General features: G+C 39.0%; 4 protein-coding genes and 1 pseudogene across 5 annotated transcripts; 1 reads left to right on the forward strand and 4 right to left on the reverse strand.

Annotated features, from left to right (window-relative positions):
* Window positions 1-7190: 7190 nt before the first annotated feature.
* LOC311615494 (ferritin heavy chain-like) lies at window positions 7191-7757 on the forward strand (the record flags this gene model as incomplete). Its single annotated transcript, XM_084870861.1, has 1 exon — window positions 7191-7757. The coding sequence occupies one exon, from the start codon at window positions 7191-7193 to the stop codon at window positions 7755-7757; it is 567 nt and encodes a 188-aa protein (XP_084726987.1).
* A 6175-nt stretch (window positions 7758-13932) lies between these two features.
* On the reverse strand, window positions 13933-47682 carry LOC311615495 (tryptophan--tRNA ligase, cytoplasmic-like; annotated as a pseudogene). The gene is made up of 3 exons: window positions 47465-47682; window positions 46604-46800; window positions 13933-15196 (listed from the first exon to the last, which is right to left on the reverse strand). The product of its transcript is annotated as a tryptophan--tRNA ligase, cytoplasmic-like (transcript).
* A 34671-nt stretch (window positions 47683-82353) lies between these two features.
* On the reverse strand, window positions 82354-82920 carry LOC311615496 (ferritin heavy chain-like; the record flags this gene model as incomplete). Its single annotated transcript, XM_084870862.1, has 1 exon — window positions 82354-82920. One exon carries the CDS (start codon window positions 82918-82920, stop codon window positions 82354-82356), a length of 567 nt encoding a protein of 188 aa, XP_084726988.1.
* A 12606-nt stretch (window positions 82921-95526) lies between these two features.
* Window positions 95527-96470, reverse strand: LOC311615497 (homeobox protein NANOG-like; the record flags this gene model as incomplete). Its single annotated transcript, XM_084870863.1, is given in 3 exon segments — window positions 95527-95724; window positions 95728-96143; window positions 96146-96470. Coding segments are annotated over 3 exon segments (939 nt in total).
* A 14394-nt stretch (window positions 96471-110864) lies between these two features.
* On the reverse strand, window positions 110865-112514 carry LOC311615498 (protein FAM47E-like; the record flags this gene model as incomplete). The annotated part of the gene is made up of 1 exon (XM_084870864.1): window positions 110865-112514. The coding sequence occupies one exon, from the start codon at window positions 112512-112514 to the stop codon at window positions 110865-110867; it is 1650 nt and encodes a 549-aa protein (XP_084726990.1).
* Between the last annotated feature and the right edge of the window lie 31665 nt (window positions 112515-144179).

A 144179-nucleotide genomic window follows, 5' to 3' on the forward strand; every position in this document is an offset into this window, starting at 1 on the left:
TATGTCTGCTGATATAATCAAAGAAATTTGGTTGACCTCACCTTCCTATTGATGAAACTTTAGCAGATGCATTCAAAGAACTATCATAAATCTTCTAGTATCTGGCAAAAAAAATTTACAGAATCACTTTATAATATGGATATGAAACCTGCACAATAATCAATATTTTCAGTTATCTACTACTGCTAGATTAATTTTACTCCTTGATGACTAATGCAACCTTTGCATCTTTTAAAGAATTAAAGATTCACTGGACACACACACATACAATCAGTTAAGATGCATGTTCCCACTAATGTCTACTTTACCTGTCTCATGTCCAACATTGGAAGAGTAGGCAAAAATATTCAATATTAGTATTATTTATAAATTATATTACTCTAACACGAATTGTGAAATATAGGTTATTAATTTTAGGATAATAATACTATTTCTTCAGAATCCTATATATGGTAAAGAGCTAATATGCTAATGGCCGTTACACCATGACATGTAAGAACCAATCACCATGAGAGTGGGGCAGCGAGCTATGAATAGGGGAGAGCTATAAGAGAGCTACGGAAGGGCAGAGCATCCATCTAAGTGCAGTGGAGAGCTAAAAGTGGCATAGGGTCGGCAGGGCAGCTGAGGCAAGCAGCAGTGAGCAATTCACGCACAGATTCGTGAGCATGGCTACTAGTAATGTATAATATGCATTCATATCACATTCCACATTAAGGTCCAAACTTCTGTTAATGACATTAATAGTTTAGTTATTAACATTAGCTATCAAAACTTTATCTGAACATACAAATGGTTGTATTTGACACACTCCATGGTTTTCTAAGATATTATTGAACTTATCACAAAATATAAATTGAATTATTTTATAAAGATAGTCCTGCCGAGACCGGTTTGGCTTAATGGATAGAGCGTCGGCTTGGGGACTGAAGGGTCCCGGGTTCGATTCCGGTCAAGGGCATGTACCTTGGTTGCGGGCATGTCCCCAGTAGGGGGTGTGCAAGAGGCAGCTGATCGATGACTCTCTCTCATCGATGTTTCTAACTCTCTATCTCTCTCCTTTCCTGTCTGTACAAAATCAATAAAATATATTTTAAAAAAAGATAATCCTAACATTATATTATTACCTGCTTTCTATTGTTCATTTAACCCAATAGCACTCATGTGCAAGAAGATAGCCCAAGGGATATTCTACATTATCTAGCTATGAAGTAGTTTTATAAAATCAAGTGTCCTATACATTTACTCCAATGAAGTGGTTTAATTTAGAATATAATCTAACTAAGTATATTTAATAGCATGGCCAGGAAAATCACCAGCATCTCTCTCCATATATAAAAGCCTAAGCGATCAAACAACTGGTCAACTGGTTGCTGCGGTTTGCACTGACCACCAGGGGGGAGACACTCAGTGCAGGAGCTGCTCCCTGGTGGTCAGTGCACTTCCACAAGGGGAGTGCAATCAGCTGACCTATGGTTGCCAGATGCAGGGCTCATGGCTGTTGAGCTCTGCTGTGGTGGCGCAAGCCTCTCCCAATGGGGACTGACTGGGAGCAGGCCAGCACAGGTGCAGTGGGGCCAAGATGAGTGGGGACAGCAGGCAGCATTGCCCTGCCAATTTCAGCCTGATCCCCATAGGCCACACAAAGAGACCCCACTGGTGCACGCATGCACTGGTCCTGTAGTGCTTTATAAAACAGTATCTGTGAAAGAAAAGAAAGTGGATAATTGGTTCTGCATGGAATCTTGTTATTTGTATTTCTGCTTCTCCTTCTACATTTGTAACAACTGAATAAACTGAGAATGCTATTTCATCTTGTAGCTACAATCACTCTAGACAAAATGATTAGCTAAAATACACTGATATGATCAATATGTTTATCAATTAATAGTGAAGCAGGTCCTAGCTAGTTTGGCTCAGTGGATAATGTGTCGGCCTGAGGACTGAAGGGTCCTGGGTTAGATTACAGTCAAAGGCATGTACCTATATCTTGGCCCAGGTCAGGGCATTTTCAGGAGGCAATCATGATGTGCCTCTCTCATATTTATGTTTCTCTCTGTATCTCCCCTTCCCTTTCACTCTCTCTCAAAATCAATGAAAAAGTATCCTCTGGTGAAGATTAACAAACAAACAAACAAACAAAGAAAACACACACACACAAAAAAACACACAAACAAACAAACAAATAAACAAAAAAACACCTAACTACAGGGAAACAAGAATAGATTTTTTAACTTAAAGTATTCTGTACCTTGATTCATTTATATGTTAATTTTTCTAAAAATTAGGTATTATTAATGTAGAAAGAAAAAAGAATTAAGGGCAACAGGCCACATAAGGACAATTGCATTTTTCTATAGGATAATTGAGAAATACATCTGATTAAGGACCAAAATGAAGAATTGGAAGGAGGGGACAAAAGCATTGATAATTGATAGAGATCTGGTAGAAAAAGAGAAGCAATTGAAAATTATTTTGGACATGTTACTGATATTTCTAATTATCATTCTTGGTTTGAATCTTTGACAGCTAAGATGAGCTATGTTTCAATAGCTACACATACAAGAAAATAATATTCCCTGCCACCAGAAGCTGCTCTCAGCACAGCTTCGCCCTTTACTCCAAGCCAGGGGCTTTACACAAAAATGACAAAGGGGAAGGAATTATCCTTCAATAATTCTTTTTACTAGTTCTCTTTCCCTCAATTTTCAGCTTCAACAGCCTCTTCCTTCCAAGTGGGCTACCTGTGGCCTCACCAAATACACCAGATATTCCATAGCTTATCTTCGATCCATGTCCTTCAAGGAATGTTAGGTTTCGCCTTTGCACTTAATCCCTCTTCATATTGTGTATGTTCGTGTGTGTTTGCGTGTGTGTTTGTGTTGTTTTTTTGTGTGTGTGTGTACATGCACATACATACATATACTATATAAATTTATACCACTATCAATGTTTTGGAAGATCAGCACTTTTCTGGCTAGACAAAATCAGGGGATAATATTACTAATAGAGAAGCAAGTCGTACAGCTGACAGTACTTGACTGATTAATACGCCTTTTTTTCATGAAATGTTTGTCATGTAAGAAATCAGAATGTGAAAGCACTATCCACAAAAGCAAAAACAAAATCTAAATATTCTTCTTAAAGAATATTGCCCTGGTCAGTGTTCCTCAGTGGTTGGACAGTTGGCTGGCACACCAAAGGGTCACAGGTTCAATTACTATTCAAGGGCACCTACCTGGGTTGTAGGTTTGATTCTCAGCCCCTGCCAGGGCTTCTGTGGGAAGGAACCAATTTATGTGTCTCTCTCACATTGATGTCTCTCTCCCTCTCTTTCCTCCTCCCTTCCGCTCTCCTATCAATCAATAGAAAGCTATCCTCAGGTGAGGATTAACAACAAAAAATAACAACAAAACAATATGTCCCAACTCATTGTTTCACTTGAAATAAATGAGGTTTAAGACTGCTTTGGCAGAAAGCTATTAAATAATCAGGTATTTCCTAGGAATTTAAAATTCCCTAAATATGGTTAACTGACCTTAAATATTCAGAGATTTAGTTTTGAAAAAGGCAAAAGCCTTTAAGGAAATAAATCAAAAGGACACTGCTGGTTCTGAAAGTATGAACAAAAACTGAAGAATGAAAAGCTCAGAAGGAAGGTAAGAAATGCAAATAGCACACAGGAAACACTAATCAAAACTTAATTTTGTATAAGTTGTGTTTTTCATCGAGTTTTAACTTTGGCTAGTGAGGTAATTATAGTTTTATGAACGAGGGAGCCAGCAAGTAAGCAACCGAGAGTGTAACAGAAAAGCTTAGAAAATTAAAATGAGAGAAAATTACTCATGTCAAATCATGAAGGAAAGTGATTGCATAAAACATAAGCTTATTATATTAACTCTCTGGGTCAACAGGAGAGTAAGGCATGGAATCAGAAAAGTTTTGAAAGGATTATGGTTTTTGCCTAATGTCTTTGAAAAAAACATTCACTTGATTTTAGTGAAACAAAAATCTACAGCTTAAACCAAGATATTTGGGATCTTTAATTTGAACTAGCATAATTGCACCAAATATCTTCTCACTAAACATAATTGTTGTGCAGGAAAAGGTTTTAGAACTTCTGTAGCAACCTCTGTATAGGGAATATTTAAAATGAAATAACATTATTGAATGCATGAGTATTTCAAAACAAATATATTAATATGCATTCTGTTATCAACTCATTAATAATTAATTTTATATTGGTCCCTTATATATTCTCTTGGTGAGCAAAGGGAACTGAAACAGATTCTTGGGGACATGGGATTAAAGTCAATGTCTGTTGCAATCATTCAGCACAAATCTGGGTGTACATTAGGCCCTGTGGGGAGTGGGCCTGAGCTATCAGAAGGACCTTTCCTGAGGACTCCCAGACTGTGAGAGGGCACAGGCCTGGCTGAGGGACCACCCACTCCCCCAAGTACATGAATTTTCATGCACTGGGCCTCTACCACAGTATAAAAACTGATCACAAAAATTTCAAATCAAATTTTAGTCCTATATGCATTATGTGTTCATATTTAGCTTTATATTTCTCATTAAAGAAAACCTGGAAGGAATGCCTTTGTTTATACATATGTATATTTATTTCCTTCATGGAATTTTGAGGTCGCTGCCTATGTTTGTTTATTGATTTAACTTAGAAAACTGAGTTTTTAAACATTAGGCAAAGTAAAATTATCGGAATAAATTATACAAGAATCTTGGGGCATAATGATAAGTAGTCTATAAAATTAAGATTTATTTTTGCCGAAACCAGTTTGGCTCAGTGGATAGAGCATCAGCCTGTGGACTGATAGGTCCCAAGTTCGATTCTGGTCAAGGCCATGTACCTTGGTTGCTAGCACATCCCCAGTAGGGGGTGTGCAGGAGGCAGCTGGTTGATGTTTCTCTCTCATCTATGTTTCTAACACTCTATAGCTCTCTCTTCCTACCTGTTAAAAATCAATAAAATATATTTTAAAAGTAAAAGGTTTATTCTTTTTAAATAGATTCTTATAGTGAGATCGGCAATGAAATCTCCCAAGGGAATTTCCAAACTATATAATTATAACAAAACAATGGTGTAAAGAAATATAGATTACATTTTTACTTCATTGAAAAAATGATCATTTAGTTATTTTCTATGTCTAGTGTATGATTCTATCATTACAATCAATTTATCAAATAGACACATTATTATTCAAGTTCTTTTTAAAGATTAAACAATTAAATGTGTCTAAAGTGATTAGATAAGTTTACAATGTGACATTTAATATTTGATCCTTGATTTTCTTCACAAACACTGATCATAAAATGCTATAAGCTTCTACCCCAGCCGGTGTGGTTCAGGAAGTTGGAGTGTTGTTCTGTTCACTGAAAGGTCCTGGGTTCAATTCCTGGTCAGGGCACATAACTAGGTTGCAGGTTTGCCCTCAGGCTGGGGAGCATATGACAGATAACCAATTTACGTTTTTCTCTCTCACATCAGTCTCTCTCTCTCCTCTCTCTCTCTCTCTCTCTCTCTCTCTCTCTCTCTCTCTCTCTCTCTCTCTCTCTCGTCCATTCTCTAAAGACACTAAAAACATATTTTATGTGAAAATTTAAAAAAAAACATAAATAAAATTTAAAAATAACATTAACTTCCAAAGAGAAACAGACACCTCAAAAAAAGGTATTACTCAAAACCCTGGAAATAAAACTTTAATTGAAAATAGGCCCTTTATTCATAACTTTAAAACCATCTGAGAACATGTATAATATTCTGTTACTCTGTCTTGTACCTTGAGAGCAGAGACCACGTTTGATTTTTCTGTGTATTTCATACTGCCAAACATACCTTTGCAGTAAATAAATGCTTATTGAATTAAGGAATAAATAAGTTATAAATACCTAGGTTTGTCTTATGTCTTTCACTCTAATATCTTTGAATTCTAATATATTTATTATTTTAAATTCCCATGTACATAAGTAATATCTTGAGTGCATTTACTGGGACAGTAAGGGGATAAAAATGCCAGTTTTATGTTTCTTTTTGCTTTGATCTGTTTCTCATTAGAATACAAATCCCAAAGGCTTTGGCTCTCCTTGTTACTAATATACGCCCACATTCTAGACCATTTTAGATAATCAATAAATATTTGTTGAATGAATGAAGGAGTGAGTGAGTGAATGGACAGCAAATTGAGATTAATTAAGTGGTAAATTCCCAACCGATGTGGCTTATTCCTTAGAACACCATTAAAAGCTTAAAATACAAATGAGGTTGGAGGGGATGAATACATCCACATTATTAAAGCTTTCTCTAAGAATGCACCTAGGTTTTTTATTTCTTGCCTGAGGAAACTGAAGTCTGTACCAGAAAGAGATTTGCAAACCCGGTGAAATGGTGAACAACCAGGATGTCCGGATGGAGACCAGTGAAACCGTGGATGTTGGGGCGCAGACAGGGCGGAAGGAATGTGTCTCCAGGGCCGTGCTGAAGGATGAAGAGATGAGAAGGAATAAAGGGGGTGACGAGCCAGTTCAGAAAGAACGGGAGATGGAAGACGGTGAGGCGGAAGGAGTCAGTGAGATGTGGGAGGCCGGGCTCTGCGGACAGGGACCTGATGGGGGATGGGAGGAACATGGAGCAATCAGGTCTGGGCACCGGAGACGGGCTTTCAGAACTGTTGGTGCTGATGCTGGAACATCCAAAGATTTGTGACGTCAACTGTAGCCAATGGTGCCACAGAAGGGCATGACCAACAAAACAGTCACACTGAGACAACAGTCCACTGAGTTGCTCAAAGAAATGAAGGCTGATTGACAGGAAGCAGTGGAACTTCTCTTTAGGAGTAAATAATGTTTTAATAGATCACACACACCAGGTGCCCAGCGTGGAGACGCCCTCCTCACCCGGAAGGAGACTCAGTTCGGAAAACTGAAGCCAAGTACTCGGCATCCTCGGCCCCCCTCAGGCCCCCTCACGCCCCCCCAAGCCCCCCCCCCACGCCCCTCACGCCTCCTCACGCCCCCTCACGCACCTTTAAGTCCCCCTGTCCCGCCCCCAACTCTCTTGAGTAACTCACTTCCTGCCCTTCTCAGAGCCACCATGATCGCCACCTGATAACAGCTTGCTGCCATCGCTGAGCACCTCTCTGGCCTGGTCCCTCGCCCCCAGGCCTCCAGCAATGGCGATGCCCCCGCCCTCCTACCTGTGCCAGAACTACCACCCGGACTGCGAGGCCGCCATCAACCACCAAATCAACCTGGAGCTGTATGCGGCCTACGTGTACTCGGCCATGGCCTTCTGCTTCCAGCGCCACGAGGTGGCCCTGAGTGGCTGCAGCCAGTACTTCCAGAAGCGGTCCCTGCAGAAGACAGAGCAGGCCCAGAGGCTCATGTGGCTGCAGAACCAGCGCGGGGGCCGCGTGCTCCTGGAGAGCGTCCACTGCCCGCAGCAGGAGGCCTGGCAGAGCAGCCTGAATGCCATGGAGTTCGCCATGGTCCTGGCGAAGACAGTGAACGACAGCCTGCTCCACCTGCACAGCCTGGCCTCCGACAAGAAGGACGCCCACCTGTGCGAGTTCCTGGAGAGCCACTGCCTGCACCAGCAGGTGCAGTTCATCAAGGAGCTGGGGGACCATCTCACCCAGCTGCGCAAGATGGGGGCCCCGGAATCCGGCCTGGCCGAGTACCTCTTCGACAAGCTCACCCTGGATGCCGGCAAGAAGAACGAGCCCGGACTGCCTGACTGATGGCCATGGGGTGACTTCCCCTGGCCACCGCGCCCAGCACGCTTATTGCCATGTTGCCTTTGCAAAGCGGTCACTCAAGTTTAAATGTTCAAGTTCTACTATTGCTTCAAATAAAGTTATTGGTTCTTAAGTAAATAAAGGTCTTCTTTGATTTGTGTGTGCAAAACCCTCACCTTTTAGGTTTTAAAGCAGGTATCCTGGAGTCTCCATCCAAGCCTCAACTAGGTGCAGCTCTCAGGACCTTGGATGGAGGAGCAGGTATTCCTTGAGACCAGGATGGAGCAAGGGAAGAGGGATTCCCTGGTTCCTGAATGGATGGAGGAGGAGGGATTCCATGGAACCCTGGATGGAGGGAGGAGGGCTTCAATAGGACCCTGATGGAGGAGGAGGGCTTCAATAGGACCCTGATGGAGGAGGAGGGCTTCAATAGGACTCTGATGGAGGAGGAGGGCTTCAATAGGACCCTGATGGAGGAGGAGGGATTCAATAGGACCCTGATGGAGGAGGAGGGCTTCAATAGGACCATGATGGAGGAGGAGGGATTCAATAGGACTCTGATAGAGGAGGAGGGATTCCATGGGAGCCAGGATGGAGGAAGGGAAGAGGTATTCCTTGGGGCCCTCCATGGAGGGAGGAGGGGTCCCTTGGCACCTGGGAAAACACAAAATTAACCTACCCCTTATAAACAATGTATACGGGGGTGCAGTCAGGTGGCTGGTCTTGGGCCCTGTGAATGTGGATGATTGTTCTTGCTAAAAGTATAAAACTTATCTTTAAAATCACAGGTGTGCTTGCCTCTGGAGAAAGGGTGAACAGAATGGGATTGGGCAGGGATTAAAATAAAGGATTCTTGTATTTAACCTGCATTTTTCAGTTTACTAAAATGTACACATAGTAATATTTGTTAACATCTGGGTAGTAAGATGCAGACCCCCTGCTCTAAGAACAGAGTAGTTGAAATTGCAGCATTGCAGAGGGCCCTTGGTCAACTGTGAGAGTGTATAGCTACTCTGTGAAGAGCAGATCTGTTGCTGAGTAACAATAATGATATGCTATTAATTAATAATATGTCATTATTAATAATATGTTATTATTCAACAATAACCTTGCTCAGCTCTAACCTCCCCCACACCTACTTACATAGGACAGTCAACATCTTTGGCTTCTGAGCCTTTTAATCGCCCCTAACTATACCCCAAGACAGTGAATGAATAAAAGACAATTACAGACCTGCAGAGAAGGGAAACAATAGGACACATTTTCTTAGGAGGAAAAAACACTGGTGTTCCAATGTCAGAAATATTGTGTTTCTTTTGGCAACAGGGAGTGTTGCTATCCTACCTGTAAGCACCATGCCATGTATTCCCACATGAGAAAGCAACTGAGTGACACATTCCCCTCTCCCATTTTGAGCAAAACCTCAGTAGTGACTGGACTTCACAATTGTAGATCAGATCCATGCTAATTACCTAGGTTAGCCAAGTACGTCCTTTATTCCTAAATATAAATGGACAAAGTTTGCCAGATATATGAGGAAGGTAAAGTAGAAGATCACAATAAACACGGGGAACTATTTCACTTTGGGGGAAAACTCATAAAATATGGAAATAAAAGAGAATTTTACCAAAAATTCAAATTCATATTCCCAGAATTTTAAGGGGAGAAAATGGCTTTGTAAAATGAAAAATAAAAAATGTCTATTATGGAAGGAAACAATCAGAGGACAGATAAAGTACTTGCAAGATAGAAATATTGTTGCAAAATTGAAAACATGAAATGCCTGGTACTCAGGGAAGAGTGTCCCTGCCTCACACAGGCTGTGATGGGACCTGGAACACCTAGATGGTGCGCGGCCCCCTGGGGTCCCCCTGAAGCCACCCCAAGGCCCTCTCCACAGGGATCTGCTCGCCAGCACCTCCCCCTCCCGACCCTCAGGAGTAAAGGTCACCTCTTCCACTTCCGGTCCCACCTCAGAGCCAATTGCCAGTGGCCGGCGCCCAACACGGGAACCCCTGTCTCCCGCCAGCCTGGGAGGGTCCACCAGGGACATTTCGAGGTCCCCACCGCCACCGCCCCCGCCTGATGACTGGGCTTTCGGCCGCCCTCTTCCACCACCATGGGAATGACCGGTCCCAGGAGAAGCCAGCGCCTTTGCCTGCGCTGCTGCCCACCCCGAAGTCCGCCGCTCAGCCCGCGCCATGAGGCCCTGCTGATGTACTTGGCCGGAGGGCCACCCCCGGAACACCTGCTGCCCATGCTTCCCGGCCTGGCCCCCGTGCCTCCCCCCATGGCCCCCGCGCCTGCCCCCGTGGCCCCTGTGCCTCCAGGGGCGGTGGCGGGGCCCGTCTCCCAAGTGCGCCAGAACTACCATGCCCACTGCGAGGCCGCCATCAACAAGCAGGTCAACCTGGAGCTGCACGCCTCCTACATGTACAAGTCCATCGCCGTCTACTTCAACCGCCAGGATCAGGCCCTGCAGCACCTGGCCACCTTCTTCCTGTGGCAGGCCAGGGAGGAGGGCGAGCAGGCCTGGGCGCTGATGGGGCTGCAGAACCAGTGCGGGGGTGCGGATCTGCCTGTGAGATGTCAGGAGGACTGACCACAACCAGTGGGAGAGCGGCCTGAATGCCATGAAGACCTCCCTGCACATGGAGAGGATTGTGAACCAGAGCCTGCTCTGCCTGCACCAGCTGGCCACCAGCAAGAACAAGCCCACCTGTGCAGCTTCCTGGAGCACCACCACCTGCGCCAGGAGGTGAAGTTCATCTACAGTGTGGGGGCCAATATCACCCAGCTGTGCAAGCTGGGGGCCCCCACATCCGGCCTGGCCGATTACCTCTTCGATGCACTCACCCTGGCTGCCAGCAAGAAGTGAAATGTGGCTTTTTGCTAAAAGCAAGCCGAAAGAGAATTCCATATGATGATGGATCATTGGTAAATATTTGTTGAATGAGAAATACCTATTGCTCCAAGCAAGTTAAGCCTGTGTTTCTCTCTTCCAAGACTTTTTGTTTCTGTTCCTATGGCTTTGAAACTTCAAATTAAATTGCTCTAGTGAAGAAGATGACGACGAAGACGACGACGGAGAATGAGGAGGAGGAGGAAGAGGAGGAGGAGGAGGAGGAGGAGGAGGAGGAGGAGGAGGAGGAGGAGGAGAAGAAGAAGAAGAAGAAGAAGAAGAAGAAGAAGAAGAAGAAGAAGAAGAAGAAGAAGAAGAAGAAGAAGAAGTAGTGAGCCCGGATTGTGTGACTGATGGCCATGGGGCGCTTCCCCTGGCTACCATGCCCAGCATCCATGTTGCCCTTGCAAAGCAGTCACTCAAGTTTATATGTTCAAGTTTTCAATTTCTTCTAATAAAGTTATTGGTTCTTAAGTAAATAAAGGTCTTTGATTCGTGTGTGCAAAACCTCGCCTTTTAAGTTTTAAAGCAGGTATCCAGGAGTCTCCAACCATGCGTCAACTAGGTGCAACACTGGACCATGGATGGAGGGAGGGAAGAGGGATCCCCTGGGATCCTGCATGAATGGAGGAGGAGGCATTCCGTAGAATCCTGGAACCCTGGATTGAGAAAGGAAGGAGGGATTCCATGGAACCCTGTATTGAGGCAGAAAGGAGGAATTCAGTGGGACCCTGGATGAAGGGCTGTGTATTCCATGGATCCCTGGATGGTGGGACGAAATATTATTTGGGACCCTGAATGGAGGAGAGAGAAGGTATTCATTGTGATCCCATTCCTTGGGGCATGGCAACAGTGAGTATATAAATGAGCCTTAGACTGGTTTTCCCACGGACAGGAGTGTGACTTCTAAGTCTCCAGTAAATGGCATGCACATTGCAGTTACAAAGCTTTTGCTTATGTATATTTTCTTTCATTTGTATCATATATGTATAGATATTCTGCAGCAGAGTTCATTTTTAATCTCCTGAGATTTTGAATGTCTGCTTAGGAAGATATCTTTTCTTTTTTTAAAAATTTCTTTACAAAGCAAGGGCTACACGATGCCAGGTGTGATTGAGAAGATGTTTATAAGGAAGAGATGGAAATATAGTCTGTGAAGACTCCTATACACTGAGTAATGAAACTCCTCTCCAAACCCAACGAAGAAGATTCTGGGGACGAAGAGAATTAGACAATATTCTACTTACTACTCACTTGGTTGTGTGTCTCTCTCATTTTAACATCAGTCAGAATTCACCATGAATACCTCACTGGGTATGTACAACTTTGATTCCACAACATCTGTAAATTTAATACCTAGTTCTAATAAAAATTTCTAAATGAGCATCAGCTTGAATTCACCAATGTTTTATATATTTAACCAACTGTGAAGTGAATATTTACATATGCTTCTCTTGGTGTTTATTCCATTAGAAGTATTATATTCTTATTTTAATTATTCATTAAAATAACCATAAATAAAAGTATTACTCAAAAAAGGATCTTGTTGCCCAGCCGATGTTGCTCAGTGGTGAGTGTTGTCCTATGAACCAGGAGATTATGGTTTGATTCTAGGTCAGGGCACATGTTTGGGCTGCAGGCTCGATCCCCAATGGGGGGGTATGCAGGATGCAGCCAACTAATGATTCTCCCTCATCATTGATGTTTCTCTCTCTTCCTTTTCTCCCTGAAAATCAGTAAAAATCTATTTATAAAAAGTTATGCCAGCTACAACACAGGATGAATCTCAAAATAATTGTGCAGAATGAAAGAACTGTATCACTCTAATAATATTCAATTTATAATGCATCATGACAATTATTTTGTTAAGCAAAATTTGTAACACATAACCAACATAATTTATTCATTGTTTGTGAATTGTCTATGGCTACCTTTGCACTACAACATGAGAATTTAGGAATTGTCACAGAGATCATATGGCCTGCAAGCCTAAAATATTTCCTAACTGAATTATTGCAGTAAAATTTACAGCTCCCCTAATCTGGAAGAAAAATATATTCATACATATATTAAATCAATGATGCCACACTTTAGTTGAAGGAAAGATAATACATGCTCATCTTTGGAATAGAATAAAGTAAAATATTTTTATAAAATTAACTATTTAGTGAGACCTTTTTGAACACTTTTCAAATCTGCCTATTAATTTTAATATTCTTAGCATCAAACATCATGGAGGCATATCATCATATCTTATAGTCCCTGTTTCTTGTAATGTCTCTCCATGTAATAAATTATCATGCAGACATTTCCCATGACTCCAAAAATGTGAATGTTGAATGTGAGGTAGGGCAGCCTGAACATTATGAAATCCGACGAACTTTCTTCCCAACTGAAATGGCTAATTAATTCAATTGTATATTCATAAAGGGTGGGTTGGCCAGGAAACATGGTTTGTATGTCATATATATATATATATTCTAACCCTACACTCACCCGCATGGGACCAAATAAAATTTATTTAGGTTATTGTGCTGAGGAGTGGACCCTGCACCCCCATGGAGGGATTTTCCAGAATATTATTCTGCTTTTCCAGACTACACAGGGGACAAGACTGAATGGTTCCCTTGGTGCCTGGGACTGCTGCTTACTTTCTATAGCCCAGGACACCAGCAGGACGCTGCTCCTTGCAGGCCTCTGAGCCAGTCAAGTATCAGGACGAAGGTTTCTACAAAGGACACAGGTTTCCCTCAGTTGCCCACAGGGTGGGGGCACAGCACCTGTACTCAGGGCCAGTTCTTGGAAGCAGCATGGGATAGGCAGAGGTTCCAGAAAAACACATGAGATCTAGATTTAAGGAAGTGAGCTGGAAAGTTTCTCCCACAGACTCAACTTTAATAAAAGTGACCACCTGGGTCCAATACTCAGTGTAAAAAGCACCTTTCAAGCTGGGAGATCTCTTAGTCAAAAGCACAGCTTAGCATTTCTGCTTGTTTTTGGAGGGATGGGCTGAAATCGGCCTGTGCCCGTTAAACTTCCTGAAATGTACACCTAGACTACAGGCTCTCTAACCATCAGGCTTAAGGGTCTATGTGGAATGGTGAGATGTTTTCCAATGGAAGTCCTCCTAGGGGTGGAGCAGGTAGGGTTTGGAAAGGATGATACAGGGAGAAACAATTCTGACAGACACACAGGTACAGACACCAGGAGCCGGAAGCCATGTAACAGAGCCTCTGGGTAAATTATGGTTCTTTCTGGGCAGATATAAAATGGGCGTTATTGAAAGTCGTGATACAGCTCCTGAAGGGGTCAAAAACTTTTTGACTATCTCCTTCATGGCCTCCTTGAACCTGGCCTGGTTCTCTGAAAGGAGGGGCTGCAGGACCTCCATATGCTCCTTCTTGAGCTCCCAGGTAAGCATGGCTCCACTGCTGTAATTCTTCCTGATATGCTCCAGCTTGTCATCATCCTTGGGAAGAAGATCAAATACATGAAGGACATGTCCACGTGGCTGTTTCCACCAAACTGTCTGTGCTCCTCGATGGTGTCTCTCCCTCCAGAAAACGCGTGCTTGTTGACCTTGGTCTTGATCTGCTTGGCTGTGTCTGTGAGGAAGATGGGGGAGTTGGGGTCGCTGGCACTCTTTTAGGTCTGAGTCCCCTGCAAGGCAGGGAAGAAGGTCAAGTGTAGCAGGGTGGTTTAGGATAGCAGATTCAGGGGTGACATCTCTTGGGGCTGAGGCCCTGGATGTTCATTTTGCCCCGAAAGATCTGTGGGAATGAGTTGCTAAAGGAGGAAGCAGCCTAGATGGCAGAAAAGCTGATCTTCCCCATTCAGTCACTGTTTGTGAAGCCAAAAATGCCTTTCACTTGGTTGAAGGTCTCGTTCTTCTAATCTTCACCATGTTCTTGTAGAAGTTTGGGCTCACCCCCATGTTGTCAAGGCCAGAAAAGATAGTCTTGTTGATGTCAAAGCCACAGGCGATGATGTCCTTTGCATTTTCCATGGTGTAGCCAAAGGCCTGGTCCAGGGTCAAGTCTTTCACAGGTACTTCTCATATGTCATCTGAATGAGCAAGAGCACATTAAACATGTCTTGCAACCACTTTGTGAAAATGAACGGAATGTTGTGGCCTGCATGCATGGCTTCAGAAGAGGGGCCCCTGCCCATATACAGGGAAATGGCTTCTTTTTTTCATAGGCATTAAGGACTTGGTTCATGTCTCTGTGTGAGAAGAAGGTGCATCTATGCAGGAAGTGGTATAGTCTCTGACCTGTGGCTCTCTCTATTCTGTTTATCATCTCTTTATCAATGTTACTGCTTCCGAACAGAACAATGAACTTGCACTGTTCCTCTGTACCATTCAGGGGTCCACAAAATCCACTTCAGCTTCCGTGGCACCTGGGCCACTAACCCAGGTGCCAGTTCTCTGGAAGGCAGTTGGCCTTGTAGTTCTCCCCTGTGGCCACTTTGTAGCTTATTTTTAGCAATAATAGCTTCTTCACTGCAGAATCAGTTTCATCCTGGGCCGCAGGGGACACTGGAGAGGTGGCCAGTGGAGTAGCTGAGATCTCAGTGCAGCAGTGCTCTTTTTAAAAAATCTTTCCCCTCTGGCTCAGTAGTTAAGCATCAACCCATGAAATACCTGTCACAGTTCAATTCCTAGTCAGGGCACATTCCTGGATTATGGCTTAATCCTTCTTCCTCTCTATGAAATCAATAAAAAATATTTTAAAAGAATATTAAAACACAACCTTTGGAACCAGGCAGAAATAAGTTCATACTCCAGTTCAGTCATGTTCTTATCTTGTGAGATTACAGGCAAGATGCTTCACAGAATATTTTGGTGAGGATGTGGAGAAATGGCAACCCTAGTACACTGCTGGTGGGAATGCAGACTGGTGCAGCCATTATGGATATTCCTCAAAAAATTAACTATGGAACTGCCATTTGACTCAAGTGCCCATCAGCACAAGTGGATAAAAAAGCTGTGGTATGTTTACACAATGAAATGCTATGTGGCGGTAAAAAAGAAAGAACTCTTACCATTTGCAACAGCTTGAATAGACCTGGACAATATAGTGCTAATCAAAATAAGCCAGAGAAAGGTAAGTATCACATGTTCTCACTCATATGTGGAATCTAATGAAAAAATAAACTGATGAATAATATAAAAGCAGAGACAAAGCAGCATGGAACAGAGTAAGGAATTTCAGAGGAAAAGCAGGAGGGGGTGGTGGATGGGAATGATTAACCAGAGAACTTATATGCATATATACTAGGTAGTAAATAAACCAATGTACAGATAATAGAGTGTGAAGGCCTTGGAGACGTGAGTATGAGATGGAGGAGTCAATGGGAAAAAAATACAAATATGCAAAAGGAACATCTGTAATACTTTCAACAATAAATTTAGGAAGAAACATAAAATGTGAAACTTGTTAATTGAATATTTTAAAACATCAGTAGTGCATTTGCATATGCAAGATTTTTTGTTCTTTGCCTGTATTATATGTTTTTCTCATAAGCTATAACAACATAAATACCCCAAGGACAATTTAGAGAGCCAATATATATATATATATATATATATATATATATATATATATATATAGAGAGAGAGAGAGAGAGAGAGAGAGAGAGAGAGGAAGGGAGAGGGAGAGATAGAAACATCAATGATGAGAATCATTGACCGGCTGCCTTTTGCAAGTTCCCTAGAGGGGATTGAGCCCGCAAAGCAGCATGTGTCCTTGACCATAATTGAATGTGGGATCCTTCCTTCCACTGAGCTGAACTGGCTAGGGCTAAAGGGCCTTTAAATCCTTGATTGAAAATGTGACATAAGCATCTTCAGTTTATTGCTATGTAAAAGGTGTTTCTAATTTTACTTATTGAAAAAAATTTGTGTTTTCCTTTTGTGTTTTCTCTGAACCCTTAAAATATTGTAAGCTCCCATTAGAGAAAGTAGTAACTTCATATGTGTAATCATATTAACAACCTCTTTTCTTCTCCACTAATAGTGTTGTAGGCTATAAAAGTTACATATCCACTTTTTCTTTATTGAGTGAAATTGGCTTTTTGACTCCTCTATTTACATGATAATTAAATGAAATGTCTGTTTTTTAGCTGTATGTTTCCTTTGCTTTTCCATTTATTTATTGTTGTTTGGATCGCTGCAAACACATTAAAACTCGATGCTGATGAAAAGAGCTGAGTTCTGTCACATGAGAAGAGCAATCTTGCTGGCTGCAGATGCCATTTTCACTGAGTCTTTCAAGTATCTCTTCTGTAGTTCTGATAGTGGAGAAGGGCACAAAATAAGAATAGAGCCACAGTTGTTTAATAATTATTCACCTTATGAACTACAGATAAGAAGTTTTCTTATAGACCCTGGGAAATTGGAGGCTGAAACAAAACTGTAAAAAGATAAGATGCCTTGATGGGTCCATTACTCAGTAAAGAAATACATTTGAGAAAAGAACAAGGACAGGGCATTCTTTGATTTGGTTGCTGTGCTCAGACCCCCTCCAAGGAGTTTGCCTCAGGAACTGAACTTTCTTCATTCCCAGGAAGGCCTGAACTGTTTGTAACATCATAGAAGATTAGCCACCTTGTTATCAGACTTTGAGCTCCTAAAGGCAAGACTGCAGACCCTTCCTTCCCCTTCTCCTGATACACTTGTAGCTGACAGCTGCACATAGCTATCTTCTCTAATGCCCGTATATAATCAGCCAACAGTGGGAGGTCAGAACAGAATTTCCAGGGTGACCAACTGCTCTCCCCATACTGCCAGCATTTTATTGGAATAAATGCTCAAATATTATTCAACCCTGTCTCTGCTTAATTTGGCTCCAGTAGAGATGGGCAGCCTCAGAATGATTGTGTCCAGTTTCATTTCTTTCTGTAAGACATATTTTTCTCTTAGAATCAGATAACACTTTTCAGAAGGTAGAAAATGACAAGTAAAGGCTTTCACCTCTAATCACCACTTATATCAAATGGCTGCATTGATGCACAATATAATAGGGAAAAGTTCTTAATTAAATCTAGCAACACTTTGTCACATGAAGTAGAATTTTAGCTGCATTTTTATGCTTTCTTTGAGAACTAAATAAATTTATCTAATATTCTAGATGTTGGTTCTATAAAAGTCTACATTTTATTTGCATTTCCCAATTCTGGATAAAGGAATTGGGCCAATTACTTAAGAAAGTAGGAACAATATGTTTAAGTATTTTATGTTAGGTTTTCACAATACTCATATACAATAGAAGACCCAAGAATCTCATTTATGTAACAGGAAGTGATTTAATAAGCCTAATTCCTAATGACAATGCATTCCAGGAAATGTACACTTAACTGTGATATTTTCCTTCAACAATTTGCAAATGATTTTAATATGCCCATCGTTCAGTGTAAGAAAACAGAAGCAGCTGGTACTATTGTGTATGCTTCAGATCACAAGAAAATTAGAGTATACCCTGTTTCCACTGTACCCAGAAAATATCTATTGAATCTCACAAAAGTAGGAGCCAAGTTATTTTGAAGATTGTTGGTTTCTCCTTATTATAATGAAACTAGTGTCCCCGTGCACAAAATTCATGCACGGTGGCAGTGGGGTGTGTGTCCCTCAGCACAGCTTGCACCCTCTCCAATCTGGGACTCCTCAAGGGATGTCCAACTGCCCATTTAGGCCCATGTCTGACTGCAGTCAGACATCCCTCTCACAATCCAGGACTGCTAGCTCCCAACCGCTCGCCTGCCTGCTGCTTGATTGCCACTAAATGCTTCTGTCTGCCAGCCTGATCACCCCCTAACCACTCCCCTGCCAGCTTGATTGATGCTTAACTGCTCCCCTGCTGTCCTGGTCACCCCTAACTGTCCTCTTCTGCAGGCCTGGTCACCCGCAACTGCCTTCCCTGCTGGCCTGGTCACTCCTAACTTTTCTCCCTTGCCAGCCTGGTTGCCCCCAACTACCCTCCCCTGATGGCCATCTTGTGACAGCCCTCTTGTGTCCACATGAGAAGAGCCAACTTTGACCACATGAGGCAGCCATCTTGTGTGTTGGAGTGATGGCCAATTTGCATATTACCTCTTTATTATATAGGATAATTATATAGGATACTAGAGGCCTGGTGTATGAAATTCATGCATGAGGGGGGGGTCCCCTCAGCCCAGCCTGCACCCTTTCCAATTTGGGACCCCTCGAGGGATGTCTGACTACTCATTTAGGGGGGATCAGGCCTAAATGGTCAGTCGGACATCCCTCTCACAATCCAGGACTGCTGGCTCCCAACTCCTCGCCTGCCTGCTTTTCTTATTGCCCCTAACCACTTCTGCCTGCCAGCCTGATCAGCCCCTTACCAGTCCCCCCTGCTAGCCTGATGGATGCCTAAGTACTCCCCTTCCAGCCTGGTCACCCCTAACTTCCCTCCCCTGCTGGCCTGATTGCCCACATCTGCCCTCCCTTGCAATCCTGGTCCCTCCCAACTGTCCTCTCCTGCTGGTCATCTTGTGGTGACCATCTGTGTCCACATGGGGGCAGGATCTTTGACCACATGGGGCAGCCATCTTGAGTGTTGTAGTGATGGTCAATCTGCATATTACTCTTTTATTAGATAGGCTAGAGGCCTGGTACAAGGGTTGGGGCCAGTTGGTTTGCCCTGAAGGTGTTCCTGATCAGGGTGGGGGTTCCCTTAGGGTGTGGGGTGGCCTAGGCGAGGGGCCTGTGGTAGTTTGCAGGCTGGCCACACCCCCTGGCAACCAAAGCAGAGGCCCTGGTTTCTGGATTTATTTATCTTCTACAATTGAAACTTTGTAGCCTGGAGTAGAGCCAAGCCTTCTGCTTGCTCCATGGTGGTAGCCATTTCTGTTTGGATTTATCTATCTTCTATAATTGAAACTTTGTAGCCTTAAGTGGAGGCCTTGGCCGGCCAGAGTGTGTGGAAAGCTTGGCTTCCTCCATCGCCAGGGGAAACCCAAGCCTCCCTCCTGCTCTCTCCAGCTCCATGGCTGCCACCATTTCTGTTTGGATTTATGTATCTTCTATCATTGAAACTTTGTAGCCTTGAGTGGAGTCCTAGGCTGTCAAGGGCAGGCAGAGAGCTTGGCTTCCATTGCTGGGGAAACCCAAGCCTCCTTCCTGCTCTCTGTGGCGATAGCCATCTTGGTTGGGTTTATTTGCATATTTGTTCCTGATTGGCTGGTGGGCGTGGTTTGTGGACATGGCTTGTGGGTATAGAGGAGATGGTTAATTTGTATATTACTCTTTTATTAGATAGGATAATACTATGACTCCAAAGTTAATTTCACTTCTGGAGAGTCCTGCAATTTGGGAAAGCTAGTAAGAAAGCATTATTAAGTCAAAAATAATACAACATGCCAATAATCTGAGCTCTAAACAGTCATGGCTCTCCTACCTTCTCTTTTAGTAAAGCACAGATGTTACATTTTGTAACAAACCTTCTGTGGTAATTTATTTGAGAATAAACAACTGGCAGCTTCACTGAAACAAATTTACCTGCTTTTGATTAGTAATGCTTAGCATTTTAAGAGCATCAGAGGAAGCAATCATACAATCATTGTTACTTCATGGACATAACAAGGGAAATTACTTAAATTAAGGTTTATAGCTAAATCCATTCTCACACCTCCCAATTGATTTCATACTAAGGCCCTTCAACCCAGCTAAGGAAGTAACCTGGTGTTTTGTAAAGCATTGATCTGTAAAAGCCAAAAAATCCACAGGAGATGCTTGATGGTTGGTGAATTATTGAAATACAATATAGAAAGAAAAAATAGGGTTATTTTAGCATCAGTTCTTGAAAGAGTACATGTTGCTGCAGTTTGACTTTCAGTACTATGAATCAAAACAGGATAACAGTACCTGGGTTATTATTCCTATGAAGAAAGCTGGCGGGAAAGGATAAAGAAAAAATAGGTAGCAGGAACAAAGTTAGGCTTTCCGAGTAACAACAGATAAAATGGAATTAATTAATCCTAACTCCATTTTTAGAATCACCTGGAGAGTTGCTAATAATGCCTAGACATGGATACAGACAAATAAATGCATACATCCAGGGTTGGCCATAGGCATGTGCAATCACAGTTGAGAATCATTAATTTAAATGATCATAATGTTTTTTCTATTATATTCGTCTGATAGGAAAATATTAAATTAATTATTTAAAATATATTTCTCTACCAAAGAGGATTTGCAAAGTTTAAGAATATTTACTTAACAGAGCAATACTATGCTAAAATATATTTAACATATGATCAACTTGCCTGGCACATGATATAAACTCAATAAATGTTCTTTTCATTTTTATTTTTCAGTAAGTTTCTGTATTTAGAGATACACATATACACAAACACATATATATAGTAGTGACATGACACCAAATAAGTATGACTATGTTTTTTATGGAAACATGTCATTTTATTATTATTTGAATGACAAGCAATTGTTTTCCCACAAAAAAAATTCTGATTTCAGTTTTAACAGTCTTTTCTAAGACTTTCTTATTTGCAGTTATAAAAAGAGTAAGACATCTGTATCAGAATATTTTTGGTTGTAAGTAACAAAAAACTTTTAACAAAGATAACACATATTAACTTAACATTCTGAAAATTTCAAAGTTGTTCATGTTGTACACTGGTAGGGGTGGCTTCAAGTTAGACTTTATTCAGCAGTGTAATGTCACTAAAGGCAAATTTATTTTTATGTATTCACTCTCCTATTCCTGGAACTAGCTCCTCTAGCTCTTTCAAGATGGCTGCTAATAAAATCTGGGCCAGAGGCTTCCTAGTTCTTATTCAGTGAGCAAGTGAGAATTTCTTTTTTCCAACCATAAAACAAAATCCTGGGAAATACTTTAGAGTAACTAGGTCATATCACATGTTCACCAATAACCAATATTTTATCTAAAGAAGATGGAGTTATGCTGATTGGTTTCGGTAGGCACAGAACTGGAACTAGGTGAAGGATGGATGGGGTGGGGATGGCTAGTGATATGGTTGCCTACTGTGTGTATGTGTATCATAGGAGTGGTAGTAGTATTGGTGATAATGGTAAACAGGTAGATTCCAGGGAAAGCAATCATCAATGTCTACTACACTGTTCAAATTAACCTATTTTAAACAACTCATCAAACAAGGATTAATACACAAGAATTCATGAATATGTTGTTAGGTATATCCTGTAACTTTCCCCTGAACTCAGTTTCTCCCCTGTGCTCAGCAATTTTCATTGTGCCCCACTTAGGGCTCCTGTCCTCTCTGCAGTTTTCCTGTCATTCTCATGTCAGGTGCCATAAGAGACAGACAAGTCTCTAAGAAGAGCAGCTCTAGACCCTGCTTTCCACAACTACCTGCACCTGCATCTGGCTTAACTGTTCACCCGGACCCACATAAGAGACATATAAATACCCTGTCCTTCCTGCTCTTGATGGCTGACACCTTGCTTTTAATTTCATTCGGCCTTGTTCCTCGTGGCATCAACCTAACATATGTATGAATATTTTTATTGTACAACATGTATGGTTATTTTATTACATGGAATGAAAATGCAAGAACACTTTCTTCTATAAATTCATTGAGGATGTAAGGTATTCAACACAACACTATATTTTTTAATGTTTCATTTTTTATTTTATTATTATTTTTAATATATTTTATTTATTGATTTTTTACAGAGAGGAAGGGAGAGGGATAGAGAGCTAGAAACATCGATGAGAGAGAAACATCGACCAGCTGCCTCCTGCACACCCCCTACTGGGGATGTGCCCACAACCAATGTACATGCCCTTGACTGGAATCAAACCTGGGACCTTTCAGTCCGCAGACCAATGCTCTATCCATTGAGCAAAACTGGTTTCAGCAAATGTTTCTTTTTCTTTTTTTTTTTCTTTTTTTTTTTCTTTTTTTTTTTTTGGCAGGACACACACAATCTTTATTGGAAGAAAGGGTACCCCTGCTGGCTGCTTCCACAGAGAGGGGCGGAAGAGACCAATGGCTGGGGTACAAGCACTTTCAAGGATAGGGGACGGGGCTTAGGGCACTTAGCACACACTGATTGGTGATTAGGGACTTAGGAATGGGGGCGGGGAGGCGGCTAGGGCACTTGGCAGGTGCTGATTGGTGGTTCAGAGCTCAGGAATGTCTGGCCTGCAGGTAGGCTTTACGTCTGTCCATCAACTGGAGGATGGGAGGATCTATCATGTACTGTACAAAATTATTTACATGTGTATTACCTCTCCCCCTTCTAGAATGAAAGAACATAAGCTCAGGGGTCTAGCATCCTTTGATACTGTATCCCAATCTCCAGTATTCTTTCAATAAATATTTGATGAATGAATGAGTGAATGTTTTTGTTTGTTTGTTTGTTTTTTGTTTGTTTGTGTGTGTGTGTGTGTGTGTGTGTGTGTGTTTTCTTTTATTGTGGTCAACGCCTTTATTTATTTATTTATTTATTTAAATTAATTAATTTATTTTATTGATTATGGTCTCACAATAATTGTCCTTATCCCCACATTCCCATCCCAACCCCTCCCTACATATGCCCCCACCCACCTGTTGTCCATGGCCACTTTTTTTAAAGAGAGAGAAAGGGAGAGGGAGAGAGGGAAACATGGATATAAGAGCAAAACATCCATCAGCTGCCTGTTGCATGCTCCCTACTGGGGATCAAGCCCAAAACTTAGGCAGGTACCTTGATCAGGAATTGAACCTGCAAACTTTGGATGCATAAGACAATAAGCAACTGAGACACACTGGCCAGGGCTATATAAATTTATAAATCTACATCAACTATACTTGTGAGTAAATTAAAAATATTTTTTCAGCCACAACATCACCTGTATTTAAGTACTAGAGGCCGAGTGCGCAAAATTTATGCACTAAGAGTGGGCGGCCTCAGCCCATATTGCAATAGGGTGCAGCCAGGCCGAGGGACCCCATTGGTGTGAGAGGGACAGGGGGAGGGCTCCAGGGCATGTCCAGCCTGTCTTGCTGCATCCTGATCTGCTGAACCCCAGCAGCAAGCTACCCTATCATTTGAGCTGAAACGTCTGCCCCCTGGTGGTCACTGCACATCATAGCAAGCAGCTGAGTGGCCTTAGCATATCATTAATATATTATTCTTTGATTGGTTGAACAGATGACCGGATGAGAGTACACTTAGCATATTGGGTTTTTATTATATAGGGTTACACTGGAGATAATATATATAATTGAGAGGTTCCTTAAGTTTCTCACCCAAAGATGCTCATAGTGTTTCAATAATATTTTCATGTGAGATCCTAGGTGAAAATAAATATGTAAGAGTTCTGTTTATTGTGTTTTTAGGTTCAAAGAACTTATTAGATATTTTTGTGCTGATGATTTAGTAGAAACCATTAGAAAACATATATATATATATATATATATATATATATATATATATATATATATACCTTCCAAATATATAAATTGGAAGAAAAATGAACTTTAATTTAACGTATAAATAACCATAAGATCTATTTGCCTTTGCACACTGCATACCTCAAACCTTGGAATCCATTTGAATACTATCACCCTCATTTCTTGACCTGCATTGATTTTTGTACAGTATTTGCTTTTTATCAGAGCAATTACCAAAATCCAGCTTCACAAAGATATGACATTGAAAGTTTTTCCTTATGCAATATTGATTTTAAAATGGTTATTAAGAAGTAAAAGGCCCAGAAAAAAAAATCCCTCTTTCCTGCCTGAGCTTCAGATAGAAAAAGATCTGTTCTAGAAAGGAAATCTTAACTTATTCACCTCAGCCTAATTTGAATTAAGTATGGTAGATAGGAAGGTGCCAAGCAGGGGTCTGTTAACTAGATCACCCTACTGTGTCTCATTGTTATTGAGGTTGCCTAACAAAATTGGACTGCCATGTATGTTCTGTTCTTCTTCAACTACATGTAAATTGCCCAGTCCCTTTGAAATCTCAGATCCCTACTCTACCTTGCCATTCTTTGTCCAAAATGACATATATACCCAATTTTGCATCACTACCATTGGAATTTTCATGCTTATGTGAATTCCCCATGCACATATTAAAATTTTATCCCCCTTGTTAATCTGGCTCTGTTCATTTGATTAATAGCCAGCTAGAAATACTTAAAAGGTGGGAGGAAAAGTACTTTTTTTGCCCCCATGATATAATCAGTCGAAATTTTATATGATATAATTAAAAAAATCTGTGAATTACTTTGTCTTATTAGTTTTTACCTTCTCTGACAGATATTGTTGGACTTATTTTGAAAATTTAAAACTTCTATTAGGGTCCTAGGGTATCTTGGTGTACAGTTAGACTTGTAACAGAAGACAAAATAAAAGTCAGAATTGGAAAGCCAGGTCTCCAAATTAAAAGTGCCAGGAGGTGACAGCTAGTATTAAGAAAAATCAAATTACCATATAAATATCATATTTCAAATCTCTTCTTAAATAAGTTAAATACTTGATTTGTATAACAAATTTTTAATTTATATACTTCTCCAAAATAACACATTTATAGAAAAAAAGTGCATAATATGATATAAATTAATCTTTGAAATTTAAAAAATTCTCTACTATTTCAGTAAATTAGCATCCTGTACTCAAGATAACCATCGAATTACAAACTCATTCTAATGAAAAATGGGGAGAGGCCAGTTCAGGAAGAGATGCAAACACATATTACTCTGGATTAAAAAGTTTAGGATACTTTTAAAACAGTATCAATGGCAATAATTGTTGGGACCAGTTAATGCTCTGAATTTAACCCATAGGCTTGATTGACTTATCTCAAATTCATAACTAAGGAGATGTTAAAACATTAAAAAAATCATCTCCTCTGGATTTCCTCTTACAGTGAATGCCTGGTTGTCACAAAATTATGACAGATAGAGTACTATATTTTTCTTTAAAAATAGCAGTAAAAACCCAAAGGCTAATGTATCACAGTAAGATTCTAGGAGGAGACAAATCACTTGTCAGTAAGATATTTTGTGATAAATCTTACAGTAGTGACCTTGTTTGGCTGCTGTATTGTGCAAAAAGAAGAGAGGAAGCTAATCAAAATAGCATGAATGATTAATGTATTTCATTCAAAGCCCATAGAATATATTTGCTAAGGTACTGCAGTGATAAGAAGGCAAACAACTGATAGAATTCAAGTAAGGATTTTCAGAAGGAGTTCTTAACAGAGACACCTGCAGTTCATTTCTTAGTTTCTGTTAACTATACAAACTGAAGTACTAATACCAGAATACACATTGTGAAGAAAAAATGACATTCAAATTCTAGGTTGAAAACTGGGGCTATGTAGTAGATTTTATTAATGATAAATTCTAGAAAAGGATTATGTACTCTGCTGACATAAGGCTTAGCCATTTGATTTGCTTTGACTAAATCTGGGTATTTTCCACAAGATTTCCCTTGGGCTACTTTTTTAGCATAGATTTTAAACTGACTGGGTGGTTCATCATAACTTCCTTTCCCTTCTGCCACAATAACCAACACTATTCCAGACCAAGGCTGTTCCCTCAATTTAGAGCATTTGGGTACATGGGGTTACTGAGCCACTGAGATATTTAGGATGCTTTTCACTGCAACATAAACTAACCTCTTTTGATGGATGCAAGTTATTAGACATTAATATTAGCATAAACTAAATGTAGAGAAATAGAGAAAAGTGAACAAAGGAGTAATTAATTTCACAATGGGTATATGAAGCTTTTATGAGCATGTGAAAGACTCAAGTCTTGAAAATAGAGAAAGGAGAAAAGAAAATGGTAATAACTCCATTGTTAGAATCAATGACATCAGACTCAAGTGAATGAGCATAGCTGTCATGATTATCCAGAAATAGCCATCGTCATATATTTTATCTGAGCTCAAAATGTTTTAGTTACCTTTTCATGATCACACATCTAGTAAGGGACAGACACAAAATGCATTCCTTTCAATTATACTACAGTCACATGAGCACAAAGTATGAGCATCCATCTAGTTGTGGCAGTTGCTTAGTTCTCCCTTGAAGAGAGAAGCTGCTTTGGAGAATAGTTAGTTTAGATCCTCCAGCACCAGTGCCTTCAGGATTCAAAATTTGCTGTAGACATTTGAATCAAGGATAATTTCCCTAGGAAACTTTCCCCTCCCCCTTCGGCCAGTGACTAAGCATTTCTGCCTAATGTAATGTCTCCTCTATGGATAATCTTTATCATGGGGCTTTCTGTTGAAATGCTCAGAGTTTCTAGAGTTGCATTGTGATCTGAAGCTCTTCCAACCTCCTCCTCCTTTTCCCCCCTCTCCTTATCAGGTACGTACCCATATCATGGTCTGAAGGCTTTTGTTGCCCACTCCTGCTCCCTCACCTTTTATCTTACATACGTTTCACCTGTGAATAAAAAGTTCTGAAAATTGTTAAAATAGTAACAATAGACTTTATTATGAATCTCTGTAATAGATATCAACACTATCACAATAGGGGTGAGAGATTGGACTCAAAGGTATATGTGTGCCCTTGCAGTCTTTGGTATTCTGTTGCTTCCAACAGCCAGCAAATCTGGGTATTTTCCACAAGATTTCCCTTGGGCTACTGGTGCCTCTTTGCTTTAGTTCACACACAAAGCTGGAAGTACATGGGGATTTATAGTCTCTGTTTGATTGACAGGACATAAAAACCTGTTTTATTCTCTTGGGTCAAGATAACCCTGAGGCTTAACTTTCACTCCAGAGTTACCCTATGGGATCAAGTTGAAGTATTACCTTCCACAGGAACTTCTCTGAAATCACATTTTTGCTTGACTTCTTCCATTTGCCTGTCCTGCTTGCTCTGTCTTGCTTCCCTTACCAGTTTCCTATGAGTTGGAAGCACTACCTTAATAAATCATGTACACAGGATTCTTCCTCTCAAGTCTGTTTCTAAACCTAAGAAAATCACTTTTTAAATCTAAGTCATGATGTTAAGTAATAACAATGGCTCTTGTCTTTAGGAAGGTAATTGAAAAATCACAATATTTTGTGCTGTAACACCACCGATACATATTATGAAATGATATTCCTGAGAAGGGAGTAGTCATCATTAGCTAGTCTCTTCAGGGAAGTTAACATTTAAACAAGTTATTGAAGAGTGAACTAATGAGTAGGTATCCAGTACAATGAAAAGAAATGAAGGGCATTTAAACAAAGGAAATGGACTCTGCTTTGAGGATAGTTTTACTGGAAAGGGATTTATAGATTTCATTTTATTCTGGAAGGAGAGCTTCACTGTGAACTCTGACAAGGAAAGGGCCCCTTCTGAATTATATAGGTGAAACAAGAGAATCAATAACCTCAGAAACTATATTTAATACAAAATATGTCTATAAGCCAAATTGGACTAAAACTCAGGAGACGAAAAGTCATGTAGCACCCTGCTAACCACTATAGAAATTGCTTAGCCTGTTAGACTTTGGGGGAAAAAATAACCAAGACAGCAGAAATAATAATAACATACAATGAATAAGAGTAATAAGATATGTATATAGTCTCCCCCCCCCCTGCACACCAAGATAACCTATTAACGTGCATTGTTAAGATGTTTTTCATCCCACAAAATGAAGGCCACCCCACTGCAATCTCACTGAAATCAGACAAGGGGACACCATCAGGGAAGCTGATGACCAGAAGATGAAAATTAAGTGCTTATCTAATCAAGGACCAATCAGTGAGACCCAGGACCCCAAACCCCTTACTCACGATTACTCATGATTACTCATGATTACTCATGATTTTTGCTCCATAAAACCTCTTGTCTAAACCATCAGGCAGATTGGATTTGAGTACTAGCTTTCCCATTTTCCTGGGTGGTGCCATTCATAATAAAATACTCAAATCTTTCTTCACTACACAGCCTGGTGTCATTTTTTTTTTAACTCTTTACATGGGCAAGGCAAATTCATACAGAATTAGTAGACTTCAGTGTAACCAAAGGCACTATTGTGTGCAGAACATTTTCCCCTGGCAAGCAAGGAAAAACAAATGCCTTTTATATAGGGAAAACAAAACTTTAAAACAGTTACACACTTGACAAATAGTTGGAAGTTCCATAAGTTGTTGTAAGCCAAATAGGAATGATTTGATGCTTTTAATTTCAAAGTTAAAATATATGCATTTTGCATGTTTAGTTCTATACTGTATTTCTAAAAATCATTGCTCAGTTTATTTTCTTTGAAATGAGAAATAATTTATGGTTTTTGCATTGCTAATTCTTTAAGAAACATGACTCCCCACTTAATATGTTTCAATTATTTTCAGATTAAAATATCTAATTTAATACATGAAAATTAGAGATGCATAATAATTATTTATCTAAGACTTAATTATTAAATATATGGACTAAATATTTATTTTATTTTTGAGATAACTGATATGCAAGTTACTTGCCAACCACTTCAATATAATTTTATGCACATGATAACTGGCACAGACACTGGGAATTCTAAAAAAATAATTTAAATGTCAAGTCCAGCACAGCCTGTCATTTCTCACTGCTTGGTTAAGTAAAACCTGCATAAAGACTTAACTATGAAATATTATATGCTCCTAGATACCTATACTTCAGACATAATAAAGATATCAAAAGAATGATTATTAAATCTGAGAGTTTAATTTAGTCTCAACTCAGTTCTTTGTATTTAAAGTTGAAAGAGTATAATTAAAAATCAGGGTTGATTTTTTATTCTACTTATATGCACTTTGCTTCTTTCAAAATAAAAAATGATATATAATACATATAACTTTTATTCACCTCTTCACTGTGACCTAAAAAATGGTGTTATTTTTTCCGATATAAGCTTGAAAAATAGCTCTGACAATTTTCCAATACTGTTCACATACTGCTTTGAAATTTTTCTTTAAGTGTCTTCAAATCAACATTTTTCATTTGGTTCCAGCAAAGATAGCCTTCCCTGCTATTGTGAAAATCACTTCTCTTTGCAAATAGATTGGCAAAATCTGGATCATGAACAACAGAAGTTCATGAATTTCTAATTTACATTGAAAGGCCCTAAAATATTCTTTGCACATTAAAAAAGCTTTGTAAGTCAAGTAGTATTTTTAACAAAGTTAAAATATCACCAGAATTACTCTTGGAATGCATGGGAAAGTGTTATGTGAAATTATACTGCAATGCTTAGATACTGTAACCTTGCAGAAACTCCATTTCTTAACATTTTAATTGAAAAAGTGGGTTCAGCTGCTTGCTTCAACAAAAGGCAAACCTGTGAAACAGGTGCTGGTACAAAAGGACAGAAGTTTATTTAGGTGCCATGACCTGGGAGAATGTTGGACTCCCATCTTAAAGACCATCTCCCCTTCCTGTTCAACCCAGCAGTTCTTATAGAGATACTAGAGGCCTGATTCACAAAATTTGTACACGGGGTGGGGGGAGGTCCCTCAACACAGCCTGCACCCTCTCCAATCTGGGACCCCAAAGGGGATGTCCAACTGCCTCTTACAATCTGGGACTGCTGGCTCCTAACTACTTGCCTGCCTGCCTGCCTGCCTGATCACCCCTAACTCTTCTGCCTGCCTGCCTGATAGCCCCTAACCACCTCTGCCTGCAAGATCACCCCTAACTGCTCCCCTGCTGGCCTGATAGCCCCTAATGGCCTCTGCTTCATCCCACACCTAGGACCCGGGCTTCCCTCCTCTGGCTGGTAGCAGGCACCCAGGACCCAGGCTTCCCTCCCTCTGGCTGGCCACAGGCACTCAGGACCCAGGCCAGCTTCACCCAGGCTGCCCACAGCTGCAGGGGACCAATGGTGGGTGGCTTTTCCTGGGCTGCAACTGCAGGTGCCTGCAACCATGGGGCAGGTGTCTTGTCCCTCTCCCAGGCTGGGCCACAGCCACTGGAGCCCAGGACCATGAAGCTGGAGGCTTGTCCCTCTTCTGGGCTGTAGCCCCAGCTGCTGGCTCCTGGGACCCTGGGGCAGGAGGCTTGTCCCTCTCCTGGGCTGCAGGCACAGGTGCAGCCACTGGTGCTCAGAACCATGGGGTGAGAAGTTTGCCCCTCTCCCAGGACGCAGCCTGGCTGGTCCCCATTCCTCTCTCCCCAGTGTTGAGTGTCTGAGCCATTAAAGCATGACAGTGTGAGTGCGTGATGACCATTTGCATATTAGCTCTTTATTATATAGGATGGTGGTGAGGACATTTTTTCTATCCAATTATCTTGCTAGCTTTTGGCATTTTGGGCCCTGTCCATTCATCTTTCTAACTTTTGGCACTCTGTGTAAGAACCTTTCCCTGTGGTTGGGGGATACTCCCCTGCCCTCCCCAACTGTCTTCTTATGAGGTTCAGTGGAGTGTGAGAGGCTGTAGAATCTGCCACTGTCAGAAAGTCCAAAGATACTATAGCCTCAGCTCACCTCTCAGTGCTGGACACAGGCTGCACATCTAGGGGAGCCAATTGGAATCTGTATGGCACACCTGGATCCATGTGTGCCTGCATCTTCTGTGCAGCCCTCCATTCAGGCTAGCCCTGTGACTCCCTGTTTATGGTATGAACCTGACTCTTTCTCCTTTCTGTATATCAACTGCCTTCCTTAAACATTCAACCCTTAGGACAACAGACTCAGATCTGTATCAACCTGTCTTAAGAACAAAGCCTTAGATCTGTTGACCACAGAAATAGAGTTTTGTTCAAGCTAAAGGTAACATCTTGACTTTAGTTGTGTTTAGCCCCAGGCCTATAAAAACTGAGTTACATATGGACCACACCCTCATGAAACTTGACAGAGAAAATGTCCTGGCTGATATAAGGACCTGATATAAGGATCAAATATGCCCTATCCTGGCCCCAACCAATCAGTAGAGACCACGACCAACCCAACTCCTTTAGCCACCATGATTAATGTTCCCCCACCCCGCCCCCATATAACCCTTCACCTGGACTCCATCAGAGCTCCAAGTCTTTCACTAGCTTACATGAGGCTCGGGGATGAGTGCTATTTCCTCAACTAATAAAATGCTGCTTGTGTTTGACTGGGCTTTGATGCTTTGATGTATGCAGACAAATGCACCCCTTTAGTCCTGTGGCAGTACTTCATTGAATTTTTGTCCTCAAGAGCCATTAGTTTTTAAAACTCATCTGAATAATGTTTTATACTATCAAGTACTCTTATCAACAAATATATATTCTACTCAGAATTTGTCTAAGTGTTGTATACAGTGCAAAATAAACAGAAGTTATGTAATTTTTACTTTTAGAGCACTTAGTTCTTATTTGTGGAGATACATGAATATAAATAATTCTATTAGAGAACTATTAAGTGTAAATATGCACAACTCTAAGTTTAATAGTTTATAAAAGAGAATGATCAGCCGAAACTGGTTTGGCTCAGTGGTAGAGCGTCAGTCTGCGGACTGAAAGGTCCCAGCTTCCATTCTGGTCAGGGGCATGTATGTTGGTTGCGGGCACATCCCCAGTAGGGGGTGTGCAAGAGGCAGCTGGTCGGTGTTTCTCTCTCATCAACGTTTCTAGCTCTCTATCTCTCTACCTTCTTCTCTGTAAAAAGTCAATAAAAAAAAAGAGAGAGAATGATCATTAAAGGCTGACATTTATGGAAAAGTCTCCAGGGGAAGTTGTGGCTCACAGTTGGATGAAAAAATACCTAGGATTTAAAAATAAAAGAAAAGACTGTTGCCATACTCTTTAAGTTTTCATTTAAAAGAAAATGTCCTTTTCATCTTTAGAGAAAATATTAAAATGTTAGTGAAGAGGAGCAGATTTTGCTGCCCTCAAATATGCCTTTTCATAATAAAGATTATCTTGAGCTGGTATTTTTAAAAAATAGCAGACACAAGAGAAACTCTGAAAACCTAGCAGAAGTTACCCTTTTGTAAATTTATAAGGGATATCTTCATTTGTCAGAGTGTCTCCCCTCTGTACCAAGAAGAGGAGGATGACTAAATTTTTAGAAACTCTTACCAATAGAGAAGACAATTACCTAAAGTTGTGTAACAACCTTACCCTTATTAACTATGCTTTGCTCCACCACCCCCAACCTCCCAGAACAGGTCTCCCTTCTTCCCCTCCTACCCTCTCAACACCTTTTTTGTGTTTAGCTGTATTGAAGGTGATGATTTGGGCCATTTCTAAGAGTTACCATACTCAGTTTTCCTGGGTATCAGCCATATATTCAGGAGGTATGCATGTTACTGAACTTCTGTTTGTGTGTTTTTTCTTGTTTTTTTCTTCTTCTTGTTAATTTGTCTTTTATCACAGGTGCTTTTAACCAAGAACTTAGAATAGTAAATGTAAAATTATTTTTCTTCCTTTATGATAAAAAAATATTGATTGAAAGAATGCTTATATTGCACTTTCATGCTACAGAGCATCCATCATAATTGCAATTAAATAATAATTATGGAAGTAATTCTGTATACTTTTTAAGTTTTTATTAATTTCAGAGAGGAATGAAAAGGAAGAGAGATAGAAACATCAATGATGAGAGAGAATCATTGGTCAGCTGCCTCCTGCATGCCCTACACTGGGGATCAAAATGGCAACCTGGGCATGTGCCCAGACTGGGAATCAAACCCTGACCTCCTGGTTCATAGGTCAATGCTCAATCACTGAGGCATGCTGGCCAGGCAATTCTGTATACTTGTATGCACTATCCCACTAGAATATAGAATCCATAGACTATGAATTGTATCTTTCTTGTCCATTGCATTTAGGTTAAATTCTTTTGAATACCACAAAAGTTCTATCACTTACTCTCAAGTAATGTACTATTATGCCATTTATTGTTACACTAGTGGCCCTGTGAATGAAATTAAAGCACATTAAAATGGTATTAATTAGAGGAAACCAAGTTATACCATTTATTATTACATTAGTGGCCCGATGCATGAAATTAAAGCACATTAAAAGAGTATTAATTAGAGGAAACCAAGATGGTGGTATAGGTAAACACCTGAAATTGCTGCCTCACACAACCATTTCAAAACTACAACTAAAAGACAAAACAGACATCATCCAGAACCACAGGAATGCTGGCTGAGTGGAAACTCTACAACTAGAAGGAAAAAGAAAAGCAAACTGAGACTTAGAGGAGGTGCAGAAGTAAAATCCAGAGGTAAGGAGGTGTGCACACAAAAAGGGCTGGCAACTGAGTACGTGGCTGTCATTTTCAATCTGGTGGGAGACACAAGCTCCTGACTGGTCTGAACTCCAGTTCTGGGCAAGACTCTGGGGACCCAGACTCATATGGGAAGAAACTGGACTGTCTGGCTTTGGATGGAACTCGAGGGCAGCTTTCTCTCAGAGGTGCTGGCAGCAATTACCAAGGGACACTGAAATCCAGGGGCCTCTTAGGGAAGGGTTAAGGATCAGACATAGCTGTTTGGTCCACCCTGCTCATTCTCTGAGACCCCGCCTCATCCAAACTGTGCACAGAAGCTTTTGCATATGAATGGCCTGGTCCTTTGCAATCTAAAATTGCCTAACAGATTGCAACTGGGTCAGCGAGTCCTAGTACCACCAAAAGAAGGCCCAAAGCCACACAGAAGCTTGCATTGCTTAACAGCTGGGACTCATCTGGGCACTTCCAAACCCAAAACAGAGAAGAGGAAAGTGAAGATCTCTCCATAGCTCCTGCTGGGTGGCCTCAGGCAGAGGCTAAATTAGCACCTCCTTGTAGATCCAAGAGCCAGTGTACCCAGTGGTTAGAGTAGGACCATCCAGATTACAACTCCTCAGATCCATAAGGGACACACTCAGAGGCCAAACTCAGTGAGCACCAAAGCCCCACTGAAGCAAGTCTTGCCCCATAAGGCTGTTGCCAGCACAGAAGTTCTACCAGTGTAGACACAGTGGGTCCTCACAGCCAATTGACCTGGGAGTCAATTCCTACCAGTGATACCAACAACAACAAAGGCTTAACTACAACAAGACTGTGCACACAGCCCACAAATGGGTGCACTAAGAGTGCCCACCTCAGGTAATTAGGGAGGCTGAGCCACTGGATCCAATAGAACACCTAGCACACTAAGCCACTCTATTAACATAGAGAAGCAGCAAAAATGCATAGATGAAGAAACAGGTCACAAATGAAAGAAATGGATGAAAGAGAATTGCTGGATATAGAATTCAAAACCATGGTTATAAGATTTTTCAAGAATCTTCTAGAAACCGCCGATAAATTTAGTGAGACCCTCAAGGATATGAAAAAGGGCCAACTAGAAATTAAGTATACACTGACTGAAATAAAGAATAATATACAGAGATCCAACAGCAGACTAGAGGATCATGAGAATCAAGTCAAAGATTTGAAATACGAAGAAGCAAAAAACACCCAACCAGAAAAGCAAAGAGAAGAAAAAAAAAATCCAAAAGTATGAAAAATAGTGTAAGGAGCCTCTGGGAAAACTTCCAGTGTACCAACATCAGAATTATGGGGGTGCCAGAAGAAGAGAGCAAGTGATTGAAAATCTATTTGAAGAAATAATGACAGACAACTTCCCCGACCTGGTGAAAGAAATAGACTTTCAAGTTCAGGAAGCGCAGAGAACCTGGAACAAAAGGAATCCAAGGAGGACCACACCAAGACACATAATTAAAATCCCAAGAGCAAAAGACAAAGAGAGAATATTAAAAGCAGCAAGAGAAAAACAGTTACCTACAGGGGAGTACCCATATGATTGTCAGCTGATTTCTCAACAGAAACTATGCAGGCCAGACAGGAGTGGCAATATTCAAAGTGATGAATAGCAAGAACCTAGAACTAAGATTACTCTACCTAGCAAAGCTATCATTCAGAATTGAAGGGCAGATAAAGAGCTTCACAGATAAGAAAAAGCTAAAGGAGTTCATCACCTCCAAACCAGTATTATATGAAACAAGAGGCCTGTTGCACAATATTCATGCAAGAATAGGTCTTCCTTCCCCTGGCTTCACTCCCAGCTGCCCAGGAGCCAGCAAATCCCCACTCCCCGGCTGCCTGGGAGCAGCATGACCCTGCTCCCTGGCCGCCCAGGAGCTGGCATGTCCACACTCCCAGGCTACCCAGAGTCGCAAGTCCTTGCTTCTATCCGGAGCACCACTTCAGTAGCTCCCTCTGCCACCTCCCTTGCCCTCATAGCAGGCTTCACATCACTTTGTGCCTGCATATGCAAATTAACTTCCATCTTTACTGGGTTAATTTGCATACTCACTCTGATTGGTAGTGGGTGTAGCTGAGTGATGGATCATTTGCATGTTTCTCTTTTATTTGGTAAGATGCTGAAAGGTATTCTTTAAGAAGAGGAGGAAGGAAAAAAAGGTAAAGATAAAAATTATGAACAACAAATACTATCTATCAACAAGTGAATCTAAAAATCAAGTGAATAAAATATCTGAGGAACAGAATAAATTGGTGAATACAATAGAATCAGGGGCATAGAAAGGGAGTGGAACTGAAAATTCTCAGGGGTAAAGGAGTGTGGGGGGTGTGGGAAGAGACTGGACAAAAATCAAACACCTATGGATGAGGACAGTGCGGGGGTAAGGGCAGAGGGTGGCGTGGGAACCAGGTAGGGGGGAATTATGGGGGGGGGAAAGAGAAACAACTGTAATAATCTGAGCAATAATGATTTATTTAAAAATAAAAATAAATAAATAAACAATAAAATAAAAGTGTATTAATTAGAGGAAATATTTTAATATTTTTATTTGCCCTTTTTCTATAATAGAAGTGTCAGAGATGAAAGAAAATTAATAAAATGTATATGAAAATCCTCCTCCTGTCAGAGTCTGGGGAGTGCTGCAGGACCCAGTGTCAAGTCCCTGTCCACCTGCATGCACCTCGAAATTGAGTGAGACCCATACCCTGCTGGCCCCATCCCCCGTCAAGACCTGCAGGGTGTGGGGTGAAGCCTCAGGTCCCCGAGCCTGGCCTCAGGTCCACCAGCTCCAACACTGGGGTGGGAGTAGGAGCACAGCCCCAGGTTCCCAGCCCCAGTGCGAGGGTGCAAGGGCATGAGGGTGTGAGGGTCTAATGGCCATTTGCATATTAGCTCTTTATTATATAGGATGGTTGCATCTCTGCTTATCATAAATTTTGCTCAAAAGTAAATTCCAATGATGGCTATTATTTTGAGTATCTTTGTTAAAATACTCTTTTGGAAAGAAAATTTTTCACACAATAAATATTTCTATATTAAAAGCAGTGGCTTTTTACTAGCTGTAAAATTGAAAGTTAATTTAATTTGCTTTTATTATTAAAATAATAATAACAATTTCATTTTAAAATTATTTTGCTGTTTTAAATAATAGAATTGTTCTTTTGGGAGCATAGTGAAAAGGTCTCCTATTTTATTAGTTTATTACAAATTAATTGAACTTCAAGTCAAGGAACATAGACTAGCAAAACTATCTTAGGGAAGAAGAAAATGTTAAAAGAAATCTAATTTGCTTCTGGTTTTCACCTGCTTCTTCCTACCCCATCCCACAATATTTGTTAATGGGAAACCAGCTCCTTGCAAATCTGAACAATTTCTAAAACTAGTTAAATGGCTTAGCTTAAAACTTAAATTGATTTTATTATCTCAATTCTTAAGAGAAAAATTAATTTCAAAAAAGGAGAGTTTTACATCATTTTTTTTTTTTTGGTGCCAGGTTTGTACTGCTTTGAGGATTGTGCTTTTACTGCTGACAAACACATAAAAACCTTCACATTTATTCCAACAGATCATACTTTTTTAGAGCTCTACAAATTTTTTAGGCCAGCCTATTTCAATTGTTTTCCAATTTTTGAGCCATTTCTTCTGCCTTTATGGATAAGTAAGATAAAACATATCTGATTATGTAACAACATGTTCTCTTCTTTATTGCGTTAAAAATGATAAGGAAGATTTCATGAGTGTGTTACATGATCTATATTATCACAGTAAATTGTAGGAAGCCTTACATAGCCATATGATTCAAGAAGGTATTACTCTTAGAAAGAGCAAAGGAATTTTTTGTGGAATGTTCAGTACATTCCACAATAGATGAATCATTTCCTGTTTGCTCCCAAGACAATCATGACCCTTTATTTCTTGCAACATAATTACGCCATAGTTTCAAAGTGTGCTTAAAAAAGGTACAGAAAATAATATTAAGCAAGTTGAATTAATTAACTTCATATATTATTTCTATGAATCATTTTAAAACCAATACATTCTTCCTTCTCCCATCCTCTCCCAGAGCAAAGATACCAAATGTAGATGTTTCTATGAAATTATTGATAAACTTTTAAATAGTTTGAATAATTAAGTTACAGTTAATTATGTAACAATATGTTTCTTTATTCTTTCTGTGATTTTTGAAATTAAATAAATGTTCCTTTTTAATTCACTGATTGCTGGGAAGCTCAGAGGTAAATTTCAATTCCATCTGTGGCAAATACACAGGTGTCAAATAAATAAATACATTCTAATGACTTTTTAATTGACATATAATTTCCATACAGTAAAATACACAAATCTTGATTGTGCAAATTAATGAATTTTTATGATATGTTGATTTGTTATGCCTCGTAATTCACCAGCCAGTTCAAAATAAAGAATGTTTTAGAATCCCATAAGTGGCTTGCACATCCTTTCCCTATCCTGGCCACTATACACTGTAAAATTTTTATGAGACATATCATATTACATGAATTGTTTTTGTTTTTGTTTTGACTTTATCTTTCTTTACTTACTTCTAAATTATGTTTTATTGATTAACTTTATTTATACAATAAGATGTCTTAAATTATTAACTGAGACTGAAATGGATCATAAAATATCTTTACACAAAAGTAGAATAATTTGCAAAGCTACTAAGGAAATGAGACTAGAATGGGAATATAGGAGCATAGAAGTTCAATTGTTGATATACTTATACCATTCCTGACTCTAAATAATAAAGTTGAAATACTAATATAATATTGCCTTTTAAATTTCAAAGACAACCCTTTATCTAACCTCCTGCCCTCATCCTTCTTAAAAGAGTATCATTAGACTCAGTTTGCATATGAAAACTATAATTCTGTGCCCCTCACTTAAATTATTAAGAATAATTCATGTGGGGAATTTCTAATTCTGACCAAGATGGAGTGACAGACACTGGATTTACTGTCCTGTCTGAAATAACAAAAATAACAAGAAAATAAAACAGACAATATATTGGAAATAACAAATATATTGGCAGTATTAAAAAATGAAAAATCTTGGAGACAACCGAAAAAACTGGGAAAAACAAAAAACATAGTACAAGGAGGGGAACCTAGGTAGAATCTAGTAGAACCCTTGAGTTGAAGAACAAAGGTGAGAATCTGAGGAAACCAAAGCAGCTGAATTCATAGGATAGATTATCTAAGAAGATAATAGATAACTAATATAAGTAAGATTCTTTTTAAAGCATGAAATAACTTGAGAATTTTGCTTCCAACAAATAACAGGATATTTTGTTTACTTAGTGCTCTTTTTCTTTCTTTCAAAAGATATTTCTTAACATTCATTTTTAAATGTATTTGGGGTGACTTTTTATACCAAATCAAATTGTTTTATAAATTAAAGTCCCAGAAATAAGACTTTAAGTAGAAATAGTTTAAAAATGGGAAAACTAGCATAGTTTTTAATAAAAATAAGAGTCTTAGAGAGAAAAAATTAATTTAACTGGAAGCAATATATATCTCTGGGGAAATAAGGAATGGTTTGTGTGTCCTATAAGTACAAAGAATGTAATTTTATAAACTGACTTTCCACATAGATGCCAAGATACACCTTTTGTACTTCTCTTTTTATAATACTTTGAAGGAAAAATATATATTAAAGAATGAAGAGAAAGTGTAAATAAATGAGCAATACTAATGAGCTGACAAACATATATGGCTGCAAAAATAGCACAATCTTTCTTACTTCATTAGAAACAATGTGAGAAATCCAACTTACCGGTAATTCAGTGAGCTTGAAGCTCAAGTTGAAAAAATTGAAAATGTTTTTTTCAAATTTTAGTGGTTTCTAAATAGTTCAAATAGTTTTTTTCATTACTAAAAAATACATACAATGGGAAAGAAAAATCTAAGTATGCAACTATAATGTTCTTATTTGTAAGAACCATAGACCATATACATATATATATATATATATATATATATATATATATATATATATATATAAATTTTTTACACAGAGGAAGGGAGAGGGATAGAGAGTTAGAAACATTGTTGAGAGAGAAACGTTGATCAGCTGCCTCCTGCACTGGGGATGTGCCTGCAACCAAGGTACATACCCTTGACCGGAATCAAATCTGGGACCCTTCAGTCTGCAGGCCAAAGCTTTATCCACTGAGCTAAACTAGTCAGGTCTATAGACTTTTCTTTGATTATTAATTTCCTCTCTCCTTGCCTCTCCTCTCTCCATCCTCTTTTTATTTATTATAACATTTTATTTTAAAATTTTTAATTTTTTTCTTCGAGAGAGAAAGTAAGTGAGATAGACATCTATTTGTTGTTTCACTTACTTATGCATCCATTGGTTGATTCTTATATATATCCTGATCTGTGATCAAACCCACAACCTTGGCATCCTATCTAATAAAGTGACAATATGCAAATTAATTATCATGCCATAACAAAAATGGCTGTGCCCACAGTGAAGGCAGGGATTTCATAACACAAGATGGCTGAGCCCATAGCAGAGGCAGAATTCCTGTAATGAGTCTTAATGAGCAATCAGCAGGGACCTGAGGCTGTGAAGCACTGGGCCCGAACATGGGACCTAAAGCTGCGCGTCCCCCCCTCACTACCCCCCCCCCCCGTGTGATTTGACAGGGGACCTCAGGCTGTGCTGGCTACCCCGGCACCTAGCTAGGGACCTCAGGCCATATCCCCCCCCCCCCCCCCCCCCCCCGCCCAGCAGGGCTTGACGGGGGGACCTCAAGCCATGCCCCCTGCCCTAGCACCAGGCCAGGGGATCTGAGGCCATGAACCCTGCCATGCAGGGCTTGATTGGAGCCTCAGGCAGCAACCCCATTCATGGGGCTTGACAGGACCTCAGGCAACACCTCCTGCACATGGGGTTTGACCGGGAATCTCAAGGCACACCCCCACCCCGCTGGCCTGGGCCGGGGGACCTCTGGCCATGTCCCTCACCCCAGTAAGGGGCTGGGGGACCTGAGGTTGCACCCCCCCCACCTAGCGGAGATTGATGGGGGATCTCAGGCTGTGCCTCCCACCCTGGCACCAGGCCAGGCAACTTGAGGCCATGCCCCCACCTAACAGGGCTTGACTGGATTGGGGATGGCCAGGTCTGGATCTAGCCCAATGGGGTTGGGGCCGGCCTGGTCTGGGTCTCATGTGATTTTGAGATGCACGTGATTGGATGGGGATTTGACTCTGGTTCCCATGGTGTGCCCCAGACTCTGACAGGAGGAAGATTTTCATATATATTTTACTAATTTTCTTTCATCTAACACTTTTATTATAGAGAAAGGGCAAATAGGGACATTAAAATATTTCCTCTAATTAATTCCCTTTTAATGTGCATGAGAAAGAAGAACAGTGAATAAGAGTTGTGGAAACAAAGAAGTGTCATCTCCAGAATCATATTCTTTTAGAAGGCAAGATAGACTTTGGAGATTTAGAAGTCTGGACTGCAAGATAAATAACCATTATCTTGAGGAAGTCTCTTGGTTTATTCTTTAATGATTATTTGAAATTGTAAACTGGTATACATTATAAACATAGTGGCAAAAATATAGCCTTAATGCTAAGTACTACTGTAAGAATAAGCAATACACACTCTGGACCCATTGGCTGGAATAAGACATATTAAAAGGAAAAAAAAAGAAAAGAAAAAGAGAAGAAAGAGCTTTGGGCAAACTGAGTTTGTTAAAGACTAGATCAGGGAGCCTGGCCAGCATAGATCAGTGGTTAAACCATTGACCTATGAACCAGGAAGTCATGGCTTGATTCCTGGTCAGGGCATATGCCTGAGTTGCAGGTTTGATCCTCAGTGTGAGGTATGCAGGAGGCAGCCAATCAGTGACTCTCTCATCATTGATGTTTTTATTTCTCTTTCCCTCTCTCTTCCTTCCTGAAATTGTTAAAAATATATATTTTTTAAAAAGACTAGAGCAGGGGTTATAAAAATTGAGGAGTCATTAGCATAATCTAGAGGTCTTGATAATGACTGGAATTGCCAGTAATTAATAATCAATTTGGGGAGAATTAATATATTGACAATATTTAGTTTTCCAATTTATGACCATTTTCATTGATTTAGATGTTATTTAATGCATCTCAGAAATATTCTGTACTTTTATTATTCAAACCTTATACTTCTTTTGATAAATTTACTTCTGAGATTTTTATCCTTTTTGATATTATTGTGAGTAAAATTATTTCTTCATTTTATTCTCAGAATAATCATTTGTAATACATAGAAATATTGATTTTCATAGTTAGATCTTATATGTTGTGTGGGGGAGGAAAATAATTTTATCTCTCCCCTTCTAGGTTGTTAGTTGAGATATTCTCTCTCTTCCCTCACCCAGAAATAAAAGAGAATAAAAGAAGAAAAACAAATGCATGTTTAATAACATGTATACCTCTAATATGCCTGAGAGAGATCCAGGAAAATAGAGCAACAACTTAAAATAATCCAAGTCATAACCTTAAATACTAAAAATAAAAGAAGATGTTGAAGGTAGAGGACAGTAATAGGAGGTTACCAGGCAAAGCACAATAAAGACTAAGGCTGTTATGCAGATTTAAGTCCTTCATAAGAGTTTCTAGAGATTTAGAATCATCCCCCTTTTCCTGGTACAGAGAGGGAGACACCCTTAAAGATGGAGATCATTGATTTAGATGTTATTTAATGCATCTCAGAAATAAAAATAAAAATGTAAATGTCTCTTAGAAAAGGGAAACTTCAAGGTGTTCAGAACTTTTTCTGTGTCTTCTCTATCTTAAAAAATAACCAGCTCAAGATAATCCTTATGGCAGAGAGACATATTTTGGAGTGGAAAATTCTGTTCCCCTTCAAAGAGAAATAGCTTATAGTCTACCAACACATGTTTTCTTTTAGCTACCCTACCCTGTAGTCTTGAATCACTGGGGCCTTTGTAGAACCTCTTCAACATTTCCTGTTATCATAGATTTCAGTATATTCTAACTGATGATGCTCGGGGTAGGCTGTTTCCAAATATGTCAAAGTGGTATGGACGAAAAGGGACCACATACTAATCTGACTATTTCAAGGAAAGCCTGCATGGTGGCCTTGAAAACTCAAAAACCTAAAGTAACCACAAAGGATTGTCTGAAATTAAAACTTTCAAAATTAAAAAGTGTGGGGAAGCACAGAAAACCTGGTTGAAAAGTCTGTAAGGAGGAATCTCTAAAACGCTGGGGGCATTTTGGAGGACCTTTCCAAACAAGACTGTGCATGTGCAGATTCCCTGGTGTTTACCGGAATCTTTATGCTTAATCTGTAGGTTTCCTTGCTTAAAGGACACTGCACACACATGTGTCCTCCCAAGATTACTTACCCTGCTGATTGTATATAAAAGATAAACTTTATCTCAAGCTGTTGTTACAATAAAAACCTAAAGAGGCAGGCAATCAAGGATGTCTGGTTCCTTTAGCCAGGTAGTCCCTTAGCCCTCTCGTTTACAACAAAATTTGTATAATCAATCATCTGTTGGTCTGCTGGTCAGCCTTGGCAAAAAAAAAAAAAAGCAGTTTATGGTGGGTAGTCATTTCCTAGGCTAGTATTATATCTTCCCTGACAAAGGTCAATCTTACTTTAACTGGGCCTAATGTCTTTTAGCATCTATGATAATATATCATTGGAATGTCAAAGCAGTTTTCCTTTTTTCCAGACCCCTCAAAGCACAGGCACCAATATGAAGAGACCACACATCTCCTCGTTGTTATTTGAGTTAATTGTTGACTGTTAACTATCCTGTACCCACCTAAGTAAAATAATTATGTGTCTATCATTTTACTTTTTATCCAATTCCAGTGGTTTCCTTGCTTTGCTTACTTCTGCTTCCCTAATCTATCACCAATGGAGTTTTTGTAACCAACTTACATCTCCTCTTTTTATTGTAATGTATAAAATAAGGTGCAAATCTGCTATTCTTTGGAGCATTATCTCAATCTGTTGAGATTCTGCTTCCTGCCAGTTGTTTAGTTTGACTCAAATAAACCCACAAAAAATCTTTACAGATTTGAATGTTTCTTACATTAACAGTGAGATAAAGTTACTTGAGAAACAGCCAGTGCACAAAAGACATTTTGACTCTTCTGTATCCCCCTGAAATCAGGAAATAAATTATCCAATGTGAAATGTATCTTCCTTATACCAAGAGGTATAGAGACCTCCTTATCAACAGGGAGAGAAAATTCAGGGATGCAATAACTATATAAATAAACCTTGTTACTTTCTTTACTAATTAAGCACCTGAGTCTACATTTATTTATCTTGTCTTCATGAATCTATGGTTTCTTTGCCTTAAAAAATGTAAAAACTGCCTGCTTTAGTCATTTTTTAGGTCTCATTTCTGAAACCTCCCTATGTATGAATTAAATTTATTTTTTCTTGTTAATCTGTATTGTGTCAATTTAGTTTTTAGATCAGCCAAAAGAATTAATAATAGAAGGGAATTTCCCCCCTTCTCTTGTTAGGCACATTCATGTGCTCCATTATGCCCTGCTTGGGGCTGTCATCCTTTCTGGTGAGTGTTCTGTTATTCTCGTTAAGTCTCATGATTAATGGCCTTTGGCTTCCAGTAAACCACCTTACCCGGTTTGCAGTGGACCACCTATACCTGTCTCCCAACTGCACTTGGTCCTACTGGTTACTCTGACAGACCTTTACAAGAGGCATAAATATCCTGTTCCCCCTACTCTTCCCTGATGATGCCATTTTGGTCTCAGCTCTTCTTCTAGCAGATGTAACAATAAATATATTATTCTTCCTTTTGGCCTTGTGTGTTCTTCCTTTGGTGACCTTAACATCTCTGACATAACCAAAGAAACATTAGTTATGTTTTTCAGAATGTTGGTCCTTGTTAGGGGCAGAAATATTAATCATTCTCTGTTAATCTTGATTGTTTTTTCTGGTTAGGAAAATCACATTCTAACCTGACTGAGAATTGTACGCTCTGGGATGTGTAAGTTGATAGGGAAAGGGGCCCATTCTCCTTATCTAATAACTGCTTATTACTGTTGCAGAAGACCAAAGAAATACCAACCATGCTTTCTAGAGAAAGGGAGGGACCCCGTTTATTAACAATGGTGGGTTCCGGGAATAATTTTTAAATCAGAGTGAGGAAACATGCAGAGGGCTTCACTTTTTATAAGCTTCTGGGGTCTTTGCCTTGCAGATATGGTTCCACCCCCTTTTGTGGGCTTACAGAAAGAACCCCAGGTGTTGGGGGCAGACCATATCCAATGATCTGTCCTGGGGCCAGCAATAATGACCCTCCCCAGAGTGATGCATTGTTCACAGTTTTTATGGCCTGACATGCCTTGCAAGACCAGTTTCTTCTTCATTTCCCCCCTTGTCCCACAAGCTTCTTTTAGCCTTGTGAAGCAACAATCACCCGATGTTGTGGTGAACAGGGGTGATGATCACTCTTAGCTACTTCCTGCTGGAAAGGGATGATTACCAAGGGGTTAGCATCCCGCTTCTTCCTCTCAGATGGGTTTGTAGGGAGTTCTTCTGGTTTGTAGGACCATCTGAAGTTTGAAGGCATGCCCATCCAGTTTGCAGGCAGGCAGAAGTAAGCAGTGGTCCCACACGCATAGAATGTTCCTGCAGGGGCACCAGGGGTATGTGGTGTTTTCAGCCTTGGGGGTAGAGTTGCATAGGTCCTCTGGGAGGTGACCTGTTGGATGTTGTCCCTGTGTACTGCTGAAACAATTAGGAGCAACATTAGTTAGCTGCACATTGGCTGTGACAGGTCCTTTTATTATTTTTTTCATCCAATACAATCCCTCCACTTCCACGTGTATTTGGGCCCTGAGACACGGGGGCCACCCAGAGGCAACTGGATCAACCCACTTGGAAAGATAAGCTACTATTCTTTGCCAGGGTCCAAACTCCTGGGTTAGAACTCCTAGGGCTACCCCACTGTTCTTGTGAACAAAAAGATTAAAGTCTGGTGTCACATATACCATGTTTCCCCGAAAATAAGACATCCTCCAAAAATAAGACCTAGCGCATGGAAAGATAAGACATCCCCTGAAAATAAGACCTAGCGCAACTTTGGGAGAAAAAGTTAATATAAGACACTGTCTTATTTTCGGGGAAACATGGTAGTAGCCCTAGTGCCAGTGCCTCAGTGAGCTTTGCCTTTATGGTGACTAAGTATTTTTTCTGTTTGGGACCCCAGTAAATGGGTGCCTTCTCTTCTCCTCTTAAAGCTTCATAGAGAGGCTTGGCCAGGTCTGAAAACCCTGGGATCCAAATTTGACAGAATCCTGCCGCTCCCAGGAATTTCCAAATCTGCTGCCAGGTGCTAGGGACTGGGATGGCACATACTGCCTGCTTCCTTTCAGTCCCTAGACTTTGTTTCCCTTGGGTGATCCAGAAGTCTAGATCAGTCTACTTGACTTCTTTCTGACAAATTTGTGCCTTTTTCTTAGATACCCGATATCCTGTTTCAGTTAGTAGTCCAAGAAGGGCTTGCGTTCCCTCCCAGCACTGAGTTCATGTGGAGCTGGCCAGTAGGAGGTCATCTACATACTAGAGTAGAACACACCCCAAGTCCTGTCCTGGGAACTTAGATCAAATGCCGATGCTCCAATATAAAGAGTAGGAGAGTTCTTGAACCCTTGTGACAGTCTGATCCAGGTGGACTACTCCTTGGCCCCTGTAGTTGGGTTTTCCCATTTGAAAGTGAAGAGAGGCTGACTGGAAGGCACTAATTGAATACAGAAAAAGGCATCTTTCAGATCTAGGTATGTAAACCATTCCACCTCTGATGGGACGAGTCCCAGAATAGTGTAGGGATTTGTCAGTGCTGAATACAGGGTGATAACAGTCTCATTAACAGCCCATAAATCCTGCACCAGGTGGTAGTCATTAGTCCCAGGCTTTTTGACAGGCAAGAAAGGTGTGCTCCATGGAGACCTGTATCATTTAACAAGTCCCCACTGAAGCAGCCAGTCTAAGTGGACCTGAATTTCTAGGCGTGCTTCCCTTGGAATTGGATATTGATGGATTCTAACAAGCTGTGCCCCAGGCTTTAAGTCGCTGAGCACCAGAGTGTGGTCCTTAGCCAGGCCTGGAGTATTCCCCAGTAGCTCCAATAATGGTGACCTCTTTTTCTGAGAGAGACACTACTTCCTGAGTGAATACTGAGTGCTTGGCTCTAGTATCAACCATAAAGTCCACAGTCTGGCCCCCAATTTTCATTCTGACCATAGGCTCGTGGGGGCCTAGCTGAAATGAGCCCGGTCTGTTCTCGTCGGAATCAGCCATTGCTAGCACAATGAGATCTGCTTCAGGTGGCTTTGGTTGATAGCAATTGGGCGGAAAAGGGGGCCCAGTCTTTTCACTTTGCCATTTTGGACATTCATTCTTCCAGTGTCTTGTCTCCTTACAGTAGGCACACTGGTCTTGTCTCAGGCTCCCTCTTCCTTTTCCCCCTGGTCTGTATCATTGCTGATCTGTCAGGGAGCCTGAGCCTCTAAAAGCCACTGATATTATATTGGCCCTTCTTTGTATTCTCTTTTCTTCCTCCTTCCTTGCTTCACTGTCTCAATTGATGAAAACCTTGTTAGCTATCTCTAACAGTTCAGTAGCATTTTTTCCTGCAAACCCATCCAGTTTTCGTAATTTTCTCCTGATGTCAGGCTGGGCTTGGCCTACAAAAGCAGCATTTACCCAGGTTTGATTGTCTGGGGCCTCAGTTCTAAAGGGACTGTAGATGCAGTATACTTCACATAGTCTCTCATAGAAAGCTGCTGGACTTTCATCAGGATTTTGGAAAACCTCAAAGATTTTAGCCATGTTGATGGGCTTGCTGGCTCCGGCCCTTACATGGAGGAAGGCCAGCTGATATCTTTCTAGCCCGGTCCTTTCATCTTCTGAGTTCGGATTCCAATCAGGTTCCTCAGCTGGGAAGGCCTTCCTGGCCCATCTGTCTGTATCTAATATTCCTGCCCCCCTTCTCGGTAACAAATTGGCTAGTCCCACACACAAACAAACAGAAGAGTGAACCTATAATTCCTTAATAGAATCTGAATTCACTCACCTCCGGAGTCCTGATTCCTGATTTACCTGAAGAAGTCCTATGACTTCTGGGGAGGTGATGAAGCTCCCCCTTCCACTCACTTGGAGTGGGCCTGACTGACTGGGGCCTCTACCTTACTGATTCTGTCAACAGGTCCTGGGCTGAGGTCCGGGAGTACCTGGAGTCCCCCCAGTTCAATTTTGCTAAAATCAGCAGCTTGCACCTTCCGGAGGCCCTGGTCCCAAACCCCATTCACTCACCAGAGGCAAACAACCAAACATGGTTGGCTTCCCGGTTCAGGGAACCAAATGTTGCAGAAGACCAAGAGAAAGAGAGGGACACCGCTTATTAACACTAGTGGACTCCAGGAATGAATAATTTCCAAATCAGAGTGAAGAAACATGAAGAGGGCTTCACTATTTATAAGCTTTTGGGTCTTTGTCTTGCAGATATGGTTCCACCCCCTTTTGTGGGCTTACAGGAAGGCTCCCAGGTATTGGGCATTCCCAGGCCATATCCAATGATCTGTCCAGTAGCCAGAGATAATGACCCACCCACCTCCCCAGGGCAGTGCATTATCCACAGTTTTTATGGTCTGACATGTCTTGCAAAACCAGTTTCCTTCTCATTATTATGGAAAAATTAACAACCTTGTTGCCAAAACAATGGAGTCCCCAGAGAAGCACACCCCAGCTCTCATAGTTTGTAATCTGTAACAATTATACCTATTCTTATTCCTTTTGCCTACTTCCCCATGCCTGTAATTGCTTTTGCCCACTTCCCCATGTAATCTTTGTCCTCCTACCCAATATACTTAAGTGGCTGGCTTATGGGGCAGGGAAGAGGGGGAGGCACAACGCAGATTTTCATGGATGACCATACTGTCAGCATTATTGGAATAAACACTCATATATGATTCAACCCTGTCTCTGCTTAATTGGCTCAAGTAGTGACAGGCAGGCCAGACCCAATGTAGGTGGCAGGAATGGCATCAGTTGTCTGAAGGGATGGTCAGACCAAACCTGGGTTTAGCAACCTTGGTACTAGGATTCTGGCTAGGAAATAATTCACAGCAAGACCCAAACTGTAAAAGAACGTTTATTGGGTGAATTACAGTAATTCCTAAAATAAATGGGCTTAGGAAATGTGTTGTATAGGTAAAGGAAGGGCCCTTGGAGCTTGGGAGGAAGGAAGCTAATGGTAATGTGTCAGGGAGAAGGGAAATGCATGAGTATTGGAGAGAGCACAATGGATGGATCCTCTTTCCTAAGGGTTTTAAGGGTGGAGGGGAGGTCTCAGGGAAAGATCTAAATAGAATATTCAGCAGCTTTCCAGGTGTGTCATTTCACCCTGAGGGCAAGGTCCCACCCTACAACTGATTGTGTATTGCTAGACACCTGGGGCTTTCCATCTTGATGATCTTCTGTACTGGCATAACATCCTTGCTCTGCTCATGTCTGTTTAACTGCCTACAACAGACCCATTTATTGTCGGGTTTCATTCTTGTTTTTTATTATTGACAGTATTATAGATGCCCTCCCCCTCATTTCCCCCAACTTTGTCACTTGCACCCAACCCCACACCTCCTCAGGCCTTCATCACACTATTGTCTGTGTTCATGGGTATGCATATAGGCAATATGTTCTTTGGTTAATCTGTTCTTGTCTCCCTCACACCCTCCCTTCTGAGATCTGTCAGTCTGTTTCATGCATCCACATCTTTGGACCTATTTTGTTCATTGGTTAATTTTATTAGATTCCACATGTAAGCAAGATGGTGTGATTTTTACTTTCTCTGGCTTATTTTGATAAGGGTTAGCTAGCTAGCTTAATTAGATATACAGGAAGGGAGAGGGTACCGAGAGGATAGAGGCATCTTGGCCTGAACAATTAAAGCAGCCACTGGTTAGATCAAAAGCAGCTCTGACCTGAGTAGCTGAGGCAGCCATAAGGGTAATAAAACATCTCTGGTTATGAAAAAAAAGAGGTCATTTTACTCTTTGAGCAGAGAAGCTAGCGGTTTCACTCTCATGACTTGGCAGGAGGTGCTGCTCAGTGTTTAAGCATCAATCCATGGACCAGGAGGTCATGGTTGAGTTCCTGGACAAGGCACATGACTGGGGGCTTGCAGAAGGGACACATACTCCCCCTACATTAATGATTCTCTCTCATCATTGATGTTTCTGCCTTTCTATCCATCTCTCTTCCTCTCTCTGAAATCAATAAAAAAAAATTTGTAGCCCTGACCAGTTTGGCTCAGTGGATAGAGCATCGGCCTGTGGACTCAAGGGTCCCAGGTTTGATTCTGGTCAAGAGCGTGTACTTTGGTTGCAGGCACATACCCAGTAGGGAGTGTGCAAGAGGCAGCTAATTGATGTTTCTCTCTCTTCGATATTTCTAACTCTCTATCCCTCTTTCTTCCTCTCTGTAAAAAATCAATAAAATATATTTTTTAAAAATCTGTAAAAAAAGACTGGGCAGGATAAGGTTGCTAGGTACCATAAGGTAAATCAAAAGTAAGTCCAACTTGGCTCAGTGGTTGAGCGTCAACCTGTGAGCCAGGAGATCATGATTCAATTCCCAGCCAGGGCATGTGCCCGAGTTTTCGGCTCAGTCCCCATCGTGGGGCATGTGGAAGGTGGCTGGTTGATGGTTCTCTCTCATCATTGATGTTTCTATCTCTCTCTCCTTTTCCCTTCTTCTCTGAAACTAATATATATATACACACACATACTAGAGGCCCAGTGTACAAAATACATGCACGGGAGGGGGAGTATGTGTCCCTCAGCCCAGCCTGCACCCTCTCCAACCTTGAACTCCTGAAGGGGTCTGATTGCCTGTTTAGACCTGATCCTGGGGGCAGTCTGATATTCCTCTCACAATCCAGGACTGCTGACTCCCAACAGCTTGCTTGCCTGCTTACCTGCCTGCCTGATTGCCACTAATCGTTTCTGCCTGCCAGCCTGATCACCAACCTAACCACTCCCCTGCCAACCTGATCGACACCTAACTGTTCCCCTGCCAGCCTGATTGCCCCTAACTGCCCCCCCCCCCCGATGGCCTGGTCACCCTTAACTGTCTTCCCCTATAGGCCTGATAGCCTCCAACTGCCCTCCCCTGCAGGCCTGGTTCCCCCCAACTACCTTCCTATGCAGGCCATCTTTGACCAGATGGTGGCAGCCATATTATGTGTTGGAGTGATGGTCAATTTGCATATTGCTATTTTATTAGATAGGATATTAAAAAAGTAACTTCAACTTGAACAGATAAGATGGATATGTGAAGGACAAAGAAAAGACACAGATTACAGGGAAAAGGGAAACATATTTTCACAGAGGATAGAGGAATATTGCAAAATAAGGGAAAAGAAAGAGGGATCACCATGTGGGCTTTGGCCTTTGAAACTGGTACTATGTAGTACAGTGACGACTGAGGAAAGAACAGGGGTCCTAGATTAAGGGAACGGGGTCTCCAGGATTTATAATGCCTCAAGACAAAGAGAGCAGGGACCACCCTCTTTAGTGGACCTCCTTAGTTAGGAGAGACAGAGTCTTAGGAATAGAAACTTAGAATTAGGAGTTTTAGAGATAGTATCTGCTTGCAATAAAGTTTCTGTACTTCTCACCTACCACCTTTTGTCCATGGCATCATTCTTTGAATCCATCTGGACAAGAACCCAGAAAAGAAATCGCCCTTGCACCCTTCTCTCTCCTCTCTCTCTCTCTCTCTCTCTCTCTCTCTCTCTCTCTCTCTCTCTCTCTCTCTCTCCAAAACAACAAATTAATTTCACTCAGCATAATAATTTCAAAGTCCATCCATGCTGTCATAAAGGGTAAGAGATCTTTATTTTGTACAGCTGCATAGTATTCCAATCTGTAAATGTACCCTAACTTTTTTATCCACTCATCTACTTTTGGGCACTTGAGCTGTTTCCAAATCTTAGCTAATGTAAATAACACTGCTATGAACATAGGGGTGAATATAGTCTTTCTGATAGGTGTTTTGGGATTCTTAGTATACATCCCCAGAAATGGGATTGCTGGGTCAAATGACAGTTCTCTTTTAAGTTTTTTGAGGAAACGTTATAGTTTTTTCTACAGTGGCTGTTCCAATCTGCATTCCAAGAGTACGAGGATTTCTTTTACTCTATATATTTGCCAACACGTGAGTTTTTTGATTTATTGATGGTAGCCATTCTGGCAGGTGATACCTCATAGTGGTTTTAATTTGCTTTTCTCTGATGATTAGTAATACTGAGCATTTTTTCGTATCTCTATTAGCCCTCTGTATGTTCTCTTTGGATAAGTGTCTATTCAGGAGACTGAGTTGGCTCTAGTATCCTCCAACATTGTTTCAGTCCTGACTTCTTACTCTTAGTCACATGGGGATATGGAAATTTTTATTGTATTATTTATTCTCCATTTTGTTCTTTTTTTTTTCTTTTCTTTTAGGAGAGATTTCAGAGTGTATATGTAAGAAAATGTCCCCTACTTTATTATATACAACCTAAATTATTAAAGTATGTTTTATTTTTACACTTATTCCCTGAACTACTCCCATTGGCACATTGGGAAATAAAGAACAGAGATATTAAATTGTTTACCTAGCCATGCAGAAGGGGAAAAAAATCCATCTTGCTCAAGGGTAATTCTTGGCCAGCCCACTAATTACTTCATTATTTTGGAACTTAATTCTTAAAGAAATTATTTCCCCCAACCTGACAAGAAAAGCAAAGTAGAAAAAAGAAAGATGTTCAATACCAAAAATGTTTTCCAATAGCTAAAAGATGCTAGAGAGAATGAGCAAAAAAATAATTAGTTATTATAATTTTATATCAAAGTTTAAATCAGTTTCAAAAATTAGATTTTATTTTTCAATCTTTTGTCCAGAAAACACATATACTACTCAGATGCCAGATGCTAAGACTTAATGTATATCTAGGGTTGTCACTCTCTTCTTAGATGTGACTTCACAATCATAAGAAATAGCCCAGAATGAGTAGCTAAAGTCTAACAGCTCTAAAGCAATCTATCGGCTTTAGCATTTCAAGTATCTTCTTTCAGGTTAAATTGTATTGCAATGCTTTAAAAAAAAAATGGTTGCCACTGTAACCTCAGTAATCTGCCTTTGAAGAATCACATGATTTTTTCATACCCTTCTGATACATTTATTGTTCCTGTAGAACTCAGAGAGTGGATAGAAGTTGGGGCTAAATGCTATGATTTTATATTATTGTTGGTACCAAGTGAGACTAAAGGAAATTATCTTCTACTATGTAGAGTTTGCTTTTTGAGACTGGAGAAGGCAACCTTTATATTCACACAGCTTCCGGCTATTAAAATCGAAGAGAATGCAATCAAAATATATTCTGACATCAGATTGCAACAACACTTTTAAGTTCTTCTTTGGTTCCTACTCATAGACAAATGTTGAAATATCAAGCATGAGCTAAACTTGACAAACCAATGGTTAGTTTTCAAACAATACGTGAGTAATCGATTGACTGTATTCTACTCTTGATTCAAACTGACTTCTGTACATTGGCCTCAACTTTTGACAATAATCCATAGAAAACAGAGAGAATTCCCTATCATTCACAGAGAGTAAGTTTTTAAACTAAATTTTAAAATCCTTTGGAATTTTCCATAATTGCTTTTATCCAGATTTTGCTTCATAAATAAACCTATATCTCTCACTCTTTTTTTCTCTTTCTCTTTCCAATTTTGTATAGAAACTTTTCTGGTTCTTCAACGTCTATACCTAAGCATAAAGCACCAATGAGTTACCACAGGCACAGTGTTACTATGGAGTGTATGTATGCAGTGTTCCCAAATGGAAAATGTCACAGTAAATCATAAGACATTAGGGCAATGGGGTGTATGGGTGACATGTGCATACTCTATTTTCCCTTAAAATAGCTCCCATCCCCACCAATCTCTACCCATATACAACCATGATGAGAAATAAAAAAGACTACTTCACATTTCAGCTACAGTAATGTATATTTCCATTTTGACATGATGCCTTTTGAGTGGCTGGAATAGGGGTCATTTATACTTTTATTTTGAATAAACTATAAGTCCCAGACAAACTTCTGTACTTAAATTAAAACACATTTTATTGGCTTTCTATAAAAAAAAATACTTGATTTTTTTCTACTGATATTTAACTAAATACATTTTCATAAGTTGATATATTTTTTAATTTTTATTTTAATTTTTTAAATCCTCACCCAAGGATATTTTTTCATTGGGTGGAAAGAGAGAGTAGGAGAGGGAAAGATAGAGAGAAACATTGATATGAGAGAAACACATGGATTGGTTGCTTCCTGCATGAGTCCTGACCAGGGCCCAGGCCAGGAGGAACCTGCAATCAAGTACATGCCCTTGCCCAAAATCGAATCTGGTACCTTTTGGTCTGTAGTCTGATACTCTATCCACTGAGCCAAACTGGCTAGGACTGTTATTATAAATTTAGTTTAGAGTTTAATCTGAAAGCATGACCAATATCTAATTGAAATATGTACTCATTTACACTGAGACCTTTGTTTTCAAGTTCATTAGTAGGGGGAAAGAGAGGAAGAGAGAGAGAGAGAGAGAGAGAAAGAGAGAGAGAGAGAGAGAGAGAGAGAGAGAGAGAGAGAGAGAGAGAGAGAGAGAATGCAGATAAATACATGTCATATTAAAATATGATAAATTTAAAAAGACTGACACACTATTGATCAATTTTTATTCAATGCAGGAGTTTTTCAACTATTCACAAAATTGTATTTGTTCTCATCATTTATTATTTATTATTTTATTGCAAATGTCAAGAAATGTAATTATTGAAAATGAATTTTTAATATTTTAATAAAAACCTCACTGTATAACCTTTCTTTCTATCTTTTCTTCTTTTTGAATAGTCATCCACCCTTTGTTTACAACCAAACACTTTTATATTATTGCAAGCTTTTGTGCATTCAAACATTAATAAACTAACATTTGTAATGTTAAAATTTTCTATTCATGAGCAGTCTGTGCAACCTATCCATGATTAATTCTTATTTATAACATACTCAGGTGTAAGCAATAAATGTTCCTTCTTAAACGGGAACCAAACAATGGCATGGCTCCATAGAGGATTTTATAATCAGTTATTTTAAACATGCAGTAATGTCTCCTTCAAAATGTCATTTCCTTTATTATCTTGGTGGGTGTAAGGGTAGAATTACCTATTAAGGGATAACAGCACTCATTAAACAAGTATTGACTCTGACCTAAATTAGATATTGGAAAATGAGGACAAGTACTACCACTTACAGGCTTTGTCTTTTATAGTGAGAGTTCACTATATATTCTTAAGAATGTGGGACATAGGCTTAGACTCTCAGAAAGGTAAATTTATATTTTAATAAAATGCTTTATAGCAAGATTTCCTTTGCTGAAAAGTGCTTAGGAGAGAGTTCTAAAAATGCATATCTACAGGGAGCTTCAGAAAAGCACAGAACATGTGGATGTGTTATACTCTCAGAACTCTTCTTATCTATTATGTAGCAAGTTTCAATTGAAGTGTCAATATTTGCTAATTTAGTAAGCTATAGATAAGTAAGGACTTATAATTTTTCCATCTTCTGATTTTATTTTATTTCACAATTGAGATTTTTATTGGTTGTTTTGAGGATAAATAAGCAGACATTTCAATTTGTACACAATTCTTAACACATGTACCCAAAATGTAAAGCCATGTAGTGATTCTTTTTTAAATAGTTATTCTGGTGAATTTCAAGCTGAAAGTTTGGAGGCTAATTTTTTTAATGAAGTATAAATTACCAATATCTTCAAATTTTGACATGCTGTTACATCAAAGTCCCACTAATTCACAATTTAATATCAAATATACTACATAATCTCATTTTTAATCTTTCACAGCACATTGACAAAGATTTTAGGAAAACTGGACTACCACAAAAAAGATGTTACAGATGCACAAAATTCTGACAGGGAGAGCTAAAATCAAGGCATGGTTTTATTTAGGAAACAAACAAACAAAAAAACACATGGGAATATAAATAATTTAAACTGTTCAAGACATATTAAATGCATGACTGACTCCAAATTGCCATTTACTAGTACCATAGTATGCTTTTGTAATGAAAGAGAAAAAATACTAATTGTACCTTCACTAGGCCCACAGCTAATCAGAGCGGGTGTATGCAAATTAACCCAACAAAGAAGACGGTTAATTTGCATACACTGAGGGAGGAGTGAAGACTGAAGACAGCATAGTAGAAAGAAGAGGGAGGGAAAGGGGAAAGCAAGGCGGCTGCCAGAGGGAAAGAGCGAGCAGGGCAGGCAACAGTGGTGGCAGGCAAGGCAGGTAGGGTTCGATGGGTGAGGGCAGCGTGCACGCACAGCTGCAGTGGCCACTTGCAGGAATCTTCCTGCAACAGGCCCCTAGTGTATACTAATAAAAGGGTAATATGCTAATTAGCCTGGGAGACCTTCCAGGCATCCTTCTGGACAAAGCCATGGGGGCGGGGCTAAAGGGAGATGCAGTGAGGGCAGAGCAGGCTTGCAGGGGGGCAGTTGGAGGCGAGCAGTCCAGCAGGGGGTGACAGTGGAGGCAAGTAGGCTAGCAGGGGGACATTTGGGGGAGAGCAGGCCAGCAGGGGGGCAGTTGGGAGCAATCAGGCTGGCATGGGGGACATTTGGGAGTGAGCAGGATGGCAGGAGGGGAAGTTGAGGGTGATCAGGCTGGCAGGATGGGTCAGTTGGGGGCAAGCAGGCCAGCAGTGGGGGGAGCAGGCCAGCAAGGGGAGGGGAGCAGTTGGGTGATCAGGCTGGCAGGCAGAGTGGTTAAGGGTGATCAGGCATGCAGAGAGGTGAGCCCTCTCTTTGATTTTACCTTTCTCCAGGGATCTTCTGCCCTTCCCAGCTGCAAATTATCTCACCAGTTGTGTCTCCTTCACCAATTCAGGATGGATGTTATTCAATTCAGCTGCTCCAGGACAAGGCTCAGGACACATCCATCTATTCTGACATCATTTTGCCTGAGGTATCTTTGATCTCTTCTGTGGTCCTCTTAGGTATACACTCTCTAGCACTGCATTAAGTACAAATATCACCTTGTAGTGCTCTGTGAAATTTGGCCCATCATTTTATCCTGAGTGCCTACCATTGCATATGGCTGTAATAATTGTATTACAAATAGCTAGCATTAAATGTTTAATTGATACATTCAAAAGTAATTCATATTTTTTTCTGTAGAATATATATCAAAGTGTTTCTTATGAGAGAATATGGATTGTTCATTTTCTCTACCCTACATACATGATTGACAAACCACCTGGCATATAAATTTTTATTTCCTTTCTCTCTCAAAATATTGTGAATTTTATTCTACTTTCTTCTGTACTTATTATTGCAGAGGTTTCAAAGATCATTTTTTATTCCTTAGAGTAAAAGAGTCATTTTCTGCCTCCCAGATTGTACCATTACTCATTTTTTTCTTGAATTGCTTTATGAATTCACTAAGATAAGAGGGTGTATTTTTCTTAGTAAATACTTTGTCTTATAAGTCAAACCTTTCTTCCATTGTATAATGTTTTGTTAAATTATATATCATATTGATTTTCTTTCAGATCCATTCATTTTGATCTCCTCCTTAGGAACATAAATTTTCTTATTCTATCTTCCCACATCTTATCATGGGGTTTGTAATTGTATTTTTCTGTTATTTTTGTATTCAGGGTAAATGTTGTAGGTTTGTCCTCCATATGACAGATTCAATTTCTGCAACACCATCACTACACTTCATTATATCTAAAACTGAATTTCAGTCTGCAATATTAAATCCTTTGACGCATTTCCTTGTCTCACTGTATTCTCTACTCGTTTTTTCCTGAGACTAAAATCAACTCAATTTCCATCATGGTTTCTTGTGTTTTTGCCATAGCTTTCAATGCTCAGATTGAGAGCATAAGAGTATCAGATTCCTAAAATAAATTTCCGTTCATGTGGTACATCTTTCTTCAAAAGTTTGGGTTTTGTTTTCTTTTGTTATTGTTATTTTTGCAACTTGCAACATCCATGAAATAAAAGATATAAAACTTCTTCTGATGTCATATTGGTATTAGGTCTAAATCAGTGAATTCTCCTTTCTCATAATAGCCATTGCTACTAAAATTATTTTCTTAATATGAAAAATAATAACTGATTAGCCCATACCATAACTGGTGTAATATAGTTTCTGTTGTTGATGTTTTGTAATTGCATCTGTTTTATGTAAACTTTTTGGTCTAAGGAAGGATACGTTGGTCTCACTGCCTGGGTACTCTTAAGAATTCTTTTTTTACTTTCATTAGAGATGGTAAAAATAAAGAACTACATTTTCCAATAGGGCACCATTTCCACAGCTTTTTTAGTTCAGAACAGGACTGATTGGAGAACAAAAGGTATGAATGGGATAGAATGGGGAGGACAAATGACACAGTCCTCTCTTTTTCTTTTAGGAAAAGAGTGAAATGATTTCACAGATAAATGAATAAAATTTGGTATTGTCCCTTCTTCCCTCTATATCTCTGTTGTCCACTGTGTATTTTGCTTCATGACATCAATTACACTTTGATAGAATACTTCTTTGAGAAATATTAGAGATTCTTGATTTCCAATACTGTTGAAAGTTTGAAATTTATTGGAAGATTTATTGTATATTCCAATGGTTGAAGAACAAAGCATTAATCATTATCTACTACCATAACTTGGAAATCCCTAAATAATATATGCAATGTTCATAAAGAGAAAATCATTATAGGTTACAAACACTAACTGGCAAAGACTATTTTAGTGCACAAATAAGTGGGATGCTTAGACCACCTACCAGTATTTAAATTTTTTTCCCTTTTGTACTTTCAATTAAATTTTAAAGACCTATAATATATTTATGTTTATATTTACAATCCAAATATAAATTAGAATGTTAACATGTACTAGAGATGACAAAATATACATTCCTTGGCAATATCAGAACTTTTGTTTCATTTAATCAACTGTACATGATTAATTTAGTTGACATTTGTGAGAAAATGAATGTTTGATTACTCTAAACTCTTGATGGTGAAGTAATAATACTACCTAATAACTTGTTTTCATGCTTGCAATTTTTTAATTGAACTCACCACACAAAAAGCAAAGTCTTCTAGAAGCTAGAATTCAACATTTGCATATATTTAATTATTCCTCTACACTAAGTGCCTTTGATTATCTTTTTCTCAAAAGTAGAAAATGTTGTACTTCTCTTACCAACATAGTCATAGCACATATCCTAAAATTCCTATTACTAGGAACTAACTTAAATGTATGTAACGATTTTGTGGGAATTAGTTAATTATTCAAAATTCATGGTTATTCATGCATACAAAGTAGAAAATATTTCTCTTTTAAAATTATTTTGTTTTCTGGAAGATCTCAGTATAAAAAGTGCATGAACAATATAACAACTATTTCAGAGTTTTTAAAAATATATTTTATGGGTTAGATGCATATGATGTTTATTTATAATGTATATTTATCTGATTAGAGTATTTGAGAAGACCTATAAAATTACACAAGAAGTCCAGCTGGCATGGCTCAATGGTTGAGCATCAACCTGTGAACCAGGAGGTCATGGTTCCCCATTAGGGTACATGCCCGGGTTGCAGGCTTGATGCACAGTGTGAGGCATGCAGGAGGCAGCCAAACAATGATTCTCTCTCATCATCCATGTATGTTTCTGTCTCTTTTTCCCTCTCCCTTCCTCTCTGAGATGAATAAAAATATATTTTAAAAAAGAAAAAAAAATTACTAAAATGTAAAGAAAATACTTTAAAAATTGTTCAATTTGTAAGAAGACTAGGTAATAATGACCTGGAATAACAGTTTTTATCATTAATTAAACATTAAATTTTGCTAAAACAAAATTAAAACCAAAAGGTCATATGAATCTCATAATGTAATAAAAGGAAACATCAAAGGAGAGTTGCTTTGAACACTTTAAAAGTTTCTTATATTACCTTACTTAAATGGACTTAAATAAGGCCCATTCATTTATTCATTCACTTCATTTAATGTATATGTATTTAATACTTACTACACACCAGCCATATTTATTAACTAGTGAGTCTTAGCAGGAAAATAATACCTAGTTGTGCCCTTTAAGATAATTCAATCTGGAGCTCCAGGTCCCATTATTTTAATAGCAAAGACTAACTAGTTAGTGTCAAACTTAAGCCTTTCACTTAGGTTTTGGTATCCTTCACCCTGGTCAGTCTTCCCAAAATATTTTTTTCTTTCACTCTTTCTTGTCCAATGCTCTAAAACCTGCTGCCAATTAAACATCATATATTGCTCTGTTCTGTTATCATTACTGGAGACAAGTAAGCCTTATCATCATCCTATATAATAAAAGGCTAATATTCAAATTGTCCCCTTGACAGAGAGTTCAACAGAAGTTCAACCTGGAGTTCGACCAGGGGGAGGAGCCAGCTGGCCAACCGCCTGAGGTCCCTCTCCCCAGCTGGCCCAGCCTGATCGGCTCCAATCCAGGTGGGCCAGTCATGCTAAGGGATACCACCTATGCAGGAATTTGTGCACCACCGGGCTTCTAGTCTGATTATACTTAGGATGTCATTCAGAGATTTCCTGTCTTTATACATGCTAATGTGATATTGGGTTTATTCTTAATCTTTCAAAACCAGTTGAAATTTATTTTTTCCTATATATGGTGAGAGACCACCAGTTATAATCAATTTGTTTCTATAGGATCTTAATTTTCCTACACAATTTGGCTTATGCAACAAATATTGAGAAAGGTACAAATTTACTCTTCATAAAAAGATAATTACCTAACAGAAGAAGAATATTATAGACATTACACTCTATTATTAAAATAATTAATTAATTAAATACAAATTACATGCTTTTGTTCATAGACTAAAATAATTACAGCACTATTTTCTCTGTTATATGTATAGTGTCAAAACTTAGAAAATGATAATCCTTTTAAAATGCGCTCATTTGTACTTGTATTATCCAAGCCATCATTGAATTTCTCTTGATTTGGAGACAGCCATAATATGTTTCAGGTCATGGGATCAGTTATTATCCAAGTGTGCTAGTTCCTTTTTTTCTTCTTCTTACAAAGGAAGAGAAAATACATTAGAAACTAAATCCTGGGCACCAAGTACCGGTATTGCATATCTTATTTTTCCACATGTGTAATTTTGGAAGGTAAGATGAGATTGATTTTGGGTCAAATTCTATTATAGCTAGAACTAGAAAAGATACTCCTTTTAAAAAGGCCATGAGTTCATAACATTTATGTTTAATGTTATTTATTTTTAATTTTTATATGAAGTTTATTCTTTCAATAACCTGCACACTTAGATTAATCTTTCTCTAATTTTTGTAAATATACCCCCTTTTCTTTTATAATTCTCACTAGAGGCCTGGAATACAAAATTCGTGCACAGGTATGGTCCCTAGGCCATCTTCCCCAGCTACCTTCAGCCGGCCCGGCCCCCTGCCGCCACCCAACCCTGGTTCCCCATTTGCCATTGGGTGATTGGTGCTTACCGGCCGTGGAAAGGAACCAGTGGTGGTCAGTGCACCTCATAGTGACTCGTCCAGCTGCCATTCTGGTCATTCTGCCATTAGGGTCAATTTGCATATTACTCTTTTTTAATTTCTTTATTGATTAAGGTATTACATATGTGTCCTTATTCCCTCGTTATCCCCCACTCCCCATTCATGTCCCCACCCCTTTGTTGCCTGTGTCCGTTGATTAGGCTTATATGCATGCATATAAGTCCTTTGGTTGATCTCTTCCCCTTACACATGATCTCTTCCCCTCTACTCCTTTATTATATAAAACAGAGGCCTGGTACACTGATAGGAGCCAGCTGGCCTACACTGATGGGGTCCTCAGGCTAGGATGGAGGGTCCCTGATGGAGGCGGGGCTGGCCTTGGTGAGGGGCCATGGGCAGTTTGCAGGCTGGCCACGCCTCCAACCGGGGAGGGGGTCTCCACTTGGGGGCGGGGCTAGCCTGGGTGAGGGGCTGCAGCAACACTTCTGATTACAATGTGGGTCCCTGCTGGGGGTGGGGCCAGCCTGGGTGAGGTACCATGGGTAGTTTGCAGGCTGGTCACTCCCACTGCTTTATCAGGAAGGCCATCTGGAATAATGTCCAGAAGATGTCCAGTCTATCTGGTCTAATTAGCATATTACCCTTTTATTAGTATAGATGTCTCATTCACTTTCATTCTAGAGTTATTTCATTGTTTCTCACAATTGGTTACAGTAAGAGAAAGAAATGTTTTGTTTTATTTTATTTTATGTGTCTATTCTTTTGAAGTTATCTTATTGAGAAGTAGGAAATAAAATATACAGAAATAAAAGTTTATTTTATTTTTCTATTGTAGAAATGAAGTAAATTCTAGTTAATTAGAGCTTGAAGTAATTATTTTCAAAGTAAACTGTCAAAATTAATCATATTGACGTTTTGTAATATATATAAATGTGTTTTAAGTCAAAGAAAAAACTCATTCTATGCAATTATTTTTAGCAATATAATTATTAGTGGCACCATTAAGTGGGCTGTTAAGAAGCATACCATTTGTTATTTTGGAGTTCTCAATAACCCTTGTGCAAATATAAATGTAAATACAGGATTAGTTAATTTATTAATAATTTATTTAGAATATTTGTCAATTATGTATTCTGTGCCAAATAATCTTCCAAGTCTAGAGACACCACAATAAACAAGAGATTTATATGTCTTTCCTCCCATAAAGTTACAAAACAGTTGAGAAAACATCTAGTTAAAGAAAGGATTATAATGTAGCCTGATTAATGTTATGATATGAAAAATTAGAATTTTATGGGAGCCTATGACCATGGAACAAAACCTATGTTAGATATGGTCTTCCTGAGGATGCCATATTTAGGTTAAGAGATAGAGAGTGAATAGGACTTTGTTATACAAAAGGTGGAAGTTGGGTACATAGTAGAAGTGCTGACCTTGTGGAGTGAATGTCATCTATTTTTTTTTTTTTTAATAGAGAGATGCTCCATTTATTGATTTGTGCACTACAACAAAGGGCCTTGAGCAATGCCTAAGATAAAATGGCTGTTGTGGAAATGATTATTTAAAATAAACTTAATAGAATTTTAAAATAGCTAATAAATGTATTCCTTTTATTCTGTGATAGAATCAGACATAGTTTTTAAAAAGGTAAATAGGAATTTTCTATTCTATTTTAATTTTTTCTAATATGGAACAACAAATTTCTACATAATCCCTATATGCAGCATATAAGCCTAACCAATGGACACTGACAAGAGGGGGGAGAGGGCATGAGTGGGAGGGATGGGGGGGTAATGGAGGAATAAGATCACATATGTAACACCTTAATCAATAAAGAAATTAGAAAAACAACAACAAACAAATAAAACCTACTCTTTAACCCAATAATATAAAATTGTGAACACAGCCATGTTCCATGACTGATGATAACCTTAATGGGATATGGTATTTGTCCTCCCCTTCCTTCAATGACAATATGTATTTTTACCTTAAAAATTATAATGATTTAAAATTATGCTAATTAATAATTGAATTTAGCAAATGGGCCATATGGAAAAGGATTATGTAGAATGTCATCTATTTTTAAGAGTCAGACAATATCCAAAGGACAAAAATAAGTGATTGAAGGGACTTAGGTAGTGAATAATCAGATTTGTATTTTTAGAAATGTTAGTTAAAATTGAATTTTGAGTTGAAGAGAGACAAGACTAGAGAAAATAGCAATTAGGAGGCTGTTTCAGAACTGCAGTAAGGGAGGATAATGGCCTAGAACAGTATGGGAAAATGATGATAGAAAAATTGAAAATAATCAATATTTAAAACATCAAAAAAGCCTGTTGAATTTAACATCAAAATGTTACAAGAATCTGACTATTGCTCACCATCTGCCTTGCCCCCATCCTGGTACAAACCAACAACAAATATTATCTCAATTATTGCAATAACCTCTTAATTAAAGTTATCTGATTTAGACAATAAAAGATTTGCCTGGCAACCCTGTTTCTTACTGCTCTCCCACCTTCTGCCTCTTCTCCCATGTCAGTCTCTTCTTAACATGGTAGTCAGAGTACCATTATAAAATTGTAATGTAATTTTGAAAAGTTCTTAAAAATTCAATTGGGCAAGATGTGCTTTTTTTATACACTGCTGGGTAAAAATTGCTAATATTTTGTCTAGGATCTTTGCATTTATGTTAATAAGTCCTTTAGTCTTCAATTTATCTTTCTCAGTTTGCTATGGCCAGGTTTTACTATTAAGGTTATAGTCTCTTAGTTAAATGACTTACGGAGTAATCTACTTCATTTTGATTCTCTGCAAATTTGTTTATAAGATTAGATTTATATTTTGCAATTAGGTAGAATTTACCTGAAAACTACTTAGGCCTTCTTTTTGTTATCATTTTATATTTGAAAATACTGATACAAATTTATTTGTTAAAAGACAATGTTTTTGAGTCAATTTTTATAACATTATTTTCTAGGAAATTGACAATTTTTACAAATTTTCAAGCTTATTGTCATAAAATTCTTCATTGTATTCTCTTTGTATCTCTACTTGTGTTCTCTCTCACATTGTTCACATGTGTTGTTGTTCTTATTGATTAATTTTGCCAGCATCAATGCAGTTTTATTTTTAAAATAATAAACATTTTCTTGCTGATTCTCTGTATCATATTTGTTTTGAATTTCATAAATTTCTAATTTTATATTTATTATCTACTAATTTCTATATTCTTTGATTTATTCTAGTTTTCATGTATTATTTTGTTTTTTGTGTTTAAGATTCTATAATTTTTTTTCTATTTGTCAAAATTTATGTAACTGTTAAATGTAGAAGTCAATTGATTCAGTTTATTTTATTTTATCTTGGCAAGAATCCTATACAATAAAAGCCTAGTATGCAAATGACCCAACGCCTGGTCGGTGGGGGTGGGGCCAACAAGTGGGCTGCACCAGGGCAGCCAAGGCAGGTGCCAGTGGGCAGAGGGAAGGGATGGTGATCAGGGGCAGTGGTGACTGGCAGTGGTGGAGGGTTGATCAGGGGGTGGGGCCAGCCACTCACTGGCCTGCACTGTCCCCCTGTGGGCTTTTGGATCTCCTCCCACAGAGGGGGGCCAAATTGTGGCTTAGGCAGGAGTGGGCCTAAGCCATCAGTTGGACATAACCCAGGGGCTCCTGGTCTGCAAGAGGGTGCAGGCCGGGCTGAGGGACCCCTTGAGGAAACAAATTTTCATGCATCGGGCCTCTAGTATTTCATAAGTAGTGCTATGTAATTCCTATTGGTTATTTTACCATCTATATGAATTTCCTGAATAATGAACTAGTTACCTAAGTAAAAATCTCAAGAGATGAACACTTAAGTGTTAAGCATAAATATGGTAATTAGTGTTATCTATTTTAATAGATTTGATACATTTTAGTACTTATTCTTATTTTCCAAGCACAAGTTTTCCTATCTTTGGCTAATGGGAATCCAAGTGCCTTCTGTGACCTTGCATAGTGTGTAACACAGATTTCTGAAATGCCAAGGTAACCAGACTCATCTTGGATATTTCTACTCATACCTTGGAATCACACACATCACCAAGGAACACTGGTAGTTTCTTTTAGTGGAGAAATATATTTGGAAAATATATCTCGGTGGTATGCTTGCTTTTTCTTTTTTTAATATATATTTCATTGATTATTTTACAGAGAGGAAGAGAGAGGGATAGAGAGTTAGAAACATCTATGAGAGAGAATCATTGATCAGCTGCCTCTTGCACACCCCCTACTGGGGATGTGCCCACAACCAAGGTACATGCCCTTGACCAGAATCGAACCTGGGACCTTTCAGTCCGCAGGTTGATTCTCTATCCACTGAGCCAAACCACTTTTGGCATATGTTTGCTTTTTCTACTGGGTTGTCATAGTTTCCCAGGCATTTTAGTGGAGAACTAAGATACATGTATTTTATTTATTTTAAAGGAAAAAAATAAGTTCTACCTTCCAATGCTACCCAGATGGGAACTCTTATGGCATTGTTCTGGGTTTCTCTCAGAAAGGGAAACTTTTACAATGTCCAGAGTCCTACATGTCCTGCAAATGAAGGAGGAGTATGCCCTCAAATGTCTTGCAGCAGGTACTTAACTCAAGTGGCACCAACTTTGATTTCTAAACGAAACAAAGAGGAGAGTGGTGGAATGTACATCATAAATCCAAAGAGAGCCCAGGAGGAACTTTTGCGGGCAGCTCATGTCATCATTACCACTGGCTGATGCCAGTCTCATATTCTCTAGGAATACTGGTCAATGGGCTGAAGATAACAGCTTCCCCTGACACCACTTATATTGCTTCCCACTTTATTCACAATCCAGATCAATGGCAACCTTTTCTGGCGGTTATTGATCCCAAGGCTGATCACAGAGGCACCTTACATTAACCTGCCCACCATTGCTCTGTGTCACACAGATTCTCCTCTGTGCTATGTGGGCATTGCCATCCCTTGCAATAACAAGGAGGCTCATATAGTGGTCTGATGTGGTGGACGGTGGCCCAGGACAGATTGCCCATGCACGGCACCAACTTTTGTGAATACCCATGGTGGTCATGCCTGATCTCCACTTCTACAGAGATCCTAAAGAGATTGCAAAGGAAGAGCAGGCTGCAGTAGAAAAGGCTGTGGCCATGGAAGAATTTCAGGGAGAATGGACTGCTCCAATTCCTGAGTTTACTGTTAATAAATTCAAGGTTGTGGACTGGGCTGAAGGCACACAGGTGGCATCTGTACCTATAAAGCAGTTCCCTACTGAAGACTGGAGCTATCTGCCATCATTGAAGACTGGTGAGCAGCCCCCACTGCTCAGGCCACTGAATGGGTAGGGATAACCACTGAGTGGTCTTAAACTGTTCTAACACAAACTCTTAACAGAATAGAAATAAAGTTGAGGGGAAATAAATAGTTTCTAAAAAAGTGGTCAAAGAAAATATAGAAATGGCCAACAAGTACATTAATTATTAAAACATAAGGGTTAACTTGTTCCAGAATGGTCCCTAGAAACAAAAAAGTAGAGTTCATACACTGCTGTAAACTTTGTGGTGATTAATTATGGCCTGGTGACTGAGAAATTTATTCCTGGTACATATGAAGATTTGGACCTCAGCCCCTTATCGTATGAAGGGAACATGCCAAGTATTGCTTCTATGTTGAGTTATTATATGGCTGCTAGAGGCCCGATGGATAAAGATTTGTGCAAGAATGAGCCTTCCTTTCCCTGGCTTTCAGCACCACCTTCACTCTGGTGGGAGCTGCCTTCTGCCTTCCCATGCTGCTCAGAGGCCTGGAGTGGCTGGGTGGTGCAGAGCACCTGCATCCTTGCCATGGCAACTATGAAAGCATCCCACCCCACCTCCAACCACTTGGGGCCTGCATGTGCAAATTAACCCACCATATTTGTTGGATTAATTTGCATATTCACTCCTGATTGGTTGGTGGGTGTCATGAAGGTAAGGTCAATTAACGTTACTTTTTTATTAGTGTAGATAATTAGATGGCTTAATCCAGAAGGGGCAGATAATGCTACCAATCTATCACAAATGCTGAGATTGCAGGGAAGGGCTAGAGTCAAGATTATGCCTTGTCAAATTGCTATTGTATTACTGTTCCTGATTTAACCATATTTTCTATGAATTAAAGATGCTTAAAAGCTCCATAGCTCATGTGTGAGACCTTCTTCCAGTCTGAGGCCTACCCTGAAATATATTTTCATTGACCTATAATTCAATGGGCAACAGAGGACATGCTCAGCTGTTTTTGTTCCTATTTCCATGTTTGTTTGTTTTTTAAATAAATACTACTATACTCTGTGAACTTCTAGCCATATAAATTTTATAGATTCCAACTGTTATAAATGAATACTTATAACTGGATTCATTTCTAGAAATCTATTTTTTTATATTTGTTTCATTTTTCTCTGAGCTAGCTGCTGCATCTCTCCTTTCTTTATTTTTATTTTTATGTATGTTCTCTTTCACAAGTCATTTTTTCCTTCTATTGGTTTTCAATGCACACCGAAACTTTCTTTTATTGGTTATACTAGTATTTGACATTTTATATTGAATATTTATTTACCACAGTCTAAAGTTAATAATTGAAACACCTACTGACCAATGCAAAGATCATAAAACTTTAACTTTTATCATCACAGTTTTGAAATCTGTTACATTGTATTATGCTGTATCTGCCTTTATTTAACTCCACATAATAAACTACTGTTTTTATTATTCTTATTTTATACAGAAAATGCTTGTTATATATATCTACATTTAAAAAATATTTTAATTGATTTTTTAGAGAGAGGAAAGGAGATACAGGGAGATATTGATGTGAGAGTGAAACATTGACTGGCTGCCTCCTGCTCACTCCCTACTGAGGATCAAACCCACAACCCTGGCATGTGCTCTGACCTGGAATTTAACAAGCAACCTTTAGGTGCACGGGAAGATGCCCAGCCCATTGAACCACACTGGCCAGGGAAAATATGTCTACATTTTAATCTTCTTGTTCTCACTGTTAAGTTTTCTCCTCAGAAAGTAAATTCTTTAGAAGTTCCTTCAGTCGATGCTTATTTATGGTAAAATCTGACTTTTTTTTGTGTGTGTGTGTATCCTAAAATGTTATTTTTTCCCTCTCTTTGTTGAAAGACAGTTTTGATAGACATATGCTATTAGGTTGATAATTCTTTTCTTTAATAATTTGAAAACAATATTCTACTATCTTCTGGCTTCCATTATTGCTGTTGAATTTTTTCTTTTACTAAATATCAGCTTTATTATTTAAGCACATATGTTACAAATTGCATTTCTATGAGGAACCACAAATGAAAGATAAAAATAAATGAGGTCAATCATAATATATTTTATGAAATATTTTAAGATAAAATAAACTCAAATACAAAATTTTATTTCCATATGGAGTTTTTTTCCAAACATTTCTCAAATTAATTATTTTAAGTGAATTTTTATACTTTCTGTGAGAGGCATTTCATTCTCTACTAGACTTATAACATTAGTGCCCATTTTCTGTTTTCGCTGTTGCTAAGGAAGCAAAGCACATGGATAGGCTATTTTCAAAATAGATAGCCAGGTTTTATATTCTTATTTTGAAAGGACATGTTGTTTTTAAGAAGATATTAAGCTTTTATTTTAACTTTTAAATACAATCTCACAAAACAAGCAAAACCACTATTAAAAACAAACATAGTTTTCCCAACAGGAAAGTTTGATGAAAAATAAGGTATTCCCCTGAGCGAAACTACATTTGGTAGTGACAGACTACAGTGATATAATGTTCATCATCTTGGTTTAATAGATATATATGTCAAGCATATCTAAAATCAGTCATATTAGGACCATGAACACATCTGTGAATTCTTTACTGTCCTTTGAAGGAAACAATACACAAAGTTCATTTAATATACTTAAGCCACCTTGGCGCTTCAACTTAAATTGAAACTGGCTTTCTCATTTGATAAGCATGAGACAGACTTAATAGATGTTTAGTAATAGTCAATACCGTTTATTGAGTGTTATCTATGAGTTAGGTAGTATGCTGGATTTCATAGATACATCATCAAACTCTGGTGGCAGAATGGCCATTTTGATCCAGATCTAACTCCATTTGTCCCACTTCCACTTACAGATCAGTTTTATAAAACCTTTATGTTGCTAGACAAGGTCAATCATATTTAAATTTTTTTGTCATCAGACACAATTTTTGTGTGTGTATATGAATTTTAAAAATTTTATCTTTATTGTTAGAAGTATTATACCATAGGTGTCACCTTTTTTTTTCTTTCTTTATTGATTAAGGTATTACATATGTATCCTTATCCACCCATTGCTCTCCACCCCACACTGTCTCATGCCCTCACCACCCTGGTGTCTGTGTCCATTGGTTAGGCTTATATGCATGCATACGAGTCCTTTGATTGATCTCTCTCCCTTAGCCCCACCTTCCCCCACCTTCCCTCTGAGGTTTGAGCATCTGATCGATGTTTCTTTGTCTCTGGAATGGTTTTTGTTCATCAGTTTATGTTGTTCATTATAATCCACAAATGAGTGCAACCATGTGATATTTATCTTTCTCTGACTGGCTTATTTTGCTTATCATAATGCTCCCCAGTTCCATCGATGCTGTTGTAAATGATAGGAAATCCTTCCTTTTTACGGCAGCATAGTATTCCATTGTGTAGATGTACCACCATTTCCTAATCCACTCATCTACTGATGGACACTTTGGCTGTTTCCAAATCTTAGCTATTGTAAATTGTGCTGCTATGAACAAATGGGTGCATATATCTTTTCTGATTGGTGTTTCTAGTTTCTTGGGATATATTCCTAGAAGTGGGATCAATGGGTCAAATGGGAGTTTCATTTTTAACTGTTTGAGGAAATTCCTTACTGTTTTCCACAGTGGCTGCACAAGTCTGCATTCCCACTAGCAGTGCATGAGGGTTCCTTTTTCTCTGTATCCTTGCCAGCACTTGTCATTTGTTGATTTTTTTTTTATTATAGCCATTCTGAGAGGTATGAGATGGTATCTCATTGTTATCTTGATTTACATCTCTGAGATGATAAGTGACTTTGAGCATTTTTTCATATGTATCTTGACCTTTTGTATCTCCACTTTTGAAAAGTATCTATTTTGGTCAGTTGCCCATTTTTTATTAGATTGTTTATCTTCCTTTTGTTAAGTTATATGAGTTCCCTGTAGTTGTTGGAGATTAAACCCTTATTAGAAATAATATTGGTAAATATGTTCTCCCATGCAATGAGCTTTATTGTTGTTTTGTTGATTGTTCCTTTTGCTGTGCAGAAGCTTTTTATGATGTCCCCTTTTTTATCCCCCCATCAATGACTCCTCCACCCTACTCCCAACCTCTCCTCAGGTCTTCCCTTCACTATTGCTGTCAAGTTTTTAAATTGTTTATTTATTTTGTTTTGTTTTTGCAAGTTTAACTCCCATTCGTCTCTAGTAATCTATCTTTTCTAAATGCTTTTAAAGATTTTTTTTTACTCATCTTTGGGATTTTCAATGTTACTCTAAATGAATATAGAAATTTATTTCTATTTCTTATTGATTATGTTATATTTAGTATCTATGCTTTCCAACCAACCATTTAATCTGCATTTCCTTGCAATTTTATCACTCTTCCAATATTCTCTTTAGCCCCATTTCTCTGCCAAATTAGCTCACTCCAATGTTGCCCTGCTTTACCAGATTAATAATAAAGTGTCTTTTACTTAATACTTGATATACTATAGCCTGCCATAACAGTTTATATTTGGTTTATCCATTTGTTTTGAAAAAATAAAAAGCCAGTTTGCTTGTTTATTATGGGGTGCTAGTTGCCTACTGCAGGAATTCATGCACCTTGAAAGGAACTGTGGGACAGGAGGCTGTGGTGGGCACAGAGGCGGGTCTTGGCCCATCCTCTCAGCCCCTGTTCCTCCCCTCCCACCATGCAGGCCCATTCCTGCTGCCACCATTCCCATGTGCTGATGTCAAGGAGCAATTGGGCCAGGAGCCAGCAGTGAGTGCAAGTGGCAGCTGCTGTTCCAATTACTCCTCAGGAGCAGGGGGAGGTGGAGAAGCCCTTATGGGCAATTGGGGCCAGCAGCCACCACTCACACCCACTGCCAGCCACAGGAGATCAGGAATGGCACCAGGCAACCACAGCAGGTGCCAGTGGCGGCAGAAGGTGTGAGCAGAGGCTGCCAACCCAGATCACCCCTCAGGAATAGGGGATGGTGTTGAAGACAAAGGGGTGTTCAGGGCCGACAGCCATTGCTTCCACCTGCTGATGCGGCCGAGACATCAGGGCTGGGGTTGGGCCAGGCACCAGCAGCTGGTGTGAGTGCTGAGCAGGACTGCGACACACAGGAGCAAAGAATTTTCAGTAACCATCAGAGGTTCGCCCCAATGACAGTGACTAGCACCCTGCCTTGGTCTGGCACCCTGCTCACCTGTTCCACCATCCTGCCATGGCTGACACTGGTCATGTGCCCCATGCGCCTCCTGGTGCTCAGCGCACATAATAGAGACCAGTTGTTTGGTTGTTCTGCCATTTGGTCTATTAGCATATTAGGGATTTATATATATATAGTAGGCAAAATTCTAGAGATGTCTCCACTCCAAGATTCCTCTCCCTTGATTATTCAATCAAACAGTAACTTAGGGACTGTTGTGAAGGAATCTTTCAAGTGTAATAAAAGTCTCAAATCAATGGAGATTTTCCAGGAGGGGCTGACTTAATCAAATTAATTCTTTAAAAGTAGAGTTTTCTACAGCTGTTTGCACAAAAGGAAGTCAGAGAGCCTGGCCAGTGTGGCCCAATGATTGAGCGTTGATCCATGAACTAGGAGGACATCCTTAGATTCCCAGTCAGGGCACATGCCAGAGTTGAAGGCTCGATTCCCAGTAAGGGGCATGCAGGAGATAGCCAATAGATGATTCTCTCTCATCATTGATGTTTCTACCTTTCTCTCCCTCTTCTTTCCTCTCTCTGAAATCAATTAAAAAACATTAAAAAAAGAAGAACAGTCAGAGACATTCCAAGTATGGGAAGGAACTGACTTACCAATTCCTGTTTAAAGATGGAGTGTAGGATAAAGGAGCATATGTGAAATAATGTGAGTAGTCTGAACTTGCTGAGAGAAGCTCCTGGCCAACAGGAAGTAAGAAAATATGGTCCTCAGTCCTCCAGCTATATGGAACGGCATTCTGCAAACAATTTGAATGGAATGGGCTTGTACACAGAATCTCCCCAAGTCTCTAGATAATAGACCAACGTGGCAGATAGTTTGATTTTCCATTGTGAGACCTTGTACCCAGACTTCTGATCAACATAACTGTGATGGAATAAATGGGTATAGTTTTAAGACACTAAATTTGTGTTATTTTTACATAGCAATTGTATGCCTAAATATTTTCTAAGAGGGTAGATCTTATATTAAGTGTCCTTATCACAAAAGAAAAAGAAAAAAAAACAACTTAAGAAATCAAGAGAAAATTTATATCCTGGGCCTCCATACTCCTGGATCTCCTCTGACCATTGTGACAACTTTATCCCTGACTTATCACCTAATTCTTTTTCTCTGTCTAATTAATAAATTTGGGGGTTTCCTATATATCTTCAATCAATCACTATCTTTATGATTTTGTCACCCAGATAAGAGTAGATAAATCTATGTGAAAGAAAGTCCTCTCTCTTTCCTTCTTTATTATTTTACAAAGGAATCGACACCATTGTGTTTAAACAGTATTTGCTAATATTGAGTATTACCTCACAATTCTTCAGTTTAAAGAAAAATATAAAGATAAATATAACTAAAATAACTTTATAAACATTGTTTTAAATTTATACTTAAACTTCACTTACAATTTAATAAAATCCATAATTTTGAAAAACTAATCTATTCTTCCCTGATTTATCTCTCTTATAACTTCTATTTTCGATTTGAAAACATGTAGAATTTAATATTTTTATTAGGATTATTTGCTGGTTGTTTCTATATTTGTGTCTTTTCTTTGGGGGATTTGTACTCTATTTTAACTCCCCTTCCCCCCCCCCCAAAAAAAAAGAGAATATAATTCTGGAAACATGAAATATGTTTAATGCAAGTTTTCTGACTTACAGAGAAAATGAGATCTAAAAATATAGCTTCTGGATAAGAGGAAAGATGGGGATATTTTACAATGTTCCCAACAGTGCATTATCTTGAATTTCCCTCTATTGTCAACAATTTAAAAACATATTTTTTATTGATTTTTTTAGAGAGAGAGGAAGGGAGAGGGGCAAAGATATAGAAACAGATATGAGAGAAAGATCAATCAGCTGTCTCCTGCACATCCCTACCTGGGCATGTGCTCTGACCAGGAATCAAACTATGACCTCCTGATTATGGGTCAACGCTCAACCACTGTGCAACATTGACTGGGCAACTGTCAACATTTTAACTCAGCAGCAATATCATAGTGCTAAACAGAAAAATAGGAGGATTATATTGTATCTGTTTACTTTCTTATTGTAAAATGTATAAATTTATGTCCAGCATCTCCTATGTATATTTACTCTGGCTATTTTTATATTTTTTGGCTTTATTAGAACACAGCATTTTTAAAAGCAGATATTTTCATTTGACAGCGTCAGCACAGGGGACATTTGATAAATGCTAAATAATCAACACCTAAATATGTCTTCCAGAGCTGGAAGATCATGCCCATTTAAATCCCTCTCACTAATACCTGCCCTACCCTTCTGCACAGCTGGGATATAATAAATTCTTTCTCATGATAGATAAAAATACCCTGAGGGCCATAGGCTATAGAGACCAAAGGTCAAGTCTGGCCACTGTGTTTCTCCTTTGTTCCTAATCTGAATTTATTCATGACTAGTTCTGCTTACTACTACAATCAGAAAAGCTAATGAGGTCATATGGAAAGCAGAGGAAAAAGATGTGATGGATGTAGAAACAGTAGGAAATGATGGATGATCCTGCAGCCTCTCTGGGCAAGAGGTTTCAAAAGAATACATAGGAAAGAATAGATTTTCCTGTTCTCTGAATGTATTCTCAAGAAATAAACTACTTAAAATTCACCTTTTTAATGTTCTCATTTATCTTTTCTACCTATCTCAACACACCCTTTTGCAAAAGTAAAATACCAGAGCCTGACATAATATTAGAAATGCTCACACATATACCAGTTTTCTGTGGTAAAATGTTATGGGTGTCATTATGGGAATTTCAGAATATTATAATACAAATTAAATGAAAATAAAAGTCAAGAACCATATGAATAAAGAGATTACTGATAATAAGATGATGATGATAATAGCTACCGTTAATTAAACACTTTTCATGTGCCAGGCACTGCTAAGCAGTTCATATAAATTAGCTCATTCAATAATTTTTAAAAGTATGGTTATGTAGACAAAGGATGAAATGGGGGAAATATTTGTCCAAGGTCATACAGCAAATATAATATAGAATCAGGACTTTTACCCTTTTCCCTCTGATTCAGATTCTTAAAATTCTTCATATACTGTCTTCCCAAAAGAGTTAGCATTGCTTTTGAATGCATTGTTAGAAAATGGGAAGGGGGTTTTGTTGAAGATTTATATATATTATATGATACTATTTTCCTAGTATCATATTAAAATTAACTGTTTCAGAAATGTAGATGTGCTTCTAAACCACATTACTATGCTTTTATATTCCATGTCTTGGGTCAAATAATGCTAATGAATAAATTTTGAGAGGAATGTGTGAGATATTTTTAAGAAGTAACATGCCTTCAGAAGGTTAGATTATAAGTAAAGCTGACATAGATTAAAGAAAATAGCGTGAAAAAAGGCTTCATTTTTTCTAGATAAAAATATTTTCAAGCACAAATTGAAAACATGAATCACATTAAAATTAACTCCAAATTTAAAAGTCTATTGATGTTGAAAGAAACAAGCACAAGGTCATACTTTTCCTCTCTGTAATTCTGATGGTTTTTCTTTGTCTCTGTAGTTCATCTACGAATTTGAATGTCATGTTAATGGAGGCACTGATCTTCTTTTGTGGTGTTTAAATTGATATCTTCTACATGACAAGCTTGTAATGACTAATTTAAAGAAGTAACATGTTTTAGTAGATTACACAGAAATGTAGCTATATTTTTTCTGATAGAAATATTTTACATGTAGTAAAATAAAGTGATATTTTTTATTCTTTTAAATTAAATTATTATCTGTGTACATATTTTAACATTGTCCCTCCCCCCCTCCCATACATCCCCTCCCTCCCCAGAGTTTTGTGTCCATTGGTTGTACTTATATGCATGTATACAAGTCCTTTAGTTGATCTCTTATCTCCCCCAGATCTCCCTACCCTCCCTGCTGTAATTTGACAGTCTGCTTGTTGCTTTACTGTCTTTATATCTGTCTTTTGGTTCATCAGTTTATAATGTTCTTTAATATCCATAAATGAGTGAGGTCACGTGGTATTTCTCTTTCATTGACTGGCTTATTTCACTCAGCACGATGTTCTCCAATTCTATCCAGGTTGCTGCAAATGATGAGAATTCCTTCTTTTTTATGGCAGCAGAGTATTCCATTGTGTAGATGTACCATTGTTTTTGGATCCAATCATCTGCTGATGGGCACCTAGGCTGCTTCCAAATTCTAGCTATTGTAGATTGTGCTGCTATGAACATAGGGGTGCATATATCCTTTCTGATTGGTGTTTCTAGTTTCTTGGGATATATTCCTAGGAGTGGGATTACTGGGTCAAATGGGAGTTCCATTTTCAGTTTTTTGAGGAAGCTCCATACTGTTCTCCACAGTGGTTGCACCAGTCTGCATTCCCACCAGCAGTGCATCAGGGTTCCTTTTTCTCCGCAACCTTGCCAACACTTATCGTTTGTTGATTTGTTGATGTTGGCTATTCTGATAGATGTGAGATGGTACCACATTGTTGTTTTGATTTGCATCTCTCGGATAATTAGTGACTTTGAGCATGTTTTCATGTGCCTCTTGGCCTTCCTTCTATCTTCTTTTGAAAATATTCTATTTAGGTCCATTGCCTATTTTTTTAATTGGATCATTCATTTTCCTTTTATTTAGTTGTATAAGCTGTCTATAGATGTTGGAGATTAAACCTTTATCAGTGATAACATTTGCAAATATGTTCTCCCATACAGTGGGCTTTCTTGTTGTTTTATTGATGGTTTCTTTTGCTGTAAAAAAAGCTTTTTATTTTGATGTAGTCCCATTTGTTTATTTTCTCTTTAGCTTCCATTGCCCTAGGGGCGGTATCTGTGATGAAGTTCTTTTGGCATATGTCTGAGATTTTGCTGCCTGTGGATGCCTCTAGTATTTTTATGGTGTCCCGTCTTATGTTTAAGTCCTGTATCCATTTTGAGTTTAAAATAAAGTGATATTTTTAAAGAATATGTATATTTTATTTAAAATATATAACTTTTGTATCAGGTGGATTTTGAATATATGAATCTAATTTTCAAAGAGACTAAAAGATTTATCGAAAATTCTGAACAAATATCTAGTAGACTAGAAGCCTGATGCATGAAGATTTGTACTAGAATGGGCTTTCCTTTCCCAATTTGCTGACACTGCCTTTCCACTCTGGCCCAGACTCTTTCCGCTCAGGCCCTGGGCTCCAGCCCCTTTTTCCCATGCTGCCAGAGGCCCTGAGAGACCTGGGGTGGGGCAGAATGCCTGTGTTGTTGCCTTGGTGGTGATGCAAGTGTCCTGCCCCCATCACTCTGTGGCTGAGTATGCAAATCAACTTTCATCTTTGTTGGGTTAATTTGCATATCACTCCCAATTGGCTGGTGGCATAGCAGAGGTACAGTCAATCTACATGTTTGTCTATTATTAGGTAAGATAATATTAAATGTTGTGCTAGTCATCTTCAAACAGATAATGTTAACTAGCATGGATGGTTTTTTTTTTGTTTGTTTGTTTGTTTTTTTTTTGTGTGTGTGTGTGTGTGTGTGTGTGTGTGTGTGTTTTCTGTTGAATGGCTCTGTAAGAAGGTTTGATTGTAAGATGGGGGCCAATTTTAGAGAGTTTTTGCCTAAAACTAGATGTACTCATTGGAGGAAAAATTGCTGGCAGGTGAGAAAGTTCAGCCATACAGTAAAAGTCAGTTATCTTGAGAGAAACTGACAAGTAACTGGCCAGCCTGAGGAGCTACAGTAAAGGTGACGTAGCTGGCAGACAGAGCACAAAAAATAGGAACCTACAGGGAGGCAAGATAGTGTTGAAATGTGGTAAGCAGACAAGCTATTACTTGTCAGGAGAAATGAGGAAGCAGGAAGCCAGCTCTAGGGCATGGAGTATGAAGTTCAGAATCAAGAGGCAAGGATGGTGGCAAGAGAAAATCAGAATCCCAGTCCTGAAATTATTGATGTGATGCATTACTTATCAAGAACAGGACTAATATTAGAGTCCAGACAATAAAGTGAGTATTTGATCCCAGGAAGAAACTACTTTCTAAAACTAGAACATAAAGTAGAGCAGCTTGATCAACTTGATTAACTTGAGGAATAATTGCAATAATGATTCTCCTCTCCAACAAGGCTTGAAATCTTTTGAAAACTGAGACACAGCCTACATGTAGGCATTAGTGACTATAGGCAGATAATTATATAAGACATTTTAAATAGTCTTCTGGGAACAATAAACCTAAGTTTTCAATTATGACTGGTATTTAAGGCAACAAGAATATAATTCATGGTTTATTTCAATTTCTTTGAGCATTTTTAGTATCTATACTAATAAAAGGGTAATATGTAATTAGACCTGACATCTTCTGGTTGTCCTTCTGGACAAAACCATGGAGGTAGGGTCTGAGGCAGAGGTAGTTAGGGGCAATCAGGCCAGCAGGGGTAGGGAAGTTAGAGGTGACCATGTTGGTAGGGGAGCAGTTAGGGGGTCATCAGGCCTGCAGGGGAGGGCAGTTAGGGGCAATCAGGCAGGCAGACAGGCAATGAATACCTTCTCTCTCCTCCATTCAGGGTCCCAAATAATATTTCCTTCCACCATCCAGGGATCCATGGAATACCACAGCCCTTCATCCAGGGTCCCATTGAATACCTCCTTTCTGCCTCAATACAGGGTTCCATGGAATCCCTCCTTCCTTTCTCAATCCAGGGTTCCATGGATTATCTCCTTCCTCCCTCCATCCAGGATTCTATGGAATGTCTCCTCCTCCATTCATGCAAGATCCCAGGGGATCCCTCTTCCGTCCCTCCATCCATGGTCCAGTGTTGCACCTAGTTGAGGCATGGTTGGAGACTCCTGGATACCTGCTTTAAAACTTAAAAGGCAAGGTTTTGCACACACGAATCAAAGACCTTTATTTATTTCAGAACCAATAACTTTATTAGAAGAAATTGAAAACTTGAACATATAAACTTGAGTGACTGCTTTGCAAGGGCAACATGGCAATAAGCATGCTGGGCACGGTGGCCAGGGGAAGTGCCCCATGGCCATCAGTCACGCAATCCGGGCTCACTACTTCTTCTTCTCCTTCTCCTTCTCCTTCTTCTTCTTCTTCTTCTTCTTCTTCTTCTTCTTCTTCTTCTTCTTCTTCTTCTTCTTCTTCTTCTTCTCCTCCTCCTCCTCCTCCTCCTCCTCCTCCTCCTCCTCCTCCTCCTCCTCCTCCTCCTCCTCCTCCTCCTCCTCCTCCTCCTCCTCCTCCTCATTCTCCGTCGTCGTCTTCGTCGTCATCTTCTTCACTAGAGCAATTTAATTTGAAGTTTCAAAGCCATAGGAACAGAAACAAAAAGTCTTGGAAGAGAGAAACACAGGCTTAACTTGCTTGGAGCAATAGGTATTTCTCATTCAACAAATATTTACCAATGATCCATCATCATATGGAATTCTCTTTCGGCTTGCTTTTAGCAAAAAGCCACATTTCACTTCTTGCTGGCAGCCAGGGTGAGTGCATCGAAGAGGTAATCGGCCAGGCCGGATGTGGGGGCCCCCAGCTTGCACAGCTGGGTGATATTGGCCCCCACACTGTAGATGAACTTCACCTCCTGGCGCAGGTGGTGGTGCTCCAGGAAGCTGCACAGGTGGGCTTGTTCTTGCTGGTGGCCAGCTGGTGCAGGCAGAGCAGGCTCTGGTTCACAATCCTCTCCATGTGCAGGGAGGTCTTCATGGCATTCAGGCCGCTCTCCCACTGGTTGTGGTCAGTCCTCCTGACATCTCACAGGCAGATCCGCACCCCCGCGCTGGTTCTGCAGCCCCATCAGCGCCCAGGCCTGCTCGCCCTCCTCCCTGGCCTGCCACAGGAAGAAGGTGGCCAGGTGCTGCAGGGCCTGATCCTGGCGGTTGAAGTAGACGGCGATGGACTTGTACATGTAGGAGGCGTGCAGCTCCAGGTTGACCTGCTTGTTGATGGCGGCCTCGCAGTGGGCATGGTAGTTCTGGCGCACTTGGGAGACGGGCCCCGCCACCGCCCCTGGAGGCACAGGGGCCACGGGGGCAGGCGCGGGGGCCATGGGGGGAGGCACGGGGGCCAGGCCGGGAAGCATGGGCAGCAGGTGTTCCGGGGGTGGCCCTCCGGCCAAGTACATCAGCAGGGCCTCATGGCGCGGGCTGAGCGGCGGACTTCGGGGTGGGCAGCAGCGCAGGCAAAGGCGCTGGCTTCTCCTGGGACCGGTCATTCCCATGGTGGTGGAAGAGGGCGGCCGAAAGCCCAGTCATCAGGCGGGGGCGGTGGCGGTGGGGACCTCGAAATGTCCCTGGTGGACCCTCCCAGGCTGGCGGGAGACAGGGGTTCCCGTGTTGGGCGCCGGCCACTGGCAATTGGCTCTGAGGTGGGACCGGAAGTGGAAGAGGTGACCTTTACTCCTGAGGGTCGGGAGGGGGAGGTGCTGGCGAGCAGATCCCTGTGGAGAGGGCCTTGGGGTGGCTTCAGGGGGACCCCAGGGGGCCGCGCACCATCTAGGTGTTCCAGGTCCCATCACAGCCTGTGTGAGGCAGGGACACTCTTCCCTGAGTACCAGGCATTTCATGTTTTCAATTTTGCAACAATATTTCTATCTTGCAAGTACTTTATCTGTCCTCTGATTGTTTCCTTCCATAATAGACATTTTTTATTTTTCATTTTACAAAGCCATTTTCTCCCCTTAAAATTCTGGGAATATGAATTTGAATTTTTGGTAAAATTCTCTTTTATTTCCATATTTTATGAGTTTTCCCCCAAAGTGAAATAGTTCCCCGTGTTTATTGTGATCTTCTACTTTACCTTCCTCATATATCTGGCAAACTTTGTCCATTTATATTTAGGAATAAAGGACGTACTTGGCTAACCTAGGTAATTAGCATGGATCTGATCTACAATTGTGAAGTCCAGTCACTACTGAGGTTTTGCTCAAAATGGGAGAGGGGAATGTGTCACTCAGTTGCTTTCTCATGTGGGAATACATGGCATGGTGCTTACAGGTAGGATAGCAACACTCCCTGTTGCCAAAAGAAACACAATATTTCTGACATTGGAACACCAGTGTTTTTTCCTCCTAAGAAAATGTGTCCTATTGTTTCCCTTCTCTGCAGGTCTGTAATTGTCTTTTATTCATTCACTGTCTTGGGGTATAGTTAGGGGCGATTAAAAGGCTCAGAAGCCAAAGATGTTGACTGTCCTATGTAAGTAGGTGTGGGGGAGGTTAGAGCTGAGCAAGGTTATTGTTGAATAATAACATATTATTAATAATGACATATTATTAATTAATAGCATATCATTATTGTTACTCAGCAACAGATCTGCTCTTCACAGAGTAGCTATACACTCTCACAGTTGACCAAGGGCCCTCTGCAATGCTGCAATTTCAACTACTCTGTTCTTAGAGCAGGGGGTCTGCATCTTACTACCCAGATGTTAACAAATATTACTATGTGTACATTTTAGTAAACTGAAAAATGCAGGTTAAATACAAGAATCCTTTATTTTAATCCCTGCCCAATCCCATTCTGTTCACCCTTTCTCCAGAGGCAAGCACACCTGTGATTTTAAAGATAAGTTTTATACTTTTAGCAAGAACAATCATCCACATTCACAGGGCCCAAGACCAGCCACCTGACTGCACCCCCGTATACATTGTTTATAAGGGGTAGGTTAATTTTGTGTTTTCCCAGGTGCCAAGGGACCCCTCCTCCCTCCATGGAGGGCCCCAAGGAATACCTCTTCCCTTCCTCCATCCTGGCTCCCATGGAATCCCTCCTCCTCTATCAGAGTCCTATTGAATCCCTCCTCCTCCATCATGGTCCTATTGAAGCCCTCCTCCTCCATCAGGGTCCTATTGAATCCCTCCTCCTCCATCAGGGTCCTATTGAAGCCCTCCTCCTCCATCAGAGTCCTATTGAAGCCCTCCTCCTCCATCAGGGTCCTATTGAAGCCCTCCTCCTCCATCAGGGTCCTATTGAAGCCCTCCTCCCTCCATCCAGGGTTCCATGGAATCCCTCCTCCTCCATCCATTCAGGAACCAGGGAATCCCTCTTCCCTTGCTCCATCCTGGTCTCAAGGAATACCTGCTCCTCCATCCAAGGTCCTGAGAGCTGCACCTAGTTGAGGCTTGGATGGAGACTCCAGGATACCTGCTTTAAAACCTAAAAGGTGAGGGTTTTGCACACACAAATCAAAGAAGACCTTTATTTACTTAAGAACCAATAACTTTATTTGAAGCAATAGTAGAACTTGAACATTTAAACTTGAGTGACCGCTTTGCAAAGGCAACATGGCAATAAGCGTGCTGGGCGCGGTGGCCAGGGGAAGTCACCCCATGGCCATCAGTCAGGCAGTCCGGGCTCGTTCTTCTTGCCGGCATCCAGGGTGAGCTTGTCGAAGAGGTACTCGGCCAGGCCGGATTCCGGGGCCCCCATCTTGCGCAGCTGGGTGAGATGGTCCCCCAGCTCCTTGATGAACTGCACCTGCTGGTGCAGGCAGTGGCTCTCCAGGAACTCGCACAGGTGGGCGTCCTTCTTGTCGGAGGCCAGGCTGTGCAGGTGGAGCAGGCTGTCGTTCACTGTCTTCGCCAGGACCATGGCGAACTCCATGGCATTCAGGCTGCTCTGCCAGGCCTCCTGCTGCGGGCAGTGGACGCTCTCCAGGAGCACGCGGCCCCCGCGCTGGTTCTGCAGCCACATGAGCCTCTGGGCCTGCTCTGTCTTCTGCAGGGACCGCTTCTGGAAGTACTGGCTGCAGCCACTCAGGGCCACCTCGTGGCGCTGGAAGCAGAAGGCCATGGCCGAGTACACGTAGGCCGCATACAGCTCCAGGTTGATTTGGTGGTTGATGGCGGCCTCGCAGTCCGGGTGGTAGTTCTGGCACAGGTAGGAGGGCGGGGGCATCGCCATTGCTGGAGGCCTGGGGGCGAGGGACCAGGCCAGAGAGGTGCTCAGCGATGGCAGCAAGCTGTTATCAGGTGGCGATCATGGTGGCTCTGAGAAGGGCAGGAAGTGAGTTACTCAAGAGAGTTGGGGGCGGGACAGGGGGACTTAAAGGTGCGTGAGGGGGCGTGAGGAGGCGTGAGGGGCGTGGGGGGGGGCTTGGGGGGGCGTGAGGGGGCCTGAGGGGGGCCGAGGATGCCGAGTACTTGGCTTCAGTTTTCCGAACTGAGTCTCCTTCCGGGTGAGGAGGGCGTCTCCACGCTGGGCACCTGGTGTGTGTGATCTATTAAAACATTATTTACTCCTAAAGAGAAGTTCCACTGCTTCCTGTCAATCAGCCTTCATTTCTTTGAGCAACTCAGTGGACTGTTGTCTCAGTGTGACTGTTTTGTTGGTCATGCCCTTCTGTGGCACCATTGGCTACAGTTGACGTCACAAATCTTTGGATGTTCCAGCATCAGCACCAACAGTTCTGAAAGCCCGTCTCCGGTGCCCAGACCTGATTGCTCCATGTTCCTCCCATCCCCCATCAGGTCCCTGTCCGCAGAGCCCGGCCTCCCACATCTCACTGACTCCTTCCGCCTCACCGTCTTCCATCTCCCGTTCTTTCTGAACTGGCTCGTCACCCCCTTTATTCCTTCTCATCTCTTCATCCTTCAGCACGGCCCTGGAGACACATTCCTTCCGCCCTGTCTGCGCCCCAACATCCACGGTTTCACTGGTCTCCATCCGGACATCCTGGTTGTTCACCATTTCACCGGGTTTGCAAATCTCTTTCTGGTACAGACTTCAGTTTCCTCAGGCAAGAAATAAAAAACCTAGGTGCATTCTTAGAGAAAGCTTTAATAATGTGGATGTATTCATCCCCTCCAACCTCATTTGTATTTTAAGCTTTTAATGGTGTTCTAAGGAATAAGCCACATCGGTTGGGAATTTACCACTTAATTAATCTCAATTTGCTGTCCATTCACTCACTCACTCCTTCATTCATTCAACAAATATTTATTGATTATCTAAAATGGTCTAGAATGTGGGCGTATATTAGTAACAAGGAGAGCCAAAGCCTTTGGGATTTGTATTCTAATGGAGAAACAGATCAAAGCAAAAAGAAACATAAAACTGGCATTTTTATCCCCTTACTGTCCCAGTAAATGCACTCAAGATATTACTTATGTACATGGGAATTTAAAATAATAAATATATTAGAATTCAAAGATATTAGAGTGAAAGACATAAGACAAACCTAGGTATTTATAACTTATTTATTCCTTAATTCAATAAGCATTTATTTACTGCAAAGGTATGTTTGGCAGTATGAAATACACAGAAAAATCAAACGTGGTCTCTGCTCTCAAGGTACAAGACAGAGTAACAGAATATTATACATGTTCTCAGATGGTTTTAAAGTTATGAATAAAAGGCCTATTTTCAATTAAAGTTTTATTTCCAGGGTTTTGAGTAATACCTTTTTTGAGGTGTCTGTTTCTCTTTGGAAGTTAATGTTATTTTTAAATTTTATTTATGTTTTGTTTTTAAATTTTCACCTACACTCTAACTTCCTGAACCACACCGGCCGGGGTAGAAGCTTATAGCATTTTATGATCAGTGTTTGTGAAGAAAATCAAGGATCAAATATTAAATGTCACATTGTAAACTTATCTAATCACTTTAGACACATTTAATTGTTTAATCTAAAAAAGAACTTGAATAATAATGTGTCTATTTGATAAATTGATTGTAATGATAGAATCATACACTAGACATAGAAAATAACTAAATGATCATTTTTTCAATAAAGTAAAAATGTAATCTATATTTCTTTACACTATTGTTTTGTTATAATTGTATAGTTTGGAAATTCCCTTGTGAGATTTCATTGCCGATCTCACTATAAGAATCTATTTAAAAAGAATAAACCTTTCACTTTTAAAATATATTTTATTGATTTTTAACAGGTAGGAAGAGAGAGCTATAGAGTGTTAGAAACATAGATGAGAGAGAAACATCAACCAGCTGCCTCCTGCACACCCCCTACTGGGGATGTGCTAGCAACCAAGGTACATGGCCTTGACCAGAATCGAACTTGGGACCTTTCAGTCCGCAGGCTGATGCTCTATCCACTGAGCCAAACTGGTTTTGGCTAAAATTATTCTTAATTTTGTAGACTACTTATCATTATGCCCCAAGATTCTTGTATAATTTATTCTGAAAATTTTACTTTGCCTAATGTTTAAAAACTCAGTTTTCTAAGTTAAATCAATAAACAAACATAGGTGGCGACCTCAAAATTCCATGAAGGAAATAAATATACATATGTATAAACAAAGGCATTCCTTCCAGGTTTTCTTTAATGAGAAATATAAAGCTAAATATGAACACATAATGCATATAGGACTAAAATTTGATTTGAAATTTTTGTGATCAGTTTTTATACTGTGGTAGAGGCCCAGTGCATGAAAATTCATGTACTTGGCGGAGTGGGTGGTCCCTCAGCCAGGCCTGTGCCCTCTCACAGTCTGGGAGTCCTCAGGAAATGTCCTTCTGATAGCTCAGGCCCACTCCTCACAGGGCCTAATGTACACCCAGATTTGTGCTGAATGATTGCAGCAGACATTGACTGTAATCCCATGTCCCCAAGAATCTGTTTCAGTTCCCTTTGCTCACCAAGAGAATATATATGGGACCAATATAAAATTCATTGTTAATGAGTTGATAACAGAATGCATATTAATATATTTGTTTTGAAATACTCATGCATTCAATAATGTTATTTCATTTTAAATATTCCCTATACAGAGGTTGCTACAGAAGTTCTAATACCTTTTCCTGCACAACAATTATGTTTAGGGAGAAGATATTTGGTGCAATTATGCTAGTTCAAATTAAAAATCCCAAATATCTTGGGTTAAGCTGTAGATTTTTGTTTCACTAAAATCAAGTGTATGTTTTTTTCAAAGACGTTAGGCAAAAACCATAATCCTTTCAAAACTTTTCTGAATCCATGCCTTACTCTTATGTTGACCCAGAGAGTTAATATAATAAGCTTATGTTTTATGCAATCACTTTCCTTCATGATTTGACATGAGTAATTTTCTCTCATTTTAATTTTCTAAGCTTTTCTTGGTTGCTTACTTGCTGGCTCCCTCGTTCATAAAAATATAATTACCTCACTAGCCAAATTAAAACTCAGTGAAAAACACAACTTATACAAAATTAAGTTTTGATTAGTGTTTCCTGTGTGCTATTTGCATTTCTTACCTTCCTTCTGAGCTTTTCATTCTTCAGTTTTTGTTCATACTTTCAGAACCAGCAGTGTCCTTTTGATTTATTTCCTTAAAGGCTTTTGCCTTTTTCAAAACTAAATCTCTGAATATTTAAGGTCAGTTAACCATATTTAGGGAATTTTAAATTCCTAGGAAATACCTGATTATTTAAAAGCTTTCTGCCATAGCAGTCTTAAACCTCATTTATTTCAAGTGAAACAATGAGTTGGGACATATTCTTTTGTTGTTATTTTTTTGTTGTTAATCCTCACATGAGGATAGCTTTCTATTGATTGATAGGAGAGCGGAAGGGAGGAGGAAAGAGAGGGAGAGAGACATCAATGTGAGAGAGACACATAAATTGGTTCCTTCCCACAGAAACCCTGGCAGGGGCTGAGAATCAAACCTACAACCCAGGTAGGTGCCCTTGAATAGGAATTGAACCTGTGACCCTTTGGTGTGCAGGCCAATTGTCCAACCACTGAGCAACACTGACCAGGGCAATATTCTTTAGGAAGAATATTTAGATTTTGTTTTTGCTTTTGTGGGTAGTGCTTTCACATTCTGATTTCTTACATGACAAACATTTCATGAAAAAAAGGGGTATCAATCAGTCAAGTATTGTCAGCTGTATGACTTGCTTCTCTATTAGTAATATTATCCCCTGATTTTTTCTAGACAGAAAAGTGCTGATCTTCTAAAACATTGATAGTGGGATGAATTTATATAGTATATGTATGCATGTGCATGTACACAAACACACACACACACACACACACACACACACACGCACATATACAATATGAAGAGGGATTGAGTGCAAAGACAAAACCTAACATTCCTTGAAGGACATGGATCGAAGATAAGCTATGGAGTATCTGGTGTATTTGGTGAGGCCACAGGTAGCCCACATAGAAGGAAGAGGCTGTTGAAACTGAAAACTGAGGGAAAGAGAACTAGTTAAAAGAATTATTGAAGGATAATTCCTTCCCCTTTGTCATTTGTGTGTAAAGCCCCTGGCTTGGAGTAAAGGGCGAAGCTGTGCTGAGAGCAGCTTCTGGTGGCAGGGAATATTATTTTCTTGTATGTGTAGCTATTGAAACATAGCTCATCTTAGCTGTCAAAGTTTAAAACCAAGAATGATAACTAGAAATATCAGTAACATGTCCAAAATAATTTACAATTGCTTCTCTTTTTCTACCAGATCTCTATCAATTATCAATGTTTTTGTCCCCTCATTCCAATTCTTCATTTTGGTCCTTAATCAAATGTATTTCTCAATTATCCTGTAGAAAAATGCAATTGTCCTTATATGGCCTGTTGCCCTTAATTCTTTTTTCTTTCTAAATTAATAATACCTATTTTTTAGAAAAATTAGCATATAAATGAATCAAGGTACAGAATACTTTAAGTTAAAAAATCTATTCTTGTTTCCCTGTTGTTATTATTATTATATTGTGTGTGTGTGTGTGTGTGTGTGTGTTTTCTTTGTTTGTTCGTTAATCTTCACCAGAGGATATTTTTTCATTGATTTTGAGGGAGAGTGAAAGGGAAGGGGAGATACAGAGAGAAACATAAATATGAGAGAGGTACATCATGATTGCCTCCTGAAAATGCCCTGACCTGGGCCAAGATATAGGTACATGCCTTTGACTGTAATCTAACCCAGGAACCCTTCAGTCCTCAGGCCGACACATTATCCACTGAGCCAAACTAGCTAGGACCTGCTTCACTATTAATTGATAAACATATTGATCATATCAGTGTATTTTAGCTAATCATTTTGTCTAGAGTGATTGTAGCTACAAGATGAAATAGCATTCTCAGTTTATTCAGTTGTTACAAATGTAGGAGGAGAAGCGGAAATACAAATAACAAGATTCCATGCAGAACCCATAATCCACTTTCTTTTCTTTCACAGGTACTGTTTTATAAACCACTAGAGGACCAGTGCATGGGTGCACCAGTGGGGTCTCTTTGTGTGGCCTATGGGGATCAGGCTGAAATTGGCAGGGCAATGCTGCCTGCTGTCCCCACTCATCTTGGCCCCACTGCACCTGTGCTGGCCTGCTCCCAGTCAGTCCCCATTGGGAGAGGCTTGCGCCACCACAGCAGTGCTCAACAGCCATGAGCCCTGCATCTTGCAACCATAGGTCAGCTGATCCCACTCCCCTTGTGGAAGTGCACTGACCACCAGGGAGCAGCTCCTGTATTGAGTGTCTGCCCCCCTGGTGGTCAGTGCGAACCATAGCAACCAGTTGACCAGTTGTATGGTCGCTTAGGCTTTTATATATGGAGAGAGCTGCTGGTGATTTTCCTGGCCATGCTATTAAATATATTTGGTTAGATTATATTCTAAATTAAACCCCTTCATTGGAGTAAACGTATAGGACACTTGATTTTATAAAACTACTTCATAGCTAGATAATGTAGAATATCCCTTAGGCTATCTTCTTGCAAATGAGTGCTATTGGGTTAAACAAGATAAAGCAGGTAATAATATGAAGTTAGGACTATCTTTATAAAATAATTCAATTTATATTTTGTGATAAGTTCAATAATATCTTAGAAAACCATGGTGTGTGTCAAATACATCCATTTGTATGTTCAGATAAAGTTTTGATAGCTAATGTTAGTAACTAAACTATTAATGTCATTAACAGAAGTTTGGACCTTAATGTGGAATGTGATATGAATGCATATTATACATTACTAGTAGCCCTGCTCACGAATCTGTACGTGAATTGCTCACTGCTGCATGCCTCAGCTGCCCTGCCAACCCCATGCCACTTTTAGCTCTCCAGTGCACTTAGATGGATGCTCTGCCCTTCCGTTGCTCTCTTATAGCTCTCCCCTATTCATAGCTCGCTGCCCCACTCTCATGGTGATTGGTTCTTACATGTCATGGTGTAATGGCCATTAGCATATTAGCTCTTTACCATATATAGGATTCTGAAGAAATAGTATTATTATTATCATAAAATTAATAACCTATATTTCACAATTTGTGTTAGAGTAAAATAATTTATAAATAATACTAATATTGAATATTTTTGCCTACTCTTCCAATGTTGGACATGAGACAGGTAAAGCAGACATTAGTGGGAACATGCATCTTAGCTGATTGTATGCGCGTGTGTCTAGTGAATTTTTAATTCTTTAAAAGATGCAAAGGTTGCATTAGTCATCAAGGAGTAAAATTAATCTAGCAGTAGTAGATAACTGAAAATATTGATTATTGTGCAGGTTTCATATCCATAATATAAAGTGATTCTGTAAATTTTTTTTACCAGCTACTAGAAGATTTATGATAGTTCTTTGAATGCATCTACTAAAGTTTCATCAATAAGAAAGTGAGGTCAACCAAATTTCTTTGATTATATCAGCAGACATAAAGCAGTGACATATAATATATATGTCCTCCGATAGAAGTTTATAACTTTACCAACACAAAAAATGGTCAAGATTTTAGCCATTTGCAAGGTCTTCTAACTATATACCAGAAAATTTCATATGTACCTGGCATGAACCACCTTTATAAAACAGAACTACCTGTGCTTGATTACTTCCTAAATATTATGATAAAATATACATGTACTGAGATAAGAATACCTGGCACATTTTTTCTGCAATTTATATAAAATAAAATGAACCTTCCAGAAATATGAAAAACATATTAGCCTAATGTTTTCACCTTGAGAATATGAGTATGTCACTTGTTCACCATTAGTCAAGTTCCTCATTTTAAAAAGTGGTCTTGGACTCTACTGCTGGAGATTCTATAGTAAAATGATTTTATGTCCAGGGATTTCAATCCTTGGCTGTGAATCAAAATCAACTGAGGGAATTCTTATTCAGTATTTCAGGATAGAACTCTGAGATTTGTCCTTTTAAAGAGGAAGCACAAGTGACTCAAACCTAGCCAGGATATGGAATAGTGATTTTATATTATTTGATGCAAAGAACAGAATGAGAATCTCAAATCTATATATTGCTTATAACTTATCTCAATATTATACCTTGCTAAGAAAAAAAAATTGTGTTTGCAGTAGTTGTAAAATTGAATCCATGTATCTTATTATAAGAAAAGATAGTTATAGAGTTACTGGTAAAAAAAAAAAAAAAGATTAGATTGGGTCTTCTCCAGAGAAACAGAACTAATAGTAAAATAGATTATTAATATAAGAGGAGAGAAGACGGAGAGAAGGAGAGAGTGAAAGTGGGAGAGAGAGAGAGATTAATTTAAGTAATTGGCCTATGTGATTGTGGGGGCTAGCAAGTGAGAAATCTGCAGGGCAGGTGAGCAGGGTGGAAATTTAGGCAAAAGTTCATATTGTGGTCTTGAGTTCAAAGACCGGAAATTCAGACAGAATTTCTATTTAGCAATCTGTAGGCATAGGTCATTCTTTTTATTTTTTTAATTTATTTTGGAGAGGAAGGAAAGGAAAGGGATACCTCCATAAGAAAGAGACACATCTATGGGACCCACAACCCAGGCATGTACCCTGACTAAGAATCAAACCTGTGACCTTCTGGTGCTTGGGCCCACACTCTAACCAGATCAGGTGACAATTCTTTCTTTTGGGAGGCTCTCAGCCTTTGTCCCAAGGCTTTCAAGTGATTGGATGATGCTAATGCACACTGTAGAGGGATTATCTGTTTAATTAAAAGCCTACTTATTTAAATGCTAATCACATGTAAAAAACACCATGGCACCTTTTAGACAAAAAACTGGGTACCAGAGCCTAGCCAAGTTTACACATAAAATTAACCACCACAGCTGGTAAATTTATAGAGGGCTGATGCAAGCAGAAGAATGTCTAAGTGAGTTCAAGCAGAGTGAATGTGAGAGGGTATATGAGAAGTCTTGGCCATGCTGTGTGAGTGGGGGAAGGAGCAAGGTCGCAAACCACTTGAGTCTGTTGGGGCATGAAAATGGTGTCCTGAGCCAGTGTTAAGTCTACAGTAAATTTGAAAGTCTACTAAGTGTGGGAAGAGGCCCACAATAGCCTTTCCTTGTTTCTCGTGTCCTCTATAGTTTGGAGTTGTTCTGGTCAGAATTGGGACTATTTAGGCATCATTTAACCAGTGAGTTTCATCACATTGATTTTCATAATTTATTCTCATTCTCCTTTTCACCTGTTCATTCATTATATGCTGCTCCAATTAGATTTATAACATCCCTGATCGTTTGCTTATTAGCTTGGTGGGTGTTGCTTTGGGTTGTCAGTTCTGCAGTATTCATTTTTGTAGTAACATTTCATACTAAGGCAGTTACTGCCTATTGATTGAAACGGCCAGTTGTAATTTATCTGCATCTATAATAATGTCACTTTTCTTTGATCCAGGAAGTGGTGAGTGGTACAATATTTGGATAAGCTAGTTGCTTCCTTTTCTGCTTTTCTTTTAAACTACTACTTGAATACTTGCACATTTTGCATCTTCTTAGCTCTTCTATCATGTCCCCATTATCCTGTGGGCTTTCCAGTTATTTACATATTATCTCAGTGAGTTATTTTGTCCACAGGCTCCTCCGTCTGATACTTCCTTTCTCATTCTGTATATGCTGAATTTTAATTTTCTCCAAATTTGGTTATGTTGCATAATACCATTAATTAAAGCTGTGTTTTTTAAAGACTAAAAGTAGTTTTGGGCTTATAAAAGGCACAGGACTCTTGAAAAGTGATTCTCAGATTTTGTTGTGTATAAGAATCATTGAAAGACCATGTGAAATGCAGACTCTTGGCTCCATATTTAAAAAATTTAAAGTATATGTGTAGAGAAAGATTCCTCAAATTTGCATTTTAAAAAACTATTTTCTTTCTGGAATGCTTAGTAGCTATTCACTGTTGATCCATCACAATGCAATATACACTTTAAAAAAAAACTAAATTTGGTGGAGTATAATTTTAGATTTAGAGAACAGTTGTAAACATAGTACAAAGAGTCTCCATGTACTCAAACCTTCTTCTGATAATGTTATCTTACATAGTATATGTGTTAAAACAAAAAAAAAATTGTGATATATCACTTTTAATTAAACTCCAGGCTTTATTCAGATATGTAGATTATTTTTTACAATAATGTATTTTTTCTATTTCAGAATTCAATTAAGTGTTTCATATTAAATTTTGTTGTCATATTTTTTTTATTTTTCTGTGGTCTTTCAGTGTTTTTTAGCCTTTCCTTGTTTCCCAAGTCTTATATATTTTGTAGCAGTGTTGGTCAAATATTTTGTAGAATGTCCACAAATTTGGGTTTATTAGGATTTTCTCATGATTAGACTGAGTTATAGGTTTTGGAAAAGAATATCATAGAGGTAAGGTGTCCTCATCACATTTTATCTGGGGGTACATGATACCAATGTGGTGAATTCTGTTGAATTTCTTCAATGTAAAATTATTGTTCTTCTCTTTCCCATAATCTATCATTTGGAATTCAGCCAAGACTTGAAGGAGGTTGTTTAGCCCCTCTTCCTGGAGAAAGGAATATCTACATCTGTTATATGACATTCATTTTTAAAATATTTTTTTAAATTTATTTCAGAGAGTAAGGGAGAGAGAGAGAGAAAGAGAGAGAGAGAGAGAGAGAGAGAGAGAGAGAGAGAGAGAGAGAGAGAGAGAGAGAGAGAGAAAGAGAGAGAGAGAGAGAGGTCAATGATGGGAGAGAATCATTGATTGGCTGCCTCTTGTATATCCCACATTGGTGATTGTTCTCATAAGTGGGCCATGCATGTGCCCTGACCAGGAATTGAACTGTGACCTCCTGGTTCATAGGTTGACACCCAACCACTGAGAAACACCAGCCAAGAATATATGACATTTTTTATAAGAAATATTTGGAACTTCTTCCCCATTTATTTGGGATTTCAATTATATCAGTATGAACTCATGGATATTTTATATTGTGCTATAAATTTAAGTTTTATTAATTTTGTTGATCAAATTGTTTTAGGTTAGGCTATCAGATACTCCTTCAGTTTGGCTCCTCTGTTTCTTTGATCTGACCCCATCCTTTTGTTTTGTTTTCTTTTGAGCAGTTTCATATTGATTGTTAGAATTAGTCATTTCTCCAAGGATGTCTGGGCTTTTATTTTGTTTTTGTTATTTTGAAAGCTATTTCAAAACCAAGGTCTGGGCACTGGATGTGCTTGTTATTACTTGGGTGTCATCGTTTCTAGTCTATGAGAAGACAGAACTATGGAATATATGCGTGTGTACTAACCAATAAACACATTCATAGTTACAATAATTTATTGATATTTCCCTAGGTCTGCCTCTATACATATTGAACTAAGAGTTCATACTAATGCCTAAGACTCTAATCCAGTATCACACAGTTTATTCTAACCTTATCCCTTGCTTATTTCTAACTTTTACTGCCAGTAAGAATCTGACTCACATTATTTACCATTTATTTACTCATTTGTTCAATCCTAGTATAAATGTAGTTTCATTTATTTTTATTATAATGATGAAAAACATATAACATACAGTTTTCCATTATAGCTTACATTCAGTATTATTTTGTACTAGTTTCAGGCGTACAACTTAGTTCTTAGACAATCATATACTTTACTGAGTGGTCCTCCTAATATTTCGAGTACCCCCCCCCCCTCTGGGCCATACATAACTATTACAATATTATTTTTTTTCATCTATTAACCGCTCTCTGGCCACAGCCACCCTCCAGCAAATGCCCTCACCTAGTGACTGTATTCATTGGTAATGCTTATATGCATACATATAAGTTCTTTGATCAATCTCTTACCAGCCCCCTCCCCCTTTCCCTCTGAGGTTTGAGAGTCAGTTAGATGACTCTCTGTCTCTGGATCTATTTTTGTTCATCAGTTTATGTTGCTCACTATATTCCACAAATGAGTGAGGTCATGTGGTATTTATCTTTCTCTGACTGACTTATTTCACTTAGCATAATGCTTTCCAGACCCATTGATGCTATTCCAAACGGCCAGAGTTTATTCTTTTTTACAGCAGTATAGTATTCCATTGTGTAGATATACCACTGTTTTTTAATCCACTCATCTGCTGATCAAACTTAGGTTGTTTCCAAAATGGTAAATTGTGCTGCTCTGAACATGGGGGTGCATATATCCTTTCTGAGAGGTGTCTCTGATTTCTTGGAATATTCCTAGAAGTGGGATTACTGGTTCAAATGGGAGCTCCATTTTTAATTTTTTGAGGAAACTCTATATTGCTTTCCACATGGCTGCACTTCCCACCAGCAGTGAAGGTGGGTTCCTCTTTTTTCCATATCCTCGCCAACACTTGTTATTTTGTTATTTGTGGTTGATAGCCATTCTGACAGGTGTGAGCTGGTACCTCATTGTTCTTTTGATTTGCATGTCTTAGTGATCAGTGACTTTGAGCATGTTTTCATATGCCTCTTGGCCTTCTATATGTTCGCTCTTGAAAATGACTATTTAGGTCCTTTGCCCATTTTTTTTGATTGGATTGTTTATCTTCCTTTTGTTAAGTTTTATGAGTTCCAGGTAAATTTTGGAGATTAAATCCATATAGAAGATAACATTGGCAAATATGTTCTTCCATGCAGTGGGCTTCCTTGTTGTTTTGTTGATGGTTTCTTTTGTTATGCAGAAGCTTTTTGTTTTGACATAGTCCCACTTGTTTATTATCTCCGTAATTTCCATTGCCCTAGCAGCTATATTAATAAAGATATTGATAGGACAAATGTCTGATATTTTGCTGCCTGTGGTTTGCTCTCAGATTTTTATGGTTTCACGTCTTATGTTTAACTCCTATTTCCATTTTGAGTTTATTTTTGCGTATAGTGTAAGTTGGTGATCAAGTTTCTTTCGTCTTTTTTTTTTTTACATGTATCTGTCCTATTTTCCCAACACCATTTATTTATTTTTTATTTTATTTTATTTTATTTTTAATGATAAAATAGACATTTTATTTATTTGAATGTAAACTTGTAAGCCAACCAGCCAAACTGGTACTATTGTCATGTCAGCAAAGTACAAAAAACATCTTTTACAAATACTTGAGTAATAAATAAATTAAAGGTAGTAAAACAGCAAAAGGGAAATCAGTGAAGCATATTCTAGCTTAACCATTCACCTGAATTGAGGCTTTTTACAAGCCTCCCAACCCCAGAAAACATGAGGAATCCTTCATCACACACCTTTGTACTTTTACCTTCTATTTTTGAGGTTAAGATTCTAGATCTAGCGTCATCCAAATACTAGATCTAGTATTATATCTAATTATCTATAGTCAGAGGCATCTTTTATCATTTGTCTAACAGCAGCAAGACTATAGGAGCCTCTTTAACTTAAGACTCCAGTCATACCCAACCCCCCACCCTCCAAATTGGCACAGTAGGCATAATGAGAAAAATCTGAGAATAAATCCGCGGACTCCTGGGCACCATAATATATAGGGGCTTGCAGGATTGCATCATAGGCTTCTCCAGCCATTTCCAAGGAGGCCTCCAATTCACTGACAGGATTTTGATGGAATTGGATCTAGGGCTGCAGGGATTCCTCTGCATAACTACAGAATTGGTTGTTCTGGGCCTGGTTATTCCACGCCTGGTTATTCCAGGCTTGAGGACACCAGGTCTGGCTATTCCAGGCAGCGTAGTTCCAAGACAGGCTGGTCCAGGAATGGTTGTTCCATATGGAAAGGTTCCCAGAAGCGTTCGTGTTCACCAGGCATCCCTGGTGACAGGAGGAGAGGCCCAGGTACTCTGTAGTTGCCGAGTTCATCTGGGTCATACGGTGGCTATACTTTGGACAGTTGTATTTCTGCCACCTCTTACATTTCATTCTCTGGTTCTGGAACCAGGTCTTAATCTGTTTGTAGCTGAGGTTCAGGATGCTGGAAAGTTGTTGCATCTGCTGGAGGCTAAGATACTTCTGCCTTTGGAATCTCTCATTGAGACACAGAGCTGGGTCTGTGAGAAGACAGTTAGGATCTTCTGTTTCTTGGCCTGGGGTTTCTCCTCCTTCCCTGCCCTGTTCTCTGCAGAGGCGGGGAGTGTTGCGCTGGGACTGCTGGGACTAGTGGAAGAATCAGGGCTGTTCTGAATAAGCAGGTCCATGGAGGAAGGAAGAGGAGAGACTGCAGTCTCCGTGTGGAGGGTCTCAGCAGATGACATTTGTAAGGATGCATAGTTTTCTTCAGGCTCATAAGTCTCAGGCACTGGTGAAGGCTCCCTAGAATCGGATGGTTCGGAGCAGGGCAGGCTCTGGGGATACGCCAAATCCATACTCACGTTGCTGAGTTGAAGGAGAGAGATAAAACACACCAAAAAGGTAGATTATAAGGAAGAGCCAGGCTTAAGTATTTAGCTAGAAGAGCTTAGAGAAATATGAAAAACTCCAGAGATAAAAGTATAAAAATAAAATTTTTTTTAAAGGAGGAGGAAATGGGTCAGCTTTGCAGGGACAGGACCCAACCAGTCAATTTTGCAAAAAGATGCAACACCATTTATGAAAGATACTCTCTACCCATTGTATGCTCTTCCCTCCTTTGTCAAATATTAATTAAGCATACTGGCTTGGGCCAATTTCTGGGTTCTCTGTTCTATTCCATTGGTCTATATGTCTGTTCTTGTGCCAGTACTAGGCTGTTTTGAGAACAGTGGCTTTGTAGTATAGCTTGATATCTGGTATTGAGATTCCTCCTGCTTTGTTCTTCTGAGGATTGCCGTGGCTGTTTTGGATCTTTTTATTCCAGATAAATTTTTGGTGTGTTTGTTCTAGGTTTGTGAAATATGCCATTGATATTTTAATGAGGATTGCATTGAATCTATAGATTGCTTTGGATAATATGGAAATTTTAATGATGTTGATTCTTTCAATTCTTGAACACAGTATATTCTTCCCTTTGTTTGACCTCCTCTATCTTTTTTCAATGTCATGTAGTTTTTTGAGTACAGGTATTTTACTTCCTTATTTAAGTTTATTCCTAGGTATCTTAATTTTTGTTGCAATGGTAAGTAGGGTTACCTTTTCAATTTCTCTTTCTGTGAGTTCATTATTGGTGTATTAAAAAGCCATAGATTTCCAGGTGTTAATTTTGTATCCTGCTACATTGCCGAATTTATTTATTCTGTTTTTTATGGAGTCTTTAGGGTTTTCTATGTATAATATCATGTCATCTGTGAATTACTTTCATATTTTTAACCAAGCATACCTTGATTAAATGTATGTCAACTCAAATTTTATTTAAATAGATATTTTTTGTTTGCTCTTACATTTTCCAATAAAAACATTTTAAAAATTACTTATGTCACCCCTTTTTTCCTACCCCCTTCCATATAGTTATTTATTGGTAATGAAGTTAGATTCATTACTTACAGCCTATATTCCATCATTAGATACCCTGTTCTTAATCCTCACTGGAGGATTTTTCCCCCATTGATTTTAGAGAGAGTGGAAGGTAAGGAGTAGGGGACAGAGGAGAGAGAGAAACATCAATGTAAGAGAGCTACATCAATTGGTTGCCTTCTGTATGTGTCACAATGGGTCTGGGAACCTGCAACCTAGGTAAGGTAATTGATCTTGTCTAAAATAAAACCTGTGACCCTTTGGTTTGTGGGCCAACTCTCTAGCCACTGTGGCACACCAAACAGGGCTGTTTTTGTTTTTGTTTTTGTTTTAATATACACATTAAAGTTCACCCTATGATGTACTGTTCTGAGTTTTGACAAATGGGTAGTCATGTATCTTCCATCCAGTGCCATATAAATCAGTTTTATCACCCTGAAGTATTCCCAGTATGATTCTTTGTATCATTCATTTCCAACCCCTGACAAATACTGATTTGCTTTCCATCTTTGTAGTTTTTTTCTAAAAAGAATGTCAAGTAAAAAGAATCATACAATATGTAGGCTTTTAGATCTGGCATCTTTGACTCAGCAACATGAATTTAAGATTCATTTTTGTTGTGTGAATCAATAGTTTCTTCCATTTTATCACTGAAAAGTATCCATCAACTCAAATACCAACTTTGTTTATCCATTCACCTGTGAAGGACAATTTGATTATTTTCAGTTTGAGACAATTATGCAAAAAGCTGCTATGTTAAGAGTATGTTTAGGTCTATAGGAAATTTCCAAACTCTCTTCCCACATAGCTGTATAATTTTACATTACAACTAGCAAAGAATGTGAATTCCTGTTGCACTAAATCTTCATCAGATTTTCATTTTCTGGGTTTTAGCCATTCTAGTAGGTATGTAGTGATATCTCATTATGTTGTAACTTGTATTACTCTAATTACAGTTGATGCTGAACATATTATCCTATGCTTATTTGCTATTTGTATATTTTCTTTGGTGAATATATGGCCCAGTGCATGAAATTCATGCCCATTAAAGGAGATTAATTAGAGGGAATAATTAATACTGCTGTTTGCACTTTCTCTATAATAGAAGTGTCAGAGATGAAAGAAAATTAGTAAAATGTATATGAAAACCTTCCACCTGTCAGAGTCTGAGGCACACCAAGGGACCCAGTGTTAAGTCCCTGCCCACCCACATGTGCCTCAAAATTGTGTGAGACCTGGCTGCCCCCCCAACTCCAATTGAGCTAGACTCAGACCTGGCCAGTCCCACCCTTGTCAAGCTCCGCTGGGCAGGGAACATAGCCTCAGGTCCCCGGGCCCAGCACCAGGTCAGGGCATGGCCTGAGGTCTCCCAGCCTAGACTATGGTGGCAGGCAAGCCTTGGGGACCCCCGTCAAGCCCTGCCAGGTGTGGGACATGGTCTGAGATCCCTTGTCAAGCCCTGCTGGGTGGGGGGCATGGCCTGAGGGTCCCCCAGACTCTCACGGGGAGAAGGGTACAACCTCAGATCCCCTGTCAAGCCCCCTGGCAGGGGAGTGCAGCCTCTGGTCCCCCATCAAGTCCTGCTGGGTGGGGGGCGTGGCCTGAGTTCCCCCAACCCAGCACTGGGGATTCACCTTGAGGTCCCTGTAAAGCCCAGCTGGATGTGAAGCACAGCCTGAGGTCCCCTGTGAAGCCCCATGGGGGTGGGGGGAGGTAGTAGCCTCAGGTCCCTGCTGATTGCTCGTTAAGGCTCCTTATGAGAACTTGGCTTTAGCTGTAAGTGCATCCATCTTTGGGATGGAGTGATGGTTAATTAGCATATTCCATTTTTATTACATATGATATATATATATATATATATGCATGCAAAAGTAGGCTTACAGTTGAAATAGAAAATAATATATCAATAGTTATTAGTAGATAATAATACAAGAATAAACTGTGTTTTGCGAACTCATAATTGTAAACCTACTTTTGTCCAGCCCTGTATTTAAATTAGGTTTTCTTTCTTAAGCTTTATTGTTGAAAGTATTATAGATGTCCCCCTTTTCCCCATTAACACCTTCTAGCATGCCCCCCACCCCAGGCCTTCACCACATTGTTGTCTGTGTTCATGAGTTATGCATATATGCATGTAAGTACCTTAGTTAATCTCTTCCCACCCACTCACTCTACCCTCTGAGATTCCATAGTCTGTTCCATGCTTCTATGTCTCTGGATCTATTTTGTTCATCAGTTTATTTTGTTCTTTAGATTCTATATATGAGTGAGATCATGTGATATTTATATTTCTCTGACTGGCTTATTTCGCTTAGCTTAATACTCTCCAGTTCCATCGATGCTGTCTTAATGCATAAGTGATTCTTATTTTTTACAGATGAATAGTATTCCATGGGTAAATTTAACAGAGTCTTTTTATCCACTCCTATACTGATGGGCAATTGGGCTGTTTCCAGATCTCAGCTATTGTAAATTGTACTGCTATGAACGTAGAGGTGCATATATTCTTTCTGATTGGTGTTTTATAGTCAAAACAGCCTGGTACTGGAACAAGAACAGGCATATGGATCAATAGAACAGAACAGAAAACCAAGGCGTTGACCCAAGCCATTATGTTCAATTAATATTTGAACAGGAGGCAAGAACACACAATAGAGTCAGACAGTCTCTTCAATAAGTGGAGTTTGGAAAAGTGGACAGGTACATACAGAAGAAGAAAAGAAGAAGAAAAGAAGGAGGAGAAGGAGAAGAAGGAGGAGGAGGAGGAGGAGGAGGAGAAGAAGAAGAAGAAGAAGAAGAAGAAGAAGAAGAAGAAGAAGAAGAAGAAGAAGAAGAAGAAACTAGACCACCAACTTACACCATACATAATAATAAACTCAAAATGAATAAAATACTTAAATGTAAGCTGTGAAACAATAAAAATCCTAGAAGAAATGATAGGCAGCAAAATCACAGGCATCTTATGTAGCAGTTATGTTTGCTGATACCTATCTTGGGCAATGGAAACAAAGGAGAAAATAGACAAATGGGACTACAACAAATTAAAAATATTCTGCACTACAAAAGAAACCATCAACAAAATGAAAAGGAAGCCTACTGTATGGGAGAATATATTTGCCAAGATACATCTGATAAGGAATTAATAGTCAAATATATAAGGAACTCAAAAAACTTAACAAAATGAGACAAACAATCCAATTAAATTAGAGTGTTTTCTTACTGTTCAGTTTTTAAAGTTCTTTATATATTTCAGTTATGAGTCCTTTGTACAATATACTCTTTTGAAAAGTGAAAAAATTAAGTGGGCACAAGTTATAAAAGAAAACAAATTTAATGAATTATATGGAAAATTTGGAAGTTGCCCAAATGAACATTAGGATATTTTAGATAAGTAAATATTCATATTAGCAGGCTAGTTATAGTATGATTAAGAGAATGGTTGGGATATTGGCTCTTGAATTTAGTGCAAGTTTATAGAATTTCTCCAAATAAATTAAGTAATAATATAATCATATCATGAAATCTACTAAATATCTTGAGACTTTAGCCGGGACCGGTTTGGCTCAATGGATAGAGCGTCGGCTTGGGGACTGAAGGGTTCCGGGTTCAATTCCGGTCAAGGGCATGTACCTTGGTTGCAGGCATATCCCCGATGGGGGGTGTGCAAGAGGCAGCAGATCGATGACTCTCTCTCATCGATGTTTCTAGCTCTCTATCTCTCTCCCTTCCTCTCATAACAAAATCAATAAAATATATTTTTAAATAAATAAATAAATAAATAAATAAATAAATAAATATCTTGAGACTTTAAAGCACATTCTTAGAGTTAATAAATGAAAATATTTGTGAGAGATAAGTAGAAGCCCATGATTTTTGTTTCTCCTATATGCATTGATCTATTTTCTGATTATAATTATGCTGTACAAAATATCAATATTATACTGGATGCTAAGTCTGTACCAGAGAACATGCAAAATCATGCTATATAGATTATCTTGATTTACACATAATCTGTTTGTTTGACTTCATAAAAAATGTAGGAGGAATATATCTTGTATCCAGTGTCCAAAGGAAGATCCAGAGGCAAAAGAGGCATTTGTCATGCCTTATTCACAAGGAGGAACCAAGGCATACTTGCTAATAAAGGTAGAAAGCATTGTTCAGCTACATCTAACAAAGGAAATGATAAAATTTTCCTTGACAAGTTAGTAAACATGTTCAGATCACTGTATTCTGTAATGAAAATGATATAGTAAAAGAATAATTCATTTTGAATTTGTCTACATTTCAAATCTTCATAAAACAGCTTTTTTCATAGGTATTGTAAGCATGAACAGAAATAAAAATTGAACTGATATTATTTATGGAAAACTAAGGATTGCAGTTGGATCTACAGAGTAAGAAATATAAGCCTGAGACTTTAATTGCCAAATGCTTAAAAGGAAAATGTCTTAATTTTCAAAAGCTAATCTATTTTTTGGATCTTTCTTTTCTTCTTTTAGATCATGTTATGCCACCACTATTTAAAATTCTCAAATCATTCCTTCATTTAAAAAATCAATTTGTTAAAGCACCTTTTATAGAATTAAAAAATATACAAATATATGATGGCAAAACTTGCTTAGCATTTGCGTGTTTGCCTTAGTTTACAGAATTGATCTTCTGACTGGGTAAAAGTTTTTGGTACAAAATAGTATTGATCAGGCATTACTCTATTGATATCTAGTATCCAGCACTTCTGATAAAGCGTTGGAATTTGCATCTAATTGTTATTACTTAGTGTGCACCTTGTTTTTCTGTTCTGAAATATTTTTTTAAAAGACTTATCCTTGAGAGTCTAAAATTTCATCAGTGTATAATTTGCAATGGATCTTTTTTACCCCTTGAACTCTGTACTTCATAGATCTGTTTTGTTCTGAAAACTTGGATATTTCTTAAGCTCAGAGATACCATTTTAATAAAATATATTTATTATTCCTTCTCTTTTACATCCTCTGATTTTAGGACTTATGTTAGTTTTGTGTTGGACTTAATCTACCTTATCTGTGAAAGTTTTTTTAGGTATTACTTGAAAAACATCTGTTCTTAGGTGCAATAAGGTTAGGAAATAATTTGTTTGACAAATATTAAATTTATTCCTTGAATACATTATTGTAAATGGCACTTAAAAATGCATGGACATTGGTAAACTTTAAAAAGTTGTTTTATACAGGGACTTGTTTTGATTTGTTTACTGAAAGTATTTATCAATTAAGAAGCACATTAAGGCACAAGGAAGTTTTAAAAAATAGGACAATACCACTTGAGCATATATAGCATTACAAATATATTTTTTACAATGAAATTTTGCTTAATTTAATGTGATTTATTTCTTGACATTTTTAATATCTTTGTATTAAATAAATACATTAAGAAGTATCCTCTCAATACAAGAGTAAGGGAATAACATTTATTCCTCTGTGCTCCATTCTGTTTCCTCCTCCAAGATTTTGAAACTAATTTTTTACATTTGTGCTTTGGTGACAGTTGGAAGTTTGTATGTATTTTTTCTAGATGATTGTAATTATATAAATGAGGGGAATTGAAGGAGTACTGAAAGGCTTGACTAAGTTTATTTCAGCTCTCCTCCTTATCACTATTAGGAAAATAGTATTCAATCAAGGTCTGCCTGTATGGAAGTAGAATAACTGCTGACAGGTTCTAATAGAAATGCTGTGTAAGATTGTTTCTTGTGTAAAATTTATTGCAATCAGATTAACAATGGGTCATTGAAATAGCTTTGTAAAAGTAGAACCGATCAGTCAACATACATATTGACTATATACTTGTAATAAAGTAAGCTGTATTGGTCACTGCCTGTTTTGTGGCCAAATTACAGGAAAAAAGGCAATTGTTTATTTCAGTGACTTTTTTGCTTCTAACAGGATGGACAAACAGTCTCATAAACATTACAAATATTTTCAGTGTAATCAGTTTTGGGGTTACAACTGTAATTTATTTGATTTAATTCATGTGGTTAAGTGCTTGTAAATCCCTTTTTATGTAAACTAGAGGCCCAATGCATGAAATTAATGCATCAGGGGTGTTGTCCCTCAGCCCAGCCTGTACCCTCTGCAATCTGGGACATCCCTCTCACAATCCAGACTGCTGGCTCCCAATTGCTTGCCTGCCTGCCTGCCTGTCTTTAACCACTTCTGCCTGCAGCCTGATTACCATGTAATCATTCCTCTGCAGCCTGATTACCATGTAACAATTCCCCTGCCAGCCTGATGGATATCTAACTGCTCCCCAGCTGGCCTGGTTGCCCTAACTGTCCTCCTATGCAGGCCTGGTCACCCCCAACTACCCTCATCTGCAGGCCTGGTCACTTCTAACTGCCCCCGCCCCCTACAACTGCCCTTCCTTGCTGGCCATCTTGTGGTGGCCATCTTGTGTTCATATGGGGGTGGCCATCTTGTGTGTCGGAGTGATGGTCAATTTGCATATTACTTCTTCATTATATAGGATATTTGCTACATTGTAATTCATTACTTAACATTGAACTACATACAGTTCATTAGATAATAAACTTTTATAAACTATTAATTTTTTCCTTTTCATATCCAAGAGTAAATAAATAAGTTTCTTGTTTCAAATAATAAATTTTGTAAGATGACTTTACTTCAAAAAGGGCAAGCAAAAATAAATAAATAAATGAAAATTTTATTGCTATCTTCTGCCATAGTTATCTTGCAGAATATACATTTCTTAATCACATTGAAAAGACATATTGCTGATGTTGATCATTAACCAGGAAAAGGAGCCTAGGGGTTACATTAAGCTAAAGAACAGTTAAATGAGACATTTCCAAGACACTTATCTCTTGAAAACAACCTCTAAGTAAAATCTTTTAAACAAAATTCTTTTATTTTATAAACAGTTACTAGAAGCTTAGTGCATGACTTTTTGCATGGGTGGGGTCCAGCTGACCAGCCCCAATTGGCACACTGGGACCTGGCCTGTTGGGAGGAGGAGACATTGGGAGGTTGGATGGTGGGACCTGCCCCTGAATGGGGTGGGGGGCTAATCGGTGGTCAGCAGCCAGTGGAGGGTCCATGGGAGGTTGGCCAGCCAGCTTCACCCCTTGATTGGCTGGTTTCCTGGCTGCAGTGGAAAGCATAGCAACCAGTCATTCTGGTAGTTACAGCATTCTGGTTGTTGGATATATATATATATATATATATATATATATATATATATATAATCTGAAAAAGTTATTAGTCAATGTCCATATTTAAGATGTAACCACAAATCTACATTGTGTGACTTCATCTATTCATAATCGAAGTCTTCCTTTTGCATTAATTTTAGTTATAATAGTGAATAACTTCTGGTTATAAAAGTTTATAAATAATAGCTTTATGATATAATGTCAGACTTGGTAAATGAGATAATATGATCTATAGTCTCATTGTACTGCTGCTTTATTTAAGCTACAGAGGTGCAAAAGGAATGAAATATGCATTCTTTATTTTGTTCTTAAGAGGTGATGGAAGATATTGGGAGGGGGGGGGGTGTTGGAGGGCAGAGTGTTCTGTGTTAAATGGTCCTCAGTTGAAAGGCCAAGTACCCATTCCAAGGTGTGCAAGCTTTTGTATAGTGGTTTAATCATCAGAAAAATGGAACTAATTATGCTGGATATTATAAGTATTAAATTAGGTGATGCATTTAAAATGACACTAATATTAAATTTAATTCAGTGGTTTCATTCAATTATTTTTAAAAGGCTGACCTTGAGAAAGTAGTCTATTCATTGTATAAAACTCAAGTTAATTTTTAAAGTTTAGGTTCTAATATAAATTTAGAAAGCTAATATAATACTTTATCTTTTCCCTTTCATGATTTTTTTTTCTTTTTCAGCTGGTCACTAAAATTTCATTTTTTTTTCCAGGTAGAAGTGTTAGTAGGTAGTAAATTTCCAACATTTGAATAGCTTTTGTAATCAACAAATCCCAAAGATTAGTCTGAGACAGTAGAACCAAACTTCCAAAAGTAGCCTTAACTAATGAGACATGATGGCCTGGTGCATTTAATACTTAATACTTCTTAGACTGTCAGAAATGAAAAAAAAAGTCCTTTGTAATTATTAAACTACATGTTCCTAGAGTGAAATTCTTCAAAGGTTCTGTTACTCCTAATGTGACATTATAATACAATTGATTATTATAATATTTGTTTGGATTTCTTTATGTAGTGAACCTCAAAACACAATCAAAAGTTAAAGACTTTGGACAGGCTTTAAAATCTTCACAGGGCTATGCTAACACAATTAAATATATTGGGCTCTTCTGACTTTCCTCTCCTAAAAAGTACAGATTTGAGGTATGGTTATGTTTGCTACTTTCTTTAGTGTTAAAAAATTCAAATGGATCAAGCACTGCTTCTGTTTGTTTCTGTAAGAGGACTAATACTAATGCACGTAATTACAACAGCAGAGAAAGCCACATGTTTTCTCTATGAAAGTTTATTTCATTTGTTTTTAATATATTTTTATTGATTTTTTACAGAGAGGACTGAAAAGGTACAGAGAGTCAGAAACATCGATGAGAGAGAATCATCGACCTGTCAGCCTCCTGCACTCCTCCCACTGGGAACACGCCCGCAACCAAGGCACACGCTCCTGACCGGAACCAAAACCTGGACCCTTCAGTCCACACTGGCTTTACTGGTTTCAGCTTTTCTATTTTGTTACTTATAGGCAAGCCTTGCACTGGACATAGCCATCAACAAAGTAAATAGAAAGCTTTACTGATGACTTATTTTGCACATACACTTTTTCATCTTAGTCAATAGGTAAGATTGAGTCAAATGTAATTGAAAACTATCACAAGGGTAACCACCATTTCAACTTTTTTTGCCTTGGCTTCTTTGTGACATTTTAGCACTGTCCTTTCTCCTTCTCCCCCTCTTCCTCTTCCACAAATACATGATGTGCATCATTCTGTGATGCTTGTGGTATTAGGCACTTGTGTAAAGTTACCCTTTCATTCTCACCAAAAGTTGAGTTTGATGATACAGTTTCCATTTCATAGATAAGGAGACATGTTCTGGGAGATGCAAGGTCACATAACCAAATGTGGAAAAGCAAATTTTATGGACCTGAACAATGAATATGTACGGATGAATGCTGCAGCACGTATTCCCAGGCTTGAATGGAGACCCACAGAAACTTCATAATCCTCATCCAGAGGATATAATATCGATCTCTTTAATATCTGAATAATAAGTCTGGGAATTTCCCTGATTTTGCAATCATTGGAGACTCACTTACCTTGGAAATTAGAGTTCTTTAGTAAAAGGCAGCTCTCTAAAAGCAAGGTCTTAATCAAACCAATCATATAATTGGCTCTGGAGGATTGGAACAGGATTACAGTGGCCTGAGTGAAGACCTAACAATAGGGAAGACTATATGCAAAGACATAAAGATGTGAAAGCACATCTTTCTAGAATGTAGAAGCATGTTTGTATGGCAGTATGTGTGTGGAAGATGTGCCTATGTAAACAGATATGTTAGTGATTAGCCTGTAGAGACAACAATCTTGCAAATTGGACCAGATTTGCATTTTCTACTTTACTTAAGTAGAAGATTAGTTTGGAAACCAATGCAGAATTAAGATACAATGGTGACATAGACTTAACTATTATGAGAAAGTCTGGGTCAGAGGGACATTCTATGCCTTAACTTACAAAAATACATAGAAAAAGTCTGGTTTTTTGAGCTCACTACACTCACAGACAGAATTCATTTAAAATAGAACATTTGCAAATAAACATATATTTGTCCTGTCCTGTAAAGATGAAATATTATATACCTATAGTTCCATTTACATGTGACTTCCTTTATGAAGGCAAGCAGAAGTGCATTCTGGATCTGCACTACAACTCTTTGTAGCTATAAATTGTCCCGTCACAGACAGATTTAGCTGTTATTTTTAAAATGTAAAGAAGTTGTTTGATTTCTCATTTTATATGTATGAGTGAATTTTAAGTTGATATTCATGGCATGCAAAGATTACTTGCACTTGAATAGAAATGAGAGGATATTTGGTGGTGCTGGGTAGTTTTATTCACACATCGACTTTGCACAGGAGATTTTCAGCACTTGAATCTCCCTGGTGTTCTGTAACTGTGATACATGATATGGAAATGCACTTTCAGCCCACATGGCATGGCTCAGTGCTTGAGTGTCAATGCATCTACCAGGAGGTCATCTTTTGATTTCTAGGCAGGGCACATGCCTGGGGTTGCTGGCTCAATTCCCAGTAGGAGGCGTGCAGGAGGCAAACAATCAATGATTCTCATCATTGATGATTCCCTCTCTCCCTCTCCCTTTCTCTCTGAAGTCAATAAAAATAATTTTAAAAGATATACACTTTCACAGTGAATTTTTATGAAGATGTTAAGGAAATTTAAATATATTCAATAGAAAGCAATGATAAAACAAAATACCTAAAGGTTATTCTATAATCTTTGTTTAATAGGTTCTAATCAGGTTTTGGGCCTTGATGCAGTACTAATAAAGGTGATCACAATTTTATTATTAAACTAGCAGCCCAGTGCATAAAAATTCATACACTGGAGTAGGGGGTCGGTCCCTCAGGCTGGCCTGCCCCCCATTCACAGACCAGGAGGCCTCAAGGGTGGGAGGTGACACCCCCAACAGACCTCTACTGCTGCCACTGCTGGTAGCACAAGTCTTGGCCAGCCCTAGTTACCTGAGTGTCGGGTTGCCCTGGGCAGCTGGGCAGCCACCATCTGAGGCTTGCCTGTGCCTTGGGCCAGCCCCTGGCAGCTGGGCAGCTGAGGGGACTGGGGGACTCTGAAGGCAGGCACATAAAGGCTGAGGGCGGACCTTGCCTTGTCACACACCTGCTGCCCCAGTGGGGCTGAGGGAACTGGGTGCTGCCATCTTATTGCTATGGGCACTGTCATCTTTGAGGGTGTGGCAGTCAATTAGTATATTCCCTCCTTATTGGCTGTGGGCACCAGCATTTTTGCAACAGCATTATAATCAATTAGAATATTCCCTCTTTATTAGATAAAATGAGACTGACATTAACTTGACTATAGGTTTCAAGTTTTGATTAAAATAATTGTCATAAAAATTCCTTAATTTTAATATTAGTGGAGCTATAAAATTATTTTATTCTTTTTAAAAATATATTTTATTGATTTTTTTACAGAGAGGAAAGGAGAGGGATAGAGTTAGAAACATCTATGAGAGAAAAACATCAATCAACTGCCTCCTGCACACCTCCTACTGGAGATGTGCCGGCAACCAAGGTACATGCCCTTGACCAGAATCAAACCTGGGACCTTTCAGTCCACAGGCTGACGCTCTATCCACCAAGCCAATCTGGTTAGGGTGAATTTTTTTTTATCCTTTATTCTATAACTCAATCCTAACATTAATGCTGACAATAATTGCAAAATATAGGTATTTTTGGTGGCTCACAAACATGATGATAGTAGCCTCATTTGCAAGAATTAATGATTTTAGTGAAAATGTTTTCATAATTTGTAGACTCTAGTGACATCAGGGATCATTCAGCTTCTAGTTCAATGGTTATAAACTCAAATACCCATTTGAGTCAGGGAGGTAATTTAACTGTGTAAAATGGAACAAAGGCTTACAAAGACAGGATAAAGATGCTGATAAACTAGCGAGTGAAGCCCCCACAGAAAGGCATTCAATTAAAAACATTAAAAATTTTATGGACATACAAAATATCTTTCATGGCCAACCCACCTTTGTGGACATCCAATGGAATTAATGAGCCATTTCAGTTGGGAACAAAGTTAGTCTGTTTTTATCATGTTCAGGCTGCCTCACATTTAACATCCACATTTTTGGAATCATGGGAAATCTCAGCACGACAAGTCATCATATGGAGAGACATTATAAGAAGCAGGGAATATAAGATATGAGGATATGCCTTGGGGATTTTTGACCCTGGGAATATTAAAATTAATAGGCAGATTTAAAAGGGGTTAAAAAAGGTCTACCAAAATAGTCAATGTAAAAAAATTTTTACTTTATTCCACAGATGAGCATGTATTATTTTCCCTTCAACTAAAGTGTGACATCAATTATTTAATATATGTATGAATACATTTTTCTTCTAGATTAGGGGAGCAGTAAATTTTACTGTAATAATTCAGATAGGAAATATTTTAGGCTTGCAGGCCATATGATCTTTGTGACAATTCCTAAGTTCTCATGTTGTAGTGCAAAGGTAGCTACAGACAATTCACAAACAATACATAAAGTTACTTTGCCTATGGGTTACAAGTTGTGCTTAACAAAATAATTGACATAATGCATTATAAATGGAATATTATTGGAGTGATACAGTTCTTTCAGTCTGCATAATTATTTTGAGACTCATCGCACATTATAGCTGGCATAATTTTTTTTATAAATATATTTTTACTGACTTTAAGGAGGGACAGGAAGAGAGAGAAACATCAATGATGAGAGAGAATCATTAATCAACTGCTTCCTGCATGCCACCCATTGGGGATCGAGCCTGCAACCCAAACATGTGCCCTGACCTGGAATCAAACTATGACCTCCTGGTTCATAGGTCAATGCTCAACCACTGAGCCACATCAGCTGGGCAACAAGATCCTTTTTAAGTAATAACTTTATTTATGGTTATTTTAATGAATAATTAAAATAAAAATATAATACTCCTAATGCAATAAAAACTGAGAGAAGTATATGTAAATACTAGAGGCCTGGTGCATGAAATTCATTCATTCCCCCCAGCCCAGCCTGCACCCTCTCCAATTTGGGTCCCCTCGGGGGAAGTCCGACTGCTGGTTTAGGCCCAATACCAGGGATCGGGCCTAAACTGGCAGTGGGACATCCCTCTCACAATCCTGGACCACTGGTTCCTAATCATTCACATGCCTGCCTGCCCTGTCGCCCCCAACTGCCCCCCCCTGCTGGACTGGTCATCTCATGCAGCCTGCTGTTCAGTCCTTTGGTCATCCCTCACTAATCCCCCTGCTGGCCTGGTCGTAGGCAGACTCTTGTGAGAGTGTGAGGGTTAATTTGCATATTACCTCTTGATAATATAGGATTCACTTCATAGTTGGTTAAATGTATAAAATATTGATGAACCCAAGCTGAAGCTCATTTAGAAAATTTTATTAGCCCTGGGTGTTAAATTTATAGATGTTGTGGAATCAAAGTTGTACATACCCAGTGAGGCATTCATGGTGAATTCTGATTGATGTTAAAATGAGAGAGACACCAACCAAGTGAGTAGTAAGTAGAAAATTGTCTAATTCTCTTCTTCCTCTGAATCCTCCTCTTTGGATTGAGAGAGGAGTTTCACTACTCGGTGTATAGGAGTCTTCACAGAATCATAGTTCCATCCCTTCCTTATAAACATCTTCTCAATCACACTTGGCATCGAGTAGCCTCTGCTTACAACGAAATCTTTGAAGGCAATTGGTCCATAAAGTTCATCAATAATGTCTGGTTCAAGATGCCTTCTATAGCTCCAATAATCCCTGTCACGGACGACTTTAGGGTCGGACAAAGGTGCATCATTGACCAACTTTTTCCAGAGTTTGGGTTTCAGGTACCATGCTCCATACCTTATTTTCTCCAATTTGGATTTATAAGGGTCGTGTGGTTTTCGGAGTTTCCTTTCCCAGTTATCTTCCTGCAGGGAGAATTTTCTCTGCTTTAAACCATCTAGCTGTTTGCTGGGCCTTATATTCAAAGGAAGCTGACTTATTTTCTTTATTTTGACTGTAGCATGGGTGAGTGGGCCCTCAAAATCAATTTCAAACTTTTTCATGATGGCCTCTTCATCAATGCCTATGTCTCCAAAAGTATCATCAATCCATTTGCAGAATTCATGAACTACTTTTCTTGTGCTTTGGAAAACAGGAAGTTTGGGGATAACCCTTTTGCATGATTTTTTTGTCTCTTGCTCAGGAAACAAACTGAATAAATAAGACTGGAGAGACTCTTTGGCTGTTTCCACATGGTCTTTTTCCTCAGGTTCCAGGTTGAATTCCTCGGGAAGTTCCTGGTTGTCTGCCTCTATATGTTCCAGGTTGAACTTCCAGGGAGATTCCACGTTGACTGCCTCCAGTTTGACTGCCTTGGGAGGTTTCAGTTTGACTGCCTTGGGAGGGTCCAGTTTCACTGCCTTCGGAGGTTCCAGGTTCACTGCCTGGGGAACTTCCAGGTGGACCTCTTCAGGATGTTTTTCACACAGGTGTCTGGAGGTCTTCTTTTTTTCCTTGGTGCCCTCACAATAAACCCATGTGTCCTCCAGCTCCCTGTCAGGATCTAGCACTTGCAGCACCTTGAGGAGGAGGTCTGGAGGGAGATCTTCCTCCAGATTCGGGCAGTTCGCCAAGGGATGCTTGTTCAAGTTGGCTTCAATGTTCTCTACAAAGGCCTTCCGTGCTCGCTGGGCTGGTGTGAGCTTGGAACACAGGTCCGCTCCCTTGGGCGGCTTCCTCTGAATCTTTTTGGGCGGAGGGCGGGGAATCCTATGAGCAATCATGGGGAGAAATCCCTCTCGATGGCCACGAGTGATCATATCTTCAGGAGATGGACAGCCCGTTCTGAAGTCGTCCGTCCCCTCCTTGACAAATACCCACCGCCGGCTGTCCATGGAGGTGGGGCACTTCCCAAACATGTCCTTGTTCCTGGAGAAAGAGCAGGAAGGCAACTTGTTCCTGTCCTTGTACAAGGGCTTATATTTCATGCCCAGGGGCACGGGTTCCAGCGGCGCCCGCCCTAGCAGCCACTTCTTGCTGAGCTTTGGCCCTAGGAACCCATTGGCCAGCTTGGGCCCTGACACCCACTGCTTGATCAGCCTCGACTCCAACAGTGACTTCTTCCTCAGCTCTGACTTCACCTGCCACCCCTTGTGGGGCTCTGGTATGGGCCACCGACTGCCCGCCATGGCGCTCTTGGCCCAGGGCCAACCGGGGCCTCAGTGTTTTGTGTTGTCCCAGCCGCCCAGTCGCTAGGAGACCATTGCCAGGTGTGGTGCATTCTTACTCTTCCCTGTGGCGGGTCAGCAAGCGCCCCTGCACAGCGTGCACTGTCCTGGGATGGGCCTCCAGGCGGCATTCTTGTTTGTGGTAGAGAACTGTTTCCCTGTATGGGCACACCACACTTTAGCTACCCATTCTTCTTTTGTTGGACTTTTGGAGTGATTCTGGTTTGGGCTGTTTGGAAATCAAGGGGCAATTAATATTTCACGTGTTCATATCTTCATACATGTACTTTGATTTCTGTTGGGTAAATTATAGCTAGGAATTGATAAAAGGGAGTTCTGAGAAGTGTGATTTTTCTTATGTACTCACAGCCCTCAGGTGTTGATATTTGCCCAAATATTTCTGAGGTGAGTGAGGCATTGGGTCTGAAACTTAGGGTGGCATTCAAAAACCCCTGTTTTTACTTAAAACCCTGTGTTGTTCACCATCGACTTTCTCTTTTTACAAATAGTATTTGCCTTTCTTGGATACTGTTATGTTGCTTGGAAAGAGTTTGATTCTTTGGGGTACTTTTTAAGATTTGATTGAAATAAACAGAGAAGTTCCCTGTGATAGTACATGTCCAAATAATGTTAATCATGTTGTATGGTTAACTGTTCCTCACTAGACCCTTCCAGGTAAATAATTCAATGTCTGTGCATCTAGAACTTTTCTAGTCTGGCTGACAGTAAAGGTCATTATTGCAGGTTCTTGTGTGAGTATCAGTTATCAAAAATACTTTTCAGTGGTTTCTTTCCTGGCTTCTAATATTGTATCCACACATGAGGTGATCAGTAATACCCTGAGTCACTCGTGTGGGGTGCGGGTGCAAGATTCTGGAGTTCCCTCTCTTTCTCTCATTTTCCTCTCTGGTTGACTGTCTTGGGAACTCTTGTTCCCACCTTGTTCTCTACATTGTCTTAGCTCCATCTCCTCTACATAGCAAGGCTGCTGGTCTTTGCCTGGGTTCCACCTCCCTCAACTATGGCCTAGAAACTCAAGGAATGTGGAGTAATCATAGGACTCACCTCATTTATTTCCTATCTGTGAGGGATCAGTCTCTGCTTCCTGATGTCCTGTATCTTTCAAAATTGTATCTTTTCTTCAGGTATTCCAGGTCATAAATCTGATCCCTGTTACTCTACTTTGGCCAGAATAGAAAATATCATTTACTTTTTTTGTTTTGTTTCCATCAATTTGTGAGTCTGACTTTTTAAAGTTCACTGAAGACTTCTAAGCCATCAAATACATTATTAAGTTCTTGCTGTTCTCCATGATTAGAAATTGTAGATCACACCCGCATTGTTGAAGCAAATGACTCTTTTACCAATCTATTTTTCTTTTTCCCCTATTACTCAGGATTCTCAACTACTTTAAAATCCATAAAATAAATACTAAACTCATTCCCATATAACATTAGGTGTTTCACCATTTCGATGCAGCATAATACACTCCAGGACCATTGATGCTGCTGCAAATGGTAAGAGTTATTCCTCTTTTACAATTGCATAGGATTTAATTGTGTAAATGTGCTACAGCTTTTTTTTTTATCCACTCATCTGCTGATGAGAAATTAGGCTGTTTAGTAATCTTAGCTATTATAATTTGCACTGCTATGAACTTTAAGGGTAAGTTGGTGGACTATTTTCTTCCTTCCTTCCTCCCTTCCTTCCTTCCTTCCTTCTTTCCTTCCTTCCTTCCTTCCTTCCTTCCTTCCTTCCTTCCTTCCTTCCTTCCTTTCTTCTTTCCATGCACATGTCCAATTTTCCAAACACCAATTATTAAAGAGTCTATCTTTACTCCATTGTATGTTCTTGCCTTCTTTGTCAAATACTAATTGAACATAATGGCTTGGGTCAATGTCTGGGTTCTCTGTTCTATTCCATTGATCTATATGCCTGTTGTTGCTGTTTTTGTTTGTTTGTTTTGTTTTGTTTTCTTTCTTTTTTTTTGTTCTTGTTTTTGTTGCTGTTTTTGTCAGTACCAGGCTGTTTTGTGTACAGTGGCTTTATAGTATAACTTCATATCTGGTATTGTTATTCCTACAACTTTGGTTTATATTTTCAAGATTGTTGTGGCTACCTGGGTCTTTTTTTAATTCCATATAAAGTATTGAAGAGTTTATTCTAAATCTGTGAAATATGCCATTAGTATTTTAATAGGGATTGTATTGAAGGTATAGATTGTTTTGGGTAGTATGGACATTTTAATGATATTGATTCTACCAATCCATGAACACTGAGTATTCTTCCTCTTGTTTAAACCTTCTTTTTTTTACTTTTTTGAATATTCTATAGTTTTCCAAGTGCAGATCTTTAACCTGCTTGGTTAGGTTTATTCCTAAGTATCTAATTTTTTGTTACAATGGTAAATAGGATTATTTTCTTAATTTCTCTTTCTGAGAGTTCATTGTTGGTATATAAAAATGCTATATATTTCTGGGTGTTAATTTTGTAACCTGTTATGTGGCCAAATTGATTTTTTATATCTAGTAGTTTTTTGATGGAGTATTTATGGTTTTCTATGTACAATATTATGTCATCTGCAAATAATGTGATTTTTATATCATCTTTTCCAAGTTGGTTATTTTTTATTTTTTCTTCTTGTCTGATTGTTATGGCTAGGACTTTCAGTACTATGTTGAACAAGAATGGTGGGAATGGTAATCCCTGATTTATTCCCGATCTTAGTGGAAATGGTTTTAGTTTTTGCCCATTTAATATGATGTTGGCTGTAGGTTTGTCTTATAAAACTTTTATTTTTTTGAGATATAATCCTTCCATTCCCACTTTGCTGAGAGGTTGTTGTTGTTGTTGTTTTAATCAAAAAGGGTGTTTTATTTTATCAAATGCTTTTTCTGTGGCAATTAATATTTTCATGTGACTTTCATACTGTCACTTATTTATATGAGGTATCACATTTATTGATTTGTGAATATTGTGCCAGCCTTGCATCCCTGGACTAAATTTCATGGTCATTGTGTATGATAGCTTTAATGTATTGCTGGATTTGATTTGCTAATATCTTTTTGAGGAATTTAGCAATTAAATTCATCAGGGATATTGGCCTTTAAGTCTCTTTCTTTGTAGCATTTTTATCTTGGTTTGGAATTAAGGTAATGCTGGCCTTATAGATAGAGCTTGGAAATATTTATTCTTCTTTAGTTTTTGGGAATAGTTTGAGGAGGATAGGTGTTAGTTCTTTGAATGTCTGGTGAAACTCCCCTATAAAGCCATCTGAACCAGCACTTTTGTTTGCTGGGAGATTTTTTTTTTTTTAATTACTGCTTCAATTTCATCAGTAGTTATTGGCCTATTCAGATTTTCTGATCCTTCTGTATTGATTTTTGAAAAATTATCTTTTTTTATGAATATGTCCATTTTTGTCCAGGTTGTTCAGTTTATTGGAATATAGTCATTCATAGTATTTTTTTATGATCATTTGTATTTCTGTGGGGTCAGTTGTTACTTCACCTCTTTCATTTCTGATTTTTTTTTTAAGTTTGGGTCCTCCTTTTTAGTTTTGTGTTAAGTTTTCCTAGAGGTTCATCAATCTTATTTATCAAAGAACCAACTCTTGGTTTTATTGATCTTTTATATTGTTTTTATAATCTCGATTTCACTTATTTCTACTTTGATATTTATTATTTTCTTCCTTCTACTTTTGTATTTTCTTGTTGTTCTCTTTGTAATTTTTTAAGTTGTAGGGTTAAATAACTTAGTAAATATTCTCCTCCTCCTCCTCCTCCTCCTCCTCCTCCTCCTCCTCCCCCTCCCCCTCCCCCTCCCCCTCCCCCTCCCCCTCCCCCTCCCCCTCCCCCTCCCCTTCCTCCTCCTCCTCCTCCTCCTCCTCCTCCTCCTCCTCCTCCTCCTCCTCCTCCTCCTCTTCCTCTTCTTCTTCTTCTTCTTCTTCTTCTTCTTCTTCTTCTTCTTCTTCTTCTTCTTCTTCTTCTTCTTCTTCTTCTTCTTCTTCTTCTTCAATAGGCCTGTAATGCTATGAACTTACCTGTCAGGATTGCTTTCACTGGGTGTGATAGATTTTCTTTGTTGTGTTTTCATTTTCATTTGTTTCTAGGATGTTTTTTATTTCTTCTTTGATTTTTTTGGTATCCCATTTATTGTTTAATAGCATGCTATTTAGCCTTCATGTGTTTTAGTATTTTATTGTAGTTGATTTCTAATTTCATGTCATTGTGATCTGAAAAGATGCTTAATATGATTTCTATATTCTTAATTGTAGAAAATTATTATGTGTCCTAATATGTAGTCTATCTTTGACAATAACTCATGTGAACTTGAGAAGAATGTATATTCTATATCTTTTAGGTGAAATGTTCTGAAAATGTCAAATAATTCCAAATGATTATTGTTTTGTTTTGGATCACTGTTTCCTTGTTGAATTTTTGCCTAGAAGATCTATCCAGTGGTGTTAGTGGGGTGTTAAATTTCCCCCACTACGATTATAGTGCTATCGATCTCTTCCTTAAAATCTTTCAGAATTTTTTTTCTTTATTCATTAAGGTATTACATATGTGTCCTGATCCCCCCATGACACCCAACCCCCAATCATGCCCTCACTCCCCTGCTGTCTGTATTCATTGGTTAGGCTTATATGCATGCACACAAGTCCCAGATTTTTTAAATACATTCATATGCTATGGGGTTGGGTACATATATGTTTATGAGAGTTATATCCTCTTTTTATTAAATCAATTCATTTAGTAGTATTATAATGAAGTGGCCTTCATCATCTCTTGTTAGGCCTTCACTTTGAAGTCTATTTTGTCAATCTGCCTAATATGAGTATTGCCACCAGAGCTTTTTTTTTTTCTTCCCCATTTCTGCTTACATTTTATCTAGCAAATATCTGATAGGACTATTTTTTTTTTAAGTGTGAGTCCTTAGTTCTGAGGTGGGTCTCTTGTAGACAAAATATATATGGGTCATCTTTTCTGATCCATTCAGCTACCCTATGTATTTTTATTGGAGCACTTAAGCCATTTACATTTAAAGTTATTATTGATAGCTACTTATGAATTGCCATTCTTATTCTCTATGTCTATGACCTTGTCTTTCTCTCTATTTCTTCTTCTTACAACAGCCCCATTCGCATTTCTTGCAGTCAGTTTGGTGATAATAAACCCTTTTAGCCATTTTTTTACATGCAAAGCTCTTTATTGCACATTTGATTTTGAATATTAGCTTTGCTGGATAGAGTAATCTTGGATTAAGTCCCTTGATTTTCATTATTTTGTATACTTCATGCCATTCCCTTCTGGCCTGAAGTGTTTCTATTGAGAAGTCAGTCAGCTGACAACCTAATAGGAGCTCCCTTGTAGTTAACACTCTCTCTCTCTCTCTCTCTCTCTCTCTCTCTCTCTCTCTCTCTCTCTCTCCCCCCCTTTATGGTTCTTTCTGCATGTTTAATATTAGCCATTTTACTTAATCTGTGCCTCAGTGTTGGTCTTTTGGGGTTCATCATTTTGCAGACTCTCTGGGTTTCCTGAATTTGAGTAATGTTTTTCCTTCACCAAGTTAGGGAAATTTTCTGCCATCATTTCTACAAAGCATTTCTCTATTGCTTGGTCAGATTCTGCTCCTTCTGGCACCCCTATAATGTTAATATTGTTACATTTCATATTGTCTCAAAGCTCCCTTAGACTCTCCTCCTGCTTTTTAATCCCCCCGCATTTGTTTCTCTGAATAGGTGTTTTCTTCTACCTGTCATCCAACTCACTAATTCAGTCCTTAGCTTCTTCTATGAATTCCTTCCAGTGTATTATTTATTTCAGCAATGTCATTCCTCATTTCCAGTTCATTCTTAAGTATTATTTCAATCTCTCTTTTCATGTTGGTGTAGCTCTCACTAGGAACATTATAATTCTCATTAAATTGCTTATAGTACTCACTGAATTGCTTGAATTATTTATGTGATAAATTCTTTACCTCCATTTCATTTAGCTCACTTTCTGCTGATTTCACCTTTTCTTTTATTTGGGGGTTGTTATTATTCTCTCCCCATTTTTGCTATCCCTTTGATTTTGTTTCTGTATATTAGATCAAACTGCTATGCCTCCAAGATTTTGTGGGGTGGCCTTATGTAGTAGGAGTTTTGTGGAAGACAGTGGTGCTGTCTCTTAAATCTCCTGAACTGGGTACTCTAGAAAAGTCCCTTACTTAAGTTATTTGGGGTTCTGCTGTTGTACATGGGTTTTGAATGTTATTTTTCCTTTCATGGATGGAGTCTCCTTTCAGGCTGTCTAACTATGTGGCACATCCATGATGATTTTATGGGTGCTGTTGTGAAAGTGCTGAGTGAATAGAATAAAATACAGCATTAAAAAAAAAAACACTAAACAGAATAAACAAAAGAAAAATGTACACAAGATCCCTACAGCACCAAAGGGAAAAGAGCAAGCAAATTCCAGAGAAGAGAGAATTATAAAAGAGAAAACAGAGGAAGAATGATAGAAAAAAGGGTATAAAAATGTCATATGAGAAGAAAATAAAAATAAATAAATAAATAATTAGAAAGTATAGTAAAAAAAATACAATTAAAAAGGGGGATATGGAATATATAGATGCAGACCTGTAAAACATAAAATAAGAATAAGGAATTAGAGGTATATGAGAAGGAAAATGATTTAAAATATAGGAGGGAGAAAATAAATGACAAAACAGGACCAGAAAAAAGATTGAAATGGAGGGACTGGGAAGATGGCTGCCAATGGGAAGGCAGACTGCAAGATAGTGTGTGAGTGAGAGAATGAAATGAGAGTGTGTGGATGTTAGGGGGGTGTATATTTGTGGGTGAGGGTCAGCTATACTACAAGGGACATTTGGTTACTGCTGGACCAGGTTCCCCTAACTGGGCAGCCTGCACTGCTGCTCAAATCTCTCCCAGAGTGACAGGATCTTCCATGGAGGCCATGCCATCTTGGAGGGGAGAGTGGCTATTATTGGAAGCCTATATATCCCGTGACTCTACAAACAAAACACCCAGGGACCAACTGCAAAACAAGCAATACTGAATATCAGACACCGTAAATATGCTGACTTGGAGGAGCTCTGCACCTTCTAAAGGAAAGGTCATATTACTCCTAGGAAAAGGAGAGATAGAACTATGTAACCAGATACCCAGAAAAGAGAGATCATGGGGAGACAAAGAAACAGCCCACATATGAAAGAAAAAGAGGCATCACCAGAAAAGGAAATAAATGAAATGGAGGCAAGCAACCTGTCAGAGAAAGAATTCAGAGAAATGATCATAAGGTGGATGAAAAGAATGAAAAACAAATTCAACAATATGTTTAAGAACCAAGAGGAAATGAAGAACCAAGAAGAAATGAAAAATGACATAGCTGCTATAAAGAAATCAATAGAAAACATCAACTGTAGACTAGAAGAAGCAGAGGACTACATCAGTGAGCTAGAATCAAAGTAGTAAAAAACACCCAAGCAGAGTAGCATCTAGAAAAAAAATTAAAAAAACAGGACAGCCTAAGGAAAATTTAGAACAACACAAAATGAAACAACATCTGCATAATAGAGGTGCCAGAAGGAAAGGAAACTGAGCAAGGAATAGAAAACTTGTTTGAAGAAACAATGACAGAAAACTTCCTTGATATAAGGAAGAAAAAACTCACACAAATCCAAGAAGCTCACAAAGGCCCAAAAAGTGAACCCCAAAAGACCAATGCCAAGGCACATTATAATTAAATGGGCAAACACCAATGGAAAGTAATCTTAAAAGTGGCCAAAGAGAGACAGAAAGTTAGCTACAAAGGATCCCCAATCAGACTAGGGACTGATTTCTCAACAGAAACACATCAGGCCTGAAGGGAATGGCATGAAATATACAAAGTCATGCAAAGGAAGGGTCTGAATCCAAGAATACTGTACCCAGCAAGGCTATCAATCAAAATTGAGACTGAAATCAGGAGTTTCACAAACAAAAAATTACTAAGTGAGTTTATTACCACCAAACCAGCAATACAAGAAATGCTGAAATGTCTGCTATAAAAAGAAGAAATATGAAGCGAAGAAGAAACACAGGGATAAAGAATAAAAATGACAACAAACAAGTACCTATCAATAATAACTTTAAATGTAAATGGATTAAATTCCCCAATCAAAATACATAGGATAACTGAGTGGATAAGAAAACATGACCTATATATCTGCTGTCTACCACAAACCCACCTTCAGAAAAAAAGATGCACACAGACTGATAGTGAATGGATGAAAAAAGTTTTTTTCAGGTGAATGGAAATTAAAAAAAAAAAAAAAAAGCTAGGGTAGCAATACTTATATCTGACAAATTAGATCTCTAAGTGAAGGAAATAACAAGAGATAAGGAAGGCCACTTCATAATACTAAAGGTATCAATCCAACAAGAAGAAATAACTGTGGTAAATAAATTGAAATGGAAAATAGTGGAGAAGTCAGATAGATGTAAAATAAGAAAAATAAGATTAGAAAGCAGGAAAAAAAATTGAGTAGTCAAAAAAATAAAAATGTGAATTAGAAAAAGGAAGTGGAAAATTAGATATATAAACAAAAGAACAGATTAGCAATAAGCCAATAAAGCAGGTGATAAATTTAGAAAGGGAAAGAAGAAAGAAAATATAAAAAAGTAAAGAGAATTAAAAATGGAGGGGGGAAAAGAAAAGATAAAAACAAGGGAGAGAAAAAAAATTGAAGTGCGTTTGTTTCAGCTGAGTTTAGTGCCCCATGGGAGCTCGCTATGGGTCCCACTCTTCTGTTCTGTCTGCCAGTTCTGGGCTTCGTGTGATGTACTTAGGTATTAACCACTGTTAGGAACTGTCTTCCTATGGCTTTAAGCAACCTGCTTGAAGTTCCAAGGGTTTCACTGATCCATTGTTTTTCTCCACAGGACTTGGCTGCAAGTAGGAGGGATAAATCTGCCCTCTAAAGTAGGTTTGTTAGCAGCATGGGGCTCAGGGATGGGTCATAAAACTTCTTCTGTTTCCCCAGGCTGCACCTCTGCTCTCCTTTGCCTGCTAGCTAGCTGTTAAACTTAATCACTCAAAAGTCTGTTTCTGAAAGGGCTTTAGGCAGGGCAGGTGCTATTTTGCTTTCAGAGAATATGGTGGGTTTTCCTGTCCCAGAGCTATTCTTCTATGAATGGCCCAAAATATTACTCTGCTCTCAGCTGGACAGAGAAACTTGTATGGAAACCAATAGGGTCGGCTGGAAATCCGGATATTTTATCAGTTCTCCTATACAGGAAAATTATCAGTCTGGTTGCCATGATAGTGGGGCTGATAGCCCCTCCCCTAATCCAGTCACTGAGGCTCCTAAGACTGTTCAAACCTGTAAGCTTGGCCTCTGCTTTTGTTCCCTCTGAAAAGTGCAAACTGCATGCTGTGGCATGCAGCAGTCCTGTGTGTGGGGTGGGCTGTTTTTTGTTTGTTTGCGTGTGTTTTTGTTATTATTGTTGTTTTTTTTTTGTGTGTGTGTGTGTGTGTTTGTGTGTGTGTTACCTGTCTTTTGGCTGCTGTGAGTGGCCAGGTCCTCTCAGGAAAAAAAAAAAATGACAGTTTTGGTTTTGGGACTTACAATCAAATGCTCCTGTCTTTTCCAAGTCTTCCCACAATGCTTTCCACCCTTGCCTCTCTTTAGGTACCTCAAGTCCACAGCTTCCTCCCTGCACCAAAGCCTAGGTTGAGTAGCTGCAAATGAGAACTCCTGTTCTCTGAGTATACACACACACATACACACACACACACACACAAAAAAAAATGAAACCAGTATATGGTTTTCTCTCCAACCATGTAAAGGCTCCAGGATCTGCTGTGACCAGAACCCCTGCTGGCTTTCATAGCTGAATGTTACTTGGGCAGTGGTTCTTGGCTCTTATGCTCCTGGCTGTGTAACCCTCCCTGGGTTCCAGGCCTCTATATTCTGAGGGAACAGACCCTCCCATAACCCAGCATTCACTTCACACTCTCAGTCTGCCACCCCTGGGAGCTGGGTCAACTCCTCTCACAACCTCACTCTTCCTACCTGTCTCCAGATATTTTCTGTCCATCCTTTATATTTGTCTCTTCCTTAGCTGGACCTCAGTTGGTAATTCCAGGTGAATGTTCTCTAATTTAGTTGTATTTTCAGTCAGGTCCTGGGAGAAGGGGCACAACAAGTATGCCTATTTAGCCCCCATTTTTTCCTAGACCATCTTTTATTCTTTTGATAAGGTATATTACATTAGTTATATTTTGGATGTTAAACTAACCTTACTGAGCAGGCTATTTACTAGAACACAGTGTACATGTTCTACCACATGTACCCGAAGCTACACTGTGTCCTAGTAAAAAGCCTGCTCAGATTGGCCAGAGTCAGAGAGGTGGTCTATTAAAAAAAGAACTGGTGTTGCCTCGGAAGTGGGGGGTAGTCTTATACAGCGAATGTAGGCCTAAACCTATGTTTTAACTGTAAAATTAGGGGGTCGTCTTATATGCCGGAAAATACGGTAATATCAACTGGATGCTGCAGCAGCTGCCCTTTTGGGTTTAGGTGTTGTTTCTTCACAGAATCCATGCCTGAATCTGTGATATAAAAATTTAGGAGCCTCATTCAACTAGTCCCAGTCATATTTCATCTCATAGGCTTGGCAATCCAATTAAACTTTCTCTTCTGCTTGGAACTTACAACAGGTTGACTTCTAAAGGTAGTAAGCCTTTAAACCACAGCAGTGGCCCATGTGTTTGTCTTACTGTGATGCTCTCCAACGATGATGTTCCCTTCATCATCTCACTTCTGTGGCCAAGATCATAGCTTGATTTTTTCATAGAGCTGCCAGATTCTTCTTTATGCTTACCACCAGAATCTCCATTGTTGTTAAGATCAACATTAGGCTTGTACTTTCTCAATCTATGTTTCAAATAAAGTCAGTATTTTTGGGAAGGACTTAAAAATATATATGTTCTTGCCGAAACTGGTTTGGCTCAGTGGTAGAGCGTCGGTCGGCGGACTGAAGGGTCCCGGGTTTGATTCCGGTCAAGGGCATGTACATTGGTTGTGGGCACATCCCCGGTAGGGGGTGTGCAAGAGGCAGCTGGTCAGTGTTTCTCTCTCATCGACGTTTCTAGCTCTCTATCCCTCTCTCCTCCTCTCTGTAAAAAATCAATATACATATACATATACATATACATATACATATATATATATATATATATATATATATATATATATATTCTTAAGAATGTCTCTTTCCAATATGCAAAGTTTCAGAGTTGAATACTGGCATGATATGATAGCCCTGCTTTATAAACAGATACTGAGTGTTCAGTAGCCTTTGATTGTTCCCATTTGTTTCTCCTGTTGTGAATTAGTGAACTGGGGAAGGGCTATTTGAACCCCAGGATTCTTAGCCTCCTATGCTTAGGATAGAAACTCTGCTTTACAAATAAAGTTTTTAATTTTATTATTTTTTAAAAATATATTTCTTTATTGATTTCAGAGATGAAGGGAGAGGGCGTGAGAGATAGAAACATCAATGATGAGAGAGAATGTGTGCTTCTTGCACACCCCCTACTGAGAATTGAGCCCGAAACCCAGGCATGTGCCCTTGGCTGAAATCAAACCTGGGACTCTTCAGTCCGCAGGCTGACGCTTTATCCACTGAGCCAGGATGGTTAGAGTAAGTTTTTTTATATTTTATAAATAAGTTTCACCAGTTATGATTGTTTTGTTGAGTATTAGATCTATTTTTCATATCACCATGTCTTAAGTACTAGTGTAAGAATAATCTTGGGATTGATTATGACCATATAACTTTCTCCCTTGAGTAATATTGCTTTCTCATTACTCTATAACCAATTTATTGTCATTTTCTAAATATGATGGTGTGTTATCTACTTTTCAAGCCTTGTTTTCTATTTCGTTCTTCTGATAAGCTAGGCGCAAAGAATGATACACCATCTATCTTTTAGTATTTGTACCTTTCAAAATAATATTTCTATAAGACCCATCAACAAAGTGAAAACAAAGCCCACTGCATGGGAGAATATATTTGTCAATGATACATCTGATAAGGGGTTAATTTCCAAAATATATAAGGAACTCATACAACTTAACAAAAGGAAGACAAACAATCTAATTAAAAATGGTCAAAGGACCTAAATAGTCACTTCTTCAAACTGGACATACAGAAGGCCAAGAGACATGGAAAAATACTCAAAGTCATTAATAATTAGAGAAAATCAAATTAAAATGACAATGAGGTACCAACTCACACCTGTCAGAATGGTTATCATCAACAAACCAAAAACAAGTACTGGCGAGGATGTAGAGAAAAGGGAACCTAGTATAGTGCTGGTAGGAATGCAGACTGGTACAGCCATTGTGGAAAACAGTATGAAGTTTCATCAATAAATGAAATATGGAACTGCCATTTGACCCAGTGATCCCACTTCTAGGAATATATTCTAAGAAACCCAAAACACCTATCAGAAAGAATATATGCACCCCTATATTCATATCAGTGTTATTTACAATAGCTAAAATTTAGAAACAGCTGAAGTGTCCATCAGCAGGTTAGTGGATAAAAAAGCTGTGTTACATTTACACAATGGCATACTATTATATATGGCAGTAAAAATGAAGAAACTCTTACCATTTGCAACAGCATGGGTGGACCTGGAGAGAATTATGCTCAGTGAAATAAACCAGCCAGGGAAAGATCAGTATTACATGATCTCATTCATATGTGGAATCTAACGGGCAAAATAAAGATGAACAAAATAGATCTAGAGACTGATAACTATCAGAGGGAAGGCAGGGGTGGGAGTGGGGGGGGGAGTTTCACCGGTGAATTTATATGCATACTAGAAACCCACTGCAGCCCTGCCCACCCGCGCCTGCCTTGCTGCACCCACCAATCCACCTTCCCATCCACCCACTGGCTGCCAGTCTTGCTGAAATCAGAACCTGTGGGCCACGCTGCCTGAGCCAAAATCACACAAGACCCTAGACTGGCTGTACAAGGCAGGATCCCAGACCCACTGCTTGAGGTGGGACACAAACAGCACCACACTAGTGAGACCCATCTACATACCTCCTGGTGACCAGTTGTTTGCTGTTTGCTCATTATGGCATTATGGCCACAGGCATTATATATATATATATATATATATATATATATATATATATATATATATATGCATTTATGCATTGCCCTTGGACACTGACAATAGTGTTGTGAAGGCTTGAGAGGGGAAGATGCTGGGTGAAGTCCGTCATTAGGGAAAACAAAACAAAACCAAGGGGACATTTGTAATACTTTCAGCAATAAAGATAAATAATTAAAAAAAAAACTTCCTACATTATTCCTTTCTTAACCTCTGTCAATATTTGTCAGTGTTTGAAAATTCTCTCAAATACCACCTTTTCCTTCATGAATGCTATGGTGATATCAGGAAGCAAAAGAGGTATTTCCATTATCACCTATATTAGCAATGTGAAATTATTCCATAGCCTTTATTCAATTAAACTGTTTTTTAGAGTCTTTTTATTTGTACTTTTAAAATATTCCATTCCATGAGTTCTTTGTAAACAATATTTCTACTATTTATTGGTACATTTACACAATATTTGAACATAGTTTCTTCAATTTAATCTAACATTTCTGTTAAATCTAAGTGAATAAGTGTTTGTCTCAAAGTACTATGCAGCTTTTGTGTCCTTTAAAGAATTATAAAACATAAAATATTCAGAATTGATCATGGGCAATTAAACTTTGCTCTCCATTAATTATTTTACTGGACCATTAAAACACTATATTTCATCTTCTAATTAGAGCACCTAGCAAGATGAACAAAGCTGGCCTTTCATTCTTCACTATGACTGCAGCAATGCCATGGGTTACAGTGTAGATTACATTGATTTATTGCTAAGTAAATGGAGATTTGTGAACTAGTCAACAGTGTATGATCTGCTCACTGGTAATATTAGGTCACAATGCTGCTTCTATTTGCAATGGACTTACTGAATTAAGGGTAAAATAAAATCTTATCCTCCTAGGGGCCCTAATAGATCATATTTAATTTTACTTTGGTTAAAATTAATATTTATGAAAAAGTAAAATTTCCAAGGAATGGCTAGCATTAATAAGCACTGATTTGCTTTGATTGTATACTTTAGGAGAATGAAATGTGGTTTGAGAAATGTTATGAACATTCATAGTCATTTGGAAATTTTTACCAAAGCTTTTTGGAAATATGAAATTAAAAACAGATGAAATTTTGACTTGATGGCAAGCAGCACTTATATTTGCCATGAAACAATATAGGATCTGTTTTCTTCTTTATTACAAAAGATAAAGGACAATTTGAGTATTATTTTTGCACAATTTTATAAATTTGTTTTTTGACTTGTAACATTTTGCAATATATACAAATCATTGTGGTCGACATCTGAAACTAATATAATGTTATATGTCAATTATAACACAATTTTTAGAAGTATAAAAAACAAAAAATAAGAACCTTGACCTCAGTATTCTCTGTCACCAAGTAAATTTTCTTTTTTTAAACACTTTTGCATCCATGGAGTTCTTTTTTAAAGTGGTTGATGTTACTGACCCTGCACAGTTTTGGGAAAATGCTGGAGACACTCAGAATACTGTGTATAGAAGATGATGAAGTAAAAAACTGAGTATACTGTGATACAATGGTCATGAAGTAGACAACTACTGAAGAAGTGCCAGAAGAAAATATTCCAAATAAACCAACACCTTTCCTTAGCTTTCACAGCAAGCTTCCCTTCTTCCTCAGTGCTGAAAATGGATCTAGAGCAGATTGATGTACACTAGAACCTACTTATCCAGACAAGAGGTCAATATGTATATTCATGTGTGAGAATATGAGTATTAAGGATTCAAAAAAGAATTTCACCAATTCTTTACTGATATTTTTCTTGGCAACAAATGGCATTGATAAAAATGTTTAAGTGTACACACACACACACACACACACACACACTCAGAAGACCATAGGAATCATATTTTTCTCAGCCCATGCTCTGTCAGAAGAGCCAGATCTCAGGTTATTTACTGAAGAGTTTAGTACTTAATCACAAAAAATCAACCAATTAGTCAAATATTTATTGAATGACCAACAAATGCAAAATGTTTATGATATAGCCTGGGTTGAATATTAAATTCCCATGTTTAAGCTTTTGTATTTTTCTTATATCATGTATTCATTATTCAAAACTTAATCATCTTATTATTGCTATTGAAAATTTTCTTGACTTTCTTTTCTACCTCTTACCTACATGCTCCTAATTTTCTTTTTCTTTTTCTTTTTTCATTTTCTTTCCATTAATCCATTCTGCAAAGTCTTTGTCAGGAACAAAAGTAGAATTAAGAATCCTTTATTTCAAAGTTATTATAATTTTTAAAATGTTATTATAATTATATTACTCTTATTTTGAGAGCTTATGCTATGTATCAGACACTAAACAGTTTTTAATATATTAGTCATATCTACACTAATAAAATAGAAACATGTGAATTGACCATCACTCCACTATGCCCAACAGCCAATGGGAGTGAATATGCAAATTAACCCAACTAAGTTGTCAGCTGTCATGAAGTTGGAGTGAGCAGGAGGCATGGGTTTCCCCTGGCAATGGAGGAAGCCAAGCTTCCTGGCTGGCTCTGGCCTCCACTCAAGGCTACAAAGATTCATTTATAGAAGATAAATAAATCCCAACAAAGATGGTGGCAGCCACAGAGATAGAGCCAGCCTGAGGCTTGGGTTGCCCTTGGCAATGGAGGAAGCCAAGCTTCCTGCCTGCTTTGGTCTGCCCTGTCTTATGCTCAAAGCTACAAAGTTTCAATTATAGAAGATAAATAAATCCCAGATACCTACTTCCAACTGGCCTTGGCCTAAGCTTGGGTCACTGGGGGCATGGCTGGCCTAGAAACCACCACAGGCCCCTTGCCAAGGCCACCCCACTCCCCAAGGGAACCCCAACCCTAATCCAGGTCACCCTTCAGGGCAAACCAGCTGGCCCCCACCCGTGCACCAGGCCTCTATCCTACCTAACAAAAGAGTAATATGCAAATTGACTGTCACTCAAACACACAAGATGGTTGCCCCCATGTGGTCAAAGATGGCTACCCCATGTGGACACAAGATGGCTGCCACAACATGGCCTGCAAGGAAAGGCAGTTGTGGGTGATCAGGCCAGCAGGGGAGGGCAGTTAGGAAGGTCTAGGCTTTCAAGGGAGGGCAGTTGGGGGAGACCCAGGCCTGCAGGGGAGGGTAGTTGTGAGTACCAGGCCTGCAGGAGAGAGCAGTTAGGGGTGATGAGGCTGACAGGGGAGGGCATTTGGTGGGAACCAGGCCTGCAGGAGAGGGAAGTTGGGGGGAGGGGGAGGGACCAGGACGGCAGGAGAGGGCAATTAGGGTTGACCAGGCCTGCAGAGGAGGGAAGTTAGGCATAAATCAGGCTGGCAAGGGAGTGGTTAGGGGGTGATCAGGCTGGAAGCCAAAAGCAGTTAGGGGCAAATGAAGTAGGCAGGCAGGCAAGCAGTTGGGAGCCAGCAGTCCTGGATTGTGAGATTGGGCCTAAAAAGGCAGTTGGACATCCCTCAAGGATTCCCAGATTGGAAAGAATGCAGGCTGGTTTGAGGGACACACACCCCATGCACGAATTTTGTGCACCAGGCCTCTATTCTATAGTAATAAAAGTGTAATATACTAATTACACTGGATAGCTGAACAACCTTCCAACCTCATTCTGGATGAAGCCAAAGCAGAGGGGCCAGGGCAGAGACAGTTAGGGGTGATAAGACAGTCAGGCAGAGTTGGTTAGGGGTGATCAGGTAGGCAGGTAAGCAGTTAGGAGTGATCAGACAGGCAGGCAGAGGCAGTTAGGGGTGATCACGTAGGCAGACAAAGTGGTTAGGGGAAATCAGACAGGGATACAGGTGAGCTGTTAGGAGCCAGAGGTTCCAAATTATGAGAGGCATGTCCAACTGCCAGTTTAGGATATTCCCCCAAGAGGTCCTGGATTGCAAGAGGGTGCAGGCTGGATTAGGGACCCCTCCACTCCATGCACAAATTTTGTGCATCAGGCCTCTAGTAATCTCAATAACGAAAAATTATTAAAGCAGAGTTATTGACATTTTATCATTGGTCACATAAGTATACTCCTAAATATTTATTTATTTATCAATTTAGGAAACAGTTTATTGTGTGTATTTTGTACCAAACAATGTATAAATTACTATTGTTACACAGTGATTAGCCTACTGAACGTTTTCTTAATAAGGACAAAAAATGAGTAAAAATATATATAATAGTAGGTAATAAGTGCAGTGGTAGAGATATATCCTGGGCATCTCATAAGATAAAGACAAAGATGCCAGGAGAAAGTTTTGAATAAGTTAACACACATTCCTTTTTGAAAGTGGAATTATCCAGATAAACAAGGTTTGTGTGGACATGGCCATGTGTAGAGTATCCCAAGAGGATGAAAAAAAATATGAAAGATTTCAAAAACATAAAACATGATGTTTTCAGGAAATTCAAAAGAAATCCATAAAAGAAAGGTCAGAAAGAACAGTAAGCACCAGATATTGAGAGCTGGCTAACAGCAGAATTTCTTTGTTCCTCTCAGCTTTATTGAGTTATAATTGACAAAAAGCTTTGTATAAATTTAAGATGTACAATGTGATGATTTGTTTTACATATATATTATGAATTGATTGCTTCAATAAAGTTAGTAATGCGTTTCTGGAGTCTTACAGCCTTGGTTTAAATCCAAGTTCTACCCACTGTTGCCTGTAATTTAATCCTTTTGTAACCTGGATTTATACCTAGGTTACAAGGTATAAATGTATGATGGGAATAATTTTAATTTTATCATTATAAAGTTTTGTTAAGGATTAATAACTTCAAATATTTACAATATCCTCTATCATGTAACAAATGCTATATGAATATTGCCTGTTATTATGCTCTGCTGAAAAAACTGAAGGGACAGTGATAAGTTTTGTTTTGATTTGAATAGGATCCCTGTGGAAGACTGAGAAGAATAGACAGTGGGGTAAATAACTACCTACAGTAAGACCAGACTAGTGTAGTAAGTAGCTTATAAATGTTTCACAGATCAACTCAGATGGTAGATGTATGTATAGGGAATAAGGCATGGGTGTAGTTTGTGCCTAACTTAGGAACTTTACCATGTGGAGAAGGAAAAATCTATTCTGAAAAGCTGACTGTATTATAGTTCTGCCTAAGAAACAGGAAAAAAGAGTAGGAATAGGATTTTCATTTGAACACCTTGACTTCAGTTACTTATGGTACATAGTAATAGAGATATCTGGTAATTTGTTGAAGATGTATGCCTGGAGCTCAAGATCTACTAGTAAATCTAATTAGTACAATTAGATTTGGAAGAGAATCAGCATAAAAAAATTAAAAATATTTTTGAACTTTAGTTTACAGAAACGTGTAAGAATCAGAGTTGTACAATTCAATGAATTTTCACTGAATGAAACACCCATCTCATCACTGTATTTTATCATCTCATCACTGCAGATAACTCAATTGAATACATGAAATTTGTATTATCTACTGAGAGTGGGGTTTTAGTCCAAAAAAAACATAGGTAATAAATTAAATGAACTTCAGAATAATTGGAGTTCTTTACTTGTGTTTATAAAATATGGGCAACAATATTAGAGTTTAGAAAACCCTTATTAAAATGCCATTTTCTTTCCCTTACACTTCCTTTTACCCATAAAATTCTCAAATTATCTATTCCAGACTATTTTTTAGAAGTCAAACCCCCTCTGCAATCCTCTTTAAAAATTCTGCCAAAACAAGTATTTCTTAAGCAATAATATATTTATCTTAATTGTTTACTTATTCTTATCCTGATTTAGTGTTTCCCTAAACCTAAAGAATTAGGCTGCGAATGTCCAAACTCTTTTAGATAATGAATATCAGCAAACACTGTTAAAGAAGAGTCAAAAAATTTTTTTTATTGGGAGAGAAAAACATTTGGGAGTACTCACAGAACAATATTTTCCAAATATACATATATTTTAAAAGCATTCTGGAAAACACTAAAAGAAGATATTGCAACAGGATATAGATAAATAAGTGACATCTGGAAATGAGTTATAGAAATCAAGGAACAAAGAAATTTTAGGGAAATGGAGATGGCCATTAGTATAGGAGATTTCAGAGGTAATGTAAGATGATTTCCAATATGTGTCCATTGGATTTCACAAATTGGAAGCTTTCGGTGATTTCAGTGTTTGCTTCTAGTGGAGAGACTTGAAATAAAGCTAAATTCCAATAAGTTGGAAAATGCATGGGGATTAAGAAGTACAGGTAGAGAATTGAGATAACTTTTCAAAAGAAATTTAGATATGAGGGTTATGAAAGGAATTGTAAGATCTCTTGTGATATCATTGGCAGCGTCAGGAAGATGCAGAATAGATGGAGAGTTGCTTTTAAAAATTTGAGTAGCTTAAATGAGTATTTTCTTAAATGCTGAGGGTGCAACAGCTTAGAGAGGGGAAGAAGATAATGATATATAAATTAGAAGAAACAAGGTGCTTGAAGAAATGGGAAATATATCAATTCAGAAACTAGATTGAAAGATTGTCACAGTCATGAGGAAAAATACTTCCTTTAGTGGGACAGGAAGGAGAAGTGGGTGTGATGGGAGAGATCAGGAAGGTGAACCCTGCCTCCAGATGTTTCTTGCTCAAAAGCCATCTGCTCAAAGTCAGGTATGCTGCTTCCATGAGAAGTAATTCAAGGCCACTCACTCTCTGACCCCTTCCTAATCCCTCATTTACATCCAAAGGGAGGAAGATAGTTTATGAACTGGTTAGAATGAATAAGACTTGATTACTTTTGGAAGTGGATGATGTGTTAAGATTGTGGGTTTTTTAAAATATATTTTTATTAATTTCAGAGAGGAAGGGAGAGGAAGAGAGAAATAGAAACATCAATGATGAGAAGGAATCATTGATTGGCTGCCTCTTGCACCTTGGACCGAGCCCGCAACCCAGGATATACCCTTAACCAGAATTAAACCTGGACCCTTCAGTCTGCAGGGAAACACTCTATCCACTGAGCCAAACTGGCTAGGGCTGAAATTGTGGTTTATTAGAGCATTTCTTTCTTTTTTACCCAAAGATCTAGAAAAGTAAGCAAACCAATGACCTACTCTAGATAGGCCCATTTCCTTTTTGTTCTTTCTTCTGCCTCTTCTTACCATTCAACTAGAATGTAGACAGCAAAGAGGCTTAGTTTGGACACATGCTGCCATATCATCTATCTTCTTGCTTACCTGTTTTCCCCTGGTAGCTTCCTCTGGCTAATACCTGTTTTTAGGGCCTGGTGAAGTTGTCCACTCTTTGATAGAGGCCATCTCCAGTATTACATCTGAATCATGAAAAGTGTTATATTTATGTGTCTCACAATAGCCATTTTTTTAAAAAAAGTTATGCCGAACAATTGTCAATATATGTGATTGCATGTTTGTAATATCATTGTTGTGTCAATGTTGCTTTGGAGACAGGGCTCACCTTTCTGATCTCTCCAGACTCTAATATTTGGAAAGGTAGGTGCAAAGGATATTTTTTAAAGGGAATATTTTACTTAAAGCATAGAACCAGTCATATTATAAAATTTCCATAAAAATTGTGTTGAATAAATTAGAGAAGGATTAAAGCAGAGTATGGTCTGCTTTGATACAAAGATATTTAAGCCTAAATACTTTAGAAAAAATGAATTATTTTTATGTGTTACATTATAAGTCTACCAGAGCTCACTGCATTAGAAAAATGGAGCCAGATATTCAAGTTAATAAAAATTCTTATTGTAACTTTAACTTCACATTGTTCCTTTTACATCTATCTAAAGCACAATCATCCCCCAACCTCACCCCTAGGAAGAGATATGGCTTTTGTTCACAGCAGGATTAAGATATTTCTTCTTCTTCCTTTTATAATTTTGCCAACAAACACTACAATAATACTGTGGCTTCAAAGCCAGTTGGGGCAGGGGGCAATCTATTATTAATGATCTGACTGACATAATGGAAAACACACTCATTAAACTGTAAGAGGACACTGGAAATGTCTGGATGGGCATTTTAAATGACTTTGATAAGTTCCTAGTGTATTTTTCTATTTAATCGAATACTCTCATCATTACTCAATGCCATTTGTTTCCTTTTGGTGCTCCGACTTGATTTACTGTTTCTTAGTTAAAAAGAATGCAAGCATCTGATTACAGTCAGCCTAACCAGCTGAATAACAGAACACACAGGAAAAGAAATGAGAAACAGATTAAAATTAATTCTTGATGCCTAGCACATCATCAGTCAGCAGGCACATAAGCAAATTATTACTTTCTTAGTTAACTCAGAAGTGCTAGTCCAAAGAGTTAAGAAAAAAAAAAACCTCTTTCATTTTTTCATTTTCATATTTAAAACTTTCATAGCCTACAAGTAAGTGAACCTCAACATGACAAGCAACTTGGCTCAGAGGCATAAGCCCTATTGGAATTAAGCCCAGAATTACTGTGAATCTTTTAATAAAATTATGCTGTGTTTTTAAAAGCACTTCCCCTTTATGAATAAGGAATAATTTAGAAGGCAAAACAAGTTTTAATTAAATAAAACAAAATAATTTCAAATATACATAGATTGTTTCTGACCTCTGAATTTCTATAGCATAATAGCAGCTTCTTAAATCCTAATACCTGCACACATGATCTAAAACGCATAGATATTAACAAGGAAAGAAATAAAACCACACAAAACTCATGCCAACAGCATAACTATTCAAAGACTATTACAAGTTTAGTTTATGTCTACAGTTGTACATCACTTAATGAAAGGGACGTGTTTTGAGAATACATTGTTAGGTGAATTTGAGGTGCAAGCATGATAGAGTGCATATATACAAACCTAGATGGTGCAGCCTACTACACACCTAGGTTATATCGTACAGTCTATTGCTCCAAGGTTCAATCCTATACAGCATGTTACTGTACAAAACCACATGAGATTAAAGCAAGCACAAGAGAAAATGATGCAATTAAGAGAGAGAGTAATCATGAGATGTATAAGGCTGCTGCTGGTGAAACACAGCATAGTGTTTTTCAGGAAACGTTTTTTATAAGTAGAAAGAGTACATTATTGTATGTGCTATATTTTATATGACTCTCAGAGTGGTAAGTTTGTTTATACCAGCATCACTACAAACATCTGAGTAATGCATTGCTATAAAATGTTACAATAGTTATCAAGTTACTAGGTGATAGGAAATTGTTGGCTTCATTATAATTGTTCTAGTGGCCCAGTGCATGAAATTTGTGAATGATTGGGGGGGGGGGGAGGGATGTTCCTTAGCCTGGCCTGCACCCTCTCCAATCTGGGACCCTGGGAAGGATGCCCTACTGCTGGTTTACAGGGATCAGGCCTAAACTGGCAGTCAGACATCCCTCTCACAATCCAGGACTTCTGGCTCCAGCTACTCACCTGCCTACCTGCCTGATTACCCCTAACTGCTTCTGCCTGCCGGCCTGCTCACCCCCAACTGCCCCCCCGCTGGCCTGCTTGCCCCCATATTCCCTCCCCAATGGCCTGATTGCCCCCAAGTGCCCCCCTGCTGGCCTATACCCTCCAAACTGCCACTCCTGCTGTCCTGATCACAACCAACTGACCCCCACTAATGGCCTGCTTACCCCCAACAGCCCCACCCCCCACCAGCCTAATTACCCACAACTGCCATCCCATCCTGACCTGATCATCCTCCAGCGACCCAAGCTCCCAGCCCCTCCTTTTGGACTACTTGAAAACCAAGAGCATGCAGCAGGATAGTACCAGTGCTAGAACAGATAAATTTTTCTTAGAAAAATGAGGTCTTACTGTGAGTGGGGAAAATACCAAGAACAGATATGAGACATTATGAATCTGACCACTGGCTATTAAAAATTCAAAGGAAGGGACCTAAAAATCTGGTACCAGAAGTAAAAATCATAGGAAGGCACTGATTCTGGGGGAAGGAAGCAATTTAGAACAGTATGAGTATCCCCTGCACTTTCAAAATGAAGAGAAAGGATAGAGTAAATAGAAGACATTGAAAGTCCTACAGAAACAAAGTAATTATCTACACTAATAAAAGAGTAACATGCTAATTGACTGTACCTTCGTGATGCCTACCAGTGAATCAGGAGTGAGTATTCAAATTAACCCAACAAAGATGGCGGGGTAATTTGCATACACAGGCAACTAGTGGCTGGGGGCATTCCGCACCACCCCAGCCAATCTGAGCTTCTGGGCAGGGTGGAAAGGTGGCTCTGGATCAGAGCAGAAAGGCAGCTCCAGCCAGAGCGAAAAGGTGGCTCTGGCAAGAGCAAAGGAGATGCCAGCAGCTAGGGGAAGGAAGACTCATTCTTGCAGGAATCTTCACACATCAGACCTCTAGTGCATAAATAAGTGGAACAATAAATTGATGCTTTTCTCTCTCTTTGTCTTCCTCACCCTTCCTTTTACTCTCCCTCCCTCTCTCCCTCCCCCCACCTATTGCTCTCTAAAAAATCAACAAAAAACAAACAAACAATATTGGCCTTTGTGCTCAGTGGTTAGAGCATTGGCCCACATACCAAAGGGTGTAGGGTTGAATTTTCAGTCAAGGGTACATACCTGGTTTGTGCTCTGCCTCCAGTTGGGGCACATGTGGGAGACAAACAGTTGATGTGTCTCTTTCACATCAATACTTATCATAATATCTCCACCTTCTTCCCTCTTTCCCTCCTTCCTACTCTCTCCCTTTCACTCTCTCAGAAAAGTAATGGAAAAAGTATTATCTTGTGAGGATTAAAAATAACAAAGCAAACAAACAATTAAAATAAAACAAGACTAAAATTTTTATACAGATTTAAATCATTGCCTTCTATATTGATAAGAATTTCTAGAGATTTACTAGTAGAGTCATTCTCCTCTTCCTAGTATAGAGGGGGAGACATCCTTACAAATGGAGATTTTTATTATAAATGTAGATGTATGCACCTATTGCTCCCAAGCCAAATGGCTGGCAGAAAGGCATTTAGCCAGCCATTAACTAATTATTTCTTATATAACTGGAGTTTTGTTTTTCTTTAAATAAATGAAATATTGTCTTCAGGGTGAACTGCAACAGCCAGAATGATTGTTACTCTTCCAGATGAAAGCCTCATTATTTCAACATTAATAGGTCTTCAGAATAGTGGCATGTCTCCTCCATCTGTTTTTAGGGAAATGAAGCCTTTCAGTAGCAAAAACCTAACCACATGTCATTTATATTGTATTACTCATTCTTGAATATGGATAAAAAACAGAATATCACTAGATGTTAATAAGAAATGTAAACTTTTAGAAAGTAAGGGTTTTGTAATTTTTAAGACAATATTCAAGGAATGAGAATACTGCTTTCCCTAGAATAGGTACTCCATAAATTATTTGTTGAGATATTTGAGAATGTTGTGACATGAGTGTTGCCAGAGAAAAAATGGCTCATTGTGGAGTTATGAGAAAAACTTTCAGGGACACACATGTAATAGAAGTTTAAACATAGTGGCAAGACTTATTGAGGTGAAAAGAAATCCACTCTTGGGGATGTAAAGAGTGGGCAGGCTCTAGTAGCAGCTGCCCCTTCAGATTCTTGGTAATCCTCCATATATTTTCTTGGTTTTAGGAACAAGCAGACTATTTCCTATCTAATAAAGAGGGAATATGCTCATTGACCCTCACACCATTGCAAAGATGGTGGTGCCCACATACAATAAGGAAGGAATATGCTAATTGACTTTTACACCCTCAAAGATGATGGTGCCCACAGCCAATAAGGAGAGAATATGTTAATTGACTGCCCCACCCTCAAATATGGTGGTGCCCACAGCCATAAGAGGGCGGCACTCAGCCCCCTCAGCCCCCCAGCTACCTAGGTCCAGCCTGAGGTGAAGGCAAGCCTTGGCTGGTGGCTGCCCAGACACCCAGAGCTGACCTGAGTACGGGCAAGCCCCAGATGGTGGCTGCCCAGCTGCCCAGGGCCGGCCCAAGGTGCAGGTAATGAGGGCCGGCCAAGGCTTGCACTGGTAGCAGTGGCAGCAGCCAAGGTGTGAGGGGGTGTCACCTTCCCCTGATCTCCTGGTTGCCTCCACTCCTGAGGGCTCCTGTACTGTGACAGGGGGCAGGCTGGGCTGAGGGACCTCCCTCCAGTGCATGCATTTAATGCACCAGGCCTCAAGTGTGTGTGTGTGTGTGTGTGTGTGTGTGTGTGTGCTTGTAATGTATTACATTTATATCCTAGAGTAGAAAATATCAATGGTTAACTCACCATAAAAAAAAATTGAAAAATCTGGCTTCATCTGGATGGATGGTTGTTCTGCTATTTGGCCTAATTAGCATATTAGCTCTTTATTATATAGGATATATTCAATTGATTTCAAAAAGGGAAAGAGAAACATCATTGATGAAAGAGAATCATTGATTGGCTGCCTCATGCACGCCCCACACTGGGACAGAGCCCACAACCCCAGCATGTGCCCTGACCAGGAAATGAACTGTGCCCTCCTGGTTCATAGGTTGACACTCAATCACTGAGCCATGCTGGCTGGGCAAGCAGACTGTCTTTTAAACTATCAATCTCTTTCCTGATTCTTCCCAGTGACCTTCTCCCTATCCAGTCCTTTACCTGGATCTTCTGAAGTTTCATACCCTTATCCTATGTGATCATTTTCCATATTTTCCCAGGATAGACTCCTCCCATTTATGGTTCTCATTTTGACTCCTACTGTGCATGCCTCAAAATTCTCCTTCTTTATCTGGCTTCTACTGCACATGCCTCAGCCGAAGAATTCCCCCTTGCTGATTATCCTTCCCCTCTCCCAATAATCTGGGCAACTGGGCCAGTTGTTCCCTGAGGAGATTGGAAAGCCAGTCTTTTCTGCCTGCTCTGGGATTAATGCCCCTTTGGCAGAGGATGCAAGTATCCCCTGGGGTGTCTGTGAATCTGTAGCTTCCAGACCTAATCAGGCTTAGCCAGTTTAGCTGTTTTATATTTTGTTAATATTTAACTAGCTACCCAGGAAAGATCTAGGAAGCAGTCACAAGATCAAGCTTAATTATGCTTAGAGGGCTGTGCCCTCCAAGCTGGACTTGTTTGCGACTTTGCCAGCAGGTTAGTCTGAGGCTTAACCCTATAACCACTCCCTACACAGCCTCAGGTCCCTGGGGGGGGGGGGGGAGGACTTGGCCTTAGGTCCCTGTCAAGCCCCACCAGGCAGGGACACAGTCTCAGGTCTCCTGTCCCTGCCCAGCGCCATGCAGCCTCAGGTCCCAGCTGATTGCTTCTTTAAGCTTGTTACAGGAACTTCGCCTCCACTATGGGCATAGCCCTCTTGTGTTATGGGATCCCTGCCTCTGCTGTGGATGCAGCCATCTTGTGTTATGGAATCTCTGCCTTAGTACTGCTGTAGTGGTGGGAGAGGCCACCCCATTGCCTCACCGGCCATGATCCCAGTTTCTGGCTGAGTGGCACTCCCACTGTGGGATCACACTGACCACCAGGGGAGAGCTTCTGCATTGAGCATCTGCCCCCTGGTGGTCAGTGAACATCATAGCAACTGGTCGTTCTGTCATAAAAGTTGCTAAGGCCTTTATATATATAGACAGTCACAAAAAAAAATCTTTTTAGTCTTATCAAATAAAACAAATGTATGTACATATTTTTACTGTTAAGTAGTATTCTAATTTCTAATGAATTCTATTTATTAGCCATATACCAAAGTACTAAGCTTTTATTTAAAATCATGCTTTTAAGTAGGATATTTTAATTTTTTTAAATCTATTTTTGAGCTAGATAACTTTTTCAAGTGGTTTCTTGGCATTCACTTCTCCTGAAAATATTCTATTTTCCTGGCTTGTGTCACATCATACATTTATGATTATCTTTTTACCTGTCTCTTAAAAGTCTGAATTATCTTTGCTATCTTGTTTTCCTAGGCAATATCTTATACTTCTTTGAATTCAATTAGAATCTTTGTTCTAATTTTAGAAGCTTACTTGATATTCCATGACAGCTAAACATTGCCACTAATATATATACAACAATGCTGACATCTCAAATATCAGAGATCCCAGCTGAATTGTCATCTAAATCTCTATCATGACAAAACTATTATATTGCTTTTCTCTTAATAGTGAAACCTCCCATAAGCCAGCCACTCAGCCACTTAATCCAGCAATTTGAGGTCCTCTTTAAATTATTCCTACAGTTACCAGGTCTGTGCTTTTTAAGTACTACATCCACATCTCACCAATATTTCAGGACCTTATACATTTTTTCATGCAATTAATGCCACAACTCCATATGTTGAACAGTCTAACTTTTCTACCATCTATTTTGCTCATATCTGCTAGTATTACCATTCTAAAAATGGAGTAATTCTATACCTATTATTAAAATTACATTGAATGTGCATCACTTAAGAAGATCTAGTTCAACTCTTCACTGTAAGAGTTATCACTTTGGCCTCATTTTTTTTTAAATCATCACCTGAGGATATTTTTCCATTGATATTTAGAGAGTGAAAGAGAGAGGAAAAGACAGAGAAATATCGATGTGAGAGAAGAACATTTATTGGTTACCTCCCCCTCACACTCTGACCAGGACCCCTGCCAGGGAGGAGCCTGCAATCCAGGTACGTGCCCTTGACCAGAATTGAACCCAGGTTCCTTTGGTCCACAGGCTGACACTCTATTCACTGAGCCAAACTGCTAGGGTTGGCCTCATCTTTTATGTTTTGCTTATGTAATCAGACATCTTCCTCTTCTATCCCATGATGATTCAGTTGCAGTGTACTACCTACTGATCCCTAAATTTTCAGTGTTCTGTTATACATCTAACTGTTGAATTCAGTGTTTGTTTGTTTTTGCTTAGGATAATTTTTTAAAACATATTTTATTGATTTTTTACAGAGAGGAAGAGAGAGGGATAGAGAGTTAGAAACATCGATGAAAGAAAATCATCGATCAGCTGCCTCTTGCACACCCCTACTGGGGATGTGCCCGCAACCAAGGTACATGCCCTTGACTGGTATCGAACCTGGGACCCTGGAGTCCACAGGCCGATGCTCTATCCACTGAGCCAAACCGGTTTTGGCTGCTTAGGATAAAATTAATGACCACATTTCATTAGCTAATTACCACTAGCCCTACAATATACAACTTTAGGGAGGTTTGACTTACTAGTGTAGATCACTCCCCCTAGATCATTCCATTATACCTTGTATCTGAATTTGTATCTGGGCATCTATCACATAGAGTGTTAACATGTGTTTATTCATCTTCTTTCTTTAGAATTCAGTATATTTATTTTAATTTTTTTATTGTTGACAGTATTTTAGATGCCCCCCATTAAACTCCCTTTACCCCCTCTTAATGATAAGACCTGAACTTCTATAACTATAGGACCCAACATTAAGTGTGGCACATTCTGGAGAAATATACAGATGCTCCTTGACTCTCAGATTTGAAGTACAGTTTCTATCAAATGCATATGGCTTTGCACCATTGTAAAGCCAAATAAATTGTAAGTTGAACTGTTGTAAGTCAGGGGCAGTCTGTATATGTGCTCAATGCATAGAATACTGATTGGAAAAAGATTTGGCAGATGTTATAACTCAATGAGCAAGAAATACTATACAAATATATTAACTAAGTGGAGGAGGTCTAGACAGGTCGATCAAATCCAGAATGCTCAGTAACAATATTACAATAAGTTTTCTTTGTAGAGTAAAAGGTAAAAAATAAGTCTAGGATTCTGACATTGGCCAAAAGTTCTAAAACAGAACCAAGAACTGTCTTGAGGATGGGAGAATGTGTGTGTGTGTATATATATATATGCCAGTAACTGTTCTTGTCCTTAGAAATGTAGTAGTAATTTTAAAAAAGGAAAAATATTTTGGAGCTTCTATTTTTGAGGTAGGAACGGGGAAGAAAACAAGTACAAGATGAATCAGAAATGTTTTGGGTAGCCACGAGTGCTGTGAAAGAAAAAAAAATCTACTGCCAACATAGATGATATATCCAGGGATGGTGGAAAACTGTGATGTCAGAAGGAGTAACCCAGAACCCAGAGTTGGATAATTAGTGTCTGTCCTGTATGAATTGTGGATGAAAGAAAAAGTTATTTCCAGAAAATGCTTTTCCAAGTCCCCACATTTTTGCCAATCATGTTGGAAATGTTGGTTTAATGACTGAAAATGGAGTTTTAAATATTATACAAAGGAGAGTTTCTTATTATTTCATACTGAAAAAGCCTGAATTTGGACGGGAAAGAATGTTCAAATCTTAAGTGAAGTTTCAGAAGAGAAATATAGCTCAGATTTCCACTGAAATTTCCCACACCAGAAAACTTCTCATAGAAGGGACTACATATTCACCTCTCAAATAATCAAAAGATGTAAACACTTCACTTAATTATTGTAAAGGAGATACTGCAGATAAATATACTGAAGATCTCAAAATATATTGATAACAAGTAACATTACTCAACAGAAAAAATCCTGTTTCTTTGTGAAATTTCAAGTACAAGCAGGGTGTTGGTATTTATTTATATTGTTAGGAGCTCAAGCTTATTTATGCTTATAGAAGGATCTTTACACTTGATTCTTCTTGCAAGTTGAGAGCACATAGCCAAAAATTATAATTTTTATATTGCTATCAAAGAGCTATTTGTTGGCTATAACTTTTTTTTTCAAAATAATATATTAGTTAAGGTTCATTTATTTGGAAATAGATCATAATAATAAATAAATATTTTTGAAGCTAGAAAGAAAATACAGAGAAGCTTAAACCGGTTTGGCTCAGTGGTAGAGCGTAGGTCTGCGGACTGAAAGGTCCCAGGTTCTATTCCGGTCAAGGGCATGTACCTTGGTTGTGGGCACATCCCCGGTAGGGGGTGTGCAAGAGGCAGCTGGTCGATGTTTCTCTCTCATCGACGTTTCTGGCTTTCTGTCTCTCTCCCTTCCTCTCTGTAAAAAAAAATCAATAAAATATATTTAAAAAAAAAGAAAATAGAGAAAATTCTCAAGATGGAACTATTTATGCTCACAGTAACAGCTTTGTTTGAGTCAGTGGAATTAGACTAATAGAATGTAAGGCAAAAAGCAGAAATCAGGTGGAGCTTGGAAGGTTCAGGTTCAAATCTTCCCAACTTGGATATTTACCAGGGTAGATATAGAGAAATGGGATTTAGGAGATCGATATAGTTCAACAGTTGCTTTGAGATAAAAACAAGTGGCTTCATAGTTTAAACATCAGGGTAGTAATATAAGCAGCATACAATTGTCAAGTGGGAAACATGATATGAAGCAGTTATACTGATAAGATAATGGTGGTTGTTCAAATAAGAAAAGTATTATCCTATTGGAGCATCAACAGCAATAATTAGTAGGGCTTCCATTTTAGGGGAAAAAAAATGGTGTTCCTAGGTTAAGAACTGCATTTTCTGCAGACCAAGAATATAATAAGGACACAGTAGATCTAGAACCAGGACATCGAGCCATTTAGTTGTCTATGACTTATTATCATCTTTTTTTTCTGGGTATGGGATGAATCCTAGATGAGCAGTTGTATTAATTTTATATTGCTATATTAATAGCACAAATATAGTGGCTTAAAACATTCCCTTATGAGCTTACAATTAGGTTGGAATACTAGCATGGGGTGACTGTATCCTCTGTTCAATGATTTAAAGGACTGAAATCAGCATTAAAACCTTTGTCAGATAACTCTAGTATCCAATTCATCTTGGGGTTAGGATGATTTGTAATTTCTTTTTCAAGTTGTCCTATATCTGGTTCTTGGTGTGAATGTGATATTTTATTGTCTATTTTACATTTTAGCTATTATGTTAGGATACTTTGGTTACTTCCAGATTTTTTAAAATTTTAGCAGGAATTCCCTCTGTTTAGGTTTGGCACACAGTACCTCCTCTACTTTTGTGGACTGTGGTTTCATGGCATCTGGTTTTCAAAACATTTGTTGTACTATTTTAGTCTTTTTTTAATTTAGGTTGTACAGGTTGATTTACCACCGGTCCCTGCTCATGCTGTTATAGGGTGTAGAAGCTTCTCAGGACAGGGTACCCTGTGCCTCTAGATAGGGGAAAGGAATCACAAGTCCATATGAATGAAGAATACTTCCTAGGCCAGGGATTTGGTACTTACTAAGCTGAGTGCTTTTTGTGTTGGTATCCTTCTTGCTAATTCCAGCAAGTTGCCTGATATATCTGGGTAAGAGAGAGGTGTCTCAGGCCCAGCTAAGAAAAAAAAAAGTTTTCCAGGTGGGCTTTTTGTGGTAGGATCACTTTCACTGGCACGCTTGGCCACTGGTATGTCTGGGTGGAGGAGAGTCTCAGGCCCAGTGGGGAAGGAGAGCACATTTCTCTGGTCACTTATAATCAGCAGGGTTTCTAACTGTTCTTCCTTGAAGCTTCTACAGGGGTCACCTGATGTATCCAGTAGGACTCACATTTTA

Source organism: Pipistrellus hanaki, assembly GCF_964339955.1.
Source record: "Pipistrellus hanaki genome assembly, chromosome: X".
Lineage (NCBI taxonomy): Eukaryota > Metazoa > Chordata > Mammalia > Chiroptera > Vespertilionidae > Pipistrellus > Pipistrellus hanaki.